The sequence below is a fragment of the Schistocerca piceifrons genome, chromosome 6, assembly GCF_021461385.2.
Source record: "Schistocerca piceifrons isolate TAMUIC-IGC-003096 chromosome 6, iqSchPice1.1, whole genome shotgun sequence".
Taxonomy (NCBI): Eukaryota; Metazoa; Arthropoda; class Insecta; order Orthoptera; family Acrididae; genus Schistocerca; species Schistocerca piceifrons.
In genome coordinates, this window is record NC_060143.1 from 153,710,138 (window position 1) to 153,854,316 (window position 144,179).

Here is a 144,179-nt window from a genome sequence, read left to right on the forward strand (position 1 = left end):
TGGACACCATTTGTAGCCATTCATGGACTTCATGATCCCAAACAATGATGGAATTTCTATGGGTGACAATTGTTTGCGATTAGTTTGAAGAACATTCTGGACATTTCGAACGCTCGGCGTGAATCCCGTCGAAATTTTGTGGAACATAACCGGGATGTAAGTGCTTGCACAAAATCCTGTATCCTTGTCCTTCGACATTATGGATGGTACAGAGGCAGCACGGCTCAGTATTTCTACAGGGGACTTCCTACGGCTTTTTGAGTCCATGTCACCTCGAGCTGCTGTACTACGCCGGGAAAAATGAGGTCCGACCCGGTATTCGGAGGTATCCCATGACTCTTTCACATGAACTATGATGAATTAAAATCATCCACCGCTGTGAACATGACCTGATTACCATCTTTGGGAGAATGGAAGAAATTCTTTAAATCGTGGTATCTTGCACTGCTAGGCGCTGCTGTCAGAGGGTATCGATGTTGTGTGGCACAGGGTGCTTTGTACCAATGCTGCGTGGCAGATGATACCCGCACCAGTGTTGCGTGACTAAGTGTGCTTCGTAGTTATGTTGCGTGACAGAGGGTACTTCCTATTAATGTTACACGGCAGAGGGAGCTTTGCACCATCATTGTGTGGCAGATGGTTGTTCCCATAAGTCATGTGGCAAAGGTTGTTTTGTACATAGGTTATATGGTAGACAGTGCTTTGTATCATGTTATATGGTGGAAGGTACTCCATACCGACGGTGCGAGGCAGAGGGTGCTTCATGGCTATGTTCCCTGGCAGATTGTCTTTATAGAAACGTTATGTGGCAGAGGGTGTTTTGTAACCATGTTACGTGACAGTCGGTGCTTCATTTCAATGATGTGTGGTGGAGGGTGCTTCGTAGCAATGATGTGTGGCAGACAGAACTTCGTTCCAGTGTCACATGTCTGGAGGAGCTTTGTATTAATGTTCTTCGGCAGATATCGAGCCGGCCGAAGTGGCCGTGCGGTTAAAGGCGCTGCAGTCTGGAACCGCAAGACCGCTACGGTCGCAGGTTCGAATCCTGCCTCGGGCATGGATGTTTGTGATGTCCTTAGGTTAGTTAGGTTTAACTAGTTCTAAGTTCTAGGGGACTAATAACCTCAGCAGTTGAGTCCCATAGTGCTCAGAGCCATTTGAACCATTTTTTTCTTCGGCAGAGGGTACTTCATAAAAGTGTTATTTGGTGGAGGGTGCTTTATACCCATGTTGGATTGTGGCTCTACACCAGTACTGCATGACTGAGAATGATACATACCAAAACTGTGTGGCAGAGGTTGTTTCACATCAGAGTTGAGTGACGGAGAGTGCTCCATACTTAGTGTGCATGGCAGCGCTGCTTCATACAGATGTTGCGAGACAGAGTGTGCCTCATAGCAGTGTTCAGTGGCATATGGTGCTTCGTACTGTGGTTGTGTGGCAGAGGACGTTTTGAAACGATGTTGTTCGGCAGAGGGTGCTTCACACAATGTTACATGGCGGACTATGCTCCATACGTATTATACGTGGCAGAAGGTGCTTCATATCAATGCTGCTTGGCAGAAGGTGCTTCTTATCAATAATTAGTGGTGGAGGTATCCCCAATCGACTTTGTGTGGCAGTGGGTGCTTTGTAACGGTTCATAACAGTGTTGCATGACAGAGGGTGCTTTGTACCAATATTGATGGGCATAGGGTGCTTCGTAGCGATGTAATGGTCCGAAATATGGGAAACGAACTCACAGAAAATGTAGCTTCTAATGCAATGGAACTAGAGCTGGGCAGCTGGGAAGTGGGAATCCTCACAGTAACCCATTCCCATAGTTAACGCTACGCTGGACAAATTGTCCGGCTGTTGTTACATTCTGCCACCCACTCAAAGCCGGGTCTTCACACTAGCCTAAGAATTTAGATGTCGGGAAGTCTCTTTGGATCTATTTTTCTGGTGTTTTCAAATGGTTCAAATGGCTCTGAGCTCTATGGGACTCGACTGCTGAGGTCATTAGTCCCCTAGAACTTAGAACTAGTTAAACCTAACTAACCTAAGGACATCACAAACATCCATGCCCGAGGAAGGATTCGAACCTGTGACCGTAGCGGTCTTGCGGTTCCAGCCTGCAGCGCCTTTAACCGCACGGCCACTTCTGCCGGCTTCTGGTGTGTTGTCATGTACAGAAGTGAAATGTTAATGATAAGCAATTCAGAAAAGTAGACAACAGAAGTTTACAAAATTTGGAGCTACAGAAAAATGTCGAAAGTTGGATGGATATATCTAGTAGCTAGTGAGGTGATACTGTATCAGACTGGCAGAGAGAGAAATTTGTCATAACTCGACTAAAAATGTGGTTGGTTGATGGAACACATTCAGAGGCATAAAGCAATTTTTAATTTAGTAATGGAAAGAAATATCTAACTGGAGACAAAGGAGTGAATACCAGTAGGCAGGATGAAATACGTGTATGTTGTAGTAGCTATGCATAAATGCTCGCACACCATAAGTTAGCAAGGAAAACCACATAAAACCAGTGTTAGAACTGAATAGCGCAACTCTAACAGCACCAATAATAACAACCATTAACAACAAACTTCTGGCTCTGACACTCCTGGAAGATCGAATATTGCGAGAAAATGATGCACAATCCAGAGCATTCTTTCCCGAATGACTCTTTCACTTTGCAGTGCAACTTGCGTTCTTTCTTAACGTCCTGGCTAATTAAAGCTAAGTGTTGGTCCGGGATTCAAACTAGGAACTTTGCCTCTCACGGATAATGCTTGCCGGCCGGAGTGGCCGAGCGGTTCTGGTGCTTAAGTCTGGAACCGCGTGACCGCTACGGTCGCAGGTTCGAATCCTGCCTCGTGCATGGACGTGTGTGGTGTCTTTAGCTTGGTTTGGTTTAAGTAGTTGTAAGTTCTAGGGGACTGATGACCTCAGATGTTAAGTCTCATAGTGCTCAGAGCCATTTGAACCATTTTGATAATGCTGTTATCGACGCACAGCTTATGATATTCAGATATTCAGCTTTGATGGTGCCTCTGCCGGCTATGAATGCAGGAGAATTTTCGTGAAACTGCAAAAGGAGGAGATAGTTGCTGGTGAACATAGAGCTGTGGAGAAAGTCTCGTAAGTCCTGGCTGGACTTCTCGGTGGCTAAGATCACTGTCGGCGAAAGGCGAAGTTTTTGGTTCGAGTCCCTCCAAAGCACACACTTTTAATCGGAAAAAACTTTCAAATTTACATCCTAGTTTTTAGAAACGTTCCAAAGTCATTTTGGGTGTACTGAATTTCGTATCACCCAAACACACCAACCATAACAGCAAAATATAAATACTTTGAAAAACTAGTAAAAAATTCGCCTTACGCCTTCCTAAGACACAGTCTATATTCCACCTGAAATTACTACGTAAGCGTAGACCACATATTGCTTAAATTCAAAGAAATGGTATCGACATAAATCGAGAGATTTGTAACAAGAGAATCAATAAGAGATGGAACTGATCCCCCATGGTACACAGAACAGGTCAGACAACGGTCGCAAAACCAGAGAAGACAGAATTCCAAATTTAAAAGAACGCAAAAGCCGCAAGGTTGGCGAAGTTTTACAGAGGCTCGAAATTTCGCGCTGGCTTCAATCGGAGATGCCTTTCATAGTTTTCACAACGAAACTTTGTCTCGAAATGTGGCAGAAAATCCAATCAGATTCAGGTCGCATGGTATCCATTCCACCGACAAGACACAGTCAATATCTTCAGTGCATGATAGCGACGGTAATATTACTGATGACAGTGCCTCTAAAGCGGGGTTACTAAACACTGGTTCCCTGTATTCTTTTACAAAAGAAGATGAAGTAAATATTTCTGAATACGAATAAATATATTTGGCCTAATAACTTAGAAGTAGGTATGCGTGGTTTAGCGTAGCAACTTAAATAATTTAATACAGGCAAGTCTTGTGGTCCAGATTGTACACGAATTAAATTCCATTCCACATTAATTAACTGCGCAAGCTTAGACCAAATATCGCTTCAATTCAAAGAAATGAGTATATTTAGCGATCCTATACAGTTTCTCGTTCGACGAAATACGCATACATAAAGTCTGAAAAATTGCATTAGGCATACCAGTATTCAAGAAACAAAGTGCGAGTGGGAGTAATCCACTAATATCAGTGACATGGAATTGCAATAGAATTTTCGAAGACATACTGTGTACGAACATATGCATTACTCGAAGGAAAAAATCTATAGCAGCATAGACAACAAGGATTCAGAAAATTTTGTTCTTGTGCACCCTTTTGGCTCTTTATACTCTTGAAGTTATTAGTGAAATCGACAGAGGATCTCAAATGGGATCTGTATTTCCAGATTTTCAAAGGATTGTGATACTGTTCCTCACCACAGGCCACTAATCAAATTCCGTACCAATGGAGTATCGTCTCAGTTCGCGACGGGATTTATAATTTTATCTCAAAAAGGTCGTAGTTCACAGTAATGAAAGGGAAGTTATCTATGTAAGTAATTTAAGAGACAATCTGAACAGCCATCTTAAGTATTTGCTAATGATGCTGTCACTTGTCATTTAGTTAAATCATCGGACCACCAAAAACAATTGCAAAATCATTGAGACGGATGTCTGTATGCTCTGAACAGTGGCAATTCACCCTAAATTATGAAAAGTGTGCAGTTGTCAACATGAGAACTAAAGGGAATCTGTTAAGTTTTGGTTACACGACAAGTCAAAGAAATACAAAGGCTGTTAGTTCTGCTAAAAACGTAGGGATTATAATTACGAACAACTTAAACTGGAATGATCACATACATAATTTAGTGTAAAAGGTGAACCAAAGGCTGCGTTTTATTCGCAGAACGCTTAAAAGTACTTCTTCGTTCTCTTCTGAACTACTGCTGTGCAGTATGGGATCCTTACCAGATAGGATTGACGCAGAACATGTAAAAAGTTCAAAAAAGGCCGCTTGTTTAATGTCTTTGTAAAAAAGGGGAAGGAGTGTCACGGATATGATACGTCAGTCGAGGTGGCAATCATTGAAACAACGGCGCTTTTCTTTGCGGCGAGATCACTTCGCGAAATTTCAATGACCAATTTTCTCCTCCGAATGCGGAAATATTTTGTTGATACCTAATTGCAAAGGCAGAAATGATCATCCTAATAAAGTAACTGACACCAGAGTTCTTACGGAAAGACTTAAGTGTTCATTTTCTCTGCGTGCTGTTCGAAAGGGGAACGGTAGAGAAACATCTTGAACGTGGTTCGATGATCCCTTTGCCGTGCAATAAGGTACGAATTTCAATGCAGTCAGTAGATGTAGATGTTAATTCAACCTTTGATGTCATATGGAAGAATAACATTCTTATGGGATACGCTGATTAGAGGGGCAGAATGATAAATAAACGGACCCGTGAAATTGCAGACCAATATACTTAACAATATTTTGCTGCAGAATTCTTCACCATATTCTAGGTCTGAATGTAATAAATTTCGTGTATGGACAAATCAACAGAGATTTAGATATCATCGTGGGAGAACACAGCTTAGTCTTTTCTCAAACGATAACCCGCGAACCATGGGGGAAGGGTTACAGATCTACTCAATAATTCTAGTATTACGGAAAGCGTTTTACACAGTGCCACACTGCAGGAGGTTAACAAAAGTCAGAGCGTATGGAATAGTTTCTCAGTTAAATGAGTAGCTCGAAGACTTCTCATATAACAGAACCTCGCAAGTTATCCTAAACAACGAGTGTTCAGAGGAAGCAAAGATATCGTCAAGAATGCCACAGGGGTGTAGTATGTTCTCTATATGCACAAACGGTCTGGTGGCTAGGATGTGAGCTAGACACAGATACGGATTTGTGGGCGAGCGGAGTTAGCTAAACGTGTATTGAAAGTCAAAAGAAACTCCGACTATTATTTGACACTCATTATATTAGCTGAACGGTCCCTTCGTGCTCCACCAAGGTAAATCATAATTATAATTTAAATTAATAGTTCATAGACATACTTCCAGAAAAGTTCCGAACCGTTAACCAGTTTTACTCATAACGTCAAGAGAATTTGCGCTGTCGAATTTTATATAGTAATTGACTTAATTCACCATCAGAATTTAAATTACAGTCAAGACTTTCAAAATTTTCAACAGATACAAACATGAAACCTTTCAGTATTGAAGGCATTACTATGTACTCATAATGACTGTTACCTTAATGCGAGCTCAAAATTTTCAATTTTTAAAATTAACTTTCAGTACTATACAAAATTTTTAAATTTACAAACCATAATTTGAAGAAAATTGGTTAAATAAGATAACTTTCATTAAAATCGTACATCAGTTGCTCTTTGGCAGTTGCTACACAGTGAACGAAACACACAGTTTCAGCTTTTTACATACTCCTATTTGCTTTTATTATATACTTCAAATTGTAATCAGATTGGAAGTTGTGCAAATGCTCGCGCTAGTCCTTGAAACACCGTTTTCTAAGCGTCTTTCAGTCACCGGGTTTCACAGTATCCCGCTGTGCTTGTGACGGAATACGTTCTACGGCACTTTTTAGCACGATCGTTTCCTTTGTTTAGAGTTAAACTGGGAACTCTCTGTTCGGATGTTCGCAATGCCCCAAAGTTCGAACGGTCGACATACCTAACATCGGTTCAACGCAGTCAACAACCACTTGCCGTCCTTCTACCCGCGATGAGGCCCGTCGATGTGCGTGGATTGCTTGAGACTCCACGGACCCACTGTTGCTGACCAGAGGCCCCTCCCCAGACAAACTCACTGACCTCTCCGTTCGAGACTTAATCCAGCGATTATATTTTGCACCACAGCAGTAAATCTCTATTGAAGCCACCCAGACAAGTTCCAAAAATAACAGACCATAAAACGTAGTCCAGGATAAGCAAAAATCTGCAACATAAACTATACTAAAGTGTGTCTTCATTGAGTGAGTGTAAGTGGTAATAGTATGACTTTCACAGAGGCTATTTGTTGTGATGGGTGGCAGCTGCCTCTAAATGTGGAAAACAATGCTGGATATAGCAGATCAGCAAGAGAAAAGAATGCATTTGTATTTGGCTACAGTGTTAGTGATGTGTTGCTTGACATTTTAATGTTGATAAAAAATTTCGGCGTAACATTACATAGCGACATAAAATGGAACGGGCATGTAAGGTCGGCTGTGGGAAAGGCGAATGGTCGAGAATTAGGAGAATGTAAGGAGACTGTAGCTCACCTGTAAAGAAAACCTCGTGCAGATCATGTGCATGACCTATGGTAGAATGCTGTTGGGAATCCCCGCCAGATCAGATTAAACGAAGACACCGAATCAATTCAGAGGCGTTCTTCTAGACTAGTTATCAGTTGGTTCACTAAAATGAGAGGCTGTGGAGGAAAGAACTTCTCCCAAAGCACTGTTGCGAATGTCTAGGTATCCGCCATTTACGATGGACTGCAACACCATTCTACTGCCACTTAACCTCTTATAAGAACCGCGACTATAAGATGGGAAATAAAGGCTTGTAGAATGAGTGAATCGTAGAGGGAATGACGATTTATAATTTACCCTCCGTTATACACCGTATGGTGCTTTGTGCATTATGTACTTGGATGTAGACATAGTTGGAGGAATTTGAACACTTATCTTCGTGGTTTATGAGGCGAACACCCCTCAGGCAAGATCCCGGAAGGAGGTCGCCTACGCTGTTGTGAGAGACATTCCTGCACACATCATTAGCCCAAGGCGGCGGCGCGCCACAACTTGGAGGAGCGACGTGCCGGCCTGTAGGATGTCTATCAGCATTAAGCTGCCGTAAAGCCCGCCGCGCCAGCCACACATCGATTGGGAGTCGTAAAAGTGTTACGGCTCCACGTGGGAGCCTGATGGGTAGGCCATCCGCCCGCCGCCTCATCACAGCGTAGCTGCATGCCTGCAGGCGTACGCCAGTCGCCAAATTCAGTCCTCCCCACCACAGAGTAGGTACTCAAAACAAAGATCCCAACAGCCCTTGAATTTTCTTGGTCCTTGTATTTTCAAGTAGAGAACTACGTTTTACTGCAGAAAGTGTACACTGTTGTTTCTATCAATGTAATTCATTCTCAATGAACTCGGGTGAAAATAGGCGTATCTGTGTTTTTGTGAGTGTGTTTACTATGTTTATTTAGAAACTCGTTTGTTAACGTAAGACACACCTACTTTTTGAGTATCCTATTCAAGAATTTTTCTGGGTGCCATGGGTAGCCCAATCTTCCCTTTGGTAATAAACGTTTTTGTAGAAGACTTTGAGGGGAGGCTGTCAACACTGTGGAACATAAACGAAAGTCATCTGGAGGTATATAGATGATACATTTATAGTGTGCTGGTTGGCACGATTCTGCGAATCGTCTTGGTACTGCTGTCGATTAGTGTCTGGAGTCTTTTTACTCCGGGACGGAGCCACGAGATGGCGTGGCAGCTGGGAAAGGAACCGCCAAGTGACAACAAGTGAGTAAAGACGGACTGGGGGAACGTGTTCAGTACGATAAGTGGAAAAGTGATGCTCTGCTGCTGTAAGCCGTTGTGTGTCGCCATATGTTCTGATGTTACAGACCCTAAACTGTATTTCATTATATGATATATGGATATTAGAAAAGAATACGAAGAACTCTGCCCGTTAGTGCCGGTCAGTTTCACGGTTTCTGTAGCTCTATTAACGACATTGCAAATGAGAGGCTGTAGTGGAGTGCTGTACTGAGCACGTATCGTATGACTTATTATGAATGTTTGTTCTGCCTTGTTGGAACAGGGATCTTGGAGAACAAAAGTCTCAGTAGTGCGAGTTCATGGAATGTTTGGAAGTGTTCTCATTCAGGGACATGGTTGTGAAATTCTAATCAATTGCAGGTCAGCTGAGTAAATCACGGTCTATTATAATGTTTTTGTTTATAACGTACTGGATCAGCTGTTCTCAGAAATGCTTGTGTATCATTCACTTGTTTCTTTACGAGGTGCTGATTACTATGGGGGAACAGATTAACCTGAGGTTCAACTTTTCGTAATATTTCCATATTACGGTATTAGATTGTGGTTTCAATGGATTAAATTAATATACCTACTATTATTTTCACGGAACTGTAGTGTGGCTTCGTTGTGAGAAAGAGCTATCACGATTTTTGGAACTTCTAAAGTCAGACCACTAAATATCCACAACACCATGAAATTGAAAAAAGGACCTGTCTTTTTTCTAGACGTCTTATTCGATCAGACATTGGATCATTAGGGTATTCCGTTTACCATACGCCCCACCTAAGGTCCAATATACAGGGTGAATTATCTAAAACTTGTACCGCAGATATTGGGAAAATTGAAATCGCTACTGATCTGTTATTTTCACAGAATGGCTTGGAAGTCTGGAGCTCGCATCTTTAGCCAATCAACAGACTGTAATAATACTTATAAACTGTGATTTTTGTGCAAACATACACTTTTAAAATGGAACAATGCTTATTACCATTAACAAACTAAAAGTAGGGTAAATTATAATGTGAGTGGTGTTTGTGGCAGTGTTCAATGAGGGGGTAAAAAAAAAGGAACCAGTTTTTAAAAGCTATATATTTTCAAATTGTTTACAAAACCATCGTAGCCCCTTCAAAATAATTTCAGTAACAACAAATACTTTTGTCCCACGGTGGTTCCACTATTAAAAACAGTTTTTGTAGTCTGACAGTTCCTCTCTCGGTATTTCCTTCACCTCTTCAGTGTTGTCAAATCGGTGTCTTTTCATGCCCCTTTTCATGCGTGGAAGTAAGAAAAAGTGTCGCCGAGTCCAATCAGGCAAATAAGGTGCGTGGGGCAGTGGAACCACGACATTTTTAGCCAAAAGCTGTCTAACAGAGATGGCTGTGTCTGCAGTTGTGTTGTCGTCGTAGAAGAACCAGTCTCCTGTCTGCCACAAATAAGGCTGAACCGAGCTCCATGATAACCCACTAATCTCTGACAGTTGATCAATTGTCTGTAGAGGGTCTGTTAGCACAAGCTTTCGAATTTTCGCCGATTCGGACATTTGAAAGTGCAAACCACTTGTACACTTGAGTTTTTCCATAGATCGACTTCATAAGCTATTTTCTACGTTAAAACACTTTTAGCAACATTTTTACCTAGTAGGAAGCTAAATTTCACAGCTACACGTTGTTCACTTAAACTTGCCATCATAAATGAAACGAAAACAAAACAGCGCTAGTAAAAACAATCACTGCAGATGAACAGAACAAGTAAGGTCGACAACACAGGTGGCAATGAACTGGTAATAAGTTGCGCTATACATACCTAGTGGCAGAAATGCGTGCTACACAAGCTCCGTCCATTGCAATATTATTCTGTTTTCTTGGGGATGGGGGTGGGGAGGAGGTTTACCTCCTCGTAGTGCGAGTCGTTTACGAGAAATCGTATTTTGAAAAAGTTCCTACAGCCACACTTGCGCAATATATGTGATAGCATACACTAAAGAACAAGCGCATACGTTATAGTTATGTGCATTGTGACCAGTAACGAGACAAATGACCACCAAAGATTGTGTTCAGAATGGCTAACGGCAATGGCAATGCACGGTTTCAGTCTGTTACAGAACGACTACAGCACAAGCGATGCCCGAGGAGACTTTAGTAATACCTCGTTGCATATCATCGGGTGTAGCTGGTATGTCCTTGTACACTGCGTCTTTCAGTTTTCCCCACAGGAAAAAAGTCTACAGGCATCAAATCCGGGAAACAGGCCGGCCAAGGTACAGACCCTCTGCGTCCAGTCCAACAATTCCTAAAAAATTCGTTAAGACATGCTGTATTACTTCGTGCACTATGGGCTGGACAGCCATCACGTAGGCACCACCGGTTCCTCCTAGTCTGTAGAGGAACCTCTTCAAGCTTCCGTGGAAGACGGTCTGTTAGGAGGCTGCAATACTTTCAATTTATGAAAAACGGACTTACGAACTGATGGTGCACTATACCACATCACATGTTTACACCCATGGACGCTAACGTTCCACTTGAAGAAGCCAACGGGGACTGTCAACAGGACAATAGTCCATGTTTCGGTGGTTTTTTTGGTCGTATTTGTTAAACGAGGATCCATCCCTAAACAAGATATGTGGTACATCTCGAGTATCCTGTCTTCATGCTCATGTAGAGTAGTTGAAACGATTCTCATAATCGCTTCCATGCAACTCTTGATGGAAAGAGAGATGACGGGGATGGAACCTATGTCGATGGAGAATGCGTATGACATTTGCCTGACTCATGTAACTTTCTCGTGCGATTGCATGGGAGCCAATGTGAGGAAGAAATGCAACAGCACCAAGAATGTTAATTTCCCGCTTTTCTGTCGTCAAAGGTTTCCTTCTATTATGATGTGCAGGTGTTACACTAACATCTTCACGAAACTTTTGAAGAGGCTGATAAATAATTGCCGAGATGGTTGACGTATATTGAGATATCTCGCCGCATACTCTGTACAAGAATGAATTGCATTCCTGCTACACTCTCCATACACCATGAGCATGTCGGCTTTTTTGCATTGGTAAATCCCATTCTCCACTCACAACCTAATGCTTGGACTGTCACACACTATCTGACTAGTAAGTCGCAGTGCACTCGAGGAACATACAAGCACAATGTAACCAGACATAACAACATCGTACCTAGCAACTACGCAAGCTGAGTGTCAGAAAGAAGTGTTGGTGTGAAGACTTTTAAAAATACGATATCTGGTAATCGACTCGCATTAGAATCGTGCAACAAACACCAGTGACATTCTAATCTACTCTACTTTTAGTTTGTTAATGTCAATAGGCATTGTTCCATTTAAAAAAGTGCATGTTTACACAAAAGGTACACTATCTAATCAATATTACAGTTTGTTTATTGGTTAACAATTGAAGACCCTGTCTACCAATCCCTCCTGTGAAAACCGCACATCAACACCACTTTCCATTTCTGTAATACCTGCGGTGATTCACCCTGTGTATGAAGGCGTGCAGGTGCCACCAACCAACACGAACTATGGACGTCCTTCGAACGTTGGCACACCTAGCATATATTGTGTACCACAACCATAATCTGTGTTCAGAGATAGTGGATATTCTCCAAAACTAATTAGCACAATTTTTAACCGGGAAGAAAGACAACTATTCATATGATCAGAAGGGGAAGTAGCTCTTATAGTTCTGGGTGTTGCTCCTAAATGTCGGCAACATTTCGTCAAAATTAGGCGTAACCTAAAGAAACATGAAAGTAATTTCGTCCACCTACAAAGATCTGTAAGCGACGGTCCGAGTTTCCGAAATCCAGGATTCTACAAAATAACTTCCCAATATGACAAATCCTGCATAACTTAGACTAAATGCACAATTCGTGAATTGCGTAATCACCACACTTGCCTTTCGCAACCCAGTCACTCAGCCATGGACCAGCATTGTTTCTCTATGGGACACTGTATGGATTAATCTGGCAGGAAAATCTTGGCCCTGAGAAGGACCTTCCGAGGATCAACTATTAAAGAATCGGTGGAAACGCGTTTGTTAGCTCTTATTAATCGCGATGGCAGCTTTCAAATAATCAATCTGTGGGACCCAGTGATTTCGTTAAAATATCGACAAAGGAAAAACGTCTTAGGCATAGTGAAATGTCTAGTGACAGTTACTTTTATTATATTGCCACCTGAATTGTAACCGTAACGCATGAGCCTCCGTGTCTCGGAAGCAGCTGTCTTTCACAGAGGCTGCTAAATTTGACAGAGCCCGTTCGTGCAGCGGTAACCTTTGCGAATGTGCATCCACGCCAGATTTTGGTATGGACTTACCAATGTACCCCAGCTTGTCCACTGTAAACAATTCATCTGAAGTTGGCTGTATAGATGTGAGCAGAAGTATGGTGACAAAGGCGTCGATGTCATCCAGTTGCCACACCAAAACATTTTGGAATACTCATTATGTCGAGAAAATTTCAGGGTTAATATTTAAATTCGTTTTTTGATTATTTAGGAATTTTAAAAATGGAGACTTGGTGCCTCCAATGTACAAGAAGCCCTGTATATTTTAAATGGCTGTATTGATGTCCCAAAGAGGGCAATAAAAAGAAATGAATTCTTATGATACTACATGTTAATTCAAACTCGCGTTCTTCGGAAGTATACCATCTACGTGTATTTTTGGATTTTTGGCCATGAAGCAGTATATTCTGTACAATCATTAGTGTGGTACAAGAGACTGGGACCAATATGAAACTGAAGTAACAAGATACTCTAGACGTACGCAAGGAAGATCACTGGTAATGCTCACGTGCTGGCTTCCATGAGATACAGGGTAACAGAAATATTTTAGGAAATGATTGTTGAACAGTTACACTTCATTTCTTTATTTATTTGGGTCAAAGTTAATTTGAAGTTTTAAGCTCTGTTATCTGAAGCTGAATCTTGTTGAATAGATCCTACAACTTTTCTTCTCGTTTACTGACAATAGATATCTCAGCAATGAATCTTGTAATTAATATTCTTTCACCACGAATTTTAATTCCAGTCTTGAACCTTTCTTTTATTTCCGTCATTGCTTCTTCGATGTATGAATTGAACACCAAGGGCGAAAGACTACATCCATGCCTTACGCACTTTCGTATCTCAGTACTTCATTCTTGATCTTCCATTACTATTGTTCCCTCTTGGTTCCTGTACATACAGTATATTATCCCTCTTTCGCTATAGCTTATCCCTATTTTTCTCAGAATTTCGAACAGGCTGAACCTTTCGACATTGTCGAACGTCTTATCCAAGTCGAAAAATCTTATGACCGTGTCTCGATTTTTGTTCAGCGCTTTTTCTACTACCAACCGCAACGATAGAATGCCTCTCTGGTGCCTCCGCCTTTCCTAGAGTAGTCATCTAAGACATTCTATTTTTTCATTTTTCTTATCCTTAACGCTTTTAAAATATCAGCAAAACAGTGCTAAAATCGACGTTAGGCACTGTGTGTTTTTCTTTGGATGATGCATTCTACTTTTGTTCACCAGCATTTATATACCTCTGTTTTTATTTAAGCCTTTATACGTTTGACCATTAGGTTTCTGACAATACATATTTTTCTTCACCTATAATTTTATTGTTTAAGAATTTTAGTGTGAATGTACTTTTTCAACCTTCCTGTAAAACACTGATTTGTTTGGCTGTGGTTTACAGTATATAACCTTCATGCCAGCTACTAGATCTTGGTTGTTTCTGCAGCTCTTTGTATCCTGCTTTAAACCAATCTACTCTCTTAGTAGGCAGCGTGGTTTCATTAAAGACCGTGTTTTTGTTATCTTATACACTACTTTTACACTTAGGACAATGAGGTGTTTTACTGCTTCCTTATGGTGGGAATTGGTGTTATCTATTGTCAGGCACGGTACCTCCTTTTAGCCAGCTGCATTTCTAGACCCAAAATGACACATTCCCCAGTTCACTTGTGGGAATTCATTACTGCATCTTATGAGTATGATTAGGACCTGGATAGTTTATAAGCGTGTCAGCGTTATACTTACTTGTCCATGAAGCTTAGGGGGAATGTTATGATGTTCTTACTAGAGACGTGTATTGGCATTCATGGAGTTTGATGACGTTACTCAATTTGTGAACCTTAAATTTGATGATATGGTGGTCTCCACACACTCACTGACCTTTTACCTTTTTCCATACACACGTTACCTATCGCGAGTGACTTGCTGTGTCTTATTATTTAGATGGGTTAGTCATCTGTAGATGGGTCGTTAGGGAACAGTTACTATCTTCATATAAAATAGGAGAAGCGTGATAAGCCCCGTTATACTCATTTTTGGCCATTTGAAGCAGATTTTGAGATAATTTTGTGCGTTGTGATTTCCCACAGTCAAATAACTGAATACGTAGCCACGGTGAGCGAGGAATATAAACAAGGATCAAGAAGCTGCCTCTGTGGAATGACATTAATATTTTGACAAACATTCCGTCTCTCGTGCTCTGCTTCCTTAGTTTTCTCTAAATAACGATTGACCACCTTCATTAGCCGGAAGAATTTTGTCTTACGACCACACTTCTTCAGCATAAGCTGACTTTTTTGAGTGAACAAGTCACTGTTCAGTTAGATTCTTCAGCTGACCGTGAACAACAGAAGATCCTGAATAAAATCGCAGCAGAGGTGTCCAAAGGTTTATCTGTAGAATCTAGAAGATTTTAGTGTCAAAAACAGTCACAAAAACATTTAAGAGAGTTGTCATAAAGAATCATTGTTCCAGGAAGTGGGATCGTCAGGCATTGCGCAGGTTGCTTATAAGAAATCACATGAAATCAGCGGAAGGAATCATTTGTGGGTTGAGAAGACTTACCAGCAGTCCAGCTAGCATAATGACTTTGCTTAAGAATGGTCGAGTGGTTTGTCAGAATCAGAAGCAACGTATTTTTGTAGCAATATAGCGCGAAGCTTGAGATGGTGTAAAGAGTGACTGGACAGTGGACGACTAAAGATCAGTGATTTGCAGTGATGAATAACGCCATACTCCCTGGCAACCCGGTGGAACGGCTGGGTTTGGCGAATGCCTAGAGAACGTTATCTGCCTTCATGTCTAATGCCATCAGTGAAGGAGGAAGGTAGTGGTGTTACAGTAAGGGGCTGTTTTTCGTGATTAGGGTGTGGTCCCCTTAGTCCGGTTGAGAAAACGCTATATGTGGGAGCACATGGACACATATTACAACATTCTGAACTGTGTACAGTAGAGTAAAGGAGACGATGATTGTATCGGCATGACGGTGCATCCTGACATAAATAAGCGTCTGTAAGGCAACGGTTTGCGGACAATTACTTTCTTGAAAGGCTCAGACCTGCCCAATATCCAGGCCTGAAGCCACTAGAATATCTTTGGGATGCGTAAGATCGTCGACTTCGTTCAAGTCCCCAGCATCCTACAACACCACCTACTCTGGCTTCAGCTCTTGAGTAAGAATGGGCTGCCATTCCTCCACAGACAAACGGACACCTCATTGGAAGTGTCCTTAGCACATTTCATGCCTTCATGAAGGTGAAGAGTGAACACAAGGGGTATTAACGTTCACTAACAGGTGTCCAGATACGTTTGATAGCTTAGTGTAAGTTTACAGTGGCGCTGTATGTGCTCCACTCTCAAATAACGCATTACATCAAGTTATTTTGCCACCGCTTTACATCGGTCTTTGTTTTAAATCTTCAAATACGTTTTAATCCAGGACAATTGTTCCACGGTAGGAAATGATAACATTGTAGCGAAGAAAATTCAGCAGACGTTATAAATAAAGATAGAGCTAAATCAACTTGGGCCATTTCAATTTGATTAGAGCTTTCTTATCACGTGTGTGTATGTGTGTGACAGAGTGGGTGAGAGGGGGGGGGGGGGAGAGGGAGAGGAAGAGAGCGAGAGAGAAAAAGAGGAAAAGTGAGGCGTGGGGCTAATGAACTGTGGTGGTGATGGTGGCGTGGAAAGAGGGGGGGGGGGGGGAATGAAGGAGTGGAGGACTGTTCACTGCCATGTACGCAGTAAGCTGTGTAAACAAGGGTCGTTGATCTATTACAGTAAGGAGCCGGGAGGCTAATAAGCGAAGTGCAATTAGCTGCACTGCAACGGCGAGGGGTGCGTGGGAATAGCTTGCAGCTGTTACTCAGCGGCTTGTTTCGCATCCTAGTAGGGGCGAGTCCTTTATGTCCTATGGCACTGAAACTGTCTGGACTAATATAACCTTCAGCTTGCAACGCACAAGCGGGTTTCATATTAAGGAACAGAAATGAAAGTTATGTTAGCTGTGATATTCTTTTCCGAAGCTGATTATGAATCATTAAGTATTGACAGTACGAGTATCAGTAAGATCTTAATTAAATTTAGGTGTTATCACTTTATCAAAGGGAGTGACTAACTCGATTCAGAGTGAGATAATGTACCTGATTCTTTGGTTGATACGACAGGGCGGTAAGGGAGCCTAGCAGTGCTATAGAACCAAACTTGTAAGCACACAAATTTAGTTCCCCTTACAGATCAACTTTACAGTAAAAGAAAAATAAGGTATAAACAGCAACAACGTTAGTAGTGATAGATACTACAGGGTGATTCAAAAAGAATACCACAACTTTAAAGATGTGTATTTAATGAAAGAAACATAATATAACCTTCTGTTATACATCATTACAAAGAGTATTTAAAAAGGTTTTTTTTCACTCAAAAACAAGTTCAGAGATGTTCAATATGGCCCCCTCCAGACACACGAGCAATATCAACCCGATACTCCAACTCGTTGCACACTCTCTGTAGCATATCAGGCGTAACAGTTTGGATAGCTGCTGTTATTTCTCGTTTCAAATCATCAATGGTGGCTGGGAGAGGTGGCCGAAACACCATATCCTTAACATACCCCCATAAGAAAAAATCGCAGGGGGTAAGATCAGGGCTTCTTGGAGGCCAGTGATGAAGTGCTCTGTCACGGGCTGCCTGGCTGCCGATCCATCGCCTCGGGTAGTTGACGTTCAGGTAGTTACGGACAGATAAGTGCCAATGTGGAGGCGCTCCATCCTGCTGAAATATGAATTGTTGCGCTTCTTGTTCGAGCTGAGGGAACAGCCAATTCTCTAACATCTCCAGATACTGTAGTCCAGTTACAGTAGCACCTTCGAAGAAAAAGGGACCAAAAACTTTATTGGCTGAAATGGCACAGAAAACGTTCACCTTAGGCGAGTCAGGTTCATACTGAGTTGTTTCACGCGGATTCTCAGTGCCCCATATACAGACATTGTGACAGTTGACTGTCCCATTAGTGTGGAAAGTTGCTTCATCACTAAACACAATCTTTGAAACGGAAGATTCATCTGTTTCCAATTGAGCAAGGATAAAATCACAGAAATCGATTCTTTTAATCTTATCAGCTGCAGACAGTGCTTGAACCAATTTCAGACGATAAGGTTTCATAACTAACCTTTTTCGTAGGACTCTCCATACAGTTGATTGTGGAATTTGCAGCTCTCTGCTAGCTCTGCTAGTCGATTTTCCTGGGCTGCGAACAAATGCTTGCTGGATGCGTGCTACATTTTCATCACTCGTTCTCGGCCGTCCAGAACTTTTCCCTTTGCACAAACACCCATTCTCTGTAAACTGTTTATACCAACGTTTAATACACCACCTATCAGGAGATTTAACACCATACTTCGTTCGAAATGCACGCTGAACAACTGTCGTCGATTCACTTCTGCCGTACTCAATAACACAAAAGCTTTCTGTTGAGCGGTCGCCATCTTAGCATCAACTGACGCTGACGCCTAGTCAACAGCGCCTCAAGCGAACAAATGTACAACTAAATGAAACTTTATAGCTCCCTTAATTCGCCGACAGATAGTGCTTAGCTCTGCCTTTTGTCGTTGCAGAGTTTTAAATTCCTAAACTTGTGGTATTCTTTTTGAATCACCCTGTATAGTAGCGTGAAATATCTGTTGCATCTTTATGATTCAAGTCAAAATAAGAATCATTTATGTGAAAAGATGTTAGTGCCTTCTTCTGAGTTATTATATTGAAAGCTGTTGAAATTCAAAGGAGAGCGTAACATTCTACTCTCGGAGTAACTAACTTCTTACTGCCAAGGGTTATGTGACAGCTTTTGCTGATCAGGTCCAACCATTATTACAGTAGCAAAAGCATGTGCGCTTCCGGTACGTTTGATCATCAGCATAATCTGCTCCTTTCGTTCATTGGTGGCCCCCAAAACGTGTTACAAATAATTTATTTGCATATTTTTGTACATTAATTTTATTATATTTCATGATTAAATTTTTTTCTTCTTGAATCACTCCAGGACCCAATATTTTCCTGGATGACATTTACGAGGGGCATCATCCGTTGCCTGACGTAGGCCCATGGGAACATATATTATTCGGTCAAGGGACACATAGTTCATCGCGATTATAAAACACTTGCTGCTTAACTTCTTTTTTTTTTTTTTTTTTAGTGGAGGATCACTTTGCGATTCCTAATGACATTCCTTCAGTTTTATAGGTTGGCATTCACCTTTGATGATGCTTTTACCAACTGAAGAAGGCTGAGAACTTCGTCTAGCTACACCAATTGTTTATCTGTGGCATTCTGTAATAGCTCCTTGTGCAGTATAACATAGCATTGTAACTAACTATTTTTGGATACGATATTAAAAAGGCGTTTCTTATATGCGAATGGGACTGTACAGATTTACAACAGACGAAGCAATTTAAAGGTGCTAAGTCGGTTTTGTGAGTCTCCATATGTACAATAAATACAGATACCGCGGAATATTGGAGTTTCCATTCAGTTTTCTATTAATAATTTTTAACACCCGTATGTAAACACCTGTTTTATACTATATGAATGGTCAATCAATTGTGAACCATATTTACGATGTTTGTTCCTCAATAATGATGTTGTCTTCAAAGAAGACAGAGCTCCTGTTCACACAGTTCATATTTTCAAAGACTTTTTTTCTGAGCACAAGGATGAATTGTCGCATCTCCCCTGACCATCACAGTTATCCAATCTCAATATTATTGATCCTTTGCTGTCTGCTTAAGACAGAAAAACGGGTGATCGCCACCCCACTCCGTCATCGTTACCTGAACTTATCGCTATTTTGCGGGAAGGATGGTAAGATTTTCTTTAAAACGGTGCGAGACCTGTATTTGTCCTCTCCAAGACGACTTTACACTGTTTTGAAGGGCAGCGATTTTCCTATACCTCGTTAGGCATAATAATGTTTCGTTTTTCTGGTGTTTCCAAAAGTTCGTCCATCCCCTATATATTACACTTCGTCAACGACAAATCACTTAATTCCCGACAGGAACCGCTGCCGGTAGTGAATGTCAGTTCTTCTCAACCGGTTTCGAGCGAACATTGACATTAACAGTCGCATGCTTCGTAAAAGTCCTTTGTACACCACGCACATTTTAAATGGACCAAACAGCAGGGAAAGTGGAAATGGAATGAAATGAGCGTATGGCATTGTTGGCCGGGAGGCCGCATGCGGAGGAGTTTGGCAGCAGTATTGCAAGACCACTTTGGCGACTTGCAGGTCAATGATGATGAAGTGGATGATGGAGGACACACAACACCCAGTCCCACGTCGGGAATCGAACCCGGACCCCCTGCGTGACAATCGGAAACGCTACCACTACGCTACGGAGGCGGACAGGAAAAGTGGACATTATTATTACATGGACCAAACAACAGGGAAACCGGGCATTAGTTGACCAGTGGGGTGTCGTGTGGTCTTACGAGTCTACATCATCTTTTCTACTGATGCATGATGTACTATGCTTCGACAGACTAATGCGAAGGAGGACAGGAGAATCAGAACGTGTATTTCAACAATCTCCTAGTAAATGGTTGCCCCCTATTTTGCATCCGAATGACGAAAATGCTGTGCGCGCTGGTGTCTTAAAAATGGCAACATTTACCTTGCCAGGCTACATGAATACGTCCTTGTTTGACAAACACCCAGAAACTTTACTGTAGAAGTTGCATTCATTGAATGCTTAAAGCACGAGTATATCACACATCTTAGTTAATACTTAATTTGAAACATTTTACCCTTTATATTCCGCAACGGTATCGACCAAGTGAGAGAAAACTTTTGTGTAATAGTGAATAATGGTGGGAGCATATGTTGAAAGGTGGCTACACTGAGTCACAGCGCCAGAGATTTCGCAAAAGATTATTCCGCCGCTTCCACTGGCAGTAGTAGTTCAGAGGTTGCTGTGGGCAGTACTTGTTGAGAGGATGTCGAGAGCAATACTAGTCAGAGGATGTTGTGTGCAGTTGTTGTTCTGTTGGGTGAGACAATAGATGCTGTTCGGATGGTGTAATGTATAGATGGAAGATGTTGCAATCATCACAGTGTATTTTTCGTCAGTATATATGGAGGTAAAAAAGAAATATATTTATTTCCCATTTCCTTAATGACAATGCCTCTTGGTCACAGGTTCAGTCAACAAAGCATCTGGCTCGTGTTCATGTATTAGACTTGTAATTCTGGTTTCGATGTGCAATTATAGTATTTCTGCTTTTTCAATTAGTTCTTTGTACATGGTGTTTAAAGTATCTTGTTGTATTGAGGAAGAACCGTGCCAGATACGTGTACGTTGAATCACACTACCACACACAGAACAGTTACACTTGTGCTTTGTTGTTTCGTAGCTTTTATAATTGCAGAGAACTTAATTAATCAATTGTGTTAACGGATATTTCTTTTCATTCTTTATTGTTATTTTATGCAGTCAGATTGCGTACTAATACTAGTCAGGGCCAAGCGGTTACGAGACTTCGTAACCGGATACACAGCTACTAAAATTATTGCATTTTAATTAAGCCTCGATGCATGTGGCGACCGCTGTTTCGGATCGTTCCTTGGAATTCTTTTGAGAGTAAAAATAGCAGACAGTAGTATTGTTGTAGTAATTTGTAGTTTAGTAATTGTAGTCTATATAGCATGTGTAGATTTGGTAATTGAAGATTTGTAATTGTCTTGTCATTCTTCTAACGGTATTTTTGCAGAATTTAATTTATAATATCTCGTATACGGGTTTGACTATATTGTGCAATTATGAAGGCTTTAATTTTTCGTTAATCGTGTTTGTCGGGAAACATTTCGTGTGAATGGTATTGTTGGTGATAAAGCATTATATTGCGTGTAATTTTCGTATAGTTACGAGTTTTGTATGTTTTATAAATGATTACGCAATCGGCGAAAAAGGCAAAAATAATGGGTAGTCAGAATAACGAAATTGTTAATATGGCGAACTCGCCAACACAGGAGAACAGTATGATGAATAATGAAGCAGAAAACAATTTAATAAGCCAGGAAAATAGTTCTGAACCAGTTCAAAATTTTCACAATCAAAAAATTCACAGAATACGAGATTAACGACAGAAGAGTCTGGCATAGTATCGAACACAGATAGCTTTGCAGCTACGACGAAGGAAGTTAGTTGTACGGGAAATGTTAGGCGCGAAAAGAGTTTCGAACCAGTTAATATGGAGCAGCTGATGGGTGCAATATTAAATTTGGGATCACAGTTGGCATTTCAATTAAAAGCAGAGATGGGAACAGTGGAAACACGGTTAGACTCACGAATAGGGACATGTTTTAAAAACATGAAAGATGAATTAAAGAAAGAAATTAGGGAAGAAATACAACCGATTTTGAATGCACACAATAATAGATTAATTTCAATAGAAAATAGACGAAAGGAACAGGATAGAGAACAGGAAGAAAGAGATCGCGTGATAGTACAAAAATTTTTAGAGTTAAATCTTAACGTGCACACGATAAGGAAGAAATATTTGAAAGAATAGAGGAATCCGTAGCAAATGACAGAATAAATATCGTAACACAACAATATGAACTGTTAACTACTAAATGTGTCAATACTGAAACCCGAGTCGCGACACTTACGGAAGACGTAAATAAACAGAAAGAACAAATAGGTGACTTATCGGAAAGAGTTGAGGAGATTTCAGATAAATTGACAAATATTAGTTTAAATGGGGACAGAGATTCAGATGATACAGATCCATTGCCATTTGCAGAAACAGAAGAGTACCAGAATATAAATAAACATGTTGAAAATCAGGGAAAATTTAATGAACGCGTTAAAAGGGAATTTGAGGCGTTACGAAAGCAAGTTAAACAAATTGAAAGCGAAATCATAGGAAAAGACGGTAGAAGAATTTTGGAATCACCGATAGCAGCAGGTTTTGAAGAAAATAATTTATTTCATTTACGAGATGCAACAAGAGGGCGCCAGGCGCGCGAACTTGACAATAATCGACATTCGGACTGGGACAGACACGGTAGGTCTTTGTCGCTACGAGGCGAAAACTTAGACTATAAATACTTTTTAACTGTCCGGAAATTTAAGATCTTTCGCAATTGTAATAATGACATACATCCATGTTCATGGTTAGATCAATTTATACTACACTAAGTGAATATATGCCATCGCGTGCACAGGGCCTCGAGCTGTAGTGGTAGTATTTCCCTTTTAGTTTTATGCACTGCTGCCTACTCTTTTACTATTCCTTATATCTATCAAAACAACTCTTCAACTATCAATCCATCTAGAAAAGGAGTCAGTAAAGAATAACCGGATATGACTATTTTACCAAAAAGTGACAGTTTTCAGGATATTGATGAAAAAAAACCGGCGACGCGCATGCGCGCACTTATTTGAGATTGTAATAATTTAAATGATGTTTGTCATGCATTTCTATCGTCATATATCTCCGAAAACACGGAAGACAGAGTCAAACATAGTCTTATTATGCAGCGTAATTTTAAACAGTCTGAGTTCCGCATGCCGGCAGACATGATTCGAAAGAATCAATTCCTTTACAATCCTTATAACCGGACCGAATTACTTCGCATTTGTTTAACTAAGCTGCCACAATCGATAAGACACATTGCTTTAACCGGAAGATGTAAAGACGACATTGAAACTTTTAAGACTTTGCTACAAGAACTTGAGTATGACAACGACGACGGAACTTCTTGTAATTTTTTCAGTAACGGTAATCACAATAGATTTTCAGAGAAAAGGGATAATGATCGGAACGGACGTTATAACGGTAATTTTGGAAATGACAGACGAAACACACAGGACAATAGATACCGGCCTTATGACAAAGGAAAGCGTAGCGATTAGACAGTATTATTTAGTTCGCATTGATATTCTTTTTAAACGAAAGTCGGTTGACAATTCTTTTTTGTTAGTTTGCATTCCTGATGAGTGGGTTAATAAATTGATTTGGTATACACATTTCAGTTATGCACACTTTGGTACAAGAAAATGCTTTCATAAGTTACGAGAAAGTTGCTACTTCAGTAATATGGAAAAACGTATTCGATTTGTTCTTGCCAAATGCAAATTATGTCAAAAGGCTAAGCCGCAAACTATTTCTCACAGAGCACCGTTGTTTCCTATCATTCCAGCGAAATTATAGGACATGGCTGCAGTCGATTTGTTCGGTCCAGTGGTTTGTTCTACTAGTGGTTTTGCGTACATTTTGTTAGCAGTGGAATTGACATCAAAATATGTATGTTTTACACCTTTACGCAAAGCAACAGCTCGTTCAGTATCTAATGCTTTCATCAAACATTTTCTTAAAGAAGTGGGTCATGTTGATAAGGTTATATCAGATAATGGATCACAGTTTCGCTCTAAAATTTGGCTTCGTACTATACGGCGCTGTAAGATTAAACCAATTTTCATTTCACTTTTTCACCCTCAATCTAACGCTTCAGAGAGATGGATGAAGGAAATCAATATATTGTGTCGTCTTTATTGTCATCAGAATCACAGAACTTGGGATCAGTATCTTCATATTTTTCAAAACATTCTCAATGAACTCCCTAATGATTCAACTTCTTTACCGCCTATATTGATATTAAAAAATAAAGCACCAAAAAATCGCATTTCTGAAATCGTTCCTGTTCCGCCTACACGAAAACTGCGGCATTCTGAAGTTGTCAACCTGGCTCTACAAAATATTGCATCTGCGCCTGCTAGAAGAGAGAAATCAGCTAAACGTCCTGGTCGTTTAAAAACCTTGTCAGTTGGTCAAAAGGTGTTAATTAAGTCTCATCGTTTGTCTCACTAAGGAAAAGGCTTGTATCGCAAATTTTTTATGCTTTATAATGGTCCATATAGAGTTCACAAAATTATTCATGATAACACTGTTGAAGTAGACACTCTTAAATCACGGCGCACTAAGGGAATACATCATACAGCGAACGTTAAAATTTTTGTGGAATGACATACTTTTGAGAAACTAACACTTATACGTAAACACACGGAGAGTACAAGAATACCGCGCCGTGTTCCGGTGGCGGCACATACTCAAAGCAACAGTCAAGTCTGCGCGGCGCACACGGCAGTCGTTGACCGCAAACGATTACTGCCTACGTCACGCGTACCTACAGCTGATCGAGCCTCGTTGTAGGGATTGTGCTACATCCACTTGTTTACATTCTGTTCTCTACTGGTATATTTACTCACTATTGCATGTTGTGATTACGCTCAGTGCTTCATATTTTAAGATACGAACGACATTGGTACAAGAAAGTTCATTGAAGTCACACGAGCTGGAGGTTTTATGGAAGCGGTATAAATTTATGCTTATAGAAAGGAAGCTAACGACATGAAGTACCAACACTAGGTTTAGACCATTGACAGTCATTACATTGCATTCTTCGTGAGCAATTGAAATAGCAAGTGACACTTGACACAAGAAATACTCCACATGTTTGCTTCTGTTTTGCCATGCATGATTCTTGAAGTGGTGTACACACTGTGAAATATTACGATTTATTCATTGAAAGTCTTAAGTGATCATTCATATTCCGTACTCGCACTTACTTACTGAAAGTTATTCAAACTAAAAGCTGCTAGAGGTCATGTATGCATTTCTTTTATTTAATGATGGACAAGGTAACCAAAATATATTTTTTAATTCATAATGAGTAGAAGATTTGGGTCAGGTGGATTATACAGAGGTTGTGTGTGGACATTGTGGCTTCGGATTGTATGGGATGATGAACTGAAGTTTGCACTAGGATTTTATCTGTACTTGTTCGAGGAGACTGACTAGAGGAAAGAGTTGTTACGGAAGTGGAATGTTATTGGTGATAAGGTTTATGTGTATTGACGTATTGAAGAGGTATTATTGAGGTATTGAGATTGTGTGAAGTTCATGATTATTGGAGTTTTGGTGGACAAGAGGTAAGGTAAATGATATTGATGATAAGGATTATATATATCGATGAAGTGTTAAGATTATGTGATGCTGATGATTATTGGAGTTTTGGTGGATAAGAGGTAAAGTAAGTGAGGAGCATATTTCTTTGTTTTTTTGTTTTTGTTTTTTTGGTTTATATGGAACAAGAAGGATGAAGATGGCAGACTATAACACTCAAGTGGAAGGAAGATTGTCTACACACACACTTTGTTAAATCACGATGCAGTATATACTCTATTTTGGAGAGAGGAAGTATTTGCATATCTTGGCACACTGACAGTTGTTCAGCAACCATATATTTTGATTTGGCTTGGCAAACATTGGACTTGACATGATGACTTTGACGTTGAGTAACTATTATTGACTGTTATACACTGTTGCCACTACTACTTCATATACATGTTGAACATCAAATTTTGACAAAATTGCATTTACACAGTTAACACCATTCAATTACAAAGATGAGTGAGTGTTTTTTGTGTATTTTCCTTTCCTAGTCCAAAATAATTGGTACCGACCTATCTCCTAAATATTATTTTACTTGATTCTTGTGGCTTGCACTGACACCCATAAATATTATAGGTTCACTGATATTTGTGTATTTTTAATACTTAATATGACAATTATCTGATATCATTTGTGTGTTTATTATAACTTCTATGTTTAGTGTAAGAGCATTGATAATAATTTTGTAAAAGCAATTGTGTGTGCATTCAAACCGTTCTTCGTGCTTGCATTAATTATCATTGATGGGTGCCACTTGGAAATGTTTAATTTGTGCTGATGAACTCTGATGGACTGTTTAATTACTGATAGTGAATATTATGGACTGTTGCCTGCACTTGTTCAACATTGGTGGGTGCCACTTGGAAATGTTTAATTTCTGCTGATGAACTGTTTAATTATTGATAGTGAATATTATGGACTGTTACCTGCACTAGTTCAACATTGATGGGTGCCACTTGGAAATGTTTAATTTCTGCTGATGAACTCTGACGAACTGTTTAATTATTGATAGTGAATATTATGGACTGTTACTTGTACTTGTTCAACATTGTTGGGTGCCACTAGGAGTGTTTAATTTCTGTTGATGAACTCTAATGAACTGTTTAATTATTGATAGAGAATATTATGGACTGTTACCTGCACATGTTCAGCATTGCTGGGTGCCACTGATGGAACTACTTCTACTGAGATAATGTCATTTGTTGCTGTCTGCAACTGCTCAACACTGCTGGGTGCCACTGATGGAACCGCTTCTACTGAAATGATGTCACTTGTTGGTGTCTGCACCTGCTCAACATTGCTGGGTGCCACTGATGGAACTGCTTCTACTGAGAAAATGTCGTTTGTTGCTGTCTGCACCTGCTCGCCATTGCTGGGTGCCACTGATGGAACCGCTGCTACTGAGATAATGCCACTTGTTTCAGTCTGCACCTGTCAACATTGCTGGGTGCCACTGGTGGAGCTGCTGTTATTGAGATAATGTCACTTGTTGGTGTCTGCACCTGCTCGCCATTGTTGGGAGCCACTGTTCGAGCTGTTTAAATACTGCTGATGAAATGTAATGGGACTGCTATTTGCACCTGTTGACCATTGCTGGGTGCTACTGTTGGAACTGTCAACTACTCAGAGGGGTGCTACTTGTTTATTGAACTATTGAAAAGATTTTATGTGAATATTTGTATAAATTGTTTTTTTTTTGTGTATTTACTGTTTATGAAATGTTATGAGACTCTACCTGCACCAATTCGTCATTGCTGGTGCCATTTATTGAATTGTTTAACCACTCTGACAAATGATACTCGAGTAAATTATTATGTAAATTCACTTGTACGAAGCGTTTGTATTCCTTACTGTATTATATATATTAGGTTATTGAAGTGTCAGTGAAAAGCCAAAATTTATATAGTTATGTGATGTTTACTTATTAATATCATCTTTTATTTTTGTCTGAATTTTTTTGGACGAATTTGGTTGTATTTTCACCACCAATGCTGGCAAAACTACCATCAAATTCTAGCCCATGGAGGAGGGGCATATGAAAGGTGGCTACACTGAGGCACAGCGCCAGAGATTACTCCAAAGATTATTATTTCGCCTCCTCCACTGGCAGTAGTAGTTCAGAGGTTGCTGTGGGCAGTACTTGTTGAGAGGATGTCGACATCAGTACTAGTTAGAGGATGTTGTGTGCAGTTGTTGTTCTGTTGGGTGAGACAATAGATGCTGTTCGGTTGGTGTAATGTATAGATGGAAGATGTTGCAATCATCACAGTGTATTTTTCGTCAATATATATGGAGGTAAAAAAAAATATTTATTTCACATTTCCTTAATGACACTGCCTCTTGGTCACAGGTTCAGTCAACAAAGCATCTGTCTCGTGTTCATGTATTAGACTTGTAATTCTGGTTTCCATGTGCGATTATAGTATTTCTGCTTTTTCAATTAGTTCACTGTAAATGGTGTTTAAAGTATCTTGTCGTATTGAGGAAGAACCGTGCCAGATACGTGTACATTGAATCACACTACCACACACAGAACAGTTACACTTGTGCTTTGTTGTTTCATAGCTTTTATAATTGCAGAGGACTTAATTAATCAATTGTGTTAACGGAAATTTCCTTTCATCCTTTATTGTTATTTTGTGCAGTCAAATTGCGTACTAATACTAGTCAGGGCCAAGCGGTTACGAGACTTCGTAACCGGATACATAGCTACTAAAATTATTGCATGTTAATTAAGCCCCCATGCAATGTACAGAAGCGTTAGTGCAATAAAGTTGATCCTTGCGGCAGTAAGTTATGCAGTGCATATGTTAATGCCTCCTGCGTAGATGCAAATATATTTTAATAAAAAAGAACATGTACCAAATAATAACTAAAATTTAAATGTATGCGCACATCTGTGGAGTCATCTACATTCTCTTATTACAGTTTAATAAGATAACATGCATACTGATATCATATACAGTAACTGTAAGCAGTGCTTAACATTCCTACATAAAGATTATAGAAATCTAATTTAGTTTATGGAAGGTTCATTAGGCTGCAAATTGGTTACACTTAAGAACACACTTTCTGTTGACAATATATTACCGAAATGTTGTTTTCCTGTTACATCTTTGCTGTTTTCTTGTATGTCATAACTAACGTTTTTTACGTTACAAAATGTATATCTATTTAAAGCAGATAAATATGTAACTTCATCCTATTATTATTGGAGCTTAAGTTATGCCTGAATCAGCTGTATCACAATTTCATGTGTCTAATTTTGAATGTACAGTAGCCTAGTTGTTTCTACGGCTACTAGGTAGCGCTCGTAGCAACAGAATGTTTACTTGCCCACACTTTCAAACGTGGGCACCTCAGTCTTGTTGCAACCCTTGTTCACAGTACGAGCAGCCCTTAGCGGCTCGCCATCTCACTTACAACTATTCATGACGTCGCCGTTCCGGCTTAGATCTCTTTTAATATGTGACTTGTAAGAACTGCATCTTTTTCCAGTCAGTACTAACTTTAATTTTATTAATGTATTATATACCTAATATGTTTTACAACAGCTAGTCTAATTCTGAAGACGACGCTCATAGTAGCGTCGAAACGTGGTCAATTTTGACTTAATATTTTTGACCGAGGGCTTATTTGTTCTAATATAATTCTGACACGGGCACTGAACCTTAGCAGCTATGTTTAAAGTCTTACATTTCAGACTGTTTGGGAGTTGCACCATAGTCTGCACTGGCACCAGCGTCACCTCGGTGTCTGTCGTCACGTAAGCTTTGGCAGCGAGGAAATTGTACATTTCGAAGAGTCTGCGAAATATATCAAGGACAAAGTGGTTTGTGACACAACAACGTCAAGAAAATTTAACATAATCGATCAGTTTAATACTTTATACTTGATTCCCATAATTCTACTCCTAGCCTGTTTGCAAACTAAACAGTGCAACCAACTCATTTCCAGGAATAAAAGCTAAAGGACAATAATCTAGGTTGAATATATTTTCAGATTTCGCAACACGTTCACAATACTATGCTAATACTGCTGCCGTCTATTAGCAACACAAGAAAATGTACTGATCGCTAGGCGAAAAAGAAATGGGCAAAAAGAAATCAGGAGGACGCCACTGGCATTGATCAGAAGGAAGAGAAATGGACAAAGTAGATCACTCGGATGGAGCAGCGCTTTGCAGCGCACAAGACAGCAGGCGAAGTAACGCAAAGAGCCGTTTTGCTGCCTAATGCTGGAGCTGAAATGTGTAATTTAGTTCAGCGGTTCATTCTGGACAAAGAGCTGAGTGCATTAGCCTGCACAGTGCCCACGGAAAATTATCTGAATACTTCGAAAGTAAAATCATAGTAACGCCAGAACAGCATAGATTTTGGCAGAGCGTAGAGGAAACCCTGTCAGACTATTAAGAAACAGGCCGCGAAGTTTCAGTGTTTATCTACAGACTGTAAATTTTAATTTGAGTGTCTCGTATATTATACTTAATATGTGGATACTGCAGTAACATACTAGTGGTTTATGCTCCTAAAACCAGTTTGAAGGACGACCTAATTTGGTTAAATAATGCTCACAGAACGTTTAAGACAAAACAAACGGAATAGGGATCATGTAATGGAGAACAAGAAGTCTTAAAACCAGAACCTCACTGCCCCAGAAATTGCAAAGGGAAGAGAGGTAGTCAGGAAAATAAAAGCAGCGCCAGAAAAGGAGAAAACCACAAAGTTAGTTTGAAACAGAGATTGTGATAAACAAAATAACTTAAAATCATGTGTCGAATGATCCACTACACATAACAGGAAAGCATGTCGTTACAAAGACGTGAAGTTTTTACATTGTCGTAACAAGTGGCACAAGGTGCTATTTTGCCAACATAAGCCACTAAAGAACATCGTCCACGCTCGGCTTGAGCACTACAGTTGCAAGAGGTCGTGCTGACAATGCTCAAAGAAGACCCAGAGACCAGCAGAGGCACTGCACACTCGATAAAAGTACCACGTATCGTGTTGTTCATGAACTTCGGCCCCATCCATACCATCTGAAGAAATTCCTGGCATTACGGAGGACTATCCACGACGGCTACAATTTGCGCAATGGTATTTACAACAATGCACACTCCAGCAACGAATTGCGAGCTTGGTGCTGTTAACGGATGAATGAACGTTTATTGGAATGGCATATTAAACTTGTATAACATGCTTATTTGGCGGTCGAAAGTACGCTCATACAAGTGATTTAAATTTACCGTGACAGGGTTTTGATATTAACGTCTGGGCCAGTATAATTGGTGACTCTATCATTGGGCGTCATCCACTGCTACTGCCAAACAGACTAAGAGAACTGCTCTATCTCATGTTTATTAGAGTTGTTTTGCCTACCCTACTAGGTGTAGTGCCACTAAATGTCGTGGTAGACGACGGAGCTCCAGGACGCTTTTATTTGGATGTGTAGAATACCTGAGTGTCGCATATCTCAATCTCGGATTTGTAGAGGTGGACCAGTTCCATGGACAGCACGGTAAGAGGATCTGACACCTGTCCACTATTTTCTGCGAGGTAATGTGAAGAGTATGGTGTACGGCAAACCTGTAGCGTTAACGGAGGACCTTATTCCCCGAGTCCGTCGAACGATTGAACGACTTCAAAGACAATCGCCCGTATTGGAACATTTGTGTTAGTCTCAGCACCATCGATGGAGGCGCTGAATTGACGTAGGAGGTACGCAGTTTGAGACCAATTTGTAATGTAGACTGCGCAATGTGCTACTCATGTTTAGATTGTTGACGTAGTGTGAAACGCTCCTCCATCTCAGACTTCTGTGCCCTCCAGCGCCGAAGCCGTGTTTTTCCAGATATGGATTCATTCTTGAAAACCGGTCTTTATCCCTTCCCACATAACATACTACGCGTTCGAAGAGATTTCGGTATTGTAACTGGTCGCCGTAAACTTTACTATATTTCGACTGGACACCAAAGAGCCATCTTCAGGTGAGCCATCGAAGACTGACGAAGACGTTCTCCGCTCCGCCTTTTATAGCGCGCTGAGAGTTTTGCTGCGCATGCGTCAGAGTCACAGTGACAGAAGGACTACACCGCCCGGCGTCAGAGCTCTCGTTGGTAGAACTGCTATCAAGATAATTCACTACAGGGCGTATTAGATATCCATTCTCATGGACCTTAGGGTAACTGTGGGTGTTTGCTTTCATTGCAATACATTCACTGGCCACCCTATCTGACTGGATGAAATTACTCGTTTTTTAAAGCTTTCCTGATAAAGCATTAAATCTGTTACTAGGATCTCTATTCGATTTCGTAATATTGTTAGTAGTGGTAAAGTCTTCTACCTAATATAATAATTCTCATTTATAAAGGCACTACCAACATCACGCCAAAATTTCAGTCGTAAAATGAAATTCTAACAGCTCAAAGCAAGATGACATCATTTAAAAAGTTTATAGTAGCTGTGGAAGTAATTATTACCATATATGCCTCGAGATGCTCACTGATGATACATTGTTGTTGTTGTGGTCTTCAGTCCTAAGACGATTTGATGCAGCTCTGCATGCTACTCTATCCTGTGCAAGCTTCTTCATCTCCCAGTACCTACTGCAACCTACATCCTTCTGAATCTGCTTAGTGTATTCATCTCTTGGTCTCCCTCTACGATTTTTACCCTCTACGCTGCCCTCCAATACTAAATTGGTGATCCCTTGATGCCTCAGAACATGTCCTACCAACCGATCCCTTCTTCTAGTCAAGTTGTGCCACAAACTTCTCTTCTCCCCAATCCTATTCAATACTTCCTCATTAGTTATGTGATCTACCCATCTAATCTTCAGCATTCTTCTGTAGCACCACATTTCGAAAGCTACTGTTCTCTTCTTGTCTAAACTATTTGTCGTCCATGTTTCACTTCCATACATGGCTACACTCCATACAAATACTTTCAGAATCTACTTCCTGACACTTAAATCTATACTCGATGCTAACAAATTTCTCTTCTTCAGAAACGCATTGCTTCCCATTGCCAGTCTACATTTTATAACCTCTCTACTTTGACCATCGTCAGTTATTTTGCTCCCCAAATAGCAAAACTGCTTTACTACTTTAAGCGTCTCATTTACCAATCTAATACCCTCAGCATCACCCGACTTAATTCGACTAAATTCCAGTATCCTCGTCTTGCTTTTGTTGATGTTCATCTTATATCCTCCTTTCAAGACACTATCCATTCCGTTCAACTGCTCTTCCAAGTCCCTTGCTGTCTCTGACAGAATTACAATGTCATCGGCGAACCTCACAGTTTTTATTTCTTCTCCATGGATTTTAATACCTACTCCGAATTTTTCTTTTGTTTCCTTCACTGCTTGTTCAATATACAGATTGAATAACATCGGGGAGAGGCTACAAGCCTGTCTTACTCCCTTCCCAACCACAGCTTCCCTTTCATACCCCTCGACACTTATAACTGCCATTTGGTTTCTATACAAATTGTAAATAGCCTTTCGCTCCCTGTATTTTACCCCTGCCAGCTTCAGATTTTGAAAGAGAGTATTCCAGTCAACATTGTCAAAAGCTTTCTCTAAGTCTACAAATGCTAGAAACGTAGGTTTGCCTTTCCTTAATCCAGCTTCTAAGATAAGTCGTAGGGTCAGTATTGCCTCACGTGTTCCAATATTTCTACGGAATTCAAACTGATTTTCCCCTAGGTCGGCTTCTACTAGTTTTTCCATTCGTCTGTAAAGAATTCGCGTTAGTATTTTGAGGCTGTGACTTATTAAACTGATAGTTCGGTAATTTTCAACCTTGTTTCGACTCAGGTCTTTCATTGCTCTGTCAAACTCTTCACGCAGTATCATATCTCCCATTTCATCTTCATCTACATCCTCTTCCATTTCCATAATATTGTCCTCAAGTACATCGCCCTTGTATAGATCCGCTATATACTCCTTCCACCTTTCTGCTTTCCCTTCTTTGCTTAGAACTGGGTTTCCATCTGAGTTCTTAATATTCATACAAGTGGTTCTCTTTTCTCCATAGGTCTCCTTAATTTTGCTGTAGGCAGCATCTATCTTACCCCTAGTGAGATAAGCCTCTACATCCTTACATTTATGTTCTATCCACCCATGCTTAGCCATTTTGCACTTCCTGTCGATCTCATTTTTGAGACGTTTGTATTCCTTTTTGCCTGCTTCATTTACTGCATTTTTATATTTTTTCCTTACATCGATTAAATTCAATATTTCTTCTGTTACCCAAGGATATCTACTAGCCCTCGTCATCTTTTTACCTACTTGATCCTCTGCTGCCTTCACTACTTCTGCCCTCAAAGTTACCCATTCTTCTTCTACTGTATTTCTTTCCCCCATTCCTGCCATTTGTTCCCTTACGCTCTCCCTGAAACTCTGTATAACCTCTGGTTTATTCAGTTTATCCAGGTCCCATCTCCTTAAATTGCACCTTTTTGCAGTTTCTTCAGTTTTAATCTACAGTTCAGAACCAATAGGTTGTGGTCAGAGTTCACATCTGCCCCTGTAAATGTCTTACAATTTAAAACCTGGTTCCTAAATCTCTGTCTTACCATTATATAATTTATCTGAAATCTGTCAGTATCTCCAGGCTTCTTCCATGTATACAACCTTCTTTTATGATTCTTGAACCAAGTGTTAGCTATGATTAAGTTGTGCTCTGTGCAAAATTCTACCAGGTGGATTCCTCTTTCATTTCTGAGCCCCAATCCATGTTCACCTACTACGTTCCTTCTCTCCCTTTTCCTACTACCGAATTTCAGTCACCCAAGACTTTTAAATTTTCGTCTGCCTTCACTATATGAATAATTTCTTTTATTTCGTCATACATTTCTTCAATATCTTCGTCATATGCAGAGCTAGTCGGCATGATGATACATTAAGGGGGTAATTTGGATTAACGTAGTAGAAACAAACATCTTCCTTAACTGTCATTCCCGGCCAGTCTGTACAGTTTCAGTTGCAGGAGCTGAAGGTGTTTTAATATCTTCAGGCCATAGTCTCTTAGATAGTCAGAAACTCATTGCATATAAAAATACTTGCCCCCAATAAAATGGAAACTACAGTTGTGAAACGTATCGAAAGAATTGTTCCTTTAACGCGAATGCACATACATAAACACTACAACACGCCTTTCTGCAATTAGGAGTAAGCCAAGCTAGTGTATCCCACCGCTTACTTCGCAGATGTTAGGGAAACAGCAAGATGGATCGATGGAAGGCACTCCACGAGATGCACCTCCAAGTATGAAACATCTTCGTAAGTACCAACGCACTTCAAAGTCCGTACCACTTTCGATCTGGGATGGTGATGCTTTCTGGAGACTTCTTTTCCCTTTCAACGAAAGCCACTTTCCGACGACTTTCGGTAGCGTCACGAAGAACACATCCATAGCGCAGCTCAGAGGACAGAAGTTCGCGCCGCCAAGTCTCGGGGAAGGAAACTAGAAAACCAGCACATACACAAATCTTAGAGCTCGTGCTATATGAGTAAGTGGGCGTCCTACAAGTATGTGCAATTATAAAATGAAACCTAAAATGGATCATGCAGAAAGAAAATTGAGTAACTTTTCGAAAACGACCTTTGAAATTTGTTCAGATGGACCTCTTACAGTTACTGATATTGAGAATAAGAAATAAATCACAGTTGTTACTCAAATTTAGGATTTTCATTAGCTCCTACCATAATTTGTGGCCTTTCTATTTGTATATTAACACCCGCTTTGACGGAAAAAATTATCATAGGAAATTTACATCTAGGATAGTGATGCTTCCTGGAGACTTATTTCTCCATTCAACGAAAGCCACTTTCCGACACATTTTAAATAAACATGTTCGTTACTGAATGTATTATCAGTATTACTGTTATAAGTACCAAGCGCAATTCATCTTCTATACAGGTTGGAACGTTAAATATAAACGCAATTGTGCAAACGCCCATTTAAATGCACGCAAATTACTGAGGACCCTAATCTCGAAGGAAACGAGCAAATAAACGACAAAAATAGGAAAAAAATGCATCATTGGCAGAGTACGAAACAAGCGCACGCAAGATGTTGACATAATCATGGATCCTTCCCTCATTCTCAGTACAATTTTACGTAATGAATAAACATCTTGCAAGGGCTCTTTTACCTTGATAATCGATTTTCTACGTTACCGCGTCAGCATTATAACGTGGTTACCGTCGTCAAAGTAAACAGCATTTAAATGAAAAATGTCGAGAAAGATATTCAGGCAGCGTCTGACCACATACTTTTGTTGACGATGCACTTGGAAGGTCAAAACAGGTTCAGAAAATATAGCAGTAATTAATTTTGTTTATATGCAAGAAAACTGTCGTCGTAATGCAGCGAAACGTTGTTTTCACATTTTCAAAAACCAAAACCTCAGTCCTTTTCCGATCTACACCCTGAAGTGCTATTATGGAAGACAAGCACAACAGTCACCTAACTTTTCCTCGGTCTCTGTTCGTTTCTTGGCCACGAAAATGTTTATGTGCGAGAAAAGAGAGAATTCTGAGATCCCTAACTATGTCAAATAGGGCTGAAGCTACTACAATTTGTATCTTTAAATTTTCAGTTTTCCCATTGAAGAACAAGAAAAAAAATTCCCGTGCAGACACTGTAAATTGGTTCATAGTTCACTTCAGTCCGACTGCGGGCCGCAGACGATCTACATTCAAATCGATGCATTTCCTGAAACTCCAGGGTGAGGATGTTACAGAAGTGATTGAAGTAGATCGCCACCTAAGGCTAGGACGAAGAGACGCAGTGATTGTGCACCTCGACAGCGGAATTGTCAGCGTGACGGACTGCCGTCCTAAGGGCCCGGGTAAGATTCCCTGCTGGGTCGGGGAATTTCTCCGCTCAGGGACTGGGTGTTGTGTTGTTTACATCATCATTTCATCCCCATCCGGCGCGCATTTCGCCCAATGTGGCGTCTAATGTAATAAGACCTGCACCAAGGTGGCCGGACCTGCCCCATAAGGGCCTCCCTGCCAATGACGCTCATTTCCTGATTACAAGTGCCCAACGCATCCGAAAATAAGTTTTCCAACGTCTCCTACAGAGTGATTTTTGTTTCCCTGTATGCAATGAACAGAAACCACAGGGGTGAATTTCATGAGTTCCCTACGAAGTCTGGTGTGGATGAGATACAACCATCAATAAACGCAGTACATTTTTTTTTCACACTTTCGCTGATTTATGTTGCTTGTTGATGAATACTGTCGATTGTTGATATTTACAAATTTGGTATTCACATTAAGCGGAATAGGACGGCTCTAACAATCAAAAAATTTAACAGAATAGATGGCGTCATAGATCCGAGGAGACTTATTTTTCTTTTTCCTTCTTTCTTAATTCATCGATATTTCTCCTGATTTAGAACTCAATGTAAAGTTTCTTCAGCTTCAGACTACTGCAGCAGTCAAAAGCATGCACAACTTGTTTATATGGTATTTTTGCATCTGTACTTATTATAATAAACTTGAGTTGGCAGTTACACTCAGTATGAGTAAGCTGAACGCGATATTTTGTATCAACAGTGTTCTGTTCCCTTGACAACGCCGAAAGGCCGACACGCTCAAGGACGAAATGAAGTAAATATTATTTTGCCACCAGGACGAGAGCTTCATTGTAACTTGTTACAGTGTTGCCGTTCCATGGCAGTGCATGGACTATTAGTAGGCTGGAGAAAGGCGTAATATTGTATTCTAACATACACTCGACAACGGGTAATTTTTCCACAGAACTGGGAAACAGTGGGGTTCTGGGGACGTGAGTTTCCAAGTCTCAGCCTGTATGAGTTGGTTTGGGCACCTCATGAGATAGTAGAGAATACACATGAGAGAAGCAGGGGAGATACGAAAACAGAAATGTCGTATAACGAGTTATGTGGTAGCAGCCTATGCTACAGGCGAGGATGTGGTGATTGGGGGATACAGTTAGTAGCTCGTGATTTCTTGTTAGAGCTTCATTACACCACATATTTTATGTAAGTGAACTGTCGATTTTTAGGTAGAAGTCTAGCGACATACCGCTGGTGTGATTTTTCATACAAAATTAATGGTCTAATTTCTGCAGAACTGATAAAGAGATTTCACTGGTTACAATAGATAGTGAAACTGGAGTTTAACGGATCGATAGGATAAATTAAAGCTATAGGATGGACGGCAAGGAACACAATGTCGTCATCAGATTAAGGTAAGTAGACTCGAGAGGAGGCTTTTTGGACGTCATGAGGTTTTCTCGCTATGTAAAAATAAGAGGAGGGTGGCTCGACAATTACTGTATTTTAAGCAGAGGAGAAGAGGTAGATGTAAGAGTTAATTGTCTGTCGATATAATGGAAACAAGGGTGTGTGTGTGTTACCGAAAGAAGGTGTTGTGCCGATATTTGAGGAAGAATTTTGCAGAGAATATCCGAGGACGCCCTGAAGATGGATGTAAGCTTAGTGGCTCGGCTGGAAGTTTCTCTGGTAGGTTTGTTAGGTTTGAGAAAGGGGTGAATTTTTTATGATTTCCACTTCCCTGAGAAGAAATGATACAAAAGAAAACGTCATACAGAATTACTAGTGTTTCATGGAAAACGAAGGAACATTGTTTGCGGAGGCCGCATGTTAGTGTTCTGCGATGTCCTGTGTGCGGTGAATAGTGTGCTTAAATCCATCAATGTTGTCAAGTTAAGTAACAGAAGTTGGGGGCAAAAAAATCATCTTGTGCGTCGATTGCTTCAGAAAATGTGAGACCATGGTGCGGTCACCAATCTGAGATTACCGTGGACAGTGAAAGTGTCTAGTGAGCCGTAGTAAAGTTAGCTTTGTAAAGCGCGCCGCAGCGCGTAGCGTGAAGGAGTCGCCCTCCGTTTTCTGGCGGTGGCGCCGTTGTAGCAATTGAAGGCTTCGGTGTCTCCCTCTAGCGGGAAAGTGGAAAAGTAGGCTGTTGGCGTGGGTTTAAGGAGTGGCTGTATGGGTTCTGGTGGAGAGTTGGCAGTCAGGGCATCAAGAAGCGACTTCTCTGCCGGTGTTAGAGGGACAGCACGCAGACCGCGGCATCAGCGTAAGCGACATGAGCAACGGCTCCGTGGTATGATTCGTTAACTGCTCGTCGCGAAAGGAATATTCGTGAGCATGGGTCCGCGAGGGGCCTAATTTGCAGTTCGGCCGTATGCTGTCGACCGGCGAGGAGGTTCTGAAAATCGGCGCGACTTCCTGCGTCCGTCGAAACAGCTGGCAGCGGGCGGCTCGGCAGAGCATTTGGAGGTGCTGCGTTGGTTCAGTCCTGGGAGTCGTAGCGCATCAGAAGTTGAGTATTGATTGTTAACAGATTTTGTGAAGCTTAATTGAATTCAATTTACTTATTCTTGTTAATTATACCAGCCGTATATTATGGGGGTTTACCGCCATTCATTCTCGTCTGCCCACCCGCGGGAAGGTGGTAATATTAGAAAGAGTGGTCCGTTTGTCCCCTTTTGAGGACGAAAGGGGGGGAGTGAGAGTAAATCTGTGGTTCGGATTGCTTCTTTCCCAGCTTACCTACGGGTTTATTCGACTGTTAGCCTCTGCCATGTGTGTGGAAGTCTAAGGCACCAATGGCTGTACTGTTTAAAATGCAAGGCACTAATACCTGATCCATTCTCTTGCCTGCCATAACTGGTATTACTAGACTCACGTGTGAAAGATGCTCTAAGAAAGAAGAAAAATTCCTTTTGCCTCGTGGTAAGAACTAGTCAATTGCATAACGAATTCCTGCTCATCTGGAAACTGTAACTTACGTAAATTTGTGTTTATGTATATTTGACTATAATCAAGCAAGTTTGTTAATGTACGCCTTAGTGCATTTTTTTTATATTGTTTCTAGTCAGCAAGAAACTGTTGTGTTTTCTTCCAATTCAATACCTTTTAAGGCTTTTACTCAACGTGCTTATTTGTTTTATACAGGCAGTTGTGTTTTCTTGCCATGCAAAAGTTTGCCATTTCATTATCGGTAGAAATTGTTGCCTGGAAAGGAGAATGTTGTAAAAGTTCGCAAGTCCTACCTTGCGAGCATGTCTGTTTGCCGTAAGTTAACTGACAGAAATTTGTAAAATTTGATCTTTTATATATTTTGGAAACGTTAATGTTATTAACTGAGAGTTCCCCCCCCCCCCCCCCTCCCCGTGTGCATGACTCATGCGTTTTGGTTTTTATATTTTGAGAACTTTTGTAAACAGGTTTGTCTTTTTATGTGTTGCAGACAAGTTAGATTCTGCGATTCTGCGCCATTTAAAGAGCCTGAGTGAGGCCATTGTGGGCGGCCATAGCTACGGCTGTTGTAATCAAACGGGAAATTTGTCTGCCCAAAAGTGAAGTCATATATTCAAATTGTATTCATTTATTAATGGAGTAAAAATTCACCTGTAATTTTGCTGAGTTTGAAATATTATACAGCGTCTCGTTGTATACGTTAAATTGCTTGCCTGTACTTGCCTTTTACTGGCGTGAAATTTTTTATAATAATTTAAAAGTCCTTTCCTGTCGTAAATTGTGACTTATTCGTTCAAAGATTGTTGACTTTTTTTTAAAATATCGTAAGGTCTTCCACCAAATTTGAATAAAGAGTGTTACTGAATATTGTTTGTAATTTCACCAGTTACTCCTTGGCACCTACTTCCACTCTACATTTTGTGTATTAATTGTGATTAATAACCTTTGGTTAACCAGTAGTAATTTTGCGCTTCATCTAGGAGGTAGGACAATCGTTCTCTTGAAGTGCTTGGTTGTTTGAAGGAGCGTGTAATATGGAGCATCCTTTGCAACGTACGGTTTGTGTCCTGCAAACCGACAGAAATCCTTCCTATAACAGGTTAATTTTGTTGCTAGTAGCGTCCAGTGCACCACATTTGCAGTGTCCATGTCTCTTTAGTCATTTACTTTGTTACAGACGCTTTTCAGTAGTGTTAATTGTGACACGTGGCCAGTGATGTTTGAATGCATCGACGTTTCTGTTTTCTGTTTCCGTTTATAGTCCATCGATTGCAGTTGATTCGACAGAGGAAGGAGACTTAATATAAAGTCTAAGGGATTATTGAAATACGTAAAACGTACCACGACTGGAACGATGGGAATTATTTCTAAAGTACACCAGTTTTTGGGTTAGAGACCAACTTTGTAGCAATTTTTAACGAACAGGTAAACACTTTGGCAAAATTCCCTCATCACAGAAAGTTTCAGGTACTCCCTAATTACACTGTGGGATTTCATCTTATGGGTGAAGAAGGGAGGTCTAGAAAGCAGAAAGGCGAGCTGGGAGCGCTGTAGTTCTCTTAGAGTCCAGTAGAGAGTCACGGCACAACCAAGAACTCCTCTAGTGTCTTAAAGCTTCACGATTAGCGGACGTCTTATTGAAAACCAGCAGGAGCTAAGTTCAATGGAGGCAGATACTTAGTTCATCTATTGAGATTCGATGCTATAAGTAATTGCCAGTGGATGCCCAGTGAGCCGGCCGCTGTGGTCGAACGGTTCTAGGCGTTTCAGTCCGGAGTTATGTCAATACTAAACAAATGGATTAGTTTAGGTTCAAAAGCACTGAGCAACAGCACGTAATTATCATTTAAATGTACTTGCGGTAATAACACATTTTTCTGTGCAATAGAACGCTTAGGAGACACTTATTAACTATATATCACATTTATTGCTCTCCAAATACTGACATTCATTTATTATTAATTTTTGTCTTGCAGTATATTTGATTCCTCATTAACTGTAATAAGGGGAGATCTCCAGATGATAAGTCACCATAGCAACTACAATTATTTTTCACACTAGGTAACAGAAGACCAGACATTCAACAGTTTCACATACAAAAAAAAAGAACTGCCATTAAATTACTAAATAATTCATGTACTGTATGTTTTCTTTTTCCTGAACTATTTATCAATATTTGCGTTTGTCCCCTTTAGAAATAACTGGTTCAGTTGTAGGTGCGGGAAAGCCTAATCCTTTTCCCTTTCTTTTCTCTTTTTTTTTCATTTTTGCGAAGTGTAGGAGCTGTGAGAATATTTGTGAACACAGTCCTTCTCAGCCGGTTTGTGTTTCGCTCTTTCGCTTAGCGGACGGTAGTGGCTTTCCTGGATGTAGGCTACGAAGTCTATAGCCCCGAAAAACGTGTCAGGTCGAGGCTCAAAGAGTCTGTGTGTAACGACGCGGCAGCGGCAGCGAGACGTTAAACGGCGCCGGCGACGCGGCGCTGGCGCCAGCGGCCGAGTCATAATCCGTCTGCCGCCACCTGGCCGGCTTATCGGGGCACAGCCAGGCCGGCCGCCGCTGTTAACTCGCAATGCTTCCGCGGGAGGCGCCGTTAGCGCGGACAAGTGCCGGCGCAATCTCTGCGTCACGTAGGCGCCCGCCGGCAGGCGCTGTTTATGGGGCTGCAGTCATTCCATTATCTGGCGGACCGCGAGACGTGTGCCCGGCTGCAGATGCTGTTGAGATCGCGTCCTGGCAGCTGCTCAGCTGCTGTTCGCCTCCTTTTCGTCCCTCGGCCCTAGCCAACAATCGATTCTATCCAGAGATCGGAAATGACGTAGAATTATGTGCCGGAGCCGTTTGCCAAGTTGCAAACAAACCAGTAAACTTCTGATTGTTTAAAGAGTCGAACACAAAGGTTAAAACAGCTTCAAACGTCTGATTACAAATTAGTTAATACGTTAAATATTTGACATTATGCACATCAGCCAGAAAATGTTTAGAAAAGGTTCGACATTATTATGAAAGCTTGTCAGAAGTTACAAAGAGCTCTTACTATGATACTTAGGATGAATATAGTTTGGCTATTTTGCGTTCCATTTTAAGCAAAAGCTAGTTTGAGTTCACTTCTCCTGATTTAGGTGTCATAAAATTATACAATGTTCCAGGTAGATTCAGAGATGTATGTAAATAAAGTCTGAACAATATATTGCGCAAAGAGTTAGTCGCAAAGAAGCAATAATTATAGCGTCATTTCTGATACTGAGTTGCACTGCGTGCGTCTAAGAAGATGGTCCAAATGGCTCTAAGCACTATGGGACTTAACATCTAATGTTATCAGTCCCCTAGACTTAGAACTACTTAAACCTAACTAACCTAAGGACATCATACACATCCATGCCCGCGGCAGGATTCGAACCTGCGACCGTAGCAGCAGCACGGTTCCGGACTGAAGCGCCTAGAACCGCTCAGTCACAGCGGCCGGCGTCTAAGAAGAAGGTACTTTTTTGACGCATGTAAATGTCTACGACGTGGCATCTCTTGAACTATGAGCTATACAAGGACATAATTTTGCAAACGTATTCAGTAGCACATGTGGAAAATGACTGCAGACGATGTTGTGGATAGAATCGTTAGTGAAGAAGCAACAAATTAAAAGATGACATCTGATTGTAAAGGTTTACTGCACGAACAGCGAAAAGGAAGTAACGCATAAACTGTTTTCTTCTCATTATTTTGTGGGAGGGGTTGGCAACAAAATTTCGCAGAGATCTATAATTACGTGTAAAGTTTGTTGGTATTCGGTAAGCGCTCTCCCTCTGAAGTAGTGGGTGAGTAAAGTCCGAGTATTTGTGCGCCGCCAGTTACAATGCCTCAGAATAGAACACACTTTTTCTAATACATGCCTTATTCGGTACGACGTCTAACATAAGGCAGTACTTCTTAAAAGAGTAGATTATCACATCGTCCTACATTTTTAAATTCGGTCACGTGAAGTATAGATAGTAAAATTTTTGTAGCCGCTGGAAGCCATTAGGTTGCCGACGTGCAAATGATTTAGGGGTCCAAGTACAGAGATAGTTGCTTAATAACATAGACGCTCTGCCTGTAAACAAATGCACAGACTAATCACCAGAAGCTGCCGGTGCATTCTGACGCAACAACAATCGCAACAAACTTAAAGCCATTCCCTGCAAGAAACAGATCATCCATCACATGGATAGTCGCCCACACAGCGCGTGACATCTTCCACCTTTGACACACTGAGAAATAACAATATTTCTAACTTTTCTATGCGATGAACATGAACAAACGGTGAAAACACCCAAAATAAATAAATAAATATGTATGAACTTCTTAACTGTAGAGTTGGACACTTTCTTCAAAAAACTGTGACCAATTTTAACAACAGTGCCGGTGAATGAACTGCTTCACAACAACACCAAATATTTGGCTCCTATAGCACCAAGACGCAACAACACAGAGCTTCGACTGCCAGGAACTAAGCGGCAGCAACCGGACGACCGAGTCATCCCTCTTCACGGAGTCAGACACAAGGAACCTCCAGCGGTGAATACCTCGAATGGACATCGATCATTAACACAAAATGTTAGTGACTTCTCATGGGTCAAATCAAATATTACCTTTTTGATTTATTAATTCATGTGTTTGTTTTCGGTTATCTCTTTATTTATTCATTTTATATTGCGATAGTAAAACAGAAAAGATACGTCCACTACATATTTTACATGCTGCTAAGTTCACTGTAGCGCAGTGTGAATAATGGTTCCTAGTTACAATCCCAACACCCAGCGTTAAGTCACCTAGTTCATACAAAGGGTGTAAATTTTAAGTTGACAAACCAGAATAACTGGAAAAATAAGCTTCAGACGCAAAAATGTGTAGAATCCAAAGTAGCTTATTTTCGAGGGGGACATCTTCTGGTGCTAAAATTAGCCCGCCACCCTAGTCCCCCAGGGGTGCGGCGGGAGACAAATGTACAATTTCAAATGGGAAGCCCCATTGTTTATTGCAGAACCAGATTCTACATAAAAAACTACATACATTTTGTCTTAAATATTTTTATTTTATTTTTGGTAGTTGGCGCTGTACTTCAAGAAAATCCATGTTCTCATTTTGCCTGGAAAATGGGTACGTTAACCAAAAAAAAAATACCTATTTACTTCGTACATTTTGATTGTTTGGTTAGTTAGTTAGCTAGTCACATTATTTGTTTGATAATTAAAGGTTGCATGGCCCCATGACTACGAAACAAACAAAACGTATCCGAATCTGCGCAAAAAATTAATATTTGGGTCAACATTTGTAAAACTCTAATTCCTCTCTCTCATACCCCACCCTATGGGGAGAGAGGGAGAGTTTTAGTTTTAGCGAACCAAAATTTACGAAGTAATTAAGTATTTTTTATTTACCCGTAACCATTTTCCACGCAAAAATGAGAACATGGATTTTCTAGAATTACACCACCAACTACCAAGAATCAAAACAAATGTTTAAGATAAAATGTACATAGTTTTCTATGTAGAATCTGATTCTGCTATAAAAAATGGGGGTTCCCATTTGAAATTTTAAAGTTGCCTCCCGCCCCACCCCCATTTTTTTCGTGTGAAGCTTATTTTTCGAGTTATTCTGGTTTGCGAACTTAAAATTTACACTCTGTATATAAAGAGTACCGATCCGCTCCGGCATGTCGAGGCATTATAAACTGAATTGGCATAATCATTGCTACACTGAAGATGGTTTCCTTAATATCACGTTTTGACTCCTCGAGAACAAGTAATAGTTATTAACAATATTTTATAGCACAGGGCCGGCTAAATTAAGATCACTGTCAAAAAATGCCGAAGTGCGGCACAAGTGTGCACATCTCAGCCAGCAGCATGTTTCTCCTTCTGGATCTTCTTGGTATCGGACCATGCTTTGCGGACACGTGTTGGTTGCGATTAGTAAGATATCTTTTATGCCAGAGATGTTTCACGAATGTTCATTCTGGTGATAAAATATTTCAGACGCCTAACTATACGATTTTCTTTTATTTTTTACTTATCTGAGCATTCAGTCACACAGAAATTTGGAACAGTCACAGACTCACCACGTGCCCCTTCTGAAATGGAATAGAAAACTTCTCCCAAGCAACTGAAAATATTGCTGTCATCGAAATTCCCAATGCCACAACTAAACACATAGCCAAAAGATTTACGCCGCCCTTTTATTTCGAAATTTATTTCACAAAAATAATAAATTTTCTTTGAGGTATGCGTGTATGTTTATTTGGCTCACCAAATAAATAAAAATAAAACTTGTCTGGTTTTTCAAGTACTCCTGAGCAACGCCATTACGTGGTGGGACGTCCCCTTGGTCGGATGCAGGCTTGAATCCGTCATGAAATACCATCCATGAGATCATCAGTACAACCCTGATCCACTTTTCAGTTGTGATTCTGCGTAAGTTGTGCAGTGTAATGGTAGTTGTCGACGTCCAAAAGCTGCTCGTTTCAATCGATCGCACAAATTTTCGATTAGATTCATTTTCTGGGTACATGCAGGCGTCTCCATTCTGGTGATCCTAGCATAATCTATGAGCTCCATTATTCAAGATGAAACTGTCACTAAAATCTGAGCGTTATGGTCTCACTTTTGGTTACAGAATGTTGCCCTTCCCAAGCACAACTACGATTTGGAGTCTGGTGGCCCCATTTAATGACACCTCAGAACATCACTTCACTACTGTTTGTTGCATATATGAGAGACAATGTTGGAGGCTTTTCATATTACCGAGTTGTCTTCAAACACGTTGTTGTTGTCGTCGTCGTCGTCGTTGTTGTTATTTGGGGGGGGGGGGGGGGTTGACCAAACAGCGAGGTCATCGGTCACATCGGATTATGGAAGGATGGGAAAGGAAGTCGGCTGTGCCCTTTTCAAAGGAACCATCCCGGCATTTGTCTGAAGCGATTTAGGGAAATCACGGAAAACCTAAATCAGGATGGCCGGACGAGGAACTGAACCGTCGTCCTCCCAAACACGTTGTCTTTGATTATCAGTATACAAGGAGAGCCGAGTTTCGCCCATAAACAGCACCCGACACTAGTCTTGTAGCGTCCATTCTGCATGATTTCTTGTCCATTTGTAACTCAGTTCATGGTGTTGTGGTGTACGACGTGTTGCTTGCCATGGTCGTCGAGAATGGAATTTCACATCACGCATTCGTCTTCTAACATGAATAAATACAATATTGTAGTACCTGTGTGATTGAGAAGTACGATGAATCGTACTTCTTGATAACACAGGTGCTGCTATTTAGCTAATGCCATACATTCAACACTAAATATGTCCTTCCTGGGCGGGAATATAAGTAACGTGCGATCCAGTCTGTGAAACAAGGACGACGACACGTGGAAATTTGGATCCGGCTATGGTTCAAGCACGAAGAGGTAATGCGGTAAGTGACCGCTCGGATAAAGCGAGAAATCCGTCTTCGAGTCGTGGTCGGGCACAAATTTTCACTGTCGCCATTGTAACGTACAGCCGAGGGTGGTTCGTATTCGCAACTGCGAATGCGTCTCCTGCACGTCACCAAACGCCGAATACAGTTCTGGAGCACTCAATCCGCAGTTAATTTGACTGAAAAATCGTAGATATAGATCATCCTGTGCATCTGTCGAACACGGACGGCCTGTGTGGTGTACGTTTTCAACACTACCTGTCAATTGCAGCTGGCTTCCTTTCTACACCACATCACTTTGACTTTGATGCCCACGTCGACCAACTTCCTTGACTGAGAAGCCTTCTGTTCGTAACGTGATGCTGCTGACTTGATAACTGATAGTGATTGTTCTTCGTGACATAATGGATGTTCACACTATTGTCCCTAATGATGCTTTCCTTTCATCTCAAATACTGCATTCCAGTCGATTATGCCGTTCTATCCGTAAGTAGCGCTAATAGTAACTGTGTGTATGTATACTGACAATGTCATGGGTGAACTTCCGATCGGTACACGAAATCACAATAGCAACATACCCGCATGACATATCGTGATGATGCAACATCTTTATTGATGTGTGCACGCACTACGCAGGCAGTTGGCCAATTAAGGAGTGGGAAACAGACGAAAGGGCTATGGAACTCAACAAAGAGCAGAAATATACAAAAATATCCTTTGTGGGGTACATACAGTACCAGAATTCGGCACGTACGTGGTAGCAGTTTACACGGCTACCAACCGAGGCAAACGGTGCAACGTGACGTATGGAATTTTTAGCAGACCACGACCAAGACTTAAGCGCCAATAGTTAACTACTGCTGTTCGAGTCCTAATCGGGCTCCGTCCACTGTATATTAAATTCTAGAGACAGACTGATTTTGGTTACTTCCATCAATTCAAAAGCAAAGTTACCGTTTCTTAAAATGAAAATTATAAATTGTGGAATGGTTACAATTAATGCATTTTGCTTTTACTTATTACAAGGATCAATAAACACACCCCAGCCCATCTTCTCCACACTGAGAGAGTTATAGTATTGCAGCTTTTCCCACTGTGATTCAAAAGAAGAGCTTCCATGAAGCGAAGTGACATAGAGATTAAGAAACAGGAGTCACATTTCGAACGAACATGGTTCAAATTATCAAAGGCAGTATCGCATTTACATGCTTCTCTTACATCACAGCATACAAAGAGTAGGATTTTGCTTCACATGAGTCAGGGTCTATCACCATCTACATCTTAATCTAATTGAGCTAGTACTCCACCTGTCTGCCGACGGAATACTGGTTGACACACGGGAGACGGACGGTTTTGAACTTCGTTGTACTGAGGGCGCGGTCTTGGAAGGTGGTCGAGGTGGGGATAGTTCTGATCCACACAAGACGCCATTTTATTTACTCAGTCACTATGGAGCAGTGGGACCTGAAACGTCGAGTGTTTGTCTATGCCGGCCGGTGTGGCCGGTTCTAGGCGCTACAGTCTGGAACCGCGCGACCGCTACAGTCGCAGGTTCGAATCCTGCCTCGGGCATGGATGTGTGTGATGTCCTTAGGTTAGTTAGGTTTAAGTAGTTCTAAGTTCTAGGGGACTGATGACCATAGATGTTAAGTCCCATGGTGCTCAGAGCCATTTGAACGATTTTTGTTTGCCTATGACAGTAACAAGTGGTGAGTCTATTATTGCTACGCAGCGATTGTTTCGTGCGCGGTTTAATGTCGGACGACACGGAGCTGTTCCGAACCGTAACACAATCCTCAGATGGGTGGAAAACTTCAGATCAACTGGAGACATACTGGATAAGAAGCATCCTGGTCCGAGACGCAGAGTAACGACACCAGACAATGTTGAAAGGGTAAAGCAAGCGGAAGGACGGTCAGCTAGACGTCATGCTAGTGAGTTTCGAATCAATCGTGAATCGGGTTGACGAATTTTGCATAAAGAATTAAAATTCCATCCCTAACAAATGCTCGTTGTCCAACAACTTAAGAAAACTGATTTTGCTGTACGGGAAGACTTCACTTACAGAATGCAAGTGATTTTCGGATCGAATGAAAATGAAATTTTTTTGATGAGCAATGAAGCTCATTTTCATTTTAATGAGACCGTGAACAAGCAAAACCTACGTTACTGGGCTCCAGAGCATCCAAACCTTACCTCCAGCGTCCTCTACACTCAGAAAAAGTAACAGTCTGGTGTGCTCTTGGCTCTGCTGGCATTATTAGACCTTATTTTTTTGAAGAGAACGGGGCCACAGTTACTGTTAACTCGGTTCGTTACATTCGTATTCTTGAAACATTCTTGAAACCAGAGCTAAGAAGGCGACCAATCCCTTTAAAACGCGTTTGGTTCCAGCAGAATGAGGCAACATCGCACACCGCAAACACTTCAATGACTGTTCTTAGACACATGTTTCCTGGCCGGATTTTCTCACGTTTTGGCAACGTTCCTTGGCCTCCCAGGTCTCCCGACTTGTCAGTATGTGACTTTTTTCTGTGGGGGTACCTTAAGAACTGTGTCTATAACCACAAACCACGAAATTTGCACGAGTTGAAGAATGCAATCATTCATGAAATTGCTGTCATCCCTGCAGAGATTTTAGTCCGTGTGATGGACGATTTTGGGAAGAGAATAGGAGACCTGCATTCGAAATGATGGACATCACCTTGACGACATTATTTTTCACAAATAACTTTGTTAACTAAAATGGCAAATAATGAGCTTTGATTTTGTGTAAAAAAGAATGCATTAATTTTAAAGTTGGCTGAGCATTATTTTATTAAAAACAGTCCGTCTCCCGTGTGTCACCCTGTATTATTATGTGGGCACTAGAGTGTGGCAGTTTTAGGGGGGGAGTGTTCTGGATTATGGGTGCCTAAGACACCGGTAGAGGTCGGGTGTGAACTATCACCGACAACAGCAGCAAACAATTGCGCTGTAGCCACTACCAAATGTTTTGTGTGCTCCTATTTGCTTTTTGTTGTAGAGTGCTTTTTTTTAGTGAGCGAGGAGACTAATCCTGGCGCATAAGAGGGGATTTGAATGCGATTCTCACCAAAACAAAATGCATCAGTGATCCCTATAACCGTTATGTCAGCTCTGCTTTCATGGAAGCACAGAACTCGGACTTCGGGTGGTTGCCCTTCGAGGGGGAGGCGGAACTTGTTCCCTCGCACTGTTCCTCTCCCCCCGGCCTGTATAAGTTCTCGTTTGTTCTCGGTCGTGACTGACTGCCACGGTATACTGTCCGAATAATAGGGACTATTTTTTTCAAAAATGTCTTGCACTGTAGCTGGTGTAGAGCGTGTACTTGAGACATCAGCGCCATAGAAGCAGTTAATTGTCGGCCGAACTGCTGAACGAAGATTAGATTATACACAAGCGGACATAGCTTTTCCAGCAAGTGAAAGCGATATTTAAAATACGAAAGATTTTCTCGCACAACCAAGGATAATTATTTCAGTGTAACATGAGGTGCACAATGATCGCTTCTTTCGTAAATAGTGTACTTCTAGGCAGAATTTAAAAAAAAATGAAAATCATATTACAAGTTTAGATTATCAATGTTCATCGTCAGATCGTAAGACAGACGACGTGGTTCACTCCCACCACTGGAAAAGTGGTTTTCGCAGTGATAGAATGAACCACAGCATATGTTTTGTTATCTGAGGATTGTCGGCGACGGCTATAGCTGTTAATTGGTCAGCCTGTGCAGACAATACTATTTTTCCTTCATCAGCAACAAACTGTGATACATAGTGCAATCTCTGTTAACTTTCTCCTATAGATACATTCGTAATTTTGTATGTGATTTTGTAAGGCCTATTAAAAGCAGATTATTGGACATAGAAGAAATTCATTGAGGTGTCACGCCCCATGGTTGACGCTGTAAAATGTTATCTACGCCACAAGTGACGTTACGGCGTGTTGTAAGCTATCACCTTCTTTCAATATATTTCGATTGTTATTATCTGCTGCAAATGAAGTTAATGGGAAGAGAATGTAATTTAGTTTGGGAATGGCGGAGTCTAATATAAAAGTAAACAATGGAAGTTTAGGAATATGTCTGGTACCACAAACATGTCTCAGTCTAGATCTATTAATACAGTTTGTGAGTTGTACATTTCGTTTCTCAATTTGCATTCGCATCTGCCACTGATTTACGATACTACCTTCACTCAGCTTGTGCACCTCTGCAATATTCCCCATAAAAATTAATGAATCTTAAATTGAACATCGTATAGTACAATTCCGGTTTCCTGGTGTTGACCTTCAACACTTGAGCCTATGACTTTCGCGTGCAACGTTGCTCCCTTTGAATCCTGTAATTACTGTACTTCCTCTCATTTACATCGATTTTCTATCGCCGGCCGAAGTGGCCGTGCGGTTAAAGGCGCTGCAGTCTGAAACCGCAAGACCGCTACGGTCGCAGGTTCGAATCCTGCCTCGAGCATGGATGTTTGTGATGTCCTTAGGTTAGTTAGGTTTAACTAGTTCTAAGTTCTAGGGACTAATGACCTCAGCAGTTGAGTCCCATAGTGCTCAGAGCCATTTTTTTGATTTTCTATCGCAGACATCTATTTACCATAAATATTTCTTCATATTCAATATAACTCTGTATTACACCAGATTCTGGCGAATCCCACTCGTTGCCAGTCCTGCTGGGTCATTCGACTGACTGTCGAATTTTCTTTAAAAAGGCAATCGCGCTCAAATCTAGAAGTAGGGGTTGTCAGTGACGACACTACCCAGTGAATGTCCGCATGTTAAGCAGCTTGCTCTCCAACTTAAAGTGCAGCAGGCTGTTGTATGTGTGTCGCTACCCTTGAATCCCACAGTCTTCCATTTGTGACTAGTAGAAACTGGTCAGCAACATCCGAATTTCTAAATTGTTATCATTGCGAATAAAATTTCCCCAACACTCTTCAATACATACAGAGATGAATTGATCAGTAAGTGGAAACTGATGAATAAAATTGAAGTGACGCTAGAGTAAACGCAGTTCTACATGTGGACAACGTAACACTCATCACAGAGATTGGAGATGACCTTCACATGGGAATCTATAAGCTGCTGCAGACAGTCTCAGAATACAGCTCAAAATTTTATGTTGATAAAAAACTGGTAGCATCAAAAGTAGCCTTGAATAATGGAATCTTGGTCCAATTCAAACACTTTAAAAAGCAGGATACGACATATGAGAATACAAGCACAATGGGATCCAAAAATTAAATAAATGTACTTCTTTTTGTGGAACTATTGTAGAAAATCTGTAGAATAATATCATGAAAAAAACGCTGCTGAAGTTTTACAAAACCATAGCAGTACAATCCTTTTCTTATGAAAGTGAAGCTTAGGTGACAAAATACCAAGAAAGTGGAACATGTGCTCAAGAAAAGAGGCTCCTATGAACAGCGCAAGGATTAACATGAGAAGGTCGTAAAATAAATGAGGACTTAAGGAAAGATTTAGGAAAACTAAAGGAAAACAGGAGAAAATCGCAGTAACAAGCCGATCATATGCGTAGAGAAAGATTCGCGGTAAACGCACTCAGTGATAAAGACACTGGAAAAAGAAATACTGGAAGATCATACAAGAGATGGAGTACTGTAAAAAACAGTTTGCTTCATATATGAAGTGAAGAAGAAACAAAGTATATTACAAGACACTTGTGGAGGAAATAAAAGTGTCGATTGATTTTTCTTGGATTGTGTGGCTTCGGATTTTAAGAATAACTTACTGATGTAGTTGTAGGACAATCTCTCTTACGAAACAGCAGACAGGATGTGTTTGCGTAGGTCAGCGACAGCAATCATGCACAACCATACAATTTTTTTCTGTCCTGATCAAACCTTTCTATTTATTGTTTATTATTCAAAACAAGAAATAAAAATGTGTACCAAAAGTAGAGAAAAAAATTGTATGGATCTCTCTTACACTTACATGCTTGCCATACGAACCCGTGACTAAACATGGTGCTCCTTTAGGAAGAATGTTACGTCGTCTATCACTTTCATACAAAAAAAGTGACATATGTTTACGTATGCTCAAGGTTAAATGTCAATAACATCCCAAATGCCGGTCCTCTGCAAATGAATTTATGTGATTGGCCTATGGCGTTAGCCATTTGGTAAGGAAAAGTAAATATTTACAAAATCATTGTCTACAACAGATAACGAAGGCAAGTGTTTTAGATTAAACTAATACTACGAAGATTTCGTGATTCACTTTTTCAATAAAAGGCGAGAATTCAAGCTTTTATTACACTTCACCGTCTTTTTTTTCCCCCTTGAGTTACCCATCTCCTTGTCGGTTTGATGTGACGCACCACGAGCTCCTCTCCTGTGACAACCTCTTCATCTGAGAGTATCCCTTGCAGCCTACGTCCTCAATTATTTGCTGGATGTATTCCAGTCTCTGTGTTCCTCTACAGCTTTTACGCTCTAGAGTTACCTCTAATACGGTGAAATTATTCTCTGACGTTTTAACACATGTCCTGTCGTCCTCTTCCTTCCCCTTGTCAGGATTTCCCTATGGTCTACTCTTCACCATTTCTGTGGAGAACCTCCTCAATCCTTATCACTCACATAATTTTAAACATTCTTGTGTAGCATCACATCTCAAATACATCGATTCTCTTCAGTTACGATTTCCACAGACACCATGATTCCCTACCGCACAATGCTGTACTCCAACTGTACATTCCCAAAAATTTCTACCTCAAATTTCGTCCTATGTTTAATATTAATAGATTTCTTCACGAACGCCTTTTCTTCCTGTGATAGTTTGCTTTTTATATCCATCTTGTTTCGTCCTTCGTGGATTATTTTGCTTCCAATATAGCCCCTGAGTTCGTTAATTTCGTCTACATCGTGACCAGCAGTTTTGATATTAAGCTTCTCACTATTCTCTTCCCTGATACTTCTCATTACTTTCGTCTTTCTTCTCTTTACTCTCTTCTACTGCTCATTACCTTCGTCTATCTCCGCTTTAAGTTCAGTCCATATACCATAGTCATTAGACATTCATCATCAACACCGATATCCTTTTACCCTTACTTGTAATAACACCCTTGAACATTTCTTTTACTTCCGTTATTGATTCTTATGCCTATAGACTGAACAGTGAGGGTGAAAATATGCAACCCGGTATTATACTCTTTTTAAACCGAACACTTCGTTCTAGGCCATCCAGATTTAATGTCCCCTCCCGTTTCTCGTGAACATTGTACATTACCCCTCATTGCCTGTAGTTTAACCCGAACTGTTCCCAGAATTTCAAACATCTTGCATCATTTTACACTGTTAAATGCTTCTTCTATGTCGGCAGAACCTGTTTTGATTTTACTTCAGTCTTACTTCACTTATCAAGTGCAAGTTCTGGACTGCTTTTCTCTCATAAAGTAAAAGTGATCGTCGTCTAATACATCTCAATTTTTTTCCATTCTTCCGTATAACAATTCTGGCAGCAACTTGTGTGTGCGAGACGTTAGAAGATTTTGCGCTACTTCTGGTTCTTAACTGCTCTTGCTGTCTTGCGAATTGTGTGGATGATATTTTTCCGACAGACTGCTGCTTGTCTCATAGATTTTACACAGCAGCTTGAGAAATTGTTTGACTGTCACTGCCCCCAAAGGTTTTTGAAGTTCGTATGGAATTTTATCTGTCCCTTGTGCTTTATTTGCTCTCAAGTCCTCCATAGCTCTTTTAAATGCTGACTCTACTACTAGATATCATATGTGTTCAATATCAGCTCAAATTTTTTCTTCTACCAAGTCAGCATACAATGCCTATTCTCTCTACGTTCCACATTCGGGTTCCCATTGCACTCTTAATGTTGCCACTATAGCTTTCCATGTCGCCGAAGGTTGTTTTGAATTTTCTGTATGATGATTAAGCTCTTCCGACGATCATTCTTTTCTCTATTTCTTCACAATTTTCCAGCAGCTCTTTCACCTTGACTTCTCTGCACTTCCAATTTACTTCATTTCTAAGTGATTTATATTTCTGTATTCTGTGTCTACAATATCACAATAACAAACTGGGAATAAATGTTCGCAAAAAGTGTAGACAGTCCTCCACGTACATCTTGTCGAAATATCTTGTTCACACAAAGTCCCACGGAAATTGCATCTGCAGGTAGATGTTGTTGCGATATCAAGAGTGTACACAGATTGTGTCCCTCTTGCGTATTCTGACTGTTCAGCCCTGTCCAAGTGTCATAAGCTCTAGGTTCTGATCAGTGGGAGAAGAATTCATCTGACTACCTGTTGAGTCATGGGAACCTCTCTAGAATGAATTTTCCTCTAGTCTTAGGTCTGCGTAATATATAGAGTTCCGATTCTTTCATAAACAGGGTCGTACTGATACAATTGGCCGTGGGCAGCTGTCGAAAGAGTTATGTTACACACGTCGGTTGGAGAATTCATTCTCTAACTGTCAAGCCGTTGAGGAGGTTACACCATTGACTTTCATGTCGTGAACACCGTAGTGAAATGTGGCTGAGTTCCGCTATCGCAGCGGGATATTATTCGCAGTACAGTGGTGTCTGGATTTTAACCCTATAGGGGGTGAATGTTTGTTGTAGTGTTCTAGTACCAGTAGTTTACGAGATATTGTATTTTGAAAATTACCGACTCCGACGTTCGTACAATACCTGTGGTATCACATACTAAGGAACAAATCAAGTGCATACTCTAGTTATGTGGATTCTAACCAGTAACGAGAATATTAAGCAGCACAGGTTATGTACAAAACGGCAACCGGCAGCAGCAGTACACACTTCCAGTCGGTTACTAAAAGACTGCTGCACACGTGATAGCATTTCAGCGGAGGTGTCCGAGCAGGCTGCAGTAATTTGTCGTTGACTGTAGTTGGTACGTCCTTGTAGACAGCATCTTTCAGCTTTTCCCGCAACAGAAAGTCCACTGTTGTCAAATCCGGCGAAAGAATAGGCGAAGTTACAGGTCCTTTACGTCCAATTCAACTATTTGGAAAAATTTAGTGAAGACATACTGTAGTACTTCGGGCACTATGGACTGGACAACCATCATGCATCATGCTGGTACCACAGGATGCTCCAAGTACGAGGAGGAATGTCTTCTAGGATCCGTGGAAGATGTTCTGTTAGGAGGCTACGATACTTGGGCGCGTACAGTCCGGATAACGGGCGTATGAGATCTACATCTACATCTACATCCATACTCCGCAAGCCACCTGACGGTGTGTGGCGGAGGGTACCTTGAGTACCTCTATCGGCTCTCCCTTCTATTCCAGTCTCGTATTGTTCGTGGAAAGAAGGGTTGTCGGTATGCCTCAGTGTGGGCTCTAATCTCTCTTATTTTATCCTCATGGTCTCTTCGCGAGATAAACGTAGGAAGGAGCAATATACAGCTTGACTCCTCGGTGAAGGAATGTTCTCGAAATTTCAACAAAAGCCCGTACCGATCTACTGAGCGTCTCTCCTGCAGAGTCTTCCACTGGAGTTTATCTATCATCTCCGTAACGCTTTCGCAATTACTAAATGTTCCTGTAACGAAGCGCGCTGCTCTCCGTTGGATCTTCTCTATCTCTTCTATCAATTCTATCTGCTATGGATCCCACACTGCTGAGCAGTATTCAAGCAGTGGGCGAACAAGCGTACTGTAACCTACTTCCTTGGTTTTCGAATTGCATTTCCTTAGGATTCTTCCAATGAATCTCAGTCTGGCATCTGCTTTACCGACGATCAACTTTATATGGTCATTCCATTCTAAATCACTCATAATGCCTACTCCCACATAATTTATGGAATTAACTGCTTCCAGTTGCTGACCTGCTATTTTGTAGCTAAATGATATGGGATCTTTCTTTCTATGTATTCGCAGCACGTTACACTTGTCTACATTGAGATTCAATTGCCATTCCCTGCACCATGCGTCAATTCGCTGCAGATCCTCCTGCATTTCAGTACAGTTTTCCGTTGTTACAACCTCTCGATATACCACACCATCATCCGCAAAAAGCCTCAGTGAACTTCCGATGTCATCCAGAAGCTCATTTATGTATATTGTGAATAGCAACGGTCCTACGACACTCCCCTGCGGCACACCTGAAATCACTTTTACTTCGGAAGACTTCTCTCCATTGAGAATGACATGCTGCTTTCTGTTATCTAGGAACTTTTCAATCCAATCACACAATTGGTCTGATAGTCCATATGCTCTTACTTTGTTCATTAAACGACTGTGGGGAACTGTTTCGAACGCCTTGCGGAAGTCAAGAAACACGGCTTCTACCTGTGAACCCGTGTCTATGGCCCTCTGAGTCTCGTGGACGAATAGCGTGAGCTGGGTTTCACGCGATCGTCTTTTTCGAAACCCATGCTGATTCCCACAGAGTAGATTTCCAGTTTCCAGAAAAGTCATTATACTCGAACATAATATGTGTTCCAAAATTATACAACTGATCGACGTTAGAGATATAGGTCTATAGTTCTGCACATCTGTTCGACGTCCCTTCTTGAAAACGGGGATGACCTGTGCCCTTTTTCAATCCTTCGGAACGCAACGCTCTTCTAGAGACCTACGGTACACCGCTGCAAGAAGGGGGGCAAGTTCCTTCGCGTACTCTGTGTAAAATCGAACTGGTATCCCATTAGGCCCAGTGGCTTTCCTCTTTTGAGCGATTTTAATGGTATCTCTATCCCTCTGTCGTCTATTTCGATATCTACCATATTGTCATCTGTGTGACAATCTACAGAAGGAACTACAGTGCAGTATTCCTCTGTGAAACAACTTTGGAAAAAGACATTTAGTATTTCGGCCTTTAGTTTGTCATCCTCTGTTTCAGTACCATTTTGGTCACTTAGTGTCTGGTCATTTTGTTTTGATCCACCTACCGCTTTGACATAAGACCAAAATTTCTTAAGATTTTCTGCCAAGTCAGTACATACAACTTTACTTTCGAATTCATTGAACGCCTCTCGCATGGCCCTCCTCACATTACATTTCGCTTCACATAATTTTTGTTTGTCTGCAAGGCGTTGGCTATGTTTATGTTTGCTGTGAAGTTCCCTTTGCTTCCGCAGCAGTTTTCTAACTCGGTTGTTCTACCACGGTGGCTGTTTTCCATCTCTTACGATCTTGCTTGGCACATACTCACCTAACGCATATTGTACGATGGTTTTGAACTTTGTCCACTGATCCTCAACACTATCTGTACTTAAAACAAAACTTTTGTATTGAGCCATCAGGTACTCTGAAATCTGCTTTTTGTTACTTTTGCTAAACAGAAAAATCTTCCTACCTTTTTTAATATTTCTAATTACGGCTGAAATCATCGATGCAGTAACCGCTTTATGATCGCTGATTCCCTGTTCTGCGTTAACTGTTTCAAGCAGTTTGGGTCTGTTCGACACCAGAAGGTCTAATGTGTTATCGCCACGAATCGGTTCTCTGTTTAACTGCTCAAGGTAGTTTTCAGATAAAGCACTTAAAAAAAATTCACTGGATTCTTTGTCCCTGCCACCCGTTATGAATGTTTGAGTCTGCCAGTCTACATCCGCCAAATTTCAAGCAGTTCGGGTCTGTTTGTCACCAGAAGGTGTAATGTGTTATCGCCACGAGTCGGTTCTCTGTTTAACTGCTCAAGGTAGTTTTCAGATAAAGCACTTAAAAAAATTTCACTGGATTCTTTGTCCCTGCCACCCGTTATGAACGTTTGAGTCTGCCAGTCTACATCCGGCAAATTAAAATCTCCACCCAGAACTATAACATGGTGGGGAAATCTATTCGAAATATTTTCCAAATTATCCTTCAGGTGCTCAGCCACAACAGCTGCTGAGCCAGGAGGCCTATAGAGACATACAATTACGATGTCTGAGCCTGCTTTAACCGTGACCTTCACCCAAATTATTTCACATTTCGGATTTCCGTCAATTTCCTTCGATACTATTGCACTTCTTATCGCTATAAACACGACTCCCCCTTCACTGTCCAGCCTGTCTCTGCGGTATACATTCCAATCTGAGTTTAGAATTTCATTACTGTTTACATCTGGTTTAAACCAACTTTCTGTCCCTAGTACTATGTGGGCATTGTGACCGTTTATTAATGAGATCAGTTCTGGGACCTTTCTATAGACTCTCCTGCAGTTTCCTATTAGTACATTAATATTGTTATTCCCTGTTGCATTTTGCCTACTTCTACCTTGCCGCGTCCCAGGAGGCGTCTTGTCGGGCCTAGGGAGGGAATTCTCTAACCTAAAAAACCCACATGTGCACTCCACACGTACTCTGCTACCCTTGTAGCCGCTTCCTGCGTGTAGTGCACGCCTGACCTATTCAGGGGGACCCTACATTTCTCCACCCGATAGTGGAGGTCGAGAAATTTGCATCCCAGATCTCCGCAGAATCGTCTGAGCTTCTGGTTTAAGCCTTCTACTCGGCTCCAAACCAGAGAACCGCGATCGGTTCTGGGAACGACACTACAAATAATTAGCTCAGATTCCACCCCGCGAGCGAGACTTTCCGCCTTCACCAACTCCGCCAACCGCCTGTACGAACTGAGGATGACCAGACGGCAGGAGTCATTGGTGCCGATATGAGCAACCATTGTACAGATGCAGAGGATAACAACTTGAACTAACATGACGCGTGTAATATTTGTCGTTCGTCGTCTAGGCAGTGTTATTTATGAAAGCCTGGATTGGATGGCGGTACTGATGTGTACAGTCTTTCTTTCGACTGCTGAGGGATCTGCTATATCTGTGCCATTCGTGTAGTTTTCTTAATTCTGCACTGCTGTACGCATTCTGTTAGCCAATGTAACAATGGTGGTTGTCAGTCTCACTACGTTTCATCAGAAGGTACACCAACTCGTTACGTGAAATAAGATTGTGACCCTTCATTCGTAATTAGTGGATCCGTTTATGTTGCGTACACTGTGGAATGATTAAGTACATGGAGCAGAAGGGTGTTAGCTTTGGAATTTCACTCCAGACGGGACTCGAAACTTAGAACTTTGCCATTCGCAGGCAAACAGGGCAGACAATGAGTGCAGCTTGGATAACAGTGTTCGTTGAGCACCTCCCCGCCAAAGACAAAGGTGCCACGTTCGAGTCCCGCTCTGGCACACAGTTTTAATCTGCCAGGAAGTTTAACATTCAAGGTAAATAATGCGAATAAATAAACAAAAAGATCAAAGTTGCGGCTGTGCGGTTTTTTCGATGTATTCGTAAACCACATCATGTATGGCCCCACGACTACATCATTAATATCAAAAAATAATTAAAAATAAAATTTTGAAGTTCAAAGCAGGAATTAATTCACATTGCAATAGTAAACCATTATCAGTTTGGCCATTGAACAAAATTAATTACTCTTGTGGAAATAAAACCAGTTATAGCGTACTTTAATTATATTGGCCCTGATATCACAGCTAGCTCTTATATTTTTACTGACTAAAAATACGGCACCGAATTGCATTACGTTAATTAGTGTATATAGCTGCATCCTCACTACTAAATACATTATTTATTAACGAAAATAAGGCTATAAAACCGTAAAAAATTCCCGTCTGTCACAACAAATAAAATTTCCCCGTAAAGTGCGTATTGAAAAGTACCAAACGTGATACCAAGAAATTGTTCACAACAAACGTGATACTAAGTCATTTTTCACTACAACCACCACCCACATACGGCCTCAGAAATACTTCCAACATTGTTCTCCAAGTCGCATCTTGTACACAAATTTGAGGCAGAAATTTGGCTCAGAAAGAAAATTGTGAATATCTGAAACGTCGCTGCCATACAAATATGTGTCCCAGTGTGAGCCCTTCGAAAAAATAATCGAAAGTTTTTCACCAATTTCTGTTGCTCCAGCACTACAGTTATGGTGCATGGAGAAAAAAAGCGTACCGAGGGGCTGTAAGTTCCTGTGGTCGTTCGATCGTCCGCTCTGTTCGCAGTCTGAGTTTGGAAACATTTTTAATCACCTTCTATTGGAAATGACTATGGTCACTTGAAAACGCTGCTAGCGCACCTATCGGTGAAATGTGGATATTTTCTTGACAATGTTATTCACCTCCGTCATCGTTAACTGAACTTGCTACTGATTTACACGAAGAACAGTATGGGATTTCATTAAGCCGGCCGTGGTGGCCGAGCAGTTCTAGGCGCTACAGTCTGGAACCGTGCGACCGCTACGGTCACAGGTTCGAATCCTGCCTCGGGCATGGATGTGTGTGGTGCCCTTAGGCTAGATAGGTTTAAGTAGTTCTAAGTTCTAGGGGACTGATGACCTCAGAAGTTAAGTCCCATAGTGCTCACAGCCATTCCATTAAGGACCATACAGAGACCTATACTTACCTATTGCGGGAGGACTGGAAATTTTTTTGTATACCAACTGTTTTCCTACACAATATTAGGGACAATAATGTGTTGTGTTTGTGGTGTTGCCATATTTCCGTCCAGCCCTGTATTTCGCTTTGGATAGCATTAGATTCTACTTAATATGCCATTCAACTTAAGGATGACCTGAATAGTTCTTTCCTAATTCCAATTGTTAGCGAGAAACCTTTGTTTTGTGAGGTACGAGATCGGAGTAAAGAAAATTGGCTTTAGTGAAGATGTAACTGAAAGGTTGGTTTGATTTCACAAATTATGCGTGTTTCATAGCCTTCAATAACTCAATATATAAATTCGTATTGCATATTACGAAATTATTTTTTACGGCATCGGAACGGATAAGCGTAAAACAGAATTTTATGGGCAGCTCATCAACGTGTTCAACCGTGATCACTTTCGACTCTTCGAAAGGATTGAATGAAACTGCTCCTTTTCGTGCAGTATGTTTGAAACAGTTCATTCCGTTTTTCTCCAATAATCTAGTACTTCAAATGTAATAAATTTTGTATGCGTAGAATCAGAAAAAGGTTTTTCTTTTCATCCCATTGACATCAGTGTTCTCGGATTACAGTTTATTTCTTGATCAATTACAATACAGCAGCCACAAAGTAAAAGAATTTTTCTTTGACTCGTTCACACTACCAAATTTCGATATGCAGGTTGTAATGGTTCTTTATTTACGTGACCATTAAGGCACTCTTACCCCAGTTCTCGATACCAGTAACATCGTACTACTGTTCTGCGAAGTAACAGACATACTTTTGTGACAATATTCACATTTGGTTTTATTAATGTATAGGTACTCCGATGTATCGATATATTACAATGATATGGTTCTTGTGTGTATTCATTTCTGTGAGAATGTCATAATCTTTGACTTACTTGTAAACGTTTTGGCGCGAATGCGCACAGAGCAGTCTTTGTTTTCACTTAGCAGAAGTTGTTATTTCGCTTTGTAAAAGAACAGTCAAGTCTTGTGTTCGGTTAAAGTGGAAATTAAATATATGAAGATTGATGCAAAACTGTTTTCTTGATGATGTAACAATTAAGAAGAAGTATACGTGAATTTACAATAACTTTAATAAAAATGTGGATCGTGAACACCAAGTCAAAAATTATTTCTACCATACCATTGTTCTGATCTGGGATTGTTTGATCATCAAGAATTTCCTGAAAAACGCATTTGTTAGGTCTTCACATATTGCTAAAATACATTATCTGGACCTTCTAGCAGTCAGAGTTGAGTCACCCTAGAATGAACAAGATGAACCGTGACAACTTCGACTAAATCTACGTGGGAATCCATTCAAGATAAGTGCCAAAATTAATGACTTTTTTACAGTGACTTTATTATTTCCATTCTGACGATACCATCCACAGTCAATAATATTGTTGTTGCCCGATAAAGCGAACATATGCTGTGTGAGCAACACTATTAATCTGATTTCTAACCGACTTTGCACGTGGTGGTATTGTTAGAAGGTAATGTAGAGACAAATGATGATATCAAACACATGATAAGAGGAAAAGCATGTATTGGTGAGAAGGAGTGACAAAATGTATCTTCGTTTCAAAGTGAAGCCCTGTCCTGTTCCTCGTCTTCATGCTTCACCTGTAGTTGTAGAACGCAGCTGATGTCAGCCGTCGTCGGCGCTACGTCTGTCCTCGGATGCCGAGGCCGCCAGCGACTAGAGACAAATGAGGCGCAATTCTTAACGATGCACCGTAGCGTCCCTTTAATGGCCAATTTAAATCAACTTGCTCTGAGGAAGTTGCTGCTGCCAGTGAAATACTGCGGTGGTGTAAAGAGTGATGAGGGAGAGAAGGAGGGTCGTGCCACAGTTGCTGGCTTTATTCTCGGGCAGCTTAGCATATTCCGCTGTTTATGTAGTTCCTTGTCAAGCCGGCGTCTACACGCTGTATTCTGCTAGATGACTGCCGCACTAGCCAGTTACTGCCTTCGCATCTAGATCTAATTACCAGCGATCAGCAGTACTTACGAATTTAAACTGATCTTTGAACTTGGGTATATAGGTGTAGCACATTGTTTAAGTGGTATTACACCGCTTGCACCTGTCAATTACTTAATATTTGTTGTTTTACTGCAAATTCCGCCCCTTGACCATTCTCAAGCATCCTAGTAAACGGAAGCAACAAGAATTCGGTGCATTAACAACCGGTTGAACTTAAACACAGTAATAAACCAGATCGCATAATATACTAGTACTAATAGAAACTTACTCTACGAAAACTTAGTGCCTACAAAAGATGTCGTACTAGTCTCTGCACATGTTATTTATTAGAATGGCATCCAGTTACTGTACTTTCTCGTGCTCGGGATATAATGATAGTCTTTCACCCTGGTATTGGGCCACGTTTAGGCCTTCGTTCTTGTACACCCACAAATCGTCGAGGTTGCATCTTGGACAGGCCAGGAGAATTTCCACGTCAAGCAAAGCTACACAATCGTACTTTTCTCATCGAGTTATTAAGACATTTTACTGGATGTTAGTCATCGTACTCAGTGTCAAAGATAAGATGTCCATCATCGTTTGTCCGACTGATGGGCTCTGCGAATTTGTGAAGCGTTCTTCGTCAGTTGGGAACCGCAAGGCCAGAAGCTTTGTAAAGCTTCGTTAAGGGCGTGGGTTTGGTTCAAATGGCTCTGAGCACTATGGGACTTAACTTCTGAGGTCATCAGTCCCCTAGAACTTAGAACTACTTAAACCTAACTAACCTAAGGACATCGCACACATCCATGCCCGAGGCAGGATTCGAACCTGCGACCGTAGCGGTCGCGCGGTTCTAGACTGTAGCGCCTATAACCGCTCGGCCACCTTGGCCGGTGGCGTGGGTTTCGACGTGTTTCATTAAGGTTTATGTCGACTTCTTCGCGTGGGTCGATCTGCTCCATACTGCGCAGACGTATTCAGCTGTAGCGAAGCATAGTGCTAGTGTGTTGATTCTCAGAGTAGTAGATTTTGATCACCTTTTACTGTTTACGGGTTTCTGTAAAATATTATTTCTGAAGGCCACCTTTGACGGATCTTTCCACTGTTGTCTATATGCCAGAGATCTATCCGGCGTCACACCCATACTGTTTGGTTTATCTGTTTCTTCCATTGAGGTATTATTACAGGAAAAATTGAGCTTTCGCTTTGCTTGCCGAGATCGGAGGTGGAGACTGCTTACTTGAGCCTTCGACGGATTCGGCTTCAGGGAGTTTTTTGATAATATTATAATAAGACTCTGAGTATTTTCTCCAGCTTCTGCTCTACATCCTCGAAAGTCTTACCCTCTGTGGTGATTATCGGGTCATCTAGGTACAGGAAAAGCTTGGGATGATTATGTACTAGCTCGTCGTTAGTCTACAGGTTAGAAATGGAGGGGGCCGGAGCGCTTTCCTGAGCAAGTCCATTTCTTTCATCTCTTTGTTTTCTCCATTGGCTCTTCTTTCCATCGAGAATGACGTAAAATTGTCTATTTTGTAAGAGAGACGCAATGATCTTGACAAGACGGTGATCTCTGAGTTTGTTATATGGAAAAATCCATATGGTTGACTCTATTCTCGTGCCCTTTTCCTATACGTCTGTTAGGTACAGAATTTGGCCGGTGTATGACATCGGTTGTCGTTGCGCTGGTAAGTGCAAATGTCATAGTGGTCATAAAACCAGTCTCACTAGCACCGTTAATAGAGCTGCACGATAGAAATTTAAAATTAGGAGTATTTCTACGTCTCATCGCACTCGACGTATGTGCTATTCCCGCACCGTTGTTAATGTGCACATATTACTAAGTAAAATACTGTTACGAAGAGCTTATGATACGCTCCACTTTAGACATACTGGGGCGATGTATTCGCCATACGAACACGATACGGACGACAGCGAGCAGTCTGTTTCTTTTAACTATCTGAAATGCCTGGGCTAGCAGGAAACAGGGGGTTAGGTTGTCGAAAGGGGCCAAAATGAGTTCCTGTCACTTACACTCTACATACAAACTTTATTTGTCCACAATCAACATTACACAAGAATGCAAACCACTCAAAACTTTAATCGACCTCCTTGATTAACTTTAGATCGGATGAAGGTCACACTCAAAATCCTAAGTAAGAAATTGTCATAAAAAGTTCTTCTGGAGGTATCACGCAAAAATATTTTCTAATCTTCAATCTAAGCAGGCCGAAGGCCTCAGCACTTTAATTTTAATGGAAAGCGACTGGCGGCCTCATATGAAGCATAACAAGTGTTTCAATCCAACAACAGATGGTCTTATTTTAAAAGAATTGATGCAAATTCTGCTGAAGGCCCCATACAAAAACATCACAACCATACACCTTAACGGCAAGACAAGAACATTAATTTAAGAGATATTAAAACTCAGCTGAAGGCCACACATCAACACAATAATTTAACAGTTTAAGGCCTTAAAAGATTTTATGTAAAATTCGGTTGAAGACCCCTATAAGAACAAGAATCTCATGCCTTAAGGGGAAGACAAGAACATTAATTCAAGAGATATTAAAACTCGGCTGAAGGCCGCACATCAACACAATAAATTAACGGCTTAAGGTCTTAAAAGATTTTAGGTAAAATTCAGCTGAACGAGCCTATAAGAACAACAATCTCATGCCTTAAGACAAGAACATTAATTCAGGATGTATAAAAGTCGGCTGAAGGCCACACATCAATCAAATAACTAAAACTCAAACAGGGAAAATACTATGTAACAGACATGGAACGGCACTCAGAAGTTCCAATGGTCGGCCTGGAACTATAACACTAACACCTGTTTTGGCGAGACAGGCACCCTGGCCAACGATCTATTAATTGGAAGGCAGCCCAAACGACAGACAGCCAACCGACCAGTCAACGAAATCAGTTCCGCTCCACGCAACCACCAAAACAACCACAAGATTTCAATACAACAAGACACAGAATATTGGAGCCCACACCGACTAACAACACATCAGCTGTCGAACTACACGCCGCGCTGGACGGCAACAACACAACGACGAAAATACACTTCCTAAAATCACGTCCACCACCAGGGCGGGCAACCGGAGCGTCAACGGCCACAAGCCAGAAGATACCGCTGGTGAACTTCTATAACAGCGAGTAATTTAAATTCCACAGGAAGACAGCTGGAATCTTATCCGATTTAAATACCCACGTTTTTACTCGCTGGAATGTCCCAAAATCGCGATCAAACGAATAAATGTAAACAGTTGAGGCTCGATAGTAACTTAAGTGGAGACTCAACTTTCATGTTCAAGATCGGTTGGCGACGAACTTCGTAGCACTCGCAAGCAGCACCTCACATTCCAACCGCACGTGCACACCGCCAGCGTGTCCAGCCCGACTCCGCTCAGCAGGGGCTTGTTGGCTGCTCCACGCCAATCGACTGACTGGACTGCTAGTCTGTCCATGACTGCGGCTCTGTCGCGACTGCACTGCTGGTGCGTCTACCACTCACTGACTTCTTTCGGATGGGCGACGTCCTGGAGACACCGGCGCGGACCTAACCATGCACAGGGAACACAACCGACATCTCTGCACAGGAAGGAACCAACCCAAATACAGGTCGACGATGAGGCTACTGACCGAAAGACCAACCAATGGTCGTCCCCGCTGGTACTGGCTGTGCAGAACTCATTGGGGCTCCATGCCCGAATGCACTGCTGCTGCGTCCCGACCGCCCTCCTAGTCCATCTCCGACTGCACTAGTGGTTCGCTCCAACTGACTCCCGACTCCAGACTCACAAAGACCCGGAAATAGTATCAGTCGCCTAGAGATAGTACGACAGTGCACTTATCATTATGCGCTGCTGCTGCCGCTCATGGGCAGGCAAGACAGCAATTCAGTGACACCAGCATTGCAAATTAAAATGACCATATGTTAAACGTAAAATGAAAAATAAAGATAGCATGAACATGAGCCACGCACAGTTCAACCCCCCCCCCCCCGCCCCCTCAAACATCAACCTGTGGGTGACATGCTGAAATGAAAAATGAAATAGACTGGCAGCTCCCAAACGAAAGCAAGGGCAATGGCTGAGTAGTCACAAGCGAAACATTCACTCGGACGCAGCCCTGCTGAGGTTACACTGAGGCGTCGGCCAACCAACATTCCTGCACCATAAAGGGACGACCTAAGTCCCACAAGATGACCAACTAAAAACCATTGGTAGGTCAGCAACGAAAGAAGCGAGATACTCGCTCGGAACTTCAACTACACAGAGGAAACACATACCCATAGGCAACCTGACATCCCTACATGGAAGAAGGTAGCGAGTTAAGCCTCAGAAGATGACCAACTTGAAGGATAATCCGAAGCTGAACAACGAAAAGGACCTAAGAGAATTTAAAAGGCCATCACAGTTTGGCCACCTACTCAATTGCGCACTAACTGTGACCGCATCTATTCAGTTGACTGTCGCCAGTTGACTGCCTTCCCAAAACACAAACTGTGGTGTCACCGCCAGACACCACACTTGCTAGGTGGTAGCTTAAATCGGCCGCGGTCCATGTAGTACATGTCGGACCCGCGTGTCGCCACTGTGATCGCAGACCTAGCGCCACCACCAAGGCAGGTCTCGTGATACGAGAGAGGACTCGACCCCAGTTGTACGAGAACCAAGCTACCGCCCAGTTGTACGAGAACCAAGCTACCGCCCCAGTTGTACGAGAACCAAGCTATCGCCCAGTTGTACGAAGCCTTTCTCTCTCATTAGCCGAGAGACAGAATAGCCATCAGCTAAGTTAATGGCAACGAACTAGCAAGGCGCCAGTTGTATCAGTGCCTATAGCTTACGAGTATTCAAGAGAGATGTATTCCAAAGAACCATTAAAAGATAAGTACTAAGCATCTACATACTTTTCTTCTTATTCATTTATAAGTTCTCATGTTCCAGACTTCACGCCCGTCTGCTTTATGCCGTGCGTGCACTATCGGCCACAGCGTTAGCCTAGCTTTCTTTTTCAGCAATCAACTCCACGGTGTCGGTCCAGCTACCGACACTACACAAACAGTGCCCTTAAGACCTATAACAACCTTAAACAATACTTCAATAGCCACTCCTGTCTCACCCAGCATCGCCAGCGTGACGTCAAGCAGATGAAGAATGGCAGTGCATAAACGGGCCACCAAATCGGTAGCACTGGCCTCATCTGTTTGTCGCCTTATTACCAACTCATAAACGAGATGGTTCAGGGCACTCTCTTGTCCTAGGGGTGGGAAATTGCCCCTAAAGGCGGAAGAATCAGCAATGATCAACGACATGAGGATGCAGAAGGCAATGGATACCACTGCATTAAAGTCACGTAACGTGTATCCACAGGACATGTGGCCTGTAATTGAAGAAGTGTCATGATGATCTCTCCATTGGCAAAAGATTCCGGAATAGTCCCCCATTCGGATCTCCGGGAGGGGACTGCCAAAGGGGAGGTTACCATGAGAAAAAGATTGAATAATCAACGAAAGGATAACGTTCTACGAGTCGGGGCGCGGAATGTCAGAAGCTTGAACGTGGTAGGGAAACTAGAAAATCTGGAAAGGGAAATGCAAAGGCTCAATCTAGATATAGTAGGGGTCAGTGAAGTGAAGTGGAGGGAAGACAAGGATTTCTGGTCAGATGAGTATCGGGTAATATCAACAGCAGCAGAAAATGGTATAACAGGTGTAGGATTCGTTATGAATAGGAAGGTAGGGCAGAGGGTATGTTACTGTGAACAGTTCAGTGACCGGGTTGTTCTAATCAGAATCGACAGCAGACCAACAGCGACAACGATAGTTCAGGTATATATGCCGACGTCACAAGCTGAAGATGAACAGATAGAGAAAGTGTATGAGGATGTTGAAAGGGTAATGCAGTATGTAAAGGGGGACGAAAATCTAATAGTCATGGGCGACTGGAATGCAGTTGTAGGAGAAGGAGTAGTAGAAAAGGTTACAGGAGAATATGGGCTTGGGACAAGGAATGAAAGAGGAGAAAGGCTAACTGAGTTCTGTAACAAGTTTCAGCTAGTAATAGCGAATAGTCTGTTCAAGAATCACAAGAGGAGGAGGTATACTTGGAAAAGTCCGGGAGATACGGGAAGATTTCAATTAGATTTCATCATAGTCAGACAGAGATTCCGAAATCAGATACTGGATTGTAAGGCGTACCCAGGAGCAGATATAGACTCAGATCACAATATAGTAGTGATGAAGAGTAGGCTGAAGTTCAAGACATTAGTCTGGAAGAATCAATACGCAAAGAAGTGGGATACGGAAGTACTAAGGAATGACGAGATACGTTTGAAGTTCTCTAACGCTATAGATACAGCAATATGGAATAGCGCAGTAGGCAGTACAGTTGAAGAGAAATGGACATCTCTGAAAGGGGCCATCACAGAAGTTGGGAAGGAAAACATAGCTACAAAGAAGGTAGCTGCGAAGAAACCATGGGTAACAGAAGAAATACCTCAGTTGATTGATGAAAGGAGGAAGTACAAACATGTTCCGGGACAATCAGGAATACAGAAGTACAAGTCGCTGAGGAATGAAATAAACAGGAAGTGCAGGGAAGCTAAGAAGAAATGGCTGCAGGAAAAATGCGAAGACATCGAAAAAAACATGATTGTTGGAAGGCATTTCTGGCCAAGAGAAGTCTACTAATATCAAATACCGGCCATAATTTGAGGAAGAAATTTCTGAGGATGTACGTCTGGAGTACAGCATTGTACGGTAGCGAAACATGGACTGTGGGAAAACCGGAAGACAAGAGAATCGAAACATATGAGATGTGGTGCTATAGACGAATGTTGAAAATTAGGTGGACTGATAAGGTAAGGAATGAGGAGGTTCTACGCAGAATCGGAGAGGAAAGGAATATGTGGAAAACACTGATACGGAGAACGGACAGGATGATAGGACATCTGCTAAGACATGAGGGAATGACTTCCATGGTACTAGAGGGAGCTGTAGAGGGCAAAAACTGACTGTAGAGGAAGACAAGAGATTGGAATACGTCAAGCAAATAATTGAGGACGTAGGTTGCAAGTACTACTCTGAGATGAAGAGGTTAGCACAGGAAAGGAATTCGTGGCGGGCCGCATCAAACCAGTCTCAGTAGACTGATGACCAAAAAAAAAAAAAAAAAAAAAACAAGATGGTCCTTCCTGAGCACGGCGATCCCCTGAAACTGTCTGACTACAATTACAATAAGCACCTAAAATAAACAACAGCCGAAACAATACGATGTCACAGAACAGAAATAAATTTGCAACTGACAGTAACTGGAATGGCAAGCACAAACGTACCCACGCTCTGCTACCAGTGAAATGCCTGGGCAAGCAGGCCAGAATCGGTAAGGTTATCGTAAGGGGCCAAAATGAGTTCCTGTCACTTGCACTGAACATACAAACTTTATTTGTCCACACTCAATATTACACAAGAATGCAAAACATTCAAAACTTTAATCAACCTCCTTGACTAACTTCCGATCTGCTGAAGGCCACACTCAAAATCGATGACGCAAGGCCTAAGTAAGAAATCGACATAGAAGGGTCTTCTGAAGGTGTCACCCAAAAGTATTTTCTAAATCTTCAATCTAAACAGGCTGAAGATGTTAGAACCTTAATTTTAATGGAAATCGACTGGAGGCCCCATATTAAGCAGTAAGAAGTATTTCATTCCAATGGTAGAAAGCCTTATCTTAAAACAATTGTAGCAAATTCGGCTGAAGACCCCATACAAAAACATCACAACCGTACACCTTAACAGCAAGATAATAACATTAATTTAAGAGATATTAAAACTCGGCTGAAAGTCACACACCAACACAATAATTTAACGGTTTAAGGCCTTAAAAGATTTTATGTAAAATTCGGCTGAAGACCCCTATAAAAATAACAATCTCGTGCCTTGAGGGGAAGGCAAGAACATGAATTCCAGAGATATTGAAGCTTGGCTGAATGCCACACATCAACACAATAATATAACGGCTGAAGAAACCTATAAGAAGAACAATCTCATGCCTTAAGACAAGAACATTAATTCAGGATGTATAAAACTCGGCTGAAGGCCACACATCAACAAAATAACTAAAACTTAAACAGGGAAGTTACACGGAAAGGCGCTCAGAAGTTCCAAAGGTCGGCCAGGAATTGTAACACTATCGCCCGGTTTAGGCGAGACAGGCAACCTGACCAACAATCTCACAATCTCTTAAACGGAAGGCAACCCAACTGACAGACAGCCGACCGAAAATTCAACCAAACCAGTTCCTCTCCACGTAACCAGCAAAACGACTACAAGATTTCAATACAACAACACAGAATATTGGCGCCCACACTGACCTACAACACATCAGCTGTCGAACTACACGCCGCACTGGACAGCAACAACACGAAGACGAAAACAAACTGCCTAAAATCACGTCAACTACCAGGGCAGGTAACCGGAACGTCAACAGCCACAAGGCAGAAGATACCGCTGGTGAGCTGAAGTAACAGGAAATAAATTAAGGAAAGTTAAATTCCACAGGAAGACTACTGAAATCTTAGCCAACATAAATACACACGTTTTTACTCTCCAGATTGTCCCAAAAGCGAGAACCAGGATCAAACGAAGAAATGTAAACAGTTGCGGCTCGATAGTAAGTTAAGACTCAACTTCCATGTCCAAGATCGGTGTACGACGAACTTCGAAAGCATTCGCAAGCAGCATCTCACACTCCAACAGTGCGTGCATGCCGCCATCGGCTCTAGCACGACTCCATGCGGCGGTAGCTTGCTTCCTGCTCCACGCCTACCGACCGACTGGACTGCTGGTCTATCCGCGACTGCTGCTCCATCGCGACTGCGCTGCTGGTGCGTCTCCAACTCACTGACTCCCTTTGGATGGATGATGTCCCGGAGACACTGGCAAGGACCCAACCTTGCTGAGCGAACACGACCAACACCTCTGCACAGGAAGGCACCGATCCAAATACACGTCGTCGATGAGACGACCTACCGAATGACCAACCAATGATCGTCCCCACTGGTACTGGCTGTGGGGAGCTCAGTGGGTCTCCGTCCCTGACTGCACTGCTGCAGCATCCCGAACGCCCTGCTCGTCCTTCTCCAACTGAACTGACTTCCTTCGGACCGACGACGTCCTGGAGACACTGTCTCGGACCCAACCATGCAGAGGGAATACAACTGCCAGCTCTGCCCAGGAATGAACTGACCCAAATACAAATCGTCGATGAGACGACCGACCGAACGACCAACCAACGGTCGGTCCCGCTGGTACCGTCCGTGCCGACTTCATTGGAGCTCCACCCTTGACTGCACTGCTGATCCATTTCGAGCTCCCTTTCTTCCTATGGATGGGTAACGGGCAGGAGACACTGGCTCTCACCCAACAATGCACACGTAACTCAACCGACGTCTCTGCCTAGGAAGGAACCGACCCAAATACACGTCGTCTATGAGACGACCGACCGAATGACGAAACAACGGTCTTCCTTGCTCGTACTGGCTGTGCAGGCCTCATTGGTGCTCTGTCCCTGACTACCCTGATACTGCGTCGCAAGCGCCCTGCTGGTCCTTCTCCAACTAAACTGACTTCCTTTGGATCGACGACGTCCCGGAGACACTGGCTTGGACCCAAGCACGCAGAGGGAACACAACCGACCTCTCTGCACAGGAAGGAACCAACCCAAATACACGTCGTCAATGACACGACCGACCGAACTGCCAACCAACAGTCGTCCCCACTGGTACTGGCTGTGTGGACCTCACTGGGGCTCTGTTGCTGACTGCGCTGCTGCTGCGTCCCGACCGCCCTCCTGTTTCGTCTCCGACTGCACTGGTCATCCGTATGCAACTCACTACCCACTCCAGACTCACGACGACCAAGAAATGCTGTCAGTCACCCAAAGGTAGTACGACAGTGCACTTATCGATATGCGCTGCTGCTGCTATCACGGGCAGGCAAGAGAGCAAATCAGTTACACCAGTAATTGAAATTAAGATGACGAGGCAGTCGTAGGGTAAATACAAGATGTTAAATGAAGGTGGCACGAACATGAGCCATCCATGGCCCACTACCTTCATGTCGAGTTGTTGTAACGACATAGTTTAAATAAGACGGTTAAGATATTTAATTTCACTAATCGGGTACTATAAAATATAGAACTCTCATAGCTATATAAATATCACCCACAACTTATGATTACACGGCTAAATACTCTTCCCAGGCTGGGGCTTCTATAGCTACGACTGCACCTCATGTAGATCTCTAATATTTCGTAGTAGAATGAGCACAAAATTTTACAGAAGTTTTCTATTTCCCAAGCTCACTCAGGACTCCTTCAGACTTATCCCATAGATGGTAATGTATTTCTATCTCCATCACCTTTTTTTACCATACGTATAATGTCCTTCCACCATTTACTTATACTAAGAGCTTCATGGTGGGGATCCCTTAAATATGTATCGTAGGTGTAAGATTCACTAATACAAATAACTGAGTGTTCTTTATCTCGCGTTCTGACTTTCTTGCCTGTTTGCCTCATACAAAAGTTGACTTCAGTCAGCCCCCCTTATCAGACCACGAAATCTGTCCAGATATATTCCCGTCCTACAACATCTAGTAGAGCCCACATCTGCTCCCCTTTCCATGGCTGCTGCCCTGACGACTCATCTCCATTGACATTATTTCACTGGGCTCGTAACATTTCTCTCCTCACTCTCCCAGATCCCTCAAACGAACATCAACCCGCTAAAGTACAGTATGGAAACCTTCAACTGTATTTCATTTTTAACAGTGCTACCAGTTTCGGTCGTAGACATTTTTCAAGCTTACCGGACATTTCAGGAAAGTTTACCACAATGTAAATGATTACTAGTTGCTGTTGCAGCCAACCATACGCAGTAAAACTGTCACCAATATTATAACTGTGCAGCAGTCTGATTCACGGCGAAAGCCAATAAGTCAGATATCGACTTTCCATGTGAATAAGCCTTTTGGTGACAACTGCTCTGAACAATTATATTACCGCTGACAATTTTATTGACTATGGTTGGCCTGAAACAGCAGCTTGTAATCGTTTACATTCTAGTATAATGTTGTTGCCATTAATTCCTGTTAAGCTTGAAAACTGTCTATGAGCGAAACTAGTAACACTGTGCAAAATTAAATACAACTGAATGTTGAACCATGAATTTCAACAATTACTTAGCAGCTGATATTGCTCATCAATATGCATAACTGAATATCCACACACCTCAAGTCCATACTACCGCACCACCCAGTAACCTAGATATCCCATGATACCCTTATCCCTGGAAGCCTACATAAACTCATCACTTAATATTATTCTCTCCTGTGTTAATAGTTAAGAAAATCAACAAATCAGTCTCTAAACTAACGGAACTCACCATCCATATTTTATTTGCCAAAACATTCAATTTTTAACTGCTTTTAAAAATGTCACTAGGTTTTAAATTTTTAAATCGTTCTGCTGGGGAGCGGCAAATTGTAGCCGTTGACAGTTCCACCCCCTCCCATGTGGGCGAGGGAGGTGAAATAACAAGAAAGATAAAAACGTCCAAAACAGTAACAAAGAATGGGCAGTCTACAATGTTGCTTTCTTCAGTTGTCATTTAAGCGTGGTTAAAATTATTTCTTCTTTGCAATTGTACGTCACTATTGGTTTACTTTTCAAATAATGAGTCAACCAAGTCCCAATTTTAATAGCTTGTTAATATGTTGAATTCGTGTTGCTTCCGTCAACCAGGACGCTTGATAATTGTCTAAGACGAAGTTGTGCAATAGTACCACAAATAAAGAGAAGTGATAGCTCTAGGTGGTGTCAAGTGTTTTAAATTAAGAAACTGAACGCCAAGATCAGCTAAAATGGAAACGATAATGAAGTTTACCACTACCTTTTGGACCTTTTGTAACAGTAAATGAAATATACTTCCCGATTCGGAACCCATCTACATTATGTGTGTAGCGTAAAATCTTAGAAAACATCTTGAAGAACAGTTCTTCGCTCACCTGTTTAATACGTAGGGTGTTCTATAAGTAATGCAACACCTTTTTTTCTAAAAGCAGGTTGGTTTTATTCAGGATTCTAGTACACCTTATTATTCCCCACTCTTTTCGCAACGAAACCCAATTTTTAAACATGATTTCCGTTCAATATGACGGCTTTGTGCCATCTTATTGAGAGGACCTCTATTCGAGCATGATAACACTTGACTTGTTTACGTCAGGGCCAACGCCTTGCTTTACAAGTAGCCCTTCCATCATCCACGTGCAGCTTCTCGCCGAGTGCAGCCTTCGTTAGGCTAAACAGATGGAAATCAAAAGGTGCGAAATCCCATCCGGGCTGTAGACAAGAAGCTTTTTGAACTCCTCTCGGGTGTACAATCGTATGAGATCTTCCGTTGTCATGAAGAAGGGGAAGGTCGTTAACATTTAGTGGCGATGAACACGTTGAAGTCGTTTCTTCAGTTTCCTGACGGTAGCGCAGTATACTTCAGAGCTGACGTCAAACAAAGCAGCCCCTTCAGATTTTCAGGAAATCGGCGCCATGACTTTACCGGCTGACGGTGCGGCTTTGAACATTTCTTTCGGAGGAGATATGCAATCTGCTACCCTCCTGATGCCTCAATGAGCCATGTAGCTCGCTGTTCAGAATAAATGGTAGAGGCTGACTTAATTTAAGCTTACAAATGCGAGCGAACACCTCTTAAACAGAATAGCACGCACGAAATTTAAGAGGGAAAGCACATAAAAGACAAACACTTAACTTGCCGCTCTGTAGATGTGTATGAGCCGAGATCTGTCGCCCAACTGACTGACTTACTAAACGAATGGACGGTTGTCTTAGAAACAAAACACGTGAGCAACTACTGCCCTACAGAGTGAATGATTCTACACCTACAAAAACGCAAGATTAAACCTCGTCAATAGAAAAACACGCACGAAATTTAAGAAATATGATACGAGAAAACACAGGAAAAGATAAACTCTTAATTTGCCGCTCTGTAGATATGTATCAGCCGAAAGCTGGGGCCAGACTGACCTCTCCATTGGCAAAAGATTCCCTGCTAGTTTCACATCCGGACATCAGGGAGGGCACTGCCAAGGGGAAGCAGACCATGAGAAAAGGATTGAGTAATCGATTTAAGAGTAAGGTCCTACGAATAGGGGGCCTTGGAATGTCAGAAGTTTCAACTTGATAGGGAAGCTAGAAAACAGGAAAATGGGAATTCTAAGACTCACCTACACTCCTGGAAATTGAAATAAGAACACCGTGAATTCATTGCCCCAGGAAGGGGAAACTTTATTGACACATTCCTGGGGTCAGATACATCACATGATCACACTGACAGAACCACAGGCACATAGACACAGGCAACAGAGCATGCACAATGTCGGCACTAGTACAGTGTATATGCACCTTTCGCAGCAATGCAGGCTGCTATTCTCCCATGGAGACGATCGTAGAGATGCTGGATGTAGTCCTGTGAAACGGCTTGCCATGCCATTTCCACCTGGCGCCTCAGTTGGACCAGCGTTCGTGCTGGACGTGCAGACCGCGTGAGACGACGCTTCATCCAGTCCCAAACATGCTCAATGGGGGACAGATCCGGAGATCTTGCTGGCCAGGGTAGTTGACTTACACCTTCTAGAGCACGTTGGGTGGCACGGGATACGTGCGGACGTTCATTGTCCTGTTGGAACAGCAAGTTCCCTTGCCGGTCTAGGAATGGTAGAACGATGGGTTCGATGACGGTTTGGATGTACCGTGCACTATTCAGTGTCCCCTCGACGATCACCAGTGGTGTACCGCCAGTGTAGGAGATCGCTCCCCACACCATGATGCCGGGTGTTGGCCCTGTGTGCCTCGGTCGTATGCAGTCCTGACTGTGGCGCTCACCTGCACGGCGCCAAACATGCATACGACCATCATTGGCACCAAGGCAGAAGCGACTCTCATCGCTGAAGACGACGCGTCTCCATTCGTCCCTCCATTCACGCCTGTCGCGACACCACTGGAGGCGGGCTGCACGATGTTGGGGCGTGAGCGGAAGACGGCCTAACGGTGCGCGGGACCGTAGCCCAGCTTCATGGATACGGTTGTGAATGGTCCTCGCCGATACCCCAGGAGCAACAGTGTCCCTAATTTGCTGGGAAGTGGCGGTGCGGTCCCCTACGGCACTGCGTAGGATCCTACGGTCTTGGCGTGCATCCGTGCGTCGCTGCGGTCCGGTCCCAGGTCGACGGGCACGTGCACCTTCCGCCGACCACTGGCGACAACATCGATGTACTGTGGAGACCTCACGCCCCACGTGTTGAGCAATTCGGCGGTACGTCCACCCGGCCTCCCGCATGCCCACTATACGCCCTCGCTCAAAGTCCGTCAACTGCACATACGGTTCACGTCCACGCTGTCGCGGCATGCTACCAGTGTTAAAGACTGCGATGGAGCTCCGTATGCCACGGCAAACTGGCTGACACTGACGGCGGCGGTGCACAAATGCTGCGCAGCTAGCGCCATTCGACGGCCAACACCGCGGTTCCTGGTGTGTCCGCTGTGCCGTGCGTGTGATCATTGCTTGTACAGCCCTCTCGCAGTGTCCGGAGCAAGTATGGTGGGTCTGACACACCGGTGTCAATGTTTTCTTTTTTCCATTTCCAAGAGTGTAGATATTGTTGGGGGCAGTCAAGTGATACGGAAAGAAGACTAAGGTTTCTGGTCATACGAATATAGGGTAATATCAGCAGCACAGGAAATGGTATGAAGGTAGTAGGATCGTTAGGAGCACAGAATCACTAAGCAAAGAAGAGATACGCTTCAAGCCCTCAGAGGCTGTAGATACTGCAATAATGAATAGCTCAGTGGACAGTTAAATTGAAGAGAAATGAACACCAAGAGCAATCACAAAATTGGAAAGAAAAATATAGGTACTAGGATGGTAACGGCGAAGAAACCATGGATAACAGCAGATATACTTCAGTTAATTGACGAAAACAGGAAGTAAAATTACGTTCAGGCAAATGTAGGAATGTAGAAATATAATTCACTTACGAATGAAACAGACAGGAAGTGCAGAGAAGATAAGTAGAAATGGCTACGCGTAGAACGTGAAGAAAACTACAAAGGGTTGATTGTTGGAAAGAGTGATTCAGCATACAGAAAAATAGAAACGACCCGTCGAGAAATTAAAGACAACGGGGGTAACATCAAGAGTGCATTGGTAATTCCACTGTTAAATGCGTAAGAGAGAGCGGAGACGTGGAAAGAGTACACTGAAGGCCTCTGTGAGGGGGAATACTTGTCTGATGATGGCATAGAAGAAGGAACAGTAGTCGATGCCGAAGACATAGGGGATACAGTATTAGAATCAGGATCTGGAAGGGCTTTGGAACACTTAAACTCAAATATGGCAGGCCAGATAGGTATCATTCCACTGGTATCTCTATAATCATTGGGGGGAAGTAGCAACAAAACGATTATTCAGGTTGGTGTTTACAATGTTTGACTCTGACGATATATCATCTCATTTTCGGAAGAACATCATTCACACAGTTCCCAAGAGTCAAGAATCGATTAGTGCGAGACTTATCGCGCAATCATTTTAACAACTCGTACTTCCATGTTGTTGACAAGAATAATATACTGAAGAATGGATAAAAAGTTGACAGTGTGTTAGATGACCATTAGTTTGGCTTTGGGAAAGGTGAAGGCACCACAGAGGCTGTTCTGACGTTGTGCTCTATAATGGGAGCAAGAATGAAGAACTATCATGGCAAGTTCATAGGATTTACAGACCTGGAAAAGCGTTCGATAATGTCAAATTGCAATATGGCCGATGTGCTGAGAAAAATACGAGTAAGCTGTAGGGGAAGAGGGGTAACATACGATATCTGCAACAGCCAAGAGGTAACAGTAAGGGTGGAAAATCAAGAACGAGGTGCACAGATAAACAGGGGTTTAAGGGATATAGTGTCTCGCCCCTACTGATCAGTCTCTACATCGAAGAAGCAATGATGGAAATAAAAGAAAGGTTTAACAGTTGAATTAAAATTCAAGGTGAAACGATGTCAGGTTCTGGCGCTACAGTCTGGAACCGCGCGACCGCTACGGTCGCAGGTTCGAATCCTGCCTCGGGCATGGATGTGTGTTATGTCCTTAGGTTAGTTAGGTTTTCGTAGTTCTAAGTTCTATGGGACTGATGACCTCAGATATTGTCCCATATTGCTCAGAGCCCTTTTTTTGGAACGATGTCAATATTAAGAATCGCTGAAGACATTGCTATTCTCAACAGAAAGTGAAGAAGAATTACAGGATCTGTTGAATGGGGTGAACAGTCAATAGAGTACAGAATATGGGCTAAGTGTAAATAGAAGAAAGACAAAAGTAATGAGAAGTAGCAGAAATGCGACCAATGAGAAACTGAGCATCGAAATTGATGATCATGATCTAGATGACGTTAAGGAACCCATGATGGACGGAGCAAGAATGACATGAAAAGCAGACTACAGCTAAAAAAAGGGTATTTCTGGCCAAAACGTCTGCTGATATCAAACATAGGCCATCATTTGACGAAGAAATTTCTGAGAATATACGTTTGGAGCATAGCATTAAAGGTGGACTGTGGGAAAACCGGAACAGAAGAGAATCGAAGGACTTGAGATGTGATGCTACAGAAAAATGGGGAAAATTAGGTTGACTGATAAAGTAAGAAATCGCAGGTGAAAGGAATATATAGAAGGTACAGGATGATAAGATATCTGTTAAGATATTACGAGATAACTTCCACAGTACTATTGGGAGCTGTAGGGGGCAAAAACAGTAGAGAAAGATAGGAATTGGAATACATTCAGGAAATAACTGAGAACTTAGGTTGAAATTGCTACTCTCAGGTAAAGAGATCGGCAAACGAGATAAGATTGGTGCCAAACCCTATACACCACCCAAAATAGAAAACTCTGTCTCCGCTCCTCCGCTGCAGAGTGAAAATTCATTCTGAATTATCCATTCAACTGATTGTGTGCTTAGTTCGTTCTGTCAATATCAATAACTTCAGTCAGCTAAAGATAAAATAAATGGTTTACTCGTCTGTCCCTGCAGATGAATAGCATTTTCTCTAAGAACAAAATACATTTTATGCAAGCTCTATCAAGTGCTTACTGCTGGTCTACTCTACCTGCAGCGTTACAGGTGTGTCAGCGTCTATAAATGTGCTGCGAATACATAGAAATGTAGATCCCTTATCATTTAGCTACCAGTAAAGCAGATGCCAGACTGAGTTTCATTGGAAGAATCCTAAGGAAATGCAATTCGAAAACAAAGGAAGTAGGTTACAGTACGCTTGTTCGCCCACTGCTTGAATACTACTCAGCAGTGTGGGATCCGTACCAGATAGGGTTGATAGTAGAGAAGATCCAACGGAGAGCAGCGCGCTTCGTTACAGGATCATTTAGAAATCGCGAAAGCGTTACGGAGATGATAGATAAACTCCAGTGGAAGACTATGCAGGAGAGACGCTCAGTAGCTCGGTACGGGCTTTTGTTAAAGTTTCGAGAACATACATTCACCGAAGAGTCGAGGAGTATATTGCTCCCTCCTACGTATACCTCACGAAGAGACCGTGAGGATAAAATCAGCCCACACAGAAGCATACCGTCAACCCTTCTTTCCACGAACAATACGAGTCTGGAATAGAAGGGAGAACCGATAGAGGTACTCAGGATACCCTCTCCACACACCCTCAGGTGGCTTGCGGAGCATGGACGTAGATGTAGATGTAGAACAACGTATAAGCACTTTGGACTTTCTTAGTGCACTTGTTCTGGTGTCCATATTGAGCCATACGTGATTTTTAGGAGGTATTGTCGAATTTTTTCTATTTCAGCCAGACTCCAGAAATTAAAAGTTAAAAGTCATAAAGATGAGTTTCAGTTGTGAATGTTTATGAAGGGATTTACAACAGCTGTAAGGTAACTCATGGACTGTTTAATTGATTTAGAAAGTTGGCAAACTTTAGTGTGCTAACAAGATTTATTTTTTCAATCCAGGCATAAATTATGCTAAACAAATCATAGATTTAATACCCTAAACAACTAACAGACGCTTTAAAAACTTCACTGGGTGGATACTGGCTGGCAAAGACAGTTTAACTAGACGATGAGCGCGTCAAGTACTCTGGATAACGCGGGCTGATTTGATCTGACGCTGAGCAGACTTTGACTGATCAAATATACTGAACTTTCCCTACATAGGGGCAGCTGAGAGCAAGTGGCAACTGAGATGTGAACGCCCTGACAATGCCGGAGCAGCAGTACGTTACCCCGTTTTTCTTTTAATCTTTATTCTTCAAATACGCGATACAAAATAACCCACTACCCAATACATTAGTGGGTCCTACTTTATACTTGTTACCGTTACACTTGCTGCAGCTTATCTAGTTCTAGAATGTGGTATTGTTCCTGTTTCCACTATGGGCATTCCTTGCTGTGTTTTAGGGTTACCAGGGTTTTCCTTATCTACTGCTTAGTGCTAGTCTACTCTACCTGCAGCGTTACAGGTGTGTCAGCGTTTATAAACCTACATTGTTGGCCTTACCCATCGAGCTAATCCCAGGGGCATGCCTCTGGCACTGGGATGGTCCAGAATAGTATTCGCTGCAGTCGAGTTACCCTGTCTTATCCTACGTCTAGCCTAAAACTAATTCTACGTCTATAATCCGTGAGTGTGTGAATCGGTTAGAATGTGCACCCTTTCCCCTAATCCTAGACGTGGAGGATCCCTGCCGTGAAGTGGCCAGGTCCACGCCTCGGCAGAACAGGATAGGTTCAAATGGTTCAAATGGTTCTGAGCGCTATGAGACTTAACATTTTAGATCATCAGTCCCCTAGACTTAGAACTTCTTAAACCTAACTAACCTAAGGACATTGCACACATCAATTCCCGAGGCAGGATTCGAACCTGCCACCGCAGCAGCAGCGTGGTTCCGGACTGAAGCGCCTAGAACTGCTCGGACAGGATAGGTGTACGGAGTCTAAATCAGGTATGATTAGTGGTTGTTCCTTAGGAATTCTTTTATAACTTTGTTTGATATTTCATTTGCTAGTTTGTTCAAGATTTGGAAGTGGTCCTCTATCCTGAACAGGGGATATGTGTCATAAATGGGTAGCTGTTGCCTTAAGTGTGCCGCTACATTGTCGAAGAGGTGGCACTCATACACCACATGGTCCAGGGTGCCTGATGTGGTCTCACAGTCACACGTTGGTGTAGCCCGCTTCCCGAACCGGAACAGGTATGTCAGGTAGGGTCCATGTCCAGTGATGGCTTATTGTGGCTGTAATCGCTCTACGATTTTGGGCAGCAATTCGTATGTTCTGCTACCCGTTTCGTTGTTGTCCCACTGTTCCTGCCATAACTTCTCCCCCCTACGTTTAACTTCTGATTTATTCCCCACGTGAATCCCCATTAATTCGAATATTTTGCCCCTCTACTCCTTTCTTACCCAATACCACGCCGCCTGTTCCATAATCTTTATGTCAAGGGGACAAAGTCCCATAAATTCTAATAAAGCTTCTCCTGGAGTTGTTCTATATGCCCCTAGAGAGCGCAGGAGCATATTACGCTGCACTCTTCTTACGGCGTTGGCATGCGTGACTCTCGTGAGCCTGTGGGCGCAGACTGCTGACTCGTATCCTACAATTGATGTCAGAATGCTATTGTGGTAGAGTTTTATTAACACTGGTGGCCGGTGGAATCGTTTGTGTCCAATCCCAAACAAATTAATGAGCGTTTCTAGAGATCTTTGCGCCACGGTGTCAATATGTGATGTATAGTTCCACCTCTCCTCGACGACTACACCTAAGTATCAGGCCTCATGGCGCCAAAGAAGTGAGGCGTCTATTATTACATGCAGGTTCCTAACAATTTGTCCCTTTCGTAGTAAATAAGTGGACTTGCTTGGTGAAATTTTCATTTTGGTAGTATGGGACCAATTACTCAGGACAGATATGGCCCTAGTGATTTCTGGCTCCAAGTCTTCGCGGCTATGACCGCCAACCAGCAGGAGGAGGTAGTCTGCGTAGCTATGCCCTCTAGCAAATCGTCGCTGTTCTGTAGAGTATCCCAGAGGGATTCCATGTTAATGCCCCAAAAGAGTGGTCCAGGACAGAGCACTGTGGACACTCCTTTGTAATCTTTTTACTGATTATCCCGATAGGGGACGATAGTCAGACCTCCCTATCCTCGCAACAGCTCCTAAGGCAGCCGTATAGCGGCCCTGGACACTCCTCCTCCCGCAAGTGGGGGAAGAGCGAACGCCACCACAGGTTGTCAAAGGCGCCACTAATATCCACCATGATGCTGACAACGTACTTGTGTGGGGCTGAGTCACAGACCTCCGCAGCCAGGGCGATGGCGTCAGACGCCGATCTTCCGGGCCGAAAACCGAACTGCCTGTCACTCCTCCCGCACGACACACCCTGTGCTGCCAGTCTGTCTGCCAGCAACCTCTCAAAAAGTTTCCCCAGCAGGTCCAGTAAAGAGATGGGCCTGTACGATTTAGCTTCCTTTGGATCTTTATCTGGGCCTTTCTTGATTATCGCAACGTTGGCCTTTTTCGAAATAGGGGGAAACTTCCTGAGCCTCAACCACTCATTGTATAACTTAGTGAGAGGCGCCACCAGCTGGGGGGGGGGGGGGGCATAAATTGCACCATCTCCACTGTGATGCCACATGGGCCAGGAGTGTTGCCCTTCTTAAGGGCCTTTATCTGGGCAGCCACCTCCTCCTCAGACAAAGGATATACCATATTATTGTTCCTATAATCCTGTTGATCTTCTCTCCTGATTTGCCTTTGCACTTCAGAGTCCTCTTCCTCTCTATCGTCAGGCAGCAGGACCTCGACAGTCTCTTACCAAGTTTCCGTCATCCGGCCCCCATCCCTGACCAAAGACAACACCATGGGTGATCTTATCATTTCTCATAGTAGATTGTAGGGGATGTCCCATGGGCCTGTAGCTAATTGGCTTGGAACATATTTCTCCCAATTTTCTAACCTGACTGCCCTTAGCTCCTGTTGGAACTGCTCTTTCGCTTCCCTGTATATTTGCAATCAGCGTTGCTTTTCTGCCCAGACGACACTTCGCTGGTACTGCCTCCTCGCCCTCCACACAGACTGGCGCATCTGTCGCAATTCGGCTGACCATGGTGACGGGGAAGCCACAACGGGTCTCCTCCTGGATGGTACGGATGCTTTCACCGCCCTGATAACTGCCCTCACCAGCTCCTCAGCGTATTCCTCCACATTCTCGTCACCTTCTGGCAATATCAGTATGTCACACTCGCTCTCCAAGCTTATTGGCGACCACTAGTTGTAGTGCCATGATGGTCTCTTCGGCCTATTCCCCTCGGTCATCCCGGGTGCCGCTGAACCAGAGGGGTGACTTCGCAATTATAATAGCCGTGACGATACACCTGCGCCCACGCAACGCCGTGGTCACTTGTGTTAATTTGTCTAGGAATTCATCAAGTCTACTACCGTACTGGCAGTACATGTTTATAATATACAGTACTCCAATAGCTGACTGTAATTCCACGACGTTGCAGTGGTCGTCAGAGAACTGTGCAAGGACCGTTGCTCTGACTGCTCTATTGGTAGTCATGGCTGCAGCTCTTGGTTCCATTTCACTGTGGACTACTTGCCAGTTGCCTGCTGCAAAGGGGATCCGCCGAGCTTGGGAGTATGGCTCTTGCAAACAGAGCACCCCCAGTCTCCTCTCCTCCACCACTCTTCGGAGTTCCTGCATGGCTCGCTTACTATTATGTGAGTGTCCTACGTTTGAATGGCTCACGCCAAAATATCTTCTAATGTGAGATTCTGGCCTGTTTACTTCATGCAGCCACGCGACTTGCAGCTGGTGAGATGTGTGTGGCGGAGGAGGTGAGACGTGGAGGCGGCACTTGTGAATCGATAGCGGCTACGAAAGAAATGAGAAAATCTCACGGTTTAGCGATCAGGCAGACGGATCGCGATTTATTCTCTACCAGAGCCCTGATATCATGGTAGATTTCAGTATCTGACACACCTGTTCGCTGGTCATACCAAGGCCCAATTTCGCTCACTTACACGACAGAGCACACCAGGATACTTCCAGACCAAAGCCCCGCACGCGAGTGCTTCGCACCCCTCCCGAAAAAAAAAAAAAAAATCAATTTTCCCGCAAAGTGCATGAACGATACCACCTTCACCCCATCTTCAGTCAATCACAAAGCTCTAGAGGCGCTAAATCTCCCCACCCACACGACAGCACTACTCGTGGCGAACCAGGGCAAGAGTTAAGAATACAGCATCTCTGAAAAAAAAGAACCGCCAATTACTGGCTTTTTTAAATTTTCGTAGAGGAGGAAGTGATGATTTTTTTCGAAGTCATGTGTCTTCGACGGAACAAGCGAACAGGTACAGTCTCAAAGATCTTTATCTAAATCGCCTGTTCCTTGGAGCTTGTTAGTCCTAGCTATGAGGTCTTAGCAAGGTGCATCAGTTTGTGATTAAATCTTTAACAATTTTCCGTATGCGAAAAATGGGTTAGAGAGTAACTTGTCCTCTCTCACAGCTGTTTCACACGAAAACCCTCTAAGGAATTACACAATAATGTTTATAAACGTATCGAGAACATGAATTAATTTATAATGATAATAGAAAACTGCTAAAAGTGTAGGAAGACAATTGACAAAAAACAGTAAAATACTGTGTGAAATGATTGATTCAAAGTATAAAAAAATAACAAATTAGAGAAATGTTTGACATGTCTTCGAATGATGCTAAAATTCATATACACTATGTGATGTAAAGTATGTGGACAACCCCAAAACATGCGTTTTTCATGTTAGGTGAATTGTGCTGCCACCTACTGCCAGGTACTCCGTATCAGCGACCTCAGAACTCATTATACATGGTGAGAGAATAGAATGGGGCGTTCGGTGGAACTCACAGGCTTCAAATGTGGTTAAGTGATTGGGTGTCGCTTGTGTCAGATGTCTGCATGCGAGATTTCCGTACTCCTAAACATCCCTAGGTCCACTATTTCCGATGTGATAGTTAAGTGAAAACGTGAAGCTACACGAACAGCAAAAAATCGTACAGGTGGATCTCGTCTGTTGACTAACAGATACCGCCTACAGTTGAAGAGGGTCGTAATGTGAAATAGGCAAACATCACATAAGAATTCCAAACTGCTTTAGAATCCACTGCAAGGACTGTGACAGTTAGGCGGGAGGTGATAAAACCTGGATTTCGTGGTCGAGTGGCTGCTCATTAGGCACACATCACGCCAGTAAATGCCAAACGACGCCTCGCTTGGTGTAAGGAGCGTCGTAAACATTGGACGACAGAACAGTGGAAAAACGTTGTGCAGAGTGACGAATCATGGTACACGATATCATGGTGTGGGTATGGCGAAAGTCCGGTGAAAGTCATGTACCAGCGTGTGTAGTGCCCACAGTAAAATTCAGAGGCACTTTTCTTGGAGGGGGCTTGCACCCCTTGTAGTTTTGCGTAGCACTATAACAGCACCGGCCTACATTGACGTTTTAGGCACCTTTTTGCTTCCCATCGTTGGAGAGCAATTCGGGGATGGCGATTGCATCTTTCAACACAATCGAGCACCGTGTCATAATTCATAGCCTGTGGCCGAGTGGTAATTTACTGACTTGCACGGAGTCCTCACCTGAATACTACAGAATATCAGAATATCTGTGGGATGTTTTGGAACGCCGACTTCGTGGAACGCCTCACCGACCGACATCGATACCTCTCCTCAGTGCAGCACTCCGTGAAGAATGGGCTGTATTTCCCCAAGAAACCTTCCAGGACCTGATTGAACGTACGCCTGCGAGCGTGGAAGCTGTCATCACGGGTAAGGGTGGACCAACACCATATTGAATTCCAGCATTACTGATGGAGGGCGTCACGAACTTGTAAGTAAAAAAATGGTTCAAATGGCTCTGAGCACTATGGGACTTCACATCTATGGTCATCAGTGCCCTTGAGATTAGAACTACTTAAACGTAACTAACCTAAGGACATAACACAACACCCAGTCATCACGAGGCAGAGAAAATCCCTGACCCCGCCGAAACTTGTAAGTAATTTTCAGCCATGTGTCCAGATACTTTTGAATACATAGTGTACACCAAATGAGGAGGGACAAACGTTTCTCGCATCTATTTTATATTTTACTTTTAGAAACATCGTTTCAGAAAATATTTTGACCGTTGTTTCTTATATTTTTATCTACAAATTTTCTTTTGGAAGCATAAACTAGAATATATTTTAATATAGATTGGCATTCTTTCAGTATTAAGAGAATATAGTTCAAGAAAATGAGTGAAGTTTCGATTCATGCTGTAATTTGCTATTTAAGGTTTTTTTCACCACGAGAGAGGTAATTACGTAACTTCTATACCAATACTTCTTTTTATGCACGAAATAGTTACACCTTGAAGAGATAAACTTCTGTGAAAGTTTATTTTCAAGGCTAGCAGCAGCTGTTCGCAATATACTTCAAGTTTCTCTCAAAGCACAAATTAAGTTTTCCATAACTACCCTGATTACTTTCAATAAATTACATGTTTCCTTGCAAAAATAAATCTCACGTGGGTCAATTTGATCCCCATATTTACTTGGCTATATAAATTCGCACGTAATTGCATTGTGTAATCACCCTATTACTTTCAAGCAATTAAAATTCAGTTAAACACTTTTTCGCAAAATTAAACCTCACATATGTCAATTGGATACCCTGTTAGTCCATTTCCTAATCTTCATTTGGTGATGAAAATTCGGACAGTAACTTTCCTTTCCCGTCTCTTTGTTTGGCCATGTATTTTGTATATGTAAAGATTATTGTTGTCAACAAAACACTGTGAATCATAGTGGTACCTATTGTTCATTTTTTTGACATAGGTAGGCGAGGATGAAGTTGTATATAATGTATTCCAAACATTTGAAACAAATTAACTTACTTACTCACTTGATTACTAATGAGATACAACACGACGGAAAACATTTCACAGACTACTACTACAACTGTCGAAAAAAAGTTTTAAAAATTAATAACTCATTAAGTAAATTAATTGTGCAACCAAACCATAAATAAAATGCACAATTTGTAATACTTAGTCCCATACTAGATAAGGAAACCCTTCAGGACACACAAAACGTGACATATAAATGTCGACACGTGTTCATCTAAAAAGAATCAAATGATTTGGGTTTTGCAGAAGATGGAGTTGGAAATGCTAAATTTATTATTTCAGTACTTTCGAAGTTAAAAAAATTTTGTTAGCTCTGTCGAAAAGCCGTCAAACTGCGGGCTTATGGTACCCTATCTATCACTTTACATTTTTTTTATCTACGGTAGTCCTGTTTTTAGTTCGGATTATTTCATTTCTTAGTAAATTAATTTCTAACAACATTTTGTACTCGATACGGAATACTAGATAAATATACCATCTATGAATTCCTTTATTATGCCGCAAAAATAATTATTTCTGGTTTAACTTACTGCACCTGGACATATGACTATAATATAATAGTAATCTCGATATGGTATTTAACAAGGACTCAAAACTGAAAAAAGCAGAAAAAACAACACCACCTCGTGTGTCAGACTTCACACTAACTAGGTTCCTATCTAAATTTCTTATCAAGGACGCCCAATGTACTGTTAAGAATCACTCAGACTTTCCTACAGTACAATTTTAGTTGTCGGACTAGTTAGATTCGGCCCACCAGGAATTCCACTCTCTTCAGCTCAGAATTTTGGGAAGTGTTCTGTAACTGGAGCACAGTTATCAGTGTCAAATACTGAATATTAAATAGAAACAGTCTCAGTAGCAGTTTCAGTTATTTATTTGTTGTCAACGGGCTTCGGCCCTTTCCGCAGACTAACTTCAGGCTTTTGACCGTTGCACTACAATAGTAATCTGTATTCAGTATAGAGTAATGAACATATGGTTAAACAAAGTCGGAAATATAACATATAATAATTAAAAAGTACGATGTTATACCCATTATGACTGCTGGTTGCGGCAGACGGAGCGAGAACTTTAGAACTGCGGTTGTTACTGGGGAATACCGCCACCTACATCATTACGTCATTGATGAATAATCATGCATTAGATATACTGTACTAATTGGTTTAGCTAAATTTATAAGAAAAATAGATACATCAATAACTACATAAATTACATATATAAAAATTTACGTGTCTAATGACTTACTTAAAAGAAACATTCGCCGTTGTTTTGAGACTGCCATCTGTAGACATTTGCATATACTCGCTGCAGCAGAGGCAGCTGAATTTCGTTGCTATAGCAATGGCTTGCCAGTATCGATAGTTGCACTATTGAGAGGCCCTCCACAAAAGCCGAGTCAGAGGATAGAACACTTAGGATGCAACAAATGTCAAGTGGCTTGGAAGTCGATCTTCGCGCTTCAGTTTTGCTCGACGGTAGTAGCGACGACTAGGTGCCACAATATGGCCTCTGGTGATCAGAATAGACCGTTTAAGCGATCATTTGCTTGGGTTGTACATTAGTGTCAAAGATCCTGGTTTCAAACTTGGAAAATACTGCTTCAAAATCTCTCGGTATGATTAGCATTTCCTTTGCCAGAATATCCTTATAGTAAAATAGTACATTGGGTTTATAAATGAATCTGTGTAAAATGATGTGAAAGTGAATCTCTGTAAAAATATAACAATAACTGGGGGCAGAGAAACACTTAAATACAAGAAGCACGTTTAGTGTCTGCAAATACGTGTCAGTAACCGGAACACGAGAAGTGATAGCAACCCCTCCCCCCCTCCTTGACCAGCACTGACTCCTACAACCTTGCAGCAGCGCCGCTCAATCGCTGCTGGAGTGCTCATTATTCTTCCTGTTCTTCAGTCGTTGTTGATACATGCCGATAAAACAAATATCACAGTTGATTAAGATGGGACCGTCTGTCGAATGGGCACGTAAAAATTCCGCTTTTAAAAGTAATCTTTTATGTAACGGGAAACAAATCGCTCTTCCCGTAGACAATTGCCGTCGCTTGAAAAAAATCATCAGCAGTATTTGTGTCGACTGCCTCTAGCTATAAATCGCAAAAAGGAATTTGCTAATATCTGTCTAAACGTCAGAGAAAATGACCTGCCTGAAGGCTTTTGGGAGGCAGAGTCGGTATAGACATATATGGGTATACGTGGGCGCGCGTGCGCGAGGGCCTATATATATGTGTGAGTGTGTGTCTGTGGAGCAGAGAGAGAGAGAGAGAGAGAGGGAGGGAGAGAGAGAGAGAGATGTAAAGAGTTATTCGAGAGCGCATGCAAAACGCCGAGGACCTGAAGAAGGAAATCCATTTTACTCTTCGCGAAGCTCAGTCGGTCCGGCATTTCCGTTCCCTAATACGCTATTTCACCGTTCCGGCTCCTTAGCGGCCGCAGATCTGTCTCTCTTCAGCACAACTCCGTGACCAGGACGCAGACATTTCACGAGCAATCTACCAGACGGAAAAGACGGCTGCTTGACGTAATAATATAAGCGTAACAATCCTGAAATAGCCGTCTTCAGTCTGCCCCGGTGCAACACGAAAGAGCTATGATGTCACTCTTGTAAAGCCAACGTTTTGAGGACTGACGTCCACATAAAGTAAATGTCCCAAAAACTCGAAATACATTTATACCGATGCACTCAACTAACATTCGACAATTCAGAGGCTTCCATTACCAGGATACATATTAGCTGGCTGATTTTCAAGGAGTTCCTTGCGGAGTGGGGGATTGGCCATGTACGTAAAAAATGGTATTCCGTTTGAGTCCATAGACGTATCACGGCACTGCACTGAACTGATATTTGAATGTTGTGCAGAGGCAGCTGAATTTAGTGAAACTAAACCTCTAATTGTTATTGTTTATAAGACCCCTAACTCTGACTTCACAGCATTTCTGCTTAAGCTAGAGAGGGTTCTAGATTAAATTTTAGGAAGTACCAGAAATTAAGGAACAAGAGTGGCAGGATGTTTAGAGTACTAATAAACATATGAGAAATATAAGTACTCTTTGAGAGTGGTCTCCCTTAGAACGTTTTAAACCAGGTATTTGGAGTAGGAGGCAGCCTGGGTGGCTGACTAGTGCATTAAGGATATCATGTAGAACAAAGCGAGAATTATATCAAAATGGAAGTAGTCACGATGAAGCTACAGAAGTCCATTACAGACAGTAATAAGCTACCATTTGATTTCAAAAATCTTAGCAGTAATCCACGTCCTTTCAAATAGAAACTGAGGAGATTCCTCATGGGTCGTTCCTTCTATTCTGTTGAGGAGCTCCTTGAAAAATTAACCTGATTCTTATGTTATATTCTTGACTGCGTTTACTTAAACTTATGGCTTGACTTCTTTTGGTTTCATAAACATTTTATTTCTCGCTGTTATTACTTTTATGTTGTAATTTCATCTACTTACACATTCCATGACCTTCGAGTTTTGCTCCCCAATTTGGCGCTACCCAAGTAGACGGGTAATTAAATAAATAAAATGTGTAGGACTTAAAGTACCACTTATATTTTATGTAACGTGTACTGAGGTCACAGAATTGCCCTGGAGACAGTGGTATTATTAAAGGTAAGACAGTGGTAAAACCAAAGTCCAGCCGGCGGGTGCAGAGCCGTAGCTGGGTGACGTTGACGCATACTGTTCATGAATGCGGAGGTAATTCCGAAACTCCTGGTTAATGCGTACCAGTATCTGTTTGGCGTCAAAGGGTACGTTGTTCGTAGGAGTGAATAAGAAAGTAAATTCCTTAGACTTGTTACCCGAATCAAAAATCGATAAGCAAAGCATTATTTCTGTCTGATAAATTATGATATTTTTCTAGTATTATATGTTATCCGATACGGACATTAGCTATGTTGGGAACTTTGTCGTATCATCAGTCGTATGCCTGATTTGATGATGCCTGCGACGAATTCCTCTATTTTACCAACTTATTCATCTCATAACAGCCCATTCATCCTGTATCCTTCATCGACTTTCACGTATTCAAGTCTCTGCCTTTCTGTACAGCTCCCTCTAATATCACGGAAGTTATACCCTGATGTCTTAGCGCACGTTCTCTTATTCAGTCTCTTCTTCTTGTCAGTGTTTTCTTTATGTTCGTTGTTTCGTCGATTCTTCTTAGAATATCCTGACTCCTTATCTTACTATTCCACTCAATTTTATGAACTAAAATGTAGAAACATTGTTAATGTTGAAGGTGAAGAGACGTGTTTGTTTTTGCAAGCCACAGGATGTGAGGTGATGTATCTGTTGCATTTCAGTTACAAATATCATCAGAAAATCATTTGAGAGGGGAGAACTTCATACATGCAGTATGGGCTCATGTGAATGTGACACATTCCAAAACGTTTTGAAACGTGTTACATTCACATGATCCCATACCATATGTAAGAAGTTCTTCTCTCTGCATTGATTTTATGATGATGAGTAATAGACACTCGTTAGTTCACTAGTAGCCTCACATCCAGTGACTTACAAAAAAAGGTTTGTAGCAATTTTGATTCATCAAATCATCACATACCTGAAACGTGACTATGTGTGACACGCTGCAGTCAATTTTCAACGCCCTTCTCCAGTACAACATCTCAGACATTCGAGTCCCATCTTCTTTTGCCACAGTCCAAGAACAATGTCATGCAGTGATGTACTCCGAAGGCACATTTTCAGATTTTTTTCTCAGAATGTCTATGATTGATACAAGTAGGTTCCTTTGACCGGGAAAGCTCTCTTTTTCTGTAATTCTCTGTCCTTCGTGGTCATCAATTTGCATTTTAAATCTCTCTATAATATCAGTTTTGCTACCCCTCACTACTTTCATCTTCTTTCGGTTTACTCTTCATTCATATTCTTCACTCATTAGACGGTTCATTCCATTCAGCAATATCATCAGCAAAATTTATCATTGTCATCCCCTCACATTGAATTTTAATCCCATTCTTGAATCCTCCATTTATTTCTGTCATTGCGTTTCGACGTTTAGGCTTAACAGTAGGATGAAAGGCTAGATCCCTTTCCTGTACTCTTTTTAATCAGAGCACGTCGTTATTGGTCTTCCATTCTTATTGTTCCCTCTACATTCTTATACATATTGTATGTTACCGATGTTTCTCTACAGCTTACCTCTTTTCTCTGAATCTCGAACATTCTGGATCATATAATGTAGAACGGATTTGTATATCGACAAATCATTTGCAGTTGTCTTGATTTTCTTAAGCCCTTCATTCATTGTCAATCGCAATGGTTGAATTCGCTCTCTGGCGCCTTATCCTTTCCTAAAGTCAATCACATTGTCATCTGACAGATCCCCTATCTGCTTTCTCATTCTTTGTTGTTTTATATTTGTAGTAAACTTGGATAAACGATTCTTTTAAGCTGACTGTGCAATTGTTTTTGCACCTATCTTCTAGTGCTGTATTCAGAACTGTTTGGGTGATATTTTTCTGAAAGTCTCATGGGATGTCTTCAATTTCTTAGATTATACATACTAACTTGAATGGTAGACATATGAAACGTCCCCTTTGAAAAATTATACATGACTGTGCTAAAACTGACACACAATATTTTTAGCGCAACGCAATATGACTTTCAAAAATCTCTACAAAAGAATGGCCCTGACTAACATTAACCTATACCTTTCACAAATCACTTACCTCACAGAAATCTTCGTTACTCGAACTACTGCAATACAGCGAGCGCCACTACTGCCAGCTAAATGAAAGATTCAAACTACAGAAGGTACTAACTACTGATAGGCATAGATAGCAAATGAAAGATTTTAATAGAGATCAAAGAATGTATTTACCTTAATAGTGTTGAAAAGTCATATCATACATACCAGTTCATGACATCCAGTCTTACAAATTTCAAAACTCCGCCATTTCTCTCCCCACATCCGCCACTGCTGGCGGCTCACCTCCAATTGCGCAACGCTACGCGCTGTTCACATCCAGCTGCCCAACATTACAATGGCAGATAACAACGCAAACTAGCCACAGACTGCACACAGCACAGCCAGTGATTTTCATACAGAGCGCTACGTAACGTTGACAATAAGAAAACCTAAACAGCCTACTTATATAGCCCCCATGCTCCCCACAAATAATTTTACAAATTGTTTTGGGCACTGGCCAATAATGATTTGAAAAAATTTTTCATAATTACAATAACAAAGATATCAAATGCACACACTTATTGATACAATGTTGGTCAAAAGCTAAAATTTTCTTACAGTCCATAAAGACAGTCCAGATTGTTCATCACAGTAAAATTGCAGTGTTTTTCTCAAAGTCTGAGCAGTGAAAGAAAATGCACTCGGAAGTAGTGGATTTCCATACACTCTTGAAGAAGTAGTATTGTCCTTCCAATGAAAAGACAGTGCTGACTCTTGACATGCAGACAGGTAATGGGCCACAACAGAGCAAACCCACAGCAGAGTCATTCGAAATTTTGAAAAATATTGGTAGGTAGTTCATCACAGAGTAGACCCACTGTAGTCCTGGTAGAGATTGTGGTATTGGTGGGCCACCAGAGGTGCAGACCCACTGCAGTCCAGGTAGAGATTGTGGTATTGGTGGGCTACTAGAGGTGCAGACCCACTGCAGTCCTTGTGGAAATAATGGTACTGGTGAGTCAGCAAAGGTGTATACCTACTGTAGTCCTTGTAGAAATAATGGTATTAGTGGGTCATCAAAGATGCAGACCCACTGTAGTCCTTGTAGAGATGGCCAGCAGCCTTCTGTTGTGACTGTGCAGGTGCACAGTCACCATTGAAAAGTCTTGCGGACAATATAGCAAGTCCATAACCACCACTTGTGCACTCACACAGGTTTTGGAATTGTCCTTAGAACCAGCAACGCTGTTATCCAGTCCCTTGCTGAATTATTAACACATGTGCAAACACTAACAGTCCCTATTTCTCACATATTGTCCATATACTATGACGAACAGAAACGTGTGCAGTGAAATGTAACTTACAAGTTACTTAATTTGATGAACTGGTGTCAATTACAATTTTATAACATAAGAATACAATAACAAAGGTACAAAATACATCATTAAAGAACATAATAGTTCAGATAACATTTGTAGTAAAACAGGCTTTACAAAAGAATAGAAATAAACATGCACATCAGTGTTACAAGAATTATGACATAAATACATACATAAAGATCAGAATAACTTTTGAAACATCAACTTCACATATGAGCAACAAAACAGAACAGATAAATAATGTCTAAACATCTTTACAAAGTAAATAACATAGTATTTTAAAAATTCTACAACGTACCTCATGTCTGCTAAACACATAAAGACAGGAAAAACACAAATATACAAGAGTACACAAACACATAGCAGAATAACACAAGAGGAAAGGGCAGGGTTTGTTTTCAGTAACCTAAAACTTCATTCCATAGATCTTTCGTCTTATTTCAACATTTGTTTCCACCAAAAAAATCCTATCCAAGCGTGATTTCTGTATTTATATGTTCACATATTTCTTACCTCATTATTTATTTTCCATTATCTTACCTCATCATTTATTTCCAAGAAAATCCTACGTAAACCTGTTGCCCCTAAACCCTACTTTTTTAATCATATCCTCTTTCAAAATACTTTTTTGGCCAAACCATTTTCTTATAGCTTCTCAATGCATTTCTTCGAATTCATCGCAACTTGTTCTCTTATATGGCCTACCCCATCTTAAGCTAACTTAAATCTACTGAGGTTAGATGCTAAACTAAGGAACGAGGCAATGCAGTAGCACAAAACAATTAACTCAAACAGCAATGATAAAAAAGACAAATGGCAAAACAAGCAGCATAAATTAGGAAAACAAATGCAATATTACAACTAATATAAGGCAATGCGCAGCAAACAAGAAAAATAAACCAGTAGTAAAACTAGATTAATAGAGTAATACAAAGTGAAATTTAATAACACTATGCCTGGCAAACAGCAGCAGCAAATGCAATAACTTATATCTAATCATGAAAAAGCTCAAGCAGAAAAAATGTTACAGTAAAGATGGCCATGTCTGATACCTATGTCACATCTTAACACTAGAGTGAAGCATCACTGTAACTTGCTCTAGCAGACAAGTTACCAAGTCACTGACAAAAATTATGTGTGCAATTCCTCTGAAGTGGAAATGTCTTTTAGCACTCCCTCAGTTTTTTGGAGTACATCCATCATAAAGTTATTTTTTACAGGATCTGTAGGCATAAAATATTTATATTAGTACATCTACAAAATTTTATTTTAACCAATGCTGCAGTGCAGCTAGGAACTAGATATTAAACAAAATCGGCAAAGCAAGGCGTGAAATGTCATTCACTAGCCATGTGGCATTTCATAATGCAGTAAACAATCTTTCAACTAGCAAGACAGTAGACATGAAATGTTTCTCATCATTTCATTTCAGTAAATATCATAAATTAAGAACTCTACAGTGTAATCATGTTTTCAAGTTTGAGGGTGTCGTATTTACGATGCTTTCTAGAAAGGAATGTCAATAGCAAGGATATGGCCTTCCTTTTTTTTTTTTTACCTGTGCCTCTGAAAAAGAACACACTAATGGCTTTTTCTCCAGGCGTCTGATACAGCTGCCCACTCAAGACGCATTATGTCGAGGTCACTTGGCTTTCTTACTGAAATATTTGCGACACCAGTTTGCACTACTGTGACAGTCTCATATAACAATTTCACAGTCCGAGAATTTGCGTTGCAAATCTGTAGAAACAAAATCCTATAAATATAACAGTGTCCAAAAAATATTCGTCGGCATTGTGATACATTCATGCATTTAGACACATTTCATAACTCTTAAACTACGATTCTTGGTTTCCAACATACTTTTTCACAAGTCAGAGTCCCTAACCACTACTCATTATTCCTTACATTATTACGCATATACATATTCATCGACACTTCTTCAATATTTCATCATAATAAATATGTAGCATAATCAAATTCTTCATATAGCATCAGCTTATTGATCATAAACATACCGCAACAGCGTAATACACATTGTCATCATAACATCATAAAACCTCAGCCAAATCTAAAAAAAGGCGTAGCATTCTGCAATAATGTCAAAACCTAAAAAAAATTCTCTGCTCATTTCAATAGTGTCATCTACCTCAAACATACTTTAAAAATCATGCTCCCTTACCAAATACATCATTCAAAGCCCTCATAGTATCACAATGGTTCCAAAAAAATATGAACAATTCACAAAGTACAGACAAAATACAATTTCATAAGTGTGAAGTTACCCAACTGTGTAATTGCGTAAACATGTGTCACTGATGTAGTAAAAAAAATGTTTATCTCTCAGTTAAATCATCAGATAGCTGTGTAATTTGTGTGTTAGAGAAATATGGTACCGATGTGTAAAGTTGTATAAGCAAATACCATATTAGCTATAGCTCCTTGTGCTTGCCAAACGCATGGTACAGAAAGTAAACATGTACCCCCCTGAGGATTAATGTAATTATACCATCAGTTGTTACAGAGTACAGCAATGGAATGAAATGTATCACGGAAAACCTTTGTATCATTGTACTTCAAATATCTTTAGAAATAAATGTTTTAAGTACAAAATTAATCACTCAAATGTGTGTCCTGTAGCGCTAAATGTGCGTCTTGCTGTAAGATAATTCCGTGGAAGTGTCGTAGTTATCGTCCTCTGTAAGCAAAGTTCTGCTGAAGCCAATGTACTTACCTCATCATAAACAAAAGTGAAATGCTTTGCGCATAGATATCTTAGTTATTACGCTTATTGCCATGATGAAGAAAGTACTGTGCGGTAACATATTGTTGTGCTACGCAAAAGGCTGTCTCCTTGTAGCTATACCACAAAAGTTACTAGTAAAACATGTTTTACTTTCCAGAAGAATTCAGAAAAACTGTGCAGATATAAAACAGATACACCGCAAAAGCAACATTGTAAATTGTCACTCATTAGTAGCGTCGTGATAAAATCGTGTAGCTGTCACATAAACTAATCACTGTCTCATCTGGTATCTCACAGAAAGTACTTTAAATCCAGAATGTATTTTCAAGTAAACCAAAATGTTGCATGAAAATCTCATTATCAGTACCAGTATATGTTCTAAGTATGTGAGCCTTATAGTTGTTACGTGATCGTGCAACTAACAAGCAAGAATGTACAAATAACAACATTGTGTCGTCTGTTCACTATAACAATGCATTCGTAATTTCTGTTTAAAATGTTCCCTAGGTTCTAGGCTGGATAGTTAACTTCAAAACATTGTTGCATGTTAACAGTTTCTCAGTGTGACAAATTGTACTAGTAGCGTGAAGTGAAAAGTTTTATGGCAAAGACAAAGTTAAATAGCAGATTCTCTCTCAATAAACGGTTTTACATGTGAAATGTGGTGCAATCCTTTACTCTTCCTAGTACGCAGAGGTTCAACTTGAACGGAATTATCATGCAGTATACGTCGGTAAGGAATACTGGAATTTTTCTCAACGTTATCGTCTATGTTATTCTTCTGTGAGCCAGCTGGCGCATGCGGCTGCCTGCGGTGCGAGTCATTGTCTGTTCCTTTGTTGGCGCGCCTCGTTATTTGAATTAGGAGACCTAACTTCTACAAACTCACCTTGTCGAGAGTGTCCTGCTCTGTTTGAATCCCGCCAGTTCTGATGGAATTCAGGTCTGTCGTTTTGTCGGTAGTTTACATAGTTTCTTTCTTGTCGGTCACATGGTGGAGAATTTCTCCCTGAATCGTACCTGCGCGCTGGACCATTTCATCTAAAGTTAATCTTTCTCCCTTGACAATAATTATTTTGGTTCCCATATTGTCTGTTTCTCTGATTGTCTCTGTGATAGTCATTACTGCGGAGAGGTGATCTTTCCCTGTAATTATTACTACTCTGCCAACGGTTGTCATACAGGTGGTGTCTGTTTTGGTCATGATTTACGTTGTAAGAATAGCCACGTCGTGTATTATTTCTGTCATCGCGGAATTGTGACAGATGTGACCTGTAATTGTTGTGCTCCTGTTTTTGCGTTCCGTGATTGTCAGTGGCAAATTTCCAGTTCTTGTAACAGTCCCTGAAAAGCTTCAATGTCGTCTTTGCAACGTCCTGCTAAAATAATATGTCGTAAATGTTCAGGGAATTTGATTAAGCAGATGCGGATGAGTTCTGAGGAGCTGTATGGGTTTGAAAGATACTGATACTTATGCCTACAGTGGGTCTGCTCTGTGATGACCTACCTACCAATAGCCTTCAAAAGTTCGAATGACTCTGTTGTGGGTTTGCTGTCTTGTGGCCCATTACCTGTCTGCATGTCAAGAGTCAGCACTGTCTTTTCGTTGGAAGGACAACACTACTTGTTAAAGACTGCATGGAAATCCACTACTTCCGTGTGTATTTTCTTCTACTGCTTAGACTTTGAGAAAAACACTGCTATTTTATTGTGATGAACGATCAGGACTGTCTTTATGGACTGTGAGAATATTTTAGGTTTTGACCAACATTGTATCAATAAGTGTGTGCATTTGATATCTTTGTTACTGTAATTATAAAAAAAATTTTCAAATCTGTATTGGCAAGTGCCCAAAACAATTTCTAAAATTTTTTGTGGGGAGCATGGTGGCTATGTAAGTAGGCTGTTTAGGTTTTTTTATTGGTAACGCCACGTAGCACTCTGTATGAAAATCACTGGCTGGGCTGTGTGCAGTCTGTGGCTAGTTTGCATTGTTGTCTGCCATTGTAGTGTTGGGCAGTTGGATGTGAACAGCGCGTAGCGTTGCACAGTTGGAGTTGAGCCGTCAGCAGTGGTGGATGTGGGGAGAGAGATGGCGGAGTTTTGATATTTGTAAGACTGGATGTCATGAACTGCTATATATATTATGACTATTAAGGTAAATACATTGTTTGTTCTCTATTAAAATCTTTCATTTGCTATCTATGCCTATCAATAGTTAGTGTCTTCCGTAGTTTGAATCTTTTATTTAGCTGGCAGTAGTGGCGCTCGCTGTATTGCAGTAGTTCGAGTAACAAAGATTTTTATGAAGGAAGTGATTTGTGAAAGGTATAGGTTAATGTTAGTCAGGGCCATTCTTTTGTAGGGATTATTGAAAGTCAGACTGCGTTGCGCTAAAAAAAAATATTGTGTGTCAGTTTAAGCACAGTCATGTATAATTGTTCAAAGGGGACGTTCCAAAATGTTCATCAAACATAGCATCCACAAATGTAAATCATTATTTTCTTCTATTCTCGTTAATATTGTATAGGTAATACTGGTTAATTTCACATCCATCACACATGGGTTTCATTTTTCATACTTTCCACTTTTCCATATTGAAGAAGTTTTTAGCTTGTAATTAAACTTCACCTGTGGTAGGGAAGGCGATAGTATCGCTGTTACAAATATTAAGAATTTGTATTGTAATAAGGAGAAAAGCTCTCTATGAATGTTTAATATCAGTAAACAAGGTCAACTATTATTGAATTGAAAAAGGCATTGTTAGTGCACAGTGCAAAAGCAGTGTCTTGAGTGCGAAGTACTGAGATGTATACGCTCGTCATGAAAGAGATGTTCTGATCTTGTTCGCCCATAATTTGGTGAAGACAGAACAATCGGCAAGAATGTATAATTACTCCTAGTCTGAGCATGCAGTCCTACCCGATGGAGATTGTGATGCGTATTAGAAAAGACAGAGTCACAATCGCATGGCTGATGGTGAGGATTTCAACATGCAGTCCCACCCGACGGAGATTGTGATGCATATTAGCAAAGACAGAGTCACAATCGCATGGCTGATGGCGTGGATTTCAACCTCACGACTGTAACTCTTTGCCGGCCGGAGTGGCCGAGCGGTTAAAGGCGCTACAGTCTGGAACCGCACGACCGCTACGGTCGCAGGTTCGAATCCTGCCTCGGGCATGGATGTGTGTGATGTCCTTAGGTTAGTTAGGTTTAAGTAGTTCTAAGTTCTAGGGGACTTATGACCACAGCAGTTGAGTCCCATAGTGCTCAGAACCATTTGAACCATTTTGAACTGTAACTCTTACATTCACATGTCATCTCAGTACTGATTGTAAATATGGCCATTTATATTGAAAACCCTGACAAGAATAATATACTGAAGAATGGAAAAGAAAATTGAGAATCTGTTATTTGCGATCAGTTCGGCTTTATGAAAGGTGAAGGTATCACAGAGGCAGTTCTGGCGTTGTGGTTGAAGAAAAATCGAGACACGTTGATTGGGTTTGTCGACATGGAGAAATACGTTCGACAATGGAAAACGGATCAAGATGTTCTAAATCGTGAGAAAAATAGGGGTAATATGCAATATATGCAATATATACAAGAAACAAGAGGGAACAATAAGGCTGGTAGATCAAGGACAAAGTGGTTGGACTCAAAGGACCATAAGCTGTGGTAACACATATCAACACCACCCCACAGTGTGCCAAGGAATGGCAAGTTTCCGTCTGACGCCGACAGTAGTCGCGTGGAATGATGCACGTCTGCCGAGACACACTTCGAGCATGTCTGTACTACGAGCGCCCTCTGTTGCTGCAATATCGGATGGCCGGACGCAGCATCACAATCCACTTGCACTTTAAACCTCTTCCTTGTGACATCGACAGCTGGACTCTGTTTCTCGCTGCATTATTTGCATTGAATCTTCGTAGGCTTGGAGAAACACAGGTTAAGTAAATCTTCTGTTTGTGGTGTTAGGAAGCTCACGTATTCCATCTGATTTATTCCTCACTTAAATCACGGTTCCCTTGCATAACTTGCGCAGGAAGAATGTTTCTTTTGTTTGGTCGCAAGAGTGTCAGTCTGCTTTCTAGAAGTTGAAAGATGTTTTGCTTAATTATCAGTGCCTTGTTCCTTTTGATCGAGCCAAACCGATGGTCTTGGTTGTGGGTACCACTTCTTACGGCATTGGTGCAGTTATTTTTTTTCCATAATTTTGGTTCTGGTGACAGGCCAGTAGCCTTTGCTTCGGAGTTGATGAGCAAAGCTGAGTTCCATTATTTGAACCTTTTTAGTAGAAAATTCTACTTGGTGACTGACTATAAACATCTAGAACTTTTGTTCAGCCTTGTCGCCAACGGCCTTGCCGCAGTGGTAGCACCGGTACCCGTCAGATCACCGAAGTTAAGCGCTGTCGGGCGTGGCCGGCACTTGGATGGGTGCCCATTCGGGCCGCCATGTGCTGTTGGCATTTTTCCGGGGGTACTCATCCTCGTGATGCCAATTGAGGGGCTACTCGACCGAATAGTAGCGGCTCCGGTCAAAGAAAACTATCATAACGACCGGGAGAGCGGTGTACTTACCACACGCCCCTCCTATCCGCATCCTCATCTGAGGATGACACGGAGATCAGATGGTCCCGATGGGCCACTTGTGGACTGAAGACGGAGTGCTTGTTCGTTTTGATCGAGCCAAACCTATAGTCTTGGCTGTGGATACCTCTTCTTATGGCATTGGTGCAGTCTTTTTGCATAATTTTGGTTCTGTTGACAGAACAACAGCCTTTGCTTCGGAGTTGATGAGCAAAGCTGAGTTTCATTAATTACTATTAAAAACAGTCTTGACCACAATTTATTTAATAAGGTGACCGGTTTCGACCACTACTGTGGTCATCTTCAGACCATTGAGTAGGAACCTCTTTGTTGGAGAATCTGAAGATGACCACAGTAGTGGTCGAAACCGGTCACCTTATTAAATAAATTGTGGTCAAGACTGTTTTTAATAGTAATTATTTATAAGACATTGATCACTGCTGTTCCCATAATGCATTCAAAAGTAATGAGTTTCATTACTTGAAAATTAGAAAGGAGGCTGTCGTCATTGTCTGTAGTATCCATAGTACCTTTTTGGTAGAAAATTCTACCTGGCGACTGACTATAAACATCTAGAACTTTTGTTTAGCCTTCTCGCCAACGGCCTTGCCGCAGTGGTAACAACCGAAGTTAAACGCTATCGGGATGGGGTAAAACTTTTATGGGTGACCATCCGGTCTGCCGAGCGCTGTTGGCAAGTGGGGTGCACTCAGACCTTGTGAGGCAAACTGAGGAGCTACTTGATTGAGAAGTAGCGGCTCTGGTCTCATAAACTGACATACGGCCGGGAGAGCGGTGTGCTGACCACGTACCCTTCCATATCCTCATCCAGCGACGTCTATGGCCTGAGGAAGACACAGCGGCCGGTCGGTACCGTTGGGACTTCCAAGGCCTGTTCGGACGGAGTTTAGTTTAGTTTTTAGCCCTTCTCAGTCAGTACCAACTCGCATAGTGCAGAAGCTGCAACGATGGGCTCTTCTTTTGTCAAATTACCGATATGAAATAGTGTATTGGCCCAATTCTAAGCAAGCCAATTAAGATACTCCCTCTCATCTCCCTTTTGCCTCAGAGTCATCATCTAATGAGTCCTCCCCATCTTGTTCCTAAACTTACGCACAAGACATGAATACTATGTATAGCTTTCCAGGTAATTACTACAAAATTGCCCAAGCCACAGTACGCGATCCTGATTTGCAGACTCAATTACACTACATCCAGACAGACAGATTCGTAGTTCTGTGGCCACTTGTCACGCCCTTGCAGTTCAGCAAGGTGTAGTTTTGCTTTGCACCGACAGCGACCAGTCGTGTTATGTGGTACCCCAGTCTCACCAGCCTTATGTCCCTTGTTCAATGTGCCAAGGTCACTGGAGTGTCGATTGCACCAAGGAGTTGGCATGATGTCATTGCACTTGGCATTGTCAGGATGCACAAATTGAATGGTTGACTTCTTAGTGCCAAGTCTGTTCTGAACATCACTCATACCTGCCGCATTAGTTCTCTGAATGGCCCAAACCTCAAGCATCTTGTCAACGATTCCAGTTCGATTTCAATGGTCCTTACTGGAATACAAGCTGGTTCATCATCGCTGACGCTATCAGCAAATTTCCCTTTGTGATTTTTATGCACTGTTTCCACAACCCAAGCCTTGCTATTGATCTTTTGCCACGAGGGATTGCTGAAGTGATTGTGACTGACGATAGACCTTAATTTGTTACCCCCAAATTAGAACGGTTTTGCACCATCACCAGCATTAACCACTTCATGAGTACACCATTCCGTCCACAATATAATGGCACTGCTGAACACTTTGTATGAACGTCCAAGCAACAGATGGGAAAACGTCGTGACTCCCACACAGGATCAAGCTATGTCGCTATTGTTATCTTCTTACAGCTCCTTACCGCGTGATGGAGCATCGCTGGTGGAGTTTTTATATGAATGTGCCACTGCACGTTGCTTCAGTTGCTGCACCTGTCACCACACGTGGCGCTCATTCCACTCAGACAGGTTAAGTATCAAACTAGGGAATCCTTATCTACACTAGGGAGTCTTTCACAGATTGTATGGCGAAAGGGAGAGCTGCGAGCAAGGGATAATTTTAAGTTCCCTTGGAGGTTTTATGCTCCTCCTACAGGAAACGAGAGGATTGCTGAGGTGCCACCAGATTCAAATTAGTTCCTGTGAACTGAGTGATCCTACCGCTATTTTGCTCTCAGATTCCATATCTGCCTCGGGTTCCCACGAGCCCTGCGCCATTGGTGCCAATCTAAGAGCTGATGTAAGTCGACAGCCTTCGCAGTCATCACCATCTCGACAGTCACCATCGTCCCGCTTCCCCATTGCTGTACAACACGCCACCTCAGATCAATCTGCAGTCATCAAGATGCCTCAATCTTAGTTATTTGAACCACTTCTGGATGTGGGTGTGTGCCGTCTGTCCAGTTTTTCCACTAGTGTTCTTGGGCTGGCTCAGGTCATATGCTGGGACACAGGCAGAAGCCCGGCATCATTCTCAGTTTCGACTTCCATCTCTTCATTGCCACCTTCATCTGGGCTCCCCCTCCCCCCAACTACTGGTCATCGATCGCTCATCTGCAGTATACAATGATGACGAGGAAGTTTGGGGAGGAGGGATATGGTATCAGGTATCGATACTGTTCTTTAGTGTATCAAGGTTGACAACAAAATGACAAGATTCCAGATGACGCCAAAAGTTGTTATATGGGGTCTGGTGGTGCCATTGGTACACGTATGTCGAGCAACACTTCGAACAGTTCCATAATGCGAGCACCCACTGCTGCTGCAATATAGGACGGCTGGAAGCAGCCGCTCAGCCTACTTGTGGTTCGAGCCTCCTCCTTGTGACATTGATAGCTGGACTCTGTTTCCTGCAGCATTTTTTGCACTGAATCTTCGTTCTCTCTCTCTTTTTTTGTGTCATCAGTCTTATAACTGGTTTGATACCATCTGCAATGAGTTCTTCTCCTGTGTCAACATCTTCATCTCCGATTAGAAATTACAGCCTATGTCCTCAAATATTTGCTGGGTGATTTCCCATCTCTATCTTCCTCTATAGTCTTTGCTCTCTACAGGTCTCTCTAGTGCCATGGAAGTCATTCCCTGAAGTCTTAAGTATTGTCCTACTGCACTGTACCTTCTTCTCTGTATTTCCAATATAGTCCTTTCCCCTCTGATTTTGTGTAGAACCTCATCGTTCCTTACCTTATCGGTCCATCGAATTTTCAACATTCGTCTGTAACACCACACCTCAAATGCTTAGATTCTCTCCTGTTCCAGTTTTCCCACAGTCCATGTATCACTACCACGCAATTCTGTACTCAAGACGTACATTCACTGAAATTTCTTCCTTCTCTTGGACTGGAATGCCCTTTTTGGCAGTGTAAGTGTACTTTTGATGTGCCCCTTGCTCTGTCCGTCGTTGATTATTTTGCTGTTTAGATAGCAGAACCCCTTAACTTCATTTACTTCGTGACCGTCAATCCTGATGTTAAGTTTCTCGCAATTCTCATTCATGCTAAATCTCTTTAATTCTGTCTTCCTTACATTTACTCTAAATCAAAATTCTATACTCGTTAAACCGTTCATTCCATTCAGAATATCATGGAATTCCTCTTCAATTTCACTCAAATGGCAATGTCATCAGCGTATCGTTTGATTGGTATCCTTTCACCTTGAATTTTAATTCCATTGCTGAGTCTTTCTTTTATTGCTTCTACGATGTACAGACTGAACAGTAGGGGTGACAGACTACATTCCTGTCTTACACCCATTTTAATCCGAGCCCTTCGTTCCTGGTTGTCCACTCTTATTATACTGTCTTGGCTCTTGTGCGTACCGTATATTTCCCGTCTCTCTCGCTAGCTTACCCATATTTTTCTCAGAATATCGAACATCGTGCACCATTTTATATTGTCGAACGCTGTTTCCAGGTCGACAAATGATATGAACTCGTCTTGCTCTTTCTTGAATCCTGCATTAATTTTCAACCACAACGTCAGAACTGCTTCTCTGGTGTCTTCACCTGTCCTAAAGTCAAACTAGTCATCATCTAACACATGCACTCTTTTCTTTTCCACTCTTCTGTACATCACTCTTTTCAGCAACTTTGATGCACGAGTTGTTAAGCTGACTGTGCGATAATGCTCGGACTTGTCAGCTTTTGCAGTCTTCGGGGTTTTGTCGATGATATTTTCCGAAAGTCAGATGGTATGTCGCCAGGCACACATTATACGCATCAAAGCGAATACGGATGGAGAAATACAGGTTAAGTGAATTTGGTGTTTATAGTGTTAACTGATCATTTCTACTCCTGTCCAGCGTTCCTACAAAGGGCTGTGCTGCACGACTCAGTAGCCTTACTGTTATGTACAAGTCGTACACAATATAAGGCAGGGACAGAGTCTTCCACCCCTCCTGCTCGATCTATTCATCGAAGAAGCAATAAGAGAAGTAAAACGAAGCTTCATGAGTGCGATTAAAATTCAGGATGGAAAGATATCAATGATATGATTCGCTGATGACATTCCTTCCTTCAAGGAATGTGAAGAAAAACTACGTGATCTGCTGAATGGAAGGAAAGGTGTGATCAGTAAAAAATGTGGACTGAGAGTAAGTAGAAGAAAGACGAAGACAATGAGAAGTAGTAGAAATAACAATAGTGTCAGCTTAACATCATAATTGAGCGTCACAAAGTACACAAAGTTAAGGAATTCCTTTACGTAGGCAGGAGAATAATCCATGATGGATGGAGCAAGGAAGACATAAAAGGCATAATAGCAATGGAAAAATGAGCATTCCTGGCCAGAGAAGTCTGCTAGAATCAAACATTGGTCTGAACTTGAGGAATAAATTTTGTGAGAATGTACGTTTGGAGCAAAGAAATGTACGGTAGTGAGACATGGATTGTAGGAAAACGGAGGCAGAAGAGAATTGAAGCCTTTGAGGTATGGTGCTGAATGTTGACAATTAATTGGGCTAATAAGGTAAATGGAAATGCCGTATGACTAAGGCCACCCGCCGGGTAGACCGTTCGCCTGGTGCAAGTCTTTCGAGTTGACGCCACTTCGGCGACTTGAGTGTAGATGGGGATGAAATGATGATGATAAGGACAACACAACACTCAGTCCCTTAGCGTAGAAAATGTCCGACCCAGCCTGGAATCAAGCTCTGGCCGTAAGGTGCGACATTCCGTCCCGCCGACAACTGAACTACCAGGATCGGACGGATTGATAAGGCAAGGTGTGAGGAGATTCTCTGCAGAATTGAGGAGGAAAGAAACAGTTGGAAAACACTGAAGGAGGGACAGGATGCTAAGACATCTTTTAAGACATCAGGGAACCAGTTCGGTTGTAGTATATGGATCTTAGAGGTCAAAAACTGCAGCGGAAGCCAAATATCGGTACTTATCCTGCAAATAACTGAGGCCATAAGTTGCGATTGCTGCACTGAAATGAAAAGGATGCCATGAGAGAGGAACTCTAGGCGGGCTTCATCGAACCAGTCCGAAGACTGATGAATCAATGAAAATAGAAAAGTTAAAAGCCATCTGAGCACCTGGTGTTTCCTGGAAATGCGTTTATTTCAGTTAAATTTGTCGGTCTCCTCCTTGATCCTAATCATTTCCATTTTCTTCTTTCCCTTCCCTCTGTCCATCTCCTAAACCCCTGTTCTGTGTCCATCTCCTCTTGTTCCTCTGTCTCTCCATTTGCTGATCCTTCTTCCCTGTGTCCGTCTCCTTCCCTTTCCTTTGTCCATCTTCTCTGTTGTCCTTTCCATGTCCATCTCCTCCGCATCATGTTCTCTATCCGTCTCCTCCCCCCCCCCCCCCATTACTCTGTGTGGTAAATGATGTAATTTTGTAGGTACATTCAGCTTCATATGTGGATATCGCATTATACCAACTGATATTCTAAAGAGCAACAGTAATGACAGTATTTCAGCTAGTGAACACTTTCAAATTTAAACTTTAATACATGAATATCAAGTAATGTAAATATCAGGCATAAACAGTATCTACCTGTAGAAACTGCGGCATCCCATTATTAAGAGTAGTGGTTCCAAGAAAACTGTAGTGACAGCTTAGATATAAATAGCTTGCAGCATGACAAATTAAAAAATTAACTAACTAACCACACGACAAATTAAAACCCAGATTACCTAACTACAGAGCCAGGCTACGGATACTAACACAAAGATACGTGCCCCACTGTCAAGTGGCTATTTCCTAGGTTTTTAACAAAATATAGTCATTAAGGTGGCCTTTACGGTGGGTTAACGAAGTAGAACATTTGAGGAGAGTTGCCTGTAACATAGATTTGTTACCACAAGCACCCAACGTATCTAAAATATAAGGGACGGCACTTACACCCTTGTTACGTGCGGTAGCCATTGATATGAATGTTTCCAAACACGACCAGCTTAAGGTCGCAGCACTGTTTAGCCATTGATTTGACAATAAATGTAACATGGCTTTCAGATGCAACCAGGGCGCGGAAACAGTACAAGTATTACAAAAATTCTCGCCGCATTCCGGAGGATTCGGTAGAAGAAAACCACGTGCATATAGCTTAGGTCTCTAGAGCAGGTAGAATTAACACATTGGCGACAGAATCCTAGAGTAATGATGACTGACAACAGTCCTCCAACAGTCTGCCCATCATGTCTGTTCTTGCTCCACAATAGTCGGCTCCACAGAATTCGAGGATAGCACACATCTCCTTATGCTAACAGAACCCATCGAGACACACGGTCCTCTAGCAATGACGACCCGGACCACGCTACTACACAAGTCACAGCCACCTTAGACACACTGCAGCCGGCGCCTGCCATCACAGTCTGCGTCACTTGCGGCGCTTCGCATAGAACCACTCAAACGTTCATAACGAATGGCAGGGACAAAGAATCCAGTGAAATTTTTTTAAGTGCTTTATCTGAAAACTACCTTGAGCAGTTAAACAGAGAACCGACTCGTGGCGATAACATATTAGACCTTCTGGTGACAAACAGACCCGAACTATTTGAAACAGTTAACGCAGAACAGGGAATCAGCGATCATAAAGCGGTTACGGCATCGATGATTTCAGCCGCAAATAAAAATATTAAAAAAGGTAGGAAGATTTTTCTGTTTCTCAAAAGTGACAAAAAGCAGATTACAGAGTACCTGACGGCTCAACACAAAAATTTTGTCTCAAGTACAGATTGTGTTGAGGATCAGTGGACAAAGATCAAAACCATCGTACAATATGCGCTACATGAGTATGTGCCAAGCAAGATCGTAAGAGATGGAAAAGAGCCACCGTGGTACAACAACCGAGTTAGAAAACGGCTTCGGAAGCAAAGGGAACTTCACAGCAAACATAAACACAACCAAAGCCTTGCAGACAAACAAAAATTACGCGAAGCGAAATGTAGTGTGAGGAGGGCTATGCGAGTGGCGTTCAATGAATTCCAAAGTAAAGTTCTATGTACTGGCTTGGCACAAAATCCTAAGAAATTTTGGTCTTATGTCAAAGCAGTAGGTGGATCAAAACAAAATGTCCAGACACTCTGTGCCCAAAATGGTGGTGAAACAGAGGATGACAGACTAAAGGCCGAAATACTAAATGTTTTTGTCCAAAGATGTTTCACAGAGGAAGACTGCACTGTAGTTCCTTCTCTAGATTGTTGTACAGATTACAAAATGGCAGATATAGAAATATACGACAGAGAGATAGAGAAACAATTAAAATCGCTCAAATGAGGAAAGGCCGCTGGACCTGATGGGATACCAGATCGATTTTACACAGAGTACGCGAAGGAACTTGCCCCCCTTCTTGCAGTGGTGTACCATACGTCTTTAGAAGAGCGTAGCGTTCCAAAGGATTGGAAAAGGGCACAGGTCATCCCCGTTTTCAAGAAGGGACGTCGAACAGATGTGCAGAACTATAGACCTATATCTCTAACGTCGATCAGTTGTAGAATTTTGGAAGACGTATTATGTTCGAGTATAATGACTTTTCTGGAGACTAGAAATCTACTCTGTAGGGATTAGCATGGGTTTCGAAAAAGACGATCGTGTGAAACCCAGCTCACGCTATTCGTCCACGAGACTCAGAGGGCCATAGACACGGGTTCACAGGTAGATGCCGTGTTTCTTGACTTCCGCAAGGCGTTCGATACAGTTCCCCACAGTCGTTTAACGAACAAAGTAAGAGCGTATGGACGATCAGACCAATTGTGTGATTGGATTGAAGGGTTCCTAGATAACAGAACGCAGCATGTCATTCTCAATGGAGAGAAGTGTTCCGAAGTGAGAGTGATTTCAGGTGTGCCGCAGGGGAGTGTCATAGAACCGTTGCTATTCACAATGTACATAAATGACCTTGTGGATGACATCTGAAGTTCACTGAGGCTTTTTGCAGATGATGCTGTGGTGTGCCGTGAGGTTGTAACAATGGAAAATTGTACTGAAATACAGGAGGATCTGCAGCGAATTGACGCATGGTGCAGGGAATGGCAATCGAATCGCAGTGTAGACAAATGTAATGTGCTGCGAATACATAGAAAGATAGATAACTTATTATTTAGCTACAAAATAACAGGTCAGCACCTGGAAGCAGTTAATTCCATAAATTATGTGGGAGTACGCATTAGGAGTGATTTAAAATGGAATGATCATATAAAGTTGATCGTCGGTAAAGCGGATGCCAGACTGAGATTCATTGGAAGAATTCTAAGGAAATGCAGTTCGAAAACAAAGGAAGTAGGTTACAGTCCGCTTGTTCGCCCACTGCTTGAATACTGCTCAGCAGTGTGGGATCCGTACCAGATAGGGTTGATAGAAGAGATAGAGAAGATCCAACGGAGAGCAGCGCGCTTCGTTACAGGATGATTTAGTAATCGCGAAAGCGTTACGGAGATGATAGTTAAAGTCCAGTGGAAGACTCTGCAGGAGAGACGCTCAGTAGCTCGGTACGGGCTTTTGTTCGAGAACATACCTTCACCGAAGAGTCAAGCAGTATATTGCTCCCTCCTACGTATATCTCGCGAAGAGACCATGAGGATAAAATCAGAGAGATTAGAGTCCACACAGAAGCATACCGACAATCGTTCTTTCCACGAACGATATGAGACTGGAATAGAAGGGAGAACCGATAGAGGTACTTAGGGTACCCTCCGCCACACACCGTCAGGTGGCTTGCGGAGTATGGATGTAGATGTAGAAATCAAATTAGGGAATTTAGAAGGCGCAGAAAAATCATTGCAAAAGAATTTGATAAAAGCAAGCCGGACGGTTTGAAATCGGTCCAGTAGTTTCGGAGGAGATGTTTAACGTACAAACGTACACACATTTTTGCTATATGTATGAATATCTTCTGTTCCATGATTCGATTGTGATAAAATACAGCTCATACGGTGCCCCCAGCTACGTGAAGTTATCTGTGTAAAGACCATAAAAATACGTATCTAGGAGATTAGCATTTTAAGCCGGCCGAAGTGGCCATGCGGTTCTAGGCGCTTCAGTCTGGAGTCGAGCGACCGCTACGGCCGTATTTTGGAATCCTGGCTTGGGCATGGATGTGTGTGATGTCCTTAGGTTACTTAGGTTTAATTTGTTCTAAGTTCTAGGCGACTGATGACCTCAGAAGTTAAGTCGCATAGTGCTCTGAGCCATTTGAACCATTTGATTAGCATTTTAGACATACAAACGCATAAGAAAAGTTTAATAAAACTTTAAATTACGATGTCCTTTCTCCAGTGATCCGATTTCGACGAACTGAAGCCTGTTCAAATGGTTCAAATGGCTCTGAGCACAATGGGACTTAACATCTGAGGTCATTAGTCCCCTAGAACTTAGAACTACTTAAACCTAACTAACCTAAGGGCATCACACACACCCATGCCCGAGGCAGAATTCCAACCTGCGACCATAGCAGTCGTGCGGTTCCGAACAGAAGCGCCTAGAACCGCTCGACCACCAGCGTGCGACCAGAAGCCTGTTCGGTGCTCCAAACAATGCTCAAGTTACCCTCAAAAACACCTTGCAAAACTCACCTGGAAGTATTGGACATTAACGTCTTCAAAGACAGGAAACAAGACGGTTTTACAGGTTTATTATTGGTGTAGATAGTATATGTAGGTAGTTTACAAACGTAAACTTGCGTTCTTAAACAATGATTTACTCATTACAGCGAACACTTCCTTTATGTCAATGAATTATTTTAACATTAGGATTGCAGAACACAAATACATAATAAATTTGTCAGTAACAGAGATATCACTGGTGAAGATACTAGTCTGCTGGTACAAAACATCAGCGTTAATCTGAGGAAATAATTTCTGTGATGTACGGTGCACTAGGAGCACAGCAATCTCAGGGAAAGAAGAAATTCGAAGAGTTCAAGACGCTTTGCTACAGAACGATGATAAAAATTCAGTGGACGGATAATGAAAGATATGCGGAGGTTTGCTGCACAGCCTGCGAGGAGAGGACCACTTGAAGAATATTTTTTAAAAAGTGAAAGGATGATACGACATGCTAAGAGATCACTCTGGGTTAGCGACTGGAATATCTCCAACAAAAAATTGTTGATTCTGGGTGCAAGTGCTTCTCTTAAGTCAAAGATTTTGGCAGAAGAGAGGAATTTGCTGCATGGGATAAAGAACTTGTCAGACAAGCGATAAATCAAAATAAACAAATAAGTATACAAAAGAAGCGCTGTTTTGTACTTAACAGCCAGCAATAAACATTAAATAATTGCAGTATTGCTCTGTCACTACTAATTATTATTATTTAAATATGTTTATTAAACTTACAGTGTTTCTTGATTGCTACCTGTGTATGTGTTCATAAATTGTAAGAAAATACGGTGACTCGATTGGTTGAGAGAATGAGTCTTGTTTCATTACTGTTGTCAAATAGCGCTTGGAACAGGTGCTCAAGTAGAAGTGATTTTGCAAGCGTTTCTTGAAATTACTGCGTTGTGCCTGGCGCTGACATTCAAATGCTGTTGTGCATCCTTCTCTGCAAATATTATAATTGTACTGTTCTTGGTGTTTTCGTACAATTTCAGTGTATAAACTACGGGGTGATTATAATTAAAGTCAAACGTTCAAAACGGTGTAGGAATAACACCACTAGTCAGAATGACGTCAAATTGCAACTGAATGTTATCGGAGAAGGGGGAAAACATGTAGCAGAAGAAAAAAAGTGTGAAAATTGATCAATAGATGGCGCTGTATGTAAATGAAAACAACACCTTTTCCTCCTTTCACGTCTGCGACGTTCGCAAAGACTGTCTCAATGCAGGATCACGCTCTGCTTGTATAACTGTATTACATGAGTGATGACTGTGCACACGTCGCTGTGCAGAAGTTCCAGGCACTGAAGGGTTTGAACAAAGGCTTTGGTCCGATGACTGCCGTGGGTCTGGAGAAAATGATTCGTAAATTGGAAAAGACGGGGTTCTTTTGGTGTGCAACGTGGTAGACGGAAGAAACGAATTGATTCGACTTCAGTGAAAGCAGTGACCACAGCAATGCAGGAGGAGACGAGTGGTGGTGTGCAAACTTGTAGTGCACGGAGAATTGCCCGATCATTGGACATACGCGTGAGCACGGTGCTTAAAACCTTACGAAACATCCTTCTTTGCTATCAATTCAAAATTACCCATCTGCACGAGTTGCTTCCTGTTGACCTGCCAGGAAGAGAGACCTTTGCTTTAGAATTTCTTGCTCGCATGGAAGTGGATAATGATTGGCCGTGGAAGATCTTGTGGACAGACGAAGCCCACTTCCATCTGATAGGATATGTCAATATACAGAATTGTCGAATATGGGCAACGTAAAATCCACAAGCAAATCAACCAGTACCACTTCATCCTGTAAAGGACACTGTGTGGTGCGGGTCTACGGCATAATTTATCATAGGGCCATATTTATCAAAGAGACAGGTGCTTCAGGTCCTGTTACACGTACCGTCACTGGTAAGCGCTATCAGTTTCTTTAGCTCAACCACGTCATTCCAGCTCTCCAACCGCGTGGTTGTGTGGATGGGATCATTTTCATGCAAGATGGCGCACCTCTTCACACTTCAAATTCATTTAAGCAGTTGTTGAAGCGCTATTTCGGAAATGCTAGGATTATCATTCGCCATTTCTCTACAGCCTCGCCATCCCGATCACTTGATATTGATTCCTATGACTTCTGGCTGTGGGGCTATCTGAAACATGTTGTGTTCAGTGTTCCGATTGCAAACTTGGTCGCATTGAAGGGACGCATTACGTAATCAACCTGAAATTGACCTCGGAAACTCTTCGATCAGTTGTGGAACATGCTGTTCCTCGATTTCAACTTGTTGCAGAAAACAGTGGACAGTATATTGAACATGCTTTGCGCCAGTCACACGGAAATTAATAATCCAATCTGGTTTTGATTGATCCTTTTTATGCTGTTTTTGGTATCAGGAAGATTAAAAACCTATGTAATCGATGCTTTTTATGCGGTTTTTGGACTCAGAACAATAAAAAACAGATTTTTCTCCTCCGATGTGATATAACCTTGCCATGGTGGATGGGCTTACGTAACAGTATCACACCTGTACACCCATGCACACTGAGTAGTACAGTTTGTTTAAGTCAAACGTAAACCTTCGGCGTTATTGTACGATTCATTTGTCATTTTCAGTCGACAACTATTAAATTTTGATGCTTACAGCGCCATCTATTGCTACATTTTGTAACTATTTATTTTCTTCTGCCATACGTTTTTCTCCTTCTCTGATAATATTCCGTTGCAATTTGACGTCATTCTGGCCACTGGTGTTATTTCTACAACGGTTTGAAAATTTAACTTCAATTATAATCATCCTGTATATTTCGATACGTATTGATTTCGTTATGTGGTATTGCTTGTAACTTATTAAGTCAAGGCTATCCGTCAACAGTCTGATTACCAATCAGTAGAAACTGTAGGCCTCGGTGACGTCTTAGTGAAATAATACTCCACTCTGATCCTTTCATTCCGTAGTAAAATAATTACTTAGCACTCGGTACATGAAAATACGCCGACACAGCCTACGTATGTTGGTAGGCTTTTCTAACGTATACTCCTTTGCTAAATGCGATCATGATTGTAGCTGGTTTCCTAAACCGATAAATTCGTTTTCAGAACTGAGTTGCATCAGGCAACCCGCTAGTATAGCCGATGTCGGTAACACACCCGTCTACAGTGACGCTCCATTGGAAGTTAGCTGGTTCGAACCCTGGTAGTAAAATATTCAGCGCCGCTATTTGGCCGGCAACAGAAGAGGTGGTGGCGTCAAGAGTTTCTGATCAGCTTTTGATTAAAATGCAAATTTCTCCACAGTGTTTCATGAAGTGAGGACAAGTGACACCGTAACTGGTAATCTGTCCGTTGAATGGGGACGATGAGTTCGGTGGATCCCTCTCGCTGTTCAAGTGAATTAGACCGTGTGCTGGGCGTGTTTTAACCTTCTCGTTTTTGTCGTACAATGCAAACATGATACCACATTATACAAACACCCTTTACAGACAGCCACTAAGCAAAGATCCAAAACTGGAAGGTACATGGCAGGGCTTTTCAAAGAAAATGAACTTGCAAACTAGAAGGGGAAGGCGAAGTAAATGAAGATGAGGTTGGAGATATGGTAGTGCTAGGAGCATTTGTTGGAGTAGGATAAATTTTAAAGTCAGGCCGATGCTCTTAAAGCATGTTACTTTCTCTCAGAGTTATTGAGACCCTTCGGAGAGTCAGTATTTCACCTCGTGAGCAGGATACAGTTATGAGATAAGTTAAATACCCTCAGGCCTTTAGAAGACTGTAGGTTATCCAATTCTAAAAGCGTAGGTTGTGAAAGGTGTGAATTTTTTCGAACCATCAGATTAATACCTCATTGTTGCAAAATACTGAGACGAAGTATTTACAAAAGAATGGAGAAAATTTGTAGAGTTATACCTCGGGGAATATCAGTTTCGGTTCTGGAGAAATGTGAGACAACATAAGGCAAAGCTGAGCATAGAAGTTATCTGAGGAAACTGATTAAAGAAAGTGAAACACACTTTTATAACACTAGAAATTTTATAGAGAGGTCGTTTAATGTTCCATCGGCGCGTACGGTGTCAAACGTCCGAAAGCAACCACTCTTCAAGAATCATTGCAAGTGTCCAGGCCGGAGGAGGAAGTATTGTGGTCTGGAGAATGTTTTAGTGGAACTCCCTGGGTGACTCTTTCTTCTGGAAGTCACAGTGGATCAGCACAAAAATTCATCCATCCTAGGGGACAACGTCCACTCCTACACGCAGTTTATTTTTACTCTGCACAATGTCCTTTACCAGCTCGCAGGACACGTGCATGGTTAAAAGTGGACCGGAGTGAGTTTACTGTACTGTAAGAGCTGTCAGACTCTCCGGATATAGACCCAATTAAGAATCTATGGGACTACTTCTTTCGGACTGTTCGCGCCTTGGATAATCATCCGAGAAATCTAGCGACCAGGTGACACGTTTCCGTTGATCCACGGCCCATTGTCAATGATTCCGTGCCACTGCAGTCCTAACTGATGATGTCGTTGAGTCAATATATGAATTCGTAGAGGGTATATACTGCCGATCCCCATGTTCAACGAACTGAATTAAACCATGTGCACTGAAACAGCTCTGCCTGCTCTATCATTGTACTCTGCTGCCAGATTTTACAAAGATCTCCGACTGTCTTGTTTGTCAGAGCGCGCAGGCCTCCATGTTCTGAGATGAGGCGTCGACGATCAATACCCTGTTACCTACTGCAGGTTTCCCGTCCTTCAACTATTTTACACACATGATCGTGACAATATCACATGAACAGCTGACACATTTCGCCAGTTCGGTGATGTTCGGTGAAGATCCCTTGTCATAACCGTCTGTCCTTTGTCATAGTCGCTTATATCGGTCGATTTCTCAATTTGCGACACACAAGTCACTTGAATCAGTCTCCATTCGTCTCTGCTCCACTTACATACATTGCTTATCATGCCACTGGCCCACAAACAAGCAGCAGGAAAATAAGGGGTGGTTCGATGAAAACCGAACATCTACCACAATGGGACCAAAAAATGGTTCCGTCCAATAGTAACTACCACACAATCCCACTGGAAGACTAGCTGATCAATTCCTGTTTTGTAGAATGCGGTCGGTCGCTGATGAATGCGTAACCACACCCATAATTGCACTTCCTCGTCCAAATGAAACCGACGTCCGTGCATGTCTGTCTTCAGGTCGCCAAAGGTGTTAAAATCACACAGTGGAAGTTTCGGGTTGTACAGAGGATGTTTTGGTATTTCCCAGCCAAATGGCTGAAGCCTAGCCTTGGTCCGATAGGCGGTAGGAGGACGGTCGTTATCGTACAACAGGATTACTACGTCTGACAGCATTCCTGGGCATTGTGACTTCATAGTATGTCGCACTTTTGGCAAAGCGTCTTCACAGCACGGTTCCATGAAGTCAAAATGCCTAGGACAGAAACATTCTGTTGCTTGATAATGCCCGTCCCCACACCCCAAATCGGACGAATGGCATTATAATGAACTGCTATGTCGTAAATAAAAATCAATGAAATTGACCTTTGACTTTAACACAGATAAGTACTGCGTTCAAATTCTATTTTGATTTCTTGCCTAGATGCATAGATTTTAAAATTTTGACCTGTCTAATATAAAATTTGTGCAAAAAATTTGCCTGTAGATAAATATGTTTTCTTCGTGGCTCCTGTAAGGAGAGAACGGGTTAAGTACAGGATTAGTTGGTGGTCGGAGGTTTCCGTTTCTCTGGTTCTCAGAGAACGCCACGCAAAGTCGGAGAAAGCTGCTACAACTCGCGCTGAAAACTCTGTCTCTCGTGGCAGCTAAAGTACTCACAGTCACCTTAAGATTCTCTGGAAACTCGTTCACAATGAGAAGGTTGAACAACAGTGGCAGTACGGTATATGGTCGCTCGGGGAACGTCTTTAACACACAAGCTGACGGCGAAATATTTCGCGTCGCCCAGTATTGTTAATTTGCGAAGAAATCACTATAGACTGGATTGCTAAACACACTAATCTTTTTATGAAGGTCCGGGGATCCAACACAGAATAAAAGTTCGTAAATGATATTTAACTCCTTTTTCATAAAATAAATTTTTTATTCTTGATAACTGCGATTACAAGCTGTATCTCCTCTGCACTTCAAATTACGTCTATATGCAAACTACGTATCTGACCCAAAGAAACAATGTCCAAAAAGAGAGTTTATTGCACTCATGAATTAAAGCATATGAAAAGATTTCATTTATTTCCTGTTCTTTTTACAGTAAGAAGCTTATGAACTGCCAAATTTTGAACTTCATTACACCAATGTGAGAACTTAAATAAACCCGGGCAGTATCTTGCACACTCTAAAATCTCGGAACAATTTAATGTCCCATTCGCTTGAAATTTAAGTTATAGTTCCGAAAACCGCTCCCTATAGTCAGCGGTGAAATTTCAAACTTCAGTGTCGTTCCCTGACGAAAAATCTTCAGAGTCCACAGTTCAAAAATATTTTTAAGTGCTCGCTATCGAAACACGAGAAAACTTTGTAAGTCCACGTTTAGACACTTAAGAAAATTTTAACACTCTGAAACCGCGCGTGCAAAATTCACCACAACGAGTGCTGCGAATACTGCCTGAATCACACCATTCTCCTCCTAGCACCGCCAAAATTAGACGCACTACGATGGCTGCGGGGCATTTATATTTTCGTATTGTAACATGAGTCACAACATATACTTCCTTTCTTCCAGAACGTACAAAAACAAAAATACATCGCTACAATATGTCTTCAGTTTATCATTACATTCACTGGTTTCTTAGTAAGCTGTATCACTAAAAACTTGATTTGCTGCTATGTTGTCAACAGATAGAAACGTTAACAGTAAGCGTACTCATACGTTCCTAACTATGTTTATTTTACAGTACTGCGGCTGCTTTCAAAATATTAATTAATGATCACTATTTTTCGGCTTGCAATATACATCCCAGCCTTCATTTCAAAACTGATAATGTTTATTACAATTCTGTTTTTCATTATTTGATAGATCTCTACAGGACGTATTTATAGACACTTCCTTTATAAAAATTGGTAAAGTTATCGTCAAGCTATTAATTTTTAAGGCTTATGCTGTTCACAAAATATTTAACGTAAACTGGGTTAGCAAAATAATTCTGAGTTTGTGACCGCATTCTCAATATGTAAAATTACCGACATTTTGGGAACTGTTGGAAGTGACCTTCTTCAGGACGATTTTGTTGTATTGACTGTGACAATGGCAGAGGAAGCCTATGTTTATATTTAATGTAAAATAACTTAGACACTATAAATATTACCATGGGCATGTCGAAACCCTCACACTCGTCATATTTATTTCCTTTTATTTGGATACTGGTTTTCCAATATCTGAATGGGTTCACTTTCTTTTAATGAGGTAGCCTTTTATCAGCATTTTAGGTACGTCCACTGGTCCGTTATTGGGTCCTTTTCCTTCATTCATTGTGCCCAAAGGACAGCGAGCCCGGGAGATTCTGACGACGTGTTTTCATAGCGTCTTAAGCGTCTGCTAGTCCCCAAGATTTTTCATACATCCAGCACGACCCGATATCAGAGGCTCATAGACCGTCGACATTTAGTGGTAGAGTTTCAAAGCTGGTACCGCTATGGGCATCACGGCGTGGCACCCACATAGCTCGTTTACACGCCTCTTTTTCTGTCAATATCGCGTTCGTGGGGAGACGTCGCTCATTCAGCCCACAAAAAATTGTGTGGGCACTGCTGCGTTCTGTCTCAAAGCTTATGTACAGCTTTTTGGGGTTGTGCCGCCGCAATACAACACCTGCGACTCCGTTCATATAATGAAGGGTGTCACAGTTACCACTAAGTATAGTATCAAGTCTTCATACTTTCTCCCCAACTCATTAAGTACATAAAACATAAAGCAAACTTTAACTTATACAGCAGAACTTACAACCTTATACCTATGGTATTACTGTGCATTAAAAAGATACACAACTACAAGTCTGCATATAAAACCTAACAATTAACTATATCCTAAAATCTATTGACTCTGATCTCAAGTTTTTCTACATTTATATTTATGTGAAGTACAGTGTAGTCTAGCAAACGAAATGAAGAGAATAGACAAGATACAATTAGAGACAATTTGAACGAAAACTCCCGTGGACACAGTTCAATTGTTAAAAATAGTCTCTTTTTTCCATTTCGTTTCAACTGAAGAAACCGCTAAATTCTTTACAATTTTTGTCGTCTTCTGATGATCCACACAGGGTCGTTATAATAATGTAGCTCTGGTCACAGGCGCCGTTTGATTCTCTCTTGCCACTCAGCTGTCATGATACGAGCGAGGAACAAAAGTCACCCAATGGGCTTTATGCGACTGATGAACACCACAGACTGGCTACATCAAAATCCATCTACCATTCACACTAGAGACAGTCAACATTAAAATTCAGGGCAAGGCCAGACATAAATAAACATATTGTAGTGATTGCAAGGAACTCATGCTAAGTACAAACATTTCATTTGCCACAAAAACTTGTTCCAGTCAACAACAGATGGGTCCAAATCATTGCGGCTGTACTACTCTGAGACAAGATTGCTCCCATCAAAATGAAATTATGATGTGGCATACTTAATACTCAGAGCTAACAACTCAATTGACCAGTGTCACGAAAAAGCATCAGGAAACAAAATGGCCGTCTTTTAAATAAAAATCCAAATTTTCTTTGGTTTTACTAAACACCTTAACTTAAGCTTTTTACCATTGAATTAAAGCAAATATTCTAATTCTGAGCAACATGTTAATCTGTGCTGTATATGCAACCAATAAAATTCCATTTGGTTACAGAAACCGAAACCAAAACGTTAACCTATGCAGAAATATAGCCCCTGAAACATCATAGCAGTGACTTGAAACTATGTTAACTCTACTCTTCATTAGCTACACAAGGTTTGGTCACCAGATCGACCCTCACGCACCAAGTTTTATTTGGAGTGTGACCAACACCAAATATTGGTATTGTCTGAGGTAAAAGTAATCTAAAAATACAGCATACAACTTACAAAATGGAATTCTAGTGTACGGACTTTTATTTGTAACTAGATAACCTACTATGAATGTTTTAATTTTTGTGTCCGCGGCAAGCAGCCGCCTTCGCTCTTTGTCTACCTTTTGTTCTACGAAATAGAACCTCGTTATAAATTTTGTATTTTTTCACGTTTCTCATGCCACTTTGTCTCGGAACTAGTCTTCTCTAGCTTTACAATAGTATTAGTATTTTGCATCCGTTTGATGTCCTTGTATACCCACCTAATATGCTTCTCTTCATCTACCTGCTTCATGTACCTCGTTCTGAAATCAGTACATTCCTCCTCCTTTTCAACATTTCCTCACCGCCGCCTGGTAAGGTTGAAAGTACATCGGCGACTACATATCGGTTCCCTTGAAATATTCAATCAGATGTTGGAATTTCTGAAGGATCAACGCCCACGATGTCCGTCTATGATTGAGCAGTTTGCGGTCTTGTAAATAGCTGTCATGACTATGGTTTCATGACTTTCCAAGTATATACGAAATGTCAAGAAACTCCAAACCACTGCCACAAATTCTTAATCTGATTTAGCATAACCCCACTGCCTAAGGATATACTCCGATGTTCTAATCAGCCATTCACTACCTTCCTTTGGAACAGAGCAATATTTGTTCATACCCCAGCTGTCGGTGGAAAGATAAAATGGGATTAATGTGTCAGGATAACATAATAGTTTGCTGTTACGCAAACTGCCCTTGATTTTCTCAAATTTTCTTTTAACAGTCAGACGTTACGTAACGTCCCCTTAGAAAAATTATCAATGACTGTGCTTAAACTGACACACAATATTTTTAGCGCAACGCAATCTTACTTTCAAAAATCCCTACAATGGCCCTGACTAACATTAACCTATACCTTTCACAAATCACTTACCTCACAAAAATCTTCGTTACTCGAACTACTGCAATACAGCGAGCGCCACTACTGCCCGCTAAATAAAAGATTCAAACTACTGAAGGCACTAACTACTGATAGGCATAGTTAGCAAATGAAAGATTTTCATAGAGAAGAAACAATGTATTTACCTTAATAGTCATAATATATATAGCAGTTCATGACATCCATTCTTACAAATGTACTGATTCTGATGGACACACGTCCAGATCATCCGTTCTCAAAAATCCGCCATCTCACTTCCCCACATCCACCACTGCTGGCGGCTCACCTCCAACTGCGCAACGCTACGCGCTGTTTACAGCCAACTGCCCAACACTACAATAGCCAACAACAATGCAAACTAGCCACAGACTGCACGCAGCACAGCCAGTGATTTTCATACAGAGCGCTACGTGGCGGTGGGGTTACCAATATAAGAACCTAAACAGCCTACTTACAACCTCCTGCGATTGTTTTCGTCGGTTTCAGCAACTTCTAAAACCTTCACTATCACTGTCTTGCGGTTTCCGACACCAAAATCATCATTCTTGAAGCGGTAAAACCACTCTCTGTACATTCTTTCACTGATAATCATAGGTCGTACCCAGCATTTTACCCTCAGGCGCAGATTTCTTCCTGTTAAAGCAAAACTTACCGCGAATTACGAGAGCTACGCTCGTATGTTGAAAATATTCAGTCTAGAATAACTTTGTCATGCAATCACACTGTGAATAATATTTTGATGGCGTAATGTTTACAAATGCCTACGCTTACACTATGATGCTTACGACTGCAGCAACACTAGGTGCTGCTATCCCCATCTATAGCAAAACGGCGGAAGAAAAGTTGTATCCCTAGTATATGCACACTCATAAACCAAAACATTATGACCACTGCCCACCGCGACGTTAGATAGCGCCTGGTGGTGTTGCGGGGCACGTGAAGCGGTAACAAAAGTATGTAAGAGGAGCAGACACGGACGGGGGGATCATCCAAGCGAAGATATGGGCTGCAAACGGAGATATCACTTGAGATAAGGTTAAAAAAATGGTTCAAATGGCTCTGAGCACTATGGGACTTAACATCTCAGGTCATCAGTCCCCTAGAACTTAGAACTACTTAAACATAACTAAGGACATCACACACATCCATGCCAGAGGCAGGATTCGAACCTGCGACCGTAGCAGTCGCGCGGTTCCAGACTGAAGCGCCTAGAGCCGCTCGGCCACCAGCGGCCGGCTTGAGATAAGGGATTCTGTCAAACGTCAGATTTTTATTACGCAGAACATGTGGACTAGTATCTCGACAAGGGTGAAGATAGTCGAATATTCACGTGCTACCGTTGTGAGCATTTACGGAATGCGGTAGAAGGACAGTGGAAAGACGCTAAATAGTTGGACGTCCAAAAAAATGGTTCAAATGGCTCTTAGCACTATGGGACTCAACTGCTGTGGTCATAAGTCCCCTAGAACTTAGAACTACTTAAACCTAACTAACCTAAGGACAGTACACAACACCCAGCCATCACGAGGCAGAGAAAATCCCTGACCCCGCAGTTGGACGTCCACAACTCTTCACAGAACAGGGTTTCGGAAGCTTCACTACTCTTTAAAGGAAGATAGATGGTGATCTGTGGCATCCATGCTGCAACAGCACAATGCTGGTGCATGCACAAGTGTTTCGGAGCAGACCGCTCATCGTACATTGTTAAACATGAAGCTCCGCAGCAGACCACCGCTACTTGTTCGTATATTGACCCAACAACGTCGCCAATTACGATTGCAGTGGACGCGGGAATATCGGGATTCGACTGTTAGTGAATGGAAACGTGTGAGCTCCTCGGCTGAATCAAATTTTCGTTACACTAGGTCGATATTCGTCTCCACAAACGTCGTCACCGAGGTGAACAGCGGCTCGTAAGTGCAGCGCAGCATAGACGCCGGCTGATGGGAGCGATATTGTGCTACGGGAGATATTCTCCTGCGCTTGCACGGTGTCTGTGGCAGCGCAGTCATAATTCAGCTGGATAATTGCCCGTGTCTAGGAACGAAAACCGAACAATAGCGGTTTGAGAAGCATTATAGTGAACTCAAGATGATGTCTCGCGACGAAATTCACATGACGCTAAATCTTAAGTGGAAACGAAATGGGAGGTCCTACCCCACCCGCCATATTCTCCCTCTGAATTCCATAGGAGGGTTGTCCAGAAAGTAAGTTCCGATCGGTCGCGAAGTGGAAACCACTGGGAAAATCCGGTAAAGCTTTGCACAGATGTGTTTGGCAGTGTCTCTAGTATGGCCGTCGATCGTGTCGCGTCGCTCTTTTCAGTTTCGAGTGAACAGTGAGCACGTAGAGATGCGTATGGAACAGCGTCTTCCGCCAAGTATGAGGAACTGGTTAGAGATTTCGCCTGTGTCATGCAGCCCACATAACACAACTGTCGAGCAGTTCCTTCTTTATGCCAATTCTCGACCGCACACTGCACGGGCAATGAAGATGCTCCTGCAGCGTTTCGGATGAGAAGTGTTTCATCGCCCACAATACAGTCCGTAATTGGCTCCCCCAGAGTCTCATCTCTGCTCACAAGAACCGCTGACTACGAAGACAAAATTTTTCCACAGACAACGAGCTGCAGACCAGTGCAGATAACTGGCCAAAAGTTTTCTATGAGGAGGATGTTGGAACGTTGATAAAACACTACGCCAAAACTCGAAGTAGGAGCGGCGACTATGTAGAGAAAAAGGCGGAAGGTGTACCTAACTGTTGCAAATAAAACGTTTCTGGTTTTTACGGTAGTTTCTGTTTTGAAACCGGTTGGAACTTACTTTCTAGACAACCCTTGTCTTTTTCGATCAATGGTGCACGGCCTGGCTCGCCAGCACTTGTACTTATATGAACAAGTGCAAAATTCGATCAGTTCGTGGCGCTCCTCAATAGACAACCCAGATCTTCTACCGCGGGACACGTATGCTGCCCGAATGAAATGACAGAAGAAACTAGCGTCCAGGGATGACCTATACTTTGAATGGCTGTAAAAACATCGATATTCGAAAAAAAAAGGAAAAGTGGTGATTGCAAAGATGTAGGCCATTTTCAAAACTGACGACAGCTGTGTTTACGTACTGCAAGCATACTTTTCCTGTTACGAGGAAGCACAGCCAGACTTTTGAACCTCGCGTGGCCAACTAAATCACTAGTTCTTAATTACAAAGGAAAAGATTTGGTCGTACAGGGTGTCTCTCCTATGAGTCATTAGGCTTATTTGCTCTGATATTTGTCCGCAGCTCGTGGTCGTGCGGTAGCGTTCTCGCTTCCCGCGCCCGGGTTCGATTCCCGGCGGGGTCAGGGATTTTCTCTGCCTCGTGATGACTTGGTGTTGTGTGATGTCCTTAGGTTAGTTAGGTTTAAGTAGTTCTAAGTTCTAGGGGACTGATGACCATAGATATTAAGTCCCATAGTGCTCAGAGCCATTTGAACCATTTTTTGCTCTGATATTTTGGCAGTTATCTACAGTCTCGTTTTTGTGCTGTGTAGCTGGAGACAGCCCAAACAACTGTTGCTCGTCATGTCTTCCATGGGACGACCAGTGTCAACAGAAAGTGTCGGTTTGTTTCCTGTTACAAACCAAAATATATTTAAATCTTGGCTTTATGTCTTCATTTGGCAGACCACTATGCGTTTCATAAATATGTATCGACAGAGACAGTAAAAGACGAAGAATAAACAGCAATCCAGGAGCTACTGAGTAGCGCTACATTCTTAACGGTAGCAGTCAATGTATGGCAGGGCAGTACTGCCGCTGATGGGGTAATGTTTACTCTTTGAGCTTTACTGTCCTTTTTAGTATATATCTATCAAACGAGTGTCGCACGACAATTCTTTGGGCCGACACCAGCTACGGAATGCAAAAATGAAATTGCAAATATGTGCCGAAACACCAGAGAAAATTCACCTGAAGTCTTATATATGAGGCACACTGATAGAAAAAAGAGTGAAACATAGAAATCAGTATCCTTACAGTTTGCTTGTTCTGTGGGGTCGAATGAATGGCTTCAGCTGGATATTGGACGTATGGAGAAACTTGGGGACTGTCCTTCACGAATTTGGGTCCGTTGTTATGACTACAGGTAATATTGCAAGGGGTGGACCTGAAGTCTCTGATTTTCAATATTTGTCGTGCTTATGACGGGAATTTTGTAGGGTTTTCTGGTCTTGGGTTCGGGTGTTGGGCTTATCCACATGGGATGAACAGTCGACAAATAAGGAGGGACCTCAGGAGGGACCACAGCGGACGAACCGCGGGTTGTTTGAAGACAGTTAAGAGCGTGCTGGAAGGCGACGTTTCTTCACAAGGTGTCGTCAGAAGGCGCGCAGCGTGGCGCAGATGTTGCCGCCGCGCCCGCGTCGGCCGACGTGACCGCTGTGGTGCGTACGGCGAGGTGCGTGTGTGGCGTAGCGACCCACCGTCCGCCGACCGCCGGCCACCGGCGTGGTGCCGCCTGCCGCCCCGCTCATGGCGCCTCTATTGATCGCACAGCGGCAGCCGCCCCCGACGCCCCCGTCGCCCCACCGCCAGTATTAATGGCCGGCAAACATACTGGCTCGCAAAACTGGCGCTGCCACCATCTGCAGGGCCCCCTCTGCTGGTTTACAAATCTGATTGCTCTCCCGGTAGAGATCGCTCTGAATGGGAGTGGTTGCCTTACTCCCCAGCGACGCGCCGCCCTTCAGGTCGCTCTCTGTGGACCTCGAGAATTTGCACAGCGCATCCGTACTGGAAATGAGAACACCATTAACTAAAACTAGCTCATCATTTGCACATAAACAGTGGATAATAAAAAGCATAGAGATGCTGTTGTCAATTTTATTCGCTAGTAACCTTTCGTAGTTATTTAACATCCATCAGACCTAAAAAATGCACCAATGTTCTCAGCTGAAAACTAATGCCACCTAATTTTTTTATGTGAATACTATTAGAACTTTTTAAACGAAACATTAACATTGTACATCCTTATTCTCCATGCCTATTTATTTATTTCTCAACACAGGGAGTTCTATAGGGATCAGTTTCGGGGCATCTCGAGTATTTACAAGTTGTTGTTGTGGTCTTCATTCCAGAGACTGGTTTGATGCTGCTCTCGATTCTGCTCTATCGTGTGCATCCTTCTTCATCTCCCGGTACCTACTGCAACCTACATCCTTCTGAATCTGTTTAGTGTATTAATCTCTTGGTCTCCCTCTACAGTTTTTACCCTCCGCGCTGAGCTCCAATACTGAACTGGTGATCTCTTGATGCCTCAGAACATGTCCTACTAACCGATCCCTTCTTCTAGTCAAGTTGTGCCACAAGCTCCTCTTGTCCCCAATTCTATTCAATACCTCCTCATTAGTTATGTGATCTACCCATCTAATCTTCAGCATTCTTCTGTAGCATCACATTTCCAAAGCTTCTATTCTCTTCTTGTCTAAACTATTTATTGTCCATGTTTCACTTCCGCACATGGCTACACTCCATACAAATACTTTCAGAAACGACTTTCTGACACTTAAATGTATACTTGATGGTAACAAATTTCTCCTCTTCAGAAACGCTTTCCTTGCCATTGCCAGTCTACATTTTATATCCTCTCTACTTCGACCGTCATCAGTTACTTTGCTCTCCAAACAGCAAAACTCATTTACTGCTTTAAGCGCCTCATTTATTATTCTAATACCCTCAGCTTCACCCGATTTAATTCGACTACATTCCATTATCCTCATTTTGCTTTTGATGATGTTCATCTTATATCCTCGTTTCAAGACACTGTCCATTCCGTTCAGCTGCTCTTCCAGATCCTTTGCTGTCTCTGACAGAATTAAAATGTCCTCGGCGAACCTCAAAGTTTTTATTTCTTCTCCATGGATTTTAATTCCTACTCCGAATTTTTCTTTTGTTTCCTTTACTGCTTCCTCAATATGCAGATTGAATAACATCGGGGATAGGGTACAACCCCGTCTCACTCACTTCCCAACCACAGCTTCCCTTTCATGCCCCTCGACTCTTTTAACTGCCATCTGGTTTCTATACAATTTGTAAATAGCCTTTCGCTCCCTGTATTTTACCCCTGCCACCTTCAGAATTTGAAAGAGAGTATTCCAGTTAACTTTGTGAAAAGCTTTCTCTAAGTCTACAAATACTAGAAACGTAGGTTTGCCTTTCCTTAATCTATTTTCTAAGATAAGTCGTAGGGTCAGTATTGCCTCACGTGTTACAACATTTCTACGGAATCCAAACTGATCATCCCCGAAGTCGGCTTCTACCAGTTTTTCCATTCGTCAGTAAAGAATTCGTGTTAGTATTTTGTAGCTGTGGCTCATTAAACTGATACTTCCGTAATTTTCACACCGGTCAGCACCTACTTTCTTTGGGATTGGAATTATTATATTCTTCTTGAAGTCTGAGGGTATTTGCCCTGTCTCATATATATATATATATATATATATATATATATATATATATATATATATATATATATATTATTAAGTGACTATCTGAAAATGGAGTCGCCTGAATTGTTGAAGCAGGAAAAAAAAGGGAAACACTACGTTCACTTTTATACTATACTAGAGTCATACTGATAACCGATGTAGCAGATAAGCGGGAATCAGTACACTAGGTAAAATTCTCTGAATTTCCGGGTATATAAAACGATGAAAACTTGAAATGGAAGAAGCGTAACACTTAGCTTCTCAAGTAGTTCAGTTCAGCTAATTCTGCTCCTCTTATAATTGCAAATTTTTGGAACAAACTTTAACTTCCTAACGTATTTTGCATGTTTGCATTCAATAAAGTCGTTTTTTGGGTCATCTGTCGTCTGAATAGTTTGGTGCGTCCCGCCGCTAATATTCCTCTCCTGTGACAACCTCTCAATCTCAGAGTAGCACTTACACCCAAGTCTTCAATTATTTGCTGGATGTAATCCAGTTTCTGTCTTTCTCTACAGTTTCTGCCCTTCACTGCTCCCTCTAGTATCATGGAAGTCATTTCCTGATTTCCTAACAGACGTCCTATTATCCTGTTCCTTCTTATCAGTGTTTCCCCCATACTCCTTTCCTCTCAGATTCTGGGCAGATCCTCCTCAATTTTCATCTTATCAGTCCACCTAATTTTCAACATTCCAGTGTAGCACCTCATTTAAAATGCTTCGATTCCCTTCCCTTTCGGTTTTCCACAATCCATGGTTCACTACCATACAACGGTGTACTCCAGACGCACATTCTCAGAAATGTCTTCCTCAAATTAAGGCCTATGTTTGATACTAGTAGATGTTTCTTCACGAAAAATGCGCTTTTTGCCAGTGCTAGTCACTTGTTGCAAAGCTGAATTTGCAACAGCTCCTCGAAAGTAAGTGCTCCTAAAATAGCGTAAAACATAAATTGTGCGCTACGTAAATTGTAGCGAAATGCAGGAAGATCTGCAGCGGATAGGCACTTGGTGCAGGGAGTGGGAACTGACCCTTAACATAGACAAATGTAATGTATTGCGAATACATAGAAAGAAGGATCCTTTATTGTATGATAGCGGAACAAACACTGGTAGCAGTTACTTCTGTAAAATATCTGGGAGTATGCGTGCGGAACGATTTGAAGTGGAATGATCATATAAAATTAATTGTTGGTAAGGCGGGTACCAGGTTCAGATTCATTGGGAGAGTCCTTAGAAAATGTAGTCCATCAACAAAGGAGGTGGCTTACAAAACACTCGTTCGACCTATACTTGAGTATTGTTCATCAGTGTGGGATCCGTACCAGATCGGGTTGACGGAGGAGATAGAGAAGATCCAAAGAAGAGCGGCGCGTTTCGTCACACGGTTATTTGGTAACCGTGATAGCGTTACGGAGATGTTTAACGAACTCAAGTGGCAGACTCTGCAAGAGAGGCGCTCTGCATCGCGGTGTAGCTTGCTCGCTAGGTTTCGAGAGGGTGCGTTTCTGGATGAGGTATCGAATATATTGCTTCCCCCTACTTATACCTCCCGAGGAGATCACGAATGTAAAATTAGAGAGATTAGAGCGCGCACGGAGGCTTTCAGACAGTCGTTCTTCCCGCGAACCATACGCGACTGGAACAGGAAAGGGAGGTAATTAGAGTGACACGTAAAGTGCCCTCCGCCACACACCGTTGGGTAGCTTGCGGAGTATAAAGGTAGATGTAGATGTAGATGAATTATTGTATGATCATAACATGGTGTCATAGGAGTAACGACATACATGGCATAGCTTACTACTAAAAATGATCCATAAAATACTTAAATATGGCCTAAGGTCGAAATTGTTCAATGGTACATGAAGTAAAGAGAATGGGAGCTGAAGGCATCAAGAAATCTTTCAATAAATTTAAGTGTTGTGGAATATTCCTGAATATACTTTTCTCGAGCGTGCCCTTGTACGGAAGTGAAACGTGGGCGATCATTAGTTAGAACTATAAGAGAATGAAATATTTTAAAATGTAATTCCCCTTGCGGCATTCAATAAATCCGAATGACCTGCTGGTTGTTTTAATGATTTTATAACATTTGTAACTATGAGGGCTGTGCATATTTTCTTACAATCTGTTGAGGTTGACCCACCTTCGTTTGGTTTGCTAACTGGACTCTGGCTACAGGGAGTAGTATTTCTTTGCAGATGAAGCATCCTCTGTAAGGTACGTTGTGCAGTACATTTCCACTCTATGGGCAATATATGAGCTTTATATCACATTTCCGAAAGAGCGAGCATGTTGAGAAATTGTATCCGTTGAATAACATTTGACTTTCTAGTGCTGTTCGCTATTAAGCCACCTCTTACTTTCTCCACCACTGATTTGGAATTATGCTCAACCGATTCATTCACGTTCTTCTTGAGTTTAAAGCACATAACTTCCATTTAGTAGCGTTACGTGAAGGGATATGGCTTGAGTTGTGAAGTTTGGTTTCAACAATGGGAGACGAGTTTCGTTGTTGTTTGCTGTTGCTCCTGCTGCTTCTTTGTAAGAATGCATTATTTCTAATATTTTCCCATTTTACTGACGCTGCGTAATTACAACTGTTATACCGTCGGCGTAAGTATTGAAGGCGAACCGATGTGCACCAATATTTATTCTACAAGCTTGGATGGTGATTGAGCGGGTCAAGGAAACTGTAAATAATATCAGGGATAATAATAAGCATCCTTGCCGGACTAAGCACTGAATTGAGAACTGTTCCATGAATTGGACGTTTATCTGCATTTTGCAGACCGTTGAATTCCGGTGTGGTAGTAGTACCTCTATTGTGGCTTGTGGATAGTTGTAGTGTTGCAACACATTCCTGAGATATTAGTAACAGACTTTGTCAAAAGCAATTTGTAGGTCCTTGTTTGACAGTTTTATAGTTCAGTTTTCGTACATCCATAAGAAGAAGGTCGTTTCTCTCAGAGAGTAAAGTCCACTAATGATCTTCCTTTTGGGAGCACTACACCTTCGTCAAGGCCCGATTATCTCTGGATGTTCTCTTTCAATTTTGTCTTTACTTTTGAGTCAGCACGTAACAAATTTATTGGCTTGTAATCAGTTATTCTTCTTGGTTTCGAAGTTTCGAATACAAAAGCTATAATTCCTAGTTCATTTTCTATATATATTTGACAGACTGTTTTTTCTTTTTCATGAGGCTCGTAAATTTCTCTTTGATAACGGACCAGAATACTTTGTGAAATTCATACAGTATGCCTGACGCTACTCCGTGATAAGTGCTTTATAATGTCTTAATTTTTTCTTCTGATATGGGCTCTATCAACAATGTGACACTTTCGTTGTTGATGGAAGTCGTGCAGTTTTACAACGAATTTGCTGTCTTGATAGGATCTGATGGTAGTTATCTGAACAGTCTCTGTAAATGCTATTTATATCTTCCGTATTAGCACTATCTTTCACGTCGGAAGATGTAAAATTACCTTCGTAAGTGATTATTTTGAATTCGAGTTCTTTTTTTCTACAGTTCTATGTTTTTCTTTTTTCAATTCATTCCATTCGCTGGATTTGTCTTTTCCGTTATCTAGTTTTTCTTGGAGTTCTCGAACAATCGTATAATAAAATTCGATGTTTTTCCATGTAGTGTTACTGATTCTACACGCTTCGTTTTTGATCAGTTTACGAACTCCACGTTTCACCAGTTTACCCTGTCATTGAAGAACGTTTCGAAGGAAACGCTTCCGATGAATCCGAGTTCGATAACATACGCAGAATCCTGTTTTTGTCCACTCGATGTTGAATAGGTTGCAGTTTTACTTTAAGAATCCCTTTCCTATTACGCTGCGCCGCGGTAAACCTTTTATATGAACGGGAACTGCTCGGTGGTCAGAAAATCTGATGGGGACACTTCATAGCCCTCTACGTAAATGTATTCCTGCTGTGAAACAAAATTTGTCTAGTCTCAAGGATGACGGTGATGATACGTACGCGTAGTGCGGTCGCGTGATGGCTAATTTATCTATGACGTCTCTCAGTCTTAGTCCCCCAGTAATGTTATGTAAGGGGCCACAGTTGGGGATGAATCTGTTGTGTCTGCAGATCTTGCAAAACAAGTAAAATCTCTTTCCATTATTATGTCACCCCATGCGTGTCTCATAAAATTACACTAACAAACTTTCCTCTACTAATTATACTGCTTGTTCCTGATATGGCACAAAGTTGTAATATTGTTATTCCGTTTAGTGGACTTTGATAACTCGTCCATTCTCTTGATTTTCCAAGTTCTCTAATTCTAGTTCGATTACGATTAAAATGCAGCAACTCTCACCGCTAGAGCAGACATTGTTGTGCTTATTGCATTACTGCCGAAGGTTCATCTTTTCGCAAGCTACAGAAGCGGACAAAAGTATTCAGACACAGGTCACATACGTATCTCACTTCAGTTGTGTCTGATGCATACACAGAATGTGTATCTGCGTATGTAGCATAATGCAGGGAATATTTCGAAAGACGTCGGTTATGCGAATGTCACCGTACCCTCTTCCTGGAACGAATAGTTTTGTGTTACCACCACAGGCGTGTGTTTCACGCGCGACAAAAGCAGTCACACACCGCCCTCTTGACAACGTAACCGCAGTCTGTCGGTGGTAGCAAGCAGTCAGTGTACGCAAGGCAGCTGTCTCTTACTACAGGAATGCACAGGTCTCGTCGGAAAAGACCAACGTAGAGCCATGCCCATAAAGGTAGGGAAACGACAGTGGGAGAGCGAAGGCTTATTACAGACAAAAATTGGAAATCTGAAAGTTTACTGGGTTCCATCGAATCATGTTACGACGCTTTAGATCTACAACCTAGAATGAACCTTTTTTCGGTGAACGTTCAGCAGGAAAGAATGACAGATCAGCTGTATATCAAGGAAGGTATTAACACCACTAACGTTCACGGCGAACATTAAAGATTTATGTTATGATTACTAGTATTGTCACATTAATCGCTGTCGATGCTGTTATGTACTTATACGAATGTCTCTTCGAAGTCTAAACCATTTTAAATATCTACTGTAGGTTTCAGAATTTTACACAAAGTGATTTTCATGGCGTCATGCATTGTGGCCCAGTCTTGACCAGTGGCCATTTTCAAAAGGAGTTGCGTCGGTGATATGTCATATTTAAAAACAGTTTAGTAATGGGGACACGTCAGAAGTGGCCAGAAATGTAATGCAATAGATGAGGCAAGAAATGACTCCTTGTGTAAAGAATTGTTAGCTTACGGTGTGTATTTAAAATAGTTAGTGCATTCAGAAATTATGTCGAGGTTGCGGATCCAGACATTAAACTACAAGAAAGAATCGTCGCTGGATGGTCGCACGGAGAGCGACTCGGGCAACATTACTACATTGCTCATTAACTGTTGATAAGTTCAAAATATAAATCACATAATAAAGCAAAAGAACCCTGTTGTGATGAACTGCTTCTCGGTCGAAGAAAACGTAGTATCAGTTAAAGGACTGATTCTAAGGCACAATAACAAGTCCGATAAGCAGTCAGTACAATAAAGATTTGTTAAGTCATCATAGGAATCTGGAATGGACTTTATTTTCATCATAACACCAAATTCACAGTCACAATTTTAATCAAGGATGCGCAGTATAGCACTGACACTTGGCACAGTCAAGTAGGAACGTCCCAGACAAAAGTGGAAGTTAAGCATATGAGACAGCGTATTTGATTCTGAGTGAGAAGAGCAAAGTCAGTGACCGGATCGGATGGGCCGACTGATCTATTCTTGGCAGTTGCGTGTTGTTTCATCCTACAGAGCCTTCTCTAGCCCCACAGGGCCCAAATGAGCACTTTCGGTGGCTGAGTTGCAGATATTAATACTGGCTATTTGAATCGATATTTGTGACCATCCTGAAAATATCGTTACATTTCTAGATTCAGATACTGTTTCCATGTCGTAAGATTGTAGTCAAAGGTTCTGCTCCTGGTGTCAGTAGATGTTGTTGTTGTTGTGGTCTTCAGTCCTGAGACCGGTTTGATGCAGCTCTCCATGCTACTCTATCCTGTGCAAGATTTTTCATCTCCCAGTAGCTACTGCAACCTACATCCTTCTGAATCTGCTTAATGTATTCATCTCTTGGTCTCCCTCTACGATTTTTACCCTCCACGCTGTCCTCCAATACTAAATTGGTGATCCCTTGATGCCTCAGAACATGTCCTACCAACCGATCCCTTCTTCTGGTCAAGTTGTGCCACAAACTTCTCTTCTCCCCAATCCTATTCAATACTTCCTCATTAGTTATGTGATCTACCCATCTAGTCTTCAGCATTCTTCTGTAGCACCACATTTCGAAAGCTTCTATTCTCTTCTTGTCCAAACTATTTATCGTCCATGTTTCACTTCCATACATGGCTACACTCCATACGAATACTTTCAGAAATGACTTCCTGACACTTAAATCAATACTGGATGTTAACAAATTTCTCTTCTTCAGAAACGCTTTCCTTGCCATTGCCAGCCTACATTTTATATCCTCTCTACTTCGACCATCATCAGTTATTTTGCTCCCCAAATAGCAAAACTCCTTTACTACTTTAAGTGCCTCATTTCCTAATCTAATTCCCTCAGCATCACCCTACTTAATTAGACTACATTCCATTATCCTTGTTTTGCTTTTGTTGATGTTCATATTATATCCTCCTTTCAAGACACTGTCCATCCCATTCAACTGCTCTTCCAAGTCCTTTGCTGTCTCTGACAGAATTACAATGTCATCGGCGAACCTCAGAGTTTTTATTTCTTCTCCATGAATTTTAATACCTACTCCGAATTTTTCTTTTGTTTCCTTTACTGCTTGCTCAATATACAGATTGAACAACATCGGGGAGAGGCTACAACCCTGTCTTACTCCCTTCCCAACCACTGCTTCCCTTTCATGTCCCTCGACTCTTATAACTGCCATCTGGTTTCTGTACAAATTGTAAATAGCCTTTCGCTCCCTGTATTTTACCCCTGCCACCTTTAGAATTTGAAAGAGAGTATTCCAGTCAACATTGTCAAAAGCTTTCTCTAAGTCTACAAATGCTAGAAACGTAGGTTTGCCTTTCCTTAATCTTTCTTCTAAGATAAGTCGTAAGGTCAGTATTGCCTCACGTGTTCCAGTGTTTCTACGGAATCCAAACTGATCTTCCTCGAGGTCCTCTTCTACCAGTTTTTCCATTCGTCTGTAAAGAATTCGCGTTAGTATTTTGCAGCAGTGACTTATTAAACTGATAGTTCGGTAATTTTCACATCTGTCAACACCTGCTTTCTTTGGGATTGGAATTATTATATTCTTCTTGAAGTCTGAGGGTATTTCACCTGTTTCATACATCTCGCTCACCAGATGGTAGAGTTTTGTCAGGACTGGCTCTCTCAAGGCCGTCAGTAGTTCCAATGGAATATTGTCTACTCCAGGGGCCTTGTTTCGACTCAGGTCTTTCAGTACTCTGTCAAACTCTTCACGCAGTATCATATCTCCCATTTCGTCTTCATCTACATCCTCTTCCATTTCCATAATATTGTCCTCAAGTACATCGCCCTTGTATAGACCCTCTATATACTCCTTCCACCTTTCTGCTTTCCCTTCTTTGCTTTGAACTGGGTTTCCATCTGAGCTCTTGATATTCATACAAGTCGTTCTATTATCTCCAAAGGTCTCTTTAATTTTCCTGTAGGCAGTATCTATCTTACCCCTAGTGAGATAGGCCTCTACATCCTTATATTTGTCCTCTAGCCATCCCTGCTTAGCCATTTTGCACTTCCTGTCGATCTCATTTTTGAGACTTTTGTATTCCTTTTTGCCTGCTTCATGTACTGCATTTTTATATTTTCTCCTTTCATCAATTAAATTCAATATTTCTTTTGTTACCCAAGGATTTCTACTAGCCCTCCTCTTTTTACCTACTTGATCCTCTGCTGCCTTCACTACTTCATCCCTCAAAGCTACCCATTCTTCTTCTACTGTATTTATTTCCCCCATTCCTGTCAATTGCACCCTTATGCTCTCCCTGAATCTCTGTACAACCTCTGGTTCCTTTAGTTTATCCAGGTCCCATCTCCTTAAATTCCCACCTTTTTGCAGTTTCTTCAGTTTTAATCTACAGGTCATAACCAATAGATTGTGGTCAGAGTCCACATCTGCCCCTGGAAATGTCTTACAATTTAAAACCTGCTTCCTAAATCTCTGTCTTACCATTATATAATCTATCTGACACCTTTTAGTATCTCCAGGGTTCTTCCATGTATACAACCTTCTTTCATGATTCTTAAACCAAGTGTTAGTTATGATTATGTTGTGCTCTGTGCAAAATTCTACCAGGCGGCTTCCTCTTTCATTTCTTAGCCCCAATTCATATTCACCTAGTATGTTTCCTTCTCTCCTTTTTCCTACACTCGAATCCCAGTCACCCATGACTATTAAATTTTCGTCTCCCTTCACAATCTGAATAATTTCTTTTATTTCATCATACATTTCTTCAATTTCTTCGTCACCTGCAGAGCTAGTTGGCATATAAACTTCTACTACTGTAGTAGGTGTGGGCTTCGTATCTATCTTGGCCACAATAATGCGTTCGCTATGCTGTTTGTAGTAGCTTACCCGCATTCCTATTTTCCTATTCATTATTAAACCTACTCCTGAATTACCCCTATTTGATTTTGTGTTTATAACCCTGCAGTCACCTGACCAGAAGTCTTGTTCCTCCTGCCACCGAACTTCACTAATTCCCACTATATCTAACTTCAACCTATCCATTTCCCTTTTTAAATTTTCTAACCTACCTGCCCGATTAAGTGATCTGACATTCCACGCTCCGATCCGTAGAACGCCAGTTTTCTTTCTCCTGATAACGACATCCTCTTGAGTAGTCCCCGCCCGGAGATCCGAATGGGGGACTATTTTACCTCCGGAATATTTTACCCAAGAGGACGCCATCATCATGTAATCATACAGTAAAGCTGCATGCCCTCTGGAAAAATTACGGCTGTAGTTTCCCCTTGCTTTCAGCTGTTCGCAGTACCAGCAGAGCAAGGCCATTTTGGTTATTGTTACAAGGCCAGATCAGTCAATCATCCAGAATGTTGCCCTTGCAACTACTGAAAAGGCTGCTGCCCCTCTTCAGGGACCACACGTTTGTCTGGCCTCTCAACAGATACCCCTCCGTTGTGGTTGCACCTGCGGTACGGCTATCTGTATCGCTGAGGCACGCAAGCCTCCCCACCAACGGCAAGGTCCATGGTTCATGGGGGTGGGTGTCAGTAGTAGGGGTTAAATTTGATGAGAGCATTTACGAGACTTATGGAATACACAGACTTGTTATGGCGAAGAGTCTTTCATTCTCTTTAATAGCATGAAACAGTTCAGCAGAGACGGCAGTCGCCCGATTTTTTTAAAGATGTGATACAGATCTGCCGGCCGGAGTGGCCGAGTGGTTCTGGGCGCTACAGTCTGGAACCGCGCGACCGCTACGGTCGCAGGTTCGAATCCCGCCTCGGGCATGGATGTGTGTGGTGTCCTTAGGTTAGTTAGGTTTAAGTAGTTCTAAGTTCTAGGGGACTGACGACCTCAGAAGTTAAGTCCCATAGTGCTTAGAGCCATTTGAACCAATTTTATACAGATCTGTCCTCTCACTGACCACATCCCTTTAGAACACTGAAGCTACATAATCGCGTCAGTGTAGTAAGAGAATTAATGGTGGTGGACCATATCCTCGGTATGTGCACTGTTTAATTTAATAATGATTGGTGCAAAACCGCATCTTAGTGCGACCATTTGATCTTTACATACCTGAATCTTAATTGAGGACGCGGATTAAAATTTGCTGAGACTCGTGAGAGGCACGTTCCAATGCGGAGTGCCCCAGAGGACCAGGAAAATGTGAGACATCTATGGTGAGGCTGGAGAGGAGAGCAGTGATACCACTGGAAGAAAAACAGTTTGTTGCGAGAGGCACACATTACCAACAAGCAACAAGCGCTTCGACACAAGTCAAGCCCTGAAGGATAGGAGAAGCAAAATAGTTAGTCCATACAGAAAAGTACGTTTCCTGGAGACACGAAAATAGTAAAATTATTTCAAACACTGTTACCAGTGGGAACTCGTGCTTACCGTGATCAGTCAAAATCGTTAATATTAAGGGAAACATAAAGTCTGCCATTGCAAGCTGCTAAAAGGTGGTAAACGTTGGGGGGGGGGGGGGGGTAGCGGAGTTCTCGTGGGAACTTGTTAGACGTGGGACCTGTAGCTAACGGCACTTCCATCTCACTTTGGTAATAAGCTTTCCGATCGTTCATCTTAGGTTGGGAGAATCAATACAGTAACGAAGAAATTGGAGCTTTGAAGTTTTGTTTTTGAGGGCGATCACAGCTACAGCCTTAGACGTTGATAGCTTGGATCGACCAATTTTATGTCCAAATTACTTCCGGGAATGCCGTCTGGTGACATCGTCGACAACCGACATTATTTCGACGGATGTACAAGGCAAAACTGCAGCAAGTAAGCGCAGTGGAGGGGAGTTTAAAAGCTCGGTTTGCCGCTTTGGTTGAATGGTGGTGTTGGTGTTTACACTCTCCCTCTCTCTCTCTCTCTCTCTCTCTGTGTGAGTGTGTGTGTGTGTCTTTTATCTTTCAGTACTTGCTCTGCAACGCCTATGATTTAAATTCCCTTCCACACAGCTTATTTGTTGCTGTTTTACCTTGAAAATGGCAGGGTGTGCTAACGACGTCACCTAGCTGCATTCCCTATTTTGACATTGTATACCCTGCGAGAAACTCAGGTCTCACAAAGTTTGCGTAGCATCATTACAGCATCATCCACCTTGCTGCTGGTAAGCAGGACCATGCTTATTATCCTGTTAGGATCTTTCTCAGTGTTACGTTTAGTAGTCGCCGGTGACCTTTCGGTGGCGTCTGGGAGGGGGGCTGGAGGTATCAATTTTTATTCTCTTAGCGAAGACTGTATGTAATTGCTAAGAGGATTCAGAACTACTCTGTGGTTCCGTTTACAAAATTCCATGCTGCTAGAGTTTCATTGTGATCACAGAAGTGAGTCATTAGCCAGTTAAATTTATGAGTGTCTCATGTCAATTGGAATTAGTAGCTACCGTCTAGGCTTCGGGAATTCTGGTACGTGGCAGTTGTCTCTCTTACTACTGCACACCAAAGTAATCGGAGCATGCTAGGCCCCTACAATATAGTATGTTTTTACCACAACAGCGTGTTATTAATTTGATGATTTACGGACCTCTATCTTAGTTGTTTTCAAATTAATGCAAAGTGTAATTTTGCCTCAGCTTAATAACGACCGCAGACCAGGTAAGGGAGAACGTGGACAGAACCGACAGCTAGGTCTCTATTACCGTTCATTATCGCAAGCCTGTCAATACCCCATTGAAGGCTGTAAACAGTTCGTTGTGACGTATGTTGCAGGCCTGTTTTTAAGCGTATTCCTTCTACAAGTTTTAAATCGGTGCACTAATTGTGAAACGGGTGGCGATGCATGACGTTGCACACTCAACGGTGAGTGTCTTGTGTCTATCTAAGGCGCTGCAGCCATGGACTGTTTGGCTGCCCCGGCGGAGGTTCGAGTCCTCCCTCGGGCATGGGTGTGTGTGTTTGTCCTTAGAATAATTTAGGTTAAGTAGTGTGTAAGCTTAGGGACTGATGACCTTAGCAGTTAAGTCCCATAAGATTTCACACACATTACATTACATTCTTGTGTCTACTGTTTATACACTTATGCACTAATGTTGACTATTTATTTCACAAATTCGGTGGAGGATGTGAGTAACCTGTACATATAGTGCACTAATAAGTGCCCGACACATCGATCTTACTGAAAGTTATCACCACCGACTGCCAAGTGTCCGCGCTACAGGTTCCTCTGGACACAGCGAAGCTACATTGTGTCTGTTGCTGCATAAGCTGCATTACTGTGTGAGACATAAAAACTTCCCAAGCCCACCTAATCTTCCTGCTCCCTTCGTGGATGGAGTGCGAAAGGAAAGATTGTTTCAGTCCCTCTGTGTACATTTTCTAATCCGGAGGAAGCAACTCTTTTATGATGAAATGCATTAGAGACTACTGACCAGCAAAGGATAACACCATTTTTCACTCTGACGTCACGATCTCACGTTGTGGCATAAACTGCACACCACACCGGAAAAAATGAGGAACGGTGCTGCTTGATATCAATCAAACCATCGCCAAAAATTCATTGAGATTGGCCAGAGCTGGATACCAAAAGCGCACATCTAGCACTTTGGTGTCCTGGATGTTTTAAATGAGATTGCAATCAGATGAACTGAAAGCACTACTCAGGGACTCTCATGTCGTGGTAGTACACGGTCTAGTTACGTTAATGTGGCCACATCCTATCTTTGACGTCAACGTACAATAACCACCCACAGGCAGCAGCAGTGGAGGGTACACAAAGTGTCTTGCCGAAATGCGCAAACGGAGCGATTCATCAGAGTCTAAAAGGATATGGTCACTGGCTATCGGACCAAAGGTGGAAGCATTTCCGAAACAGCTAAATTTGTAAGCTGTTCACGTGCCACCGTGGTTGTAGTGTACCATTCATGGCAGGATGGCGCTATCCGAAAGTGATGCCGTGGCAACAGTGGTCCAGCACCAGCCAAAGATGACAGGAGTTAACGACTGCTGCGATGATGTGTACGGGCGTTCAGTAAACGTTGCTGCGATTGGGCCTCTGCAGCAGGCGCCTAGTTATGCACTTAAGCTGACTGCTGTCCATTCGCGACGGAGGAAGGATCTTACACGCCAGTACCGCAGTTGGTCGTGACGGTAGACGGCCTTTCCAGCTGAATCACTTTTTATGCTCCATCGGATAGATGGCCGTTGACGTTTACGGCGTGAGACGTCTGAAAGCAGATGCCCTGCAACAGTAATCGGAAGAGTCAAGGCCGGAGGAGGAAACGTAATGGCCTGCGGAATATTTACATGGCATTCGACAGGCAATTTCATCGTTTTGAAACGCAAAATGGATCGCCAAAGTTTATTATGCACCTATCCTTCGGGACGATGTCCAACCTTACATGCACATTGTTCTTCCTCGACACGATGGCATCAACCAACAGGACAATGCACCTTGTCACACAGTTCACAGTTTACGTGCATGGTTCGAAGAGCATCTGCACCAGGATACCGTACTCTCTTGGTCATCGAACTCCCCGAAAAGAGACCCAATAGAGATTCTGTGGGACCACCACAAATGGGATGATCGGGCAGCGGGCTGACTAAGGCAGTGGAGTCGGAATGGGACCTCATACCTGTCGCTAACTTCCAGAAGCTCGCTGACTCTTTTCCTGTACGTCTCACGGTGGTCTGTGCTGCAAAAGGTGGTTATTTAGGCTTTTGATACTTGGGCACACTATTGTGATTCGACACTGTGTATCCCAAGCCGATCTGGTACATTTCTGGAGTGACTGCGGAATGTACTATCCTCGTATAAGTAATGGTAGCTTCTGGGACATTGCAGACAAGTAGACGTATGCACATTATTGGGTTGTCGATGCCTGTGTCTTTCACCAATGAAAGACAACGCTAGTCACATCACGATCGTATTTCGTTCCACGTAAACTTTACGGATGTAACATTCATTTCTGTTACTTGTCTTGGCTCCAAATCAGACTTCATCTTCACCAACCCTCTTCCTCTCAGAATAGCGCCTATACCCAACGTCCTCCATTAATTTCTGGTTACATTCCAGTCTGTGTCCTTCCATACAGTTTTTGCCCTCTACATTTTCTTAACGGTGTCCTATCATTCAGCTGTTCTGGTCAGAATTTCCCACATAGAGTAATGCAAAAGCCTCAAGATTGGCAAAGTTTTCAGAAGATTGAAATTTAGCACGGAATTCTATGCATCATGGTTTACTCGAGGTAGTGTTGCAACAACGAAAACCGAGCGAGATGGTGCACTTGTTGATATCACACTGGACTCGCTCTCTGGAGGACGACGGTCGAAACCTGCGTCCGGCCATCCTGATTTAGGTTCTCCGTGGCTTCACTAAATGGCCTCAGACAAATCTGTGGATGCTTCCTTCGAAAGGGCACGACCGACTTCCTTCCCCATCCTTCCCTAATCCGACGGGTCCGATGACCTCGGTGCTTAGGCCCTTCTCCATAATCAACCGACCAACCAACCAACAACGAAATACTTTCCCTAAATAGATCCTGGTCGTATTTAAAGTACACCAGAGCCAAATCACAGTCAATACCTTCAGTGCACAAAATCGATGGTGATGTTACTGATTACAGTGCCATTAAAGCAGAGTTACTAAACACGGTTTTCCGAAAATCCTTCACAATATAAGAAAAACTATATATTCCAGAATTAAAATCAAGAACAAGTGCCAACATGAGGAACTTGGACGTAGATATCCTTGGTGAAGTGAAACAGCTTAAATTAGTAAAGGCATTCATAGCAATCATACACAACCGTTCGCTAATAGGTGGATCCGTACCCATAGTCTGGAACGTTACACAAGTCAGAGTAATACACAAAAAAGGAAGTAGAAATAATCCGCTGAATTACAGAGCCTAATCACTAACGTCGGTTTAAGTACGATTTTGGTACATGTGCTTGAACATTATCAATTATCTCGAAGAAACAGATATATTGACAAAGAGTCAACATCAGTTCAGGAGGCACTGTTGTTTCGAAACACATCTAGCCCTTTATTCTCCTGAAGTA

The 144,179-nt window shown here is 41.9% G+C and overlaps 1 pseudogene; it reads left to right on the plus strand.

The window, feature by feature from the left end:
* The first annotated feature begins 102,666 nt into the window (after positions 1-102,666).
* On the plus strand, positions 102,667-102,784 carry LOC124803531 (annotated as a pseudogene).
* The last annotated feature ends 41,395 nt before the right edge of the window (positions 102,785-144,179 follow it).